The sequence below is a fragment of the Oncorhynchus keta genome, chromosome 9 (assembly GCF_023373465.1).
Source record: "Oncorhynchus keta strain PuntledgeMale-10-30-2019 chromosome 9, Oket_V2, whole genome shotgun sequence".
Lineage (NCBI taxonomy): Eukaryota > Metazoa > Chordata > Actinopteri > Salmoniformes > Salmonidae > Oncorhynchus > Oncorhynchus keta.
Window position 1 is genome coordinate 40,766,271 of NC_068429.1, and position 131,713 is coordinate 40,897,983.

Genomic DNA, 131,713 nt, shown 5'->3' on the forward strand with positions numbered 1-131,713 from the left:
CTACTGCATTTCTATAGGCTACAATTTAAAAACTCTAAAATGCTATTTTGAGAAAAGCAAAAACTATTTGAGTTTCAAAAGTTAAAGCACCTACAATAAAATAAATAAAATAAGGTCAGGGGTTACAAATGTACAAACCAGTGAGAGTTCAAAACAAATCAAACTTTATTTGTCACGAATACAACAGGTGTAGGTAGACCTTACCGTGAAATACTTACTTACAAGCCCTTAACCAACAATGCAGTTCAAAATATTTACAAAATAAAGTAAAGTAAAACATAATTAAAAGTCCCCCCCCAAATAACAATAACAAGGCTATATACAGGGGATTCGGGTAAATAGTCCGGATGGCCATTTGAATAATTGTTCAGCAGTCTTATGGCTTGAGGGAGAAGCTGTTAAGGAGCTTTTGATCCTAGACTTGGTGCTCCGGTCCCACTTGATGTGCGGTAGCAGAGAGAACAGTCTATGACTTGGGTGACTGGAGAATTTTTTGGGCTTTCCTCTGACACTGCCTATTATATATCAATCACGGTCAGCTGTATCACATCCGGCCGTGATTGGAAGTCCCATAGGGCGGCGACCAACTGGCCCAGCGTCGTCCGGGTTTGGCCGGGGTAGGCCATCATTGTAAATAAGAATTTGTTCTTAACTGACTTGCCTAGTTAAATAAAGGTTAAATACAAATAAAATAAATATAGGTCCTGGGTGGCAGGAAGCTTGGCCCCAGTGATGTACTGGGCTGTACGCACTACCCTCTGTATCGCTTTACGGTCAGATGCCGAGCAGTTGCCATGCCAGGCGATGATGCCACCGGTCAGGATGCTCTCGATTGTGTAACTGTATAATTTTTGAGGATCTGGGGACCCATGCATAATCTTTTCAGTCTCCTGAGGGGGGAAATGTGTCGTGCCCTCTTCACGACTGTCTTGATGTGTTTGGACAATGGTAGTTTGTTGGTGATGTGGACACCAAGGAACTTTAAACTCTCGACCTACTCCACTACAGCCGCGTCAATGTTAATGGGGTCCTAGTCCACAATCAGCTCCTTTGTCTTGCTCACATTGAGGGAGAGGTTGTTGTCCTGGCACCACACTGCCAGGTCTCTGACCTCCTCCCTATAGGCTGTCTCATCGTTGTCGATAATGAGGCCTACCACTGTTGTGTAGTCAGCAAACTTAATGATGGCATTGGAGTCGTGGTTGGCCACACAGTCGTGGGTAAACAGGGAGTACAGGAAGGGACTAAGCACGGACCCCTGAGGGGCCCCTGTGTTGAGGATCAGCGTGGCAGACGTGTTATTGCCTACCTTTACCACCTAGGGAATACAGTGGCTTTTTGTTATTTCTTTTTAATTAAATATTGGATTTCAAATAAAAATATATTGCATTTGGGGACAGATTTATAATATTTGTTTTTGTGTATATAACATTTACCAGAGAGAATGAAGAAATTAATGACAAATTCTGTAGTTTTGTTTCATTTGAATTATAACATATTACATCTTTCATTGTACATACATCGGTCTCATTAATGAAATAATAAATGTAGATACTTAACTCGCTCCAAAATAACTTCGAATAACTTTTTTATGAGTCACACTCATAAAAAAATGTATATAATTGTTTCCCCTTCTTTGCCACAGACAAGTTATTGCAATGGTATATTTTGTGCACAATTTTAAAGTGAGTTTATTTTACTTTATTTGATATGAAAAATTTGTGAGGGAGCAACCAAGCTTTCTTTCATTAAGTTTCAGTAATATATGCATTCCAGAAGAATTTCCCTCTAGGAGAGATCTTGTTTTTGGAGTTAAAAGGCTCTCTTACGAATGTATTATTACATTTCTTATCCAGCAGAGGGCAACCTTCTAACATAAATTGTGCATCTATCTTAATTTGTGCATCTATGTTCTCCAAAGCACAGATGAGATTTCATTAATTGAGTAAGTCATGAAGGTATTGCTTTGCGTATAGAATTAAATGATTTTTTTATCTATTGGGAAGTTAGATGTTTGTAAGAACTTTCTATAAGAGAGTATATTTCCTTCTTTATCAAATAAATCAAGCACAAATATAATATTTCTTTCAAACCAGGTTTGGAGCCAGTTATTAGTCTGGAGACAGTTATTAGTCTGGAGCCAGTTGTTTAAGATGGATTTTGTTTTCTTTAATCTCTAAAAGAAATTGAGATGTTGATGGACAATATGTTTTTTTGCCATGTGCACCCCTAAATATTTCACATGATCTTTCACTGGAATATGCTCAACAGATTGGTAATTTGAGTTATGTATGGCAAATAAAAATGTGTGTTCAGTTGTATCAAATGCTTTACAAAAGTTGAGGAATAAAATAATAGCCTCTGAGTCAATTGAATCAGCGTAATCAATCAAGTCTAAAACGAACCCAATGTTACAGCTGATGTGGCGACCTTTCATGAAACCAGTTTGAGTTTCATTAATAAGATGATTTAGGCCCATTGTAAGACTATTGGCATATGCTAAAGTAATCCATTTATAATCTGTATTTAATAATGTAATGGGTCTCCAATGATCTATGAAAAGGGGATCTTTATCAACCTTTGGTATTAAGGAAATAACCCCTTGTTTCATGGTAGTAATCATCTCACCCTTAGCTAGGCATTCTTGGAACATGTTGAATACTGGTCCCTCTAAATGTTTCCAAAAGTGTAAATAACATTCTGCAGAAAGACCATCTGTTTCAGGTGCTTTGCCCTTCTTCATAGATTTAAGCGCATCTCTAATCTCCACTAAAGAAAACTCATCTTCCCATATGGACTTGAACTCATCAGAAATCATTGGAACATGACCATGGACATGTTTTAGAAAACGTTCCCATTCAATCCCATTAAATGTATACAGATTGTCATAGAAAGAATACACAAAGCTAGTGATTCTCATAGGGTCTTTACACAAGATGTCAGTATTTAAGGCAGAAAGAGATTTGGTCTTATAGTTTCTTTTTTCAAGAGCAAAAAAACAGCTTGTGTTTTTCTCACCCTCCTCAACCCATTTTGCTCTAGATTTAATAAAGGCCCCTTTAGCTACATTAATTTACATTTGATCTACTTCTATTCGAGATGTATTCAAATCTGTTTCTTCCTCTGCTGAAATGGGATCCTTTTCTAAAAAGAACATTCAATTTATTCATAAGCTCATCATCTTTCAAACATTTTTGCTCCTATAGTTCCTTACTGCTTGTAATGCCGATAGATCTTACCTTAAATATGAAATATTTCCCATTTACTTCCATGCTTTGGTTCTAAATCATCTGAATTAAACAAGTATATGAGCAAGTTCTTTATGCTCTTGTTAAAGACTGGATCATTTAGGAGTGAATTACTAAGTTTCCGGTATCCTCGAACGCACTGGATTTTTCAGAACATTCTAACTTCAAAAATATCAATTTATGATCAATCGAAGGAGCATGTTTATGACTTACTTCTTGTACATACTGTAAAAGTGGGGTAGAAATGAGAAACAAATCAATTCTGGATCTGACTATCATTGACCTATTACACCAGGTATAATCGTTTAAGTTTCTATTAAATAAACACCCTGGCAGTTATAAGCCATGCATTTGTATACTTGTTTTGCAGCTCAGTAACCTTAACAGCGAGATCCAAAAATAAAGTATTATTTGAGGTGGGAGAATTGTACCCATACACATTGCATATTTAAAAAAAAACATGATCTAGTTTGGAGATCAATATAACTCATCTCCCGTCTCATCTCCCGTCTTTGGACACACAAGACTCTGAAATAAACTTATGAAGCAATATCATATAACCAGCTGAGTGGCTAGACCCGTGACTATAATAAACAGTATTTCCCAATTGTGATTTCCAAAAACGTATTAGGGCACAAGGCAAGACCCAAATGCAGACACAGGAGGCAGATGGTTGAGCTCTGATATTTATTGTACCAGAAGGGGTAGGCAAATGTCAGGTCTGGGACAGGCTAGAGTTCATAAACCAGGTCTGAGTCCAAACAGTACCAGGGGATAGGCTGGCGAGAGGTCAGGACAGGCAGGGGTTTAGTAAACAGGTCCGAGTCCAAACAGTACCAGGGGATAGGCTGGCGAGAGGTCAGGACAGGCAGGGGTTTAGTAAACAGGTCCGAGTCCAAACGGTATAAGGGGATAGGCAGGCTCGAGGTCAGAAAAGGCAGAGTGGTCAGGCAGGCGGATTCGGCATCAGCATCAGGGCAGGCGAGGGTCAAAACCAGGAGGGCTAAAAATAAAAATACTATAAAATAAAAAACAGAAGGGCTAGGAAAAAACAGAGACTGGGAAAAATAGGAGCTAGGAGAAATGCTGGTTGACTTGGCAATACAAGACAAACTGGCACAGAGAGACAGGAAACACAGGGATAAATACACCGGGGACTAATGGGGAAAACAGGAGACACCTGGAGGTGGGTGGAGACAATCACAAAGACAGGTGAAACAGATCAGGGCGTGACAAAACTAGAATCTGAATCGTACAATATTTAGTGCATTGAATTCAAAACATTTCATAACCTGAAAAACATTAAATAAATAATAAATAAATACAGTGTAGTGATATGAATAACCCAAGCCATTATCACATTGATGGCAGCAGTTTATGCGCAGGTTGACTCACAAGCCGCGGTTATTATATATTATCAGTGGCGATTTTAGCATGTAAATCTTGGGGCAAAAAAACATTTTTTTTAGATGCATGCCAGTAAAGCCACTACACAACACAAAAAATACATTCATTGCACTATAACGGTGACAAACGGTGCCCACAAACTGTAAGGGCCTACATAAAGCTGTCCCAACAGCAGTCCCAAAACCTTACCACTGCTATATCAGTGGAGCCTTGTCTGGCAGCGAAATAGTTCATTCAGCCAAATGAGGCCTTTAAAAAACTGCATTTAAAAAAAAAAAACATAGCTGATATGGCTGACTTGCTTAATTAAGGATCCTACCCTTTTTTAAATTTTCGCACAAAATGGCATACCCAAATCTAACTGCCTGTAACTCAGGCCCTGAAGCAAGGATATGCATATTCCTGGTACCATTTGAAAGGAAACACTTTAAGGTTTGTGGAAATGTGAAAGAAATGTAGGATAATATAACACAATAAATCTGGTAAAAGATAATACAAAGGAAAAAAAATATGTTCTTGTGTATTTTTTTTAAACCATAATCTTTGAAAGGTAAGAGAAAGGCCATAATGTATATTCCAGCCCAGGCGCAATTTTGATTTTGGCCACTAGATGGCAGCAGTTTATGTGCAAAGTTTTAGACTGATCTAATGAACCATTGCATTTCTGTTCAAAATGTTGTATATCAAGATTGCCCAAATGACAAAGTTTGATGACAAAATTTGCCCACGTAGGACCGCCACTCCACCTTCCTGTTCAAGTGAGCACAGTACAACATGGTGTGTCCAGAAATGTATTGTATACTCCTGCATAAATGTTGTAATATGCCAGGGAGATTTGTGTACTGTAGCTAAGAAAGTAATACTAAGTTTATGTTGTGTAGTAAGATGTTAGTAGCACATGAGCCTCACCCTAATAATTTTGCCTACTGTTCTGACTTGGTGGTGCACATGTAGCCTATAACCTGTTTTAGAGAAATGTAATCATCGGATATAGTAAGAGATTTCATTGTCTGCTTATGTGCCCCCATTATTTATCCTATGGTTCTGACTTGGTGTACAGGAAGAACACTGTAAGAAGGGCCCATGTTCTGAATTCTATCGCTGTACATTTCAAAAGTGCTGAACAAATATTTATATTGACTACGTCCGTCCTAGCTCGCTCATTAATGTCTTAATCGAAATCACGGATTGCCTCTTGTCCGCTTGTCGTCCCCTTATACCATAGTTTGTACATCTCAATTGTCAGTAGAAACCACGATTGTTTAAGCAAGTCAGTCATATCAGCTATGTTTTTTTAAAGGGCAGTAAATAAGGCTGAATGATCTGTTTTGCTGCCAGACAGATTTATGTAGGCCCTAACAGTTTGTGGGCACCGTTTGTCACCGTTATAGTGTAATTAATGTATTGTTTAGTGTTGTGTAGTGGCTTGCTGGCACACTTTAGTATTTTTTTGCCCCACCAAGATTTACATGCTAAAATCGCCACTGAGGTCAAACCATGTTATAAGTCAAACCATGCAGTATAGGAGACAGTAGTCAAATAGAGAAAGACAGTGACACAGTTTCCTCTTATAGTCAAACCCCGGAGGAAACAGTTCCACCTCTTACAGTCCAACCCTGGAAGACACAGCCGTCTTACATTACTGTCACTTTCACGTACACATTGACCTCGTGATGTAGGCTATCACTAGAAACCAATTTACTATATTTTCAAATTAAATTGTGGACCGATGTTGTCTTGCAAAGATGTACCATTGCTAAATGCATAAACAGTCTGGTACCCTGGCTGAGGCTAACTCCGCTCTTTGAATAACTGTACCTGTGGAGGAGCGAACGTAACCGATCTTCTTGGCGGTGTTCCTGACCACCTCCACGAGAGCCACTATAGCACATATGTCAGAGTCAAGGCCCGCGGGCCACATCCGGCCCGCGAGAAGGTTTTTTACGGCCCCTGGGATGATCTTGATTTATTATTAGAACCGGCCCGCAGACCGCAGCAAGCCGGCAGCCCGCAGATCTTTTACACGCACCAATACTACAGGTGGACACTGAGAACCGGGGGTTTCAAACAAGGTGGGAGTCGGAGTATTTGTTCACGGAGGTAGCTGGAAAACCTGTGTGTCTTCTGTGTGGAGAAAGTGTGGCGGTACTGAAAGAGTATAATCTGAGACGACATTATGAAACGAAACACGCGGACAAAAACAAGAATATGGACATGGAACAAAGGCTACAAAAGGCAGAGGAATTAAAACGAGGCCTCAAATCTCGACAGGCTCTGTTCAAAAAAGCCAAATCACAAGGCCAGGCTGCTGTCAAGGCCAGTTTTATTTTGGCAGAAGAGATCGCTAAATCAGCCCGGCCATTTACGGAGGGGGATTTCATCAAAAACTGCATGATTAAAGTTTGTGACGAAGTTTGCCCAGAAAAAGGCAACTCTTTTTAAATGTGAGTCTGAGCAGAAACACCATTGCCGAGAGAGTAGACCAGTTGTCCATCAATCTAAAAGAGCAGCTTGTGAAAAAGGGAAAAGATTTCATTGCATATTCCTTGGCTGTGGATGAGAGCACCGACATTTCTGACATTGCCCAGTTGTCAATTTTCATCCGCGGAGTGGACTCCAGCCTAAGCGTGACAGAGGAGTTTTTGGCTTTACGTCCTATGCATGGCACAACTACGGGGCATGATTTGTATGAAGAGGTGTCAAGATGTGTAAATGAGATGGAGCTGCCTTGGGAAAAACTCGTGGGTTTGACAACCGACGGAGCACCTGCGATGTGTGGACACAGGAGCGGACTGGTGGCGAAGATACGGGAAAAGATGCAAGAGGAAAACGCGACAGGTGAGCTGACAGCTTATCATTGTATCATACACCAGGAAGCGTTGTGCGGTAAAGCCTTAAAAATGGAGCATGTAATGAGCATCATCACGCGCACAGTTAACTTTATCAGAGCCAAAGGTTTGAATCACCGCCAGTTCAAGGCATTTCTGACGGAGTTAGAAACGGAGCATGGTGATTTGCCTTATCACACAGAGGTGCGATGGCTAAGCCAGGGAAAGGTGCTTCAAAGATGTTTCGAGCTTCGTGAGGAGATTTGTCTGTTCTTGGACAGCAAAGGGAAAGACACAACACAACTCCGAGACGAAATGTTTCTGTGTGAAATGGCTTTTCTGTGTGACATTACGAGTCATCTGAATGCAATGAACTTGCAGCTGCAGGGTCGGGATCGTGTCATCTCTGATATGTACAGTACAGTGAAGGCATTTAAAACCAAACTGACTCTGTGGGAGACGCAGATGCGGAAAGAAAATTTGAGCCACTTTCCCAGCTGCCAGACCATGAAAGAGAAGCTCTCTACCAGTGCGTTCCCGAGCGCACAGTTGGCTGATAAAATAGGTATGCTTGCCGCTGACTTTCGACGCCGATTTGCTGACTTTGAAGCACAAAAAAGCAGGTTGGAACTGCTCGGTAACCCATTTGCTGTTGACGTGGAAAGCTCACCACCAAACCTCCAAATGGAGTTGATTGACCTCCAATGCAATGATGCACTGAGGGCAAAATATGCGGCAGTGGGTGCTGCGGAGTTCGCCCGTTTCCTCCCGACACAATGCCCCAGCTGCGCATCCAGGCTGCTCAAACGTTGTCTATGTTTGGCAGCACATACCTGTGTGAACAACTGTTTTCTTTGATGAACTTGAACAAAACATCACACAGAAGTCGACTTACTGCTGAACACCTCCACTCAATTCTGAGGATTTCCTCAGCTCAGAGCCTTACCCCGAACATTGATGAACTTGTGGAAAAGATGGGACACCACCAAGTATCACCCTCAACCTCAAACAAGTGAACATTACTGTGCAATCACATATTTAGAGTTTTTACTCAGTTCAAGTTTAAAAGTTAAAGTTTAATATTTGTTTTCACTGCATGTTACTTCTCCTTAAACAAAGTGTTGTTTTTGATTAATAGATTTTTGCACTTTATTTTATTGTATTTCAATCCAATTATATTTTTAAAATATTTCAGTTGAGTGGATGATAGAAAATTGCTATTATTGTTTTTTTCTTTGAAGTAAATTTAGCCCACTTTTGCTAAAATAGAAAATATAGGCTACTGATGGTGCCTTGAATACCGGTTTCTTTCATTTAATGTTCATGTTATGGGGATTTTTATATAAAGGAAATTTGTCTTTTGTGTCTGTTGAAAATTAAAGATTACTGACAGAGCCATAAGAAAATATTGCTTTATTTATCTGATCATATTGGAATATATTTGTTAGGTTTTCAGTAGGTTCAATTAGGTTCACTAGACTATATGCGTCATTTAAAATTTTTTCAATGAACATTCGAACAGTCCGGCCCTCGGCTTGTAGCTAAATTTTTTATTTGGCCCTCCGTCCATTTGACTTTGACACCCCTGCACTATAGCCTTGGAGGTGACCTCTCCTCACAACATAACCATACCAGTCTTCATAACAGGTTATAGTGCACAAATAGTTCGGTAATGTTGAGGTGTTTTCACCCTGGACCTGTTGCCTCTGGGATTCATCTTCAGTTGGTTGGTTAAACAAGTGCTTCAATCAAAAGCTTGACTTGGATTTGAGGTTAGAACGGAAACAGGTGCCATACATACTATTGATGAATGATTATTACATTTATACATCTACAGTAGGCGACCGTTTGAAGTTCACTGCACTCTATCCTACACTGTAAACTGATCATCTCTGTATACCCGTCGCAAGACCCACACTTCCCCCTATCTGAGATATCTACTGCAGCCCGCATCCTCCACATACAACACCCGTTCTGCTAGTCACATTCTGTTAAAGGTCCCCAAAGCACACACATCCCTGGGTCGCTTCTCTTTTCAATTCGCTGCAGCTAGCGACTGGAACGAGCTGCAACAAACACTCAAACTGGACAGTTTTATCTCAATCTCTTCATTCAAAGACTCAATCATGGACACTCTTACTGCTTCGTGTGATGTATTGTTGTCTCTACCTTCTTGCCCTTTGTGCTGTTGTCTGTGCCCAATAATGTGTGTACCATGTTGTTGTTATGTTGTGTTGCTACCATGCTGTGTTGTCATGTGTTGCTGCGTTGCTATGTTGTTGTCTTAGGTCTGTCTTTATGTAGTGTTCTCTCTCTTGTAGTGATGTGTGTTTTGTCCTATATTTATATTGTATTTAATTTTTTTCATCCCAGGCCCACGTCCCCGCAGGAGGCCTTTTGCCTTTTCGTAGGCCGTCATTGTAAATAAGAATTTGTTCTTTAACTGACTTGCTTCGTTAAATAAAGATAAAAAATAAAATACAAAATAAAAATAGCGCCGTCTGCTGGCCATGATATGATGTGCATGCACCCAGCTGTTGATCAACTTGATGATGGATGTGCCTTCGAATCCTGAGTAAAATGTCTCGTGACATTCTAACGTCCCCTGGAAACGGAACGGTCTAGCTAGCTAACAAAATGTACGTTACTATTTCTGTTTTAAACTAGCGTTATGCTTTTACATATGCTTTTGAATCCAACATAGGCCTAGCTAGATTATATAAAATAAAGTGTTACCAAGTAACAGTGACAAGCGCACAGGCTTACAAGGTAGGGTCATCAGACGGACAAAGATAACCGTAGCAACAAAGTGAAATTGCTGCAAACCTATGCAACTTGTGAGTTTAGCGTATCATAAATTCATTGGTGATTAACCAAGCAATAATTACTCTCCTCAAATGACAGATTTACCGACAAGAACACTGCAGCACAGATGAGTAATTGTGACTATTTATAACCAACCAAAGACCATGCCAATAGTGTATTGCTGTGTGGAAAGAAGCAACATCATCCTTGCTGATCTTGCACTCAGAGGTGGAAGGTTTCAGGTAGGCTAGTGTGTGTCAGTGTGTGTAAGAGGGAGGGGGATTATTCCTAACACAGCTGTAGATGTATTTCTGGGTTGTAGGAGGCAGCATTGAGTTTTCTGAGACCGCTTCCGTTTGGAGCTCTCTATCGAAGGTCCATACCATTGGATGGGTGAGATAACAATTACCAAACTACATCATTGCAAAATGTAATTCCAAGTGCTGGCCATAATGTGTTTGTTTTAACAATCAGGTTCAGATACCACATCCTGTCAGAGGATGGCGTGTCCTACGTCTGTGTGACAGAGCTCAGCTATGAGTCCAGGAGGGCCCATGAATTCCTTAACCAGGTCAGTTTACATGTACAATCTTTTACTGTAGTGGCTTACATAACGAGTTACATTGGCAGAGTCCACCACAAGACATAGGGTACTGGTACAGTTTGATGGCCAAAGAAATTGTTTCTTTATTTTCTTCAAGTTATACCCTACAGAAGTCACTAAGTTATACAATTCATTCTAAACCATCCTGTGATACCTAAACAGTAACACTTAAGCATGTCAAAACAATTAGATCAAATATGTCTCTTTAAAATAACAAGAGCAGAGCTTATTTCCGTAAATATAGTGTATGCCCTGCTCTTCTTGGTGCTAGCCTCATGTTTTGAACAGAAAGCTCTGAACGTGACCAGCCATGGAAATCAGGTGTAGCTTATGTACCAAGCGACTTCACTTCTTATTGCCTTCCAGATCTGCAGTTTCTTTGCTAACAGCCCCATGATAAAGAAAGCAGCCTTTGCCCAGCCGTATGAATTCAGCTCTGACCTGCATCAGGTGCTTGGACAGCTGATGGTATGTCTTAAAGACACATAGAATTAGTAGAATGAGAATTCCTGATCAGAACAACATGACATACATTCTTATCACATCGTCTCAGTCAGATTTCCTCTTTCTATCTGAAGTGCTCTACGTGCAATATTGGGTGTGCCATAGAAATATATAACGTTATGAAGATCTTCATGGGGTGGGTTTAAGAGCAATGTCTTTTCTACTAATTCTAGTTCTATGTAGAGAGATAAATGACTAACGTTGGGCCAATGGTAGCGCCCCGGTGCAGCAGCAGGAGTTAATGTGTAACTACAGGGAGGGGAGGCGCCCTGTGAAACCTGTGTCTCAACCTACAGCTGCCTGAGACAGACTTTACCTGTCTCGACTTTATTTACTATGCTTGTCGTCAGTCTGGATAAAACGTCTTTGTGAAACCTTTACCCTCTGAAGTGGTTGTGGATGTATATTAATTGTTTTCTCCTATTCTGACATGGTAAGTAGTTTGACTTTTGTCAAGTGGAGGTCGTGAGGCAGTTCTATGCCTTGAGGGCACACTAATGATTTGAACTGTTAGCACTATGGTGGTTAAAGACTCGGGAGACTAGGAACAACAGACTGTGAATACAATTATTTACATGTGACTTGCATCTGTCAGTAAATGTCTGAGTCCAGTGATCTCGTAACATTGCAAGAAGCTTTTGGACTAAACAAATCGGTGACCTAGCTGTGAGGAGGATTTTCTTGTCAGGGGAGTGTCAATAAAGGAATGGTTGAGGCTGAGGGCTAAAGCAACATTCACTTGGCCCTGCTTTCAGATACAGTATGTTCATATGATATGTCCTGGAATGTCATGGAATTGCTTTCTGCCCCATCATGTATTGGCTCCTATATTTTGCACATTTTCTTTAAGTTCATTGATATTGACGAGTCCTCTTAATGTTGCTACTGTTATCATTGCTAAGTCAGATGCAAATTTCCACACTGTGAACAAATGCAGTTTTTCTATTCCCTTCTGTCTATGTGATGATCTGTGGTGAAATTGGTCATGAAAATGGTTCCCCTACAGTAATGATACGCGTCATGTTATTCTGACGACAATGTTTACACAGTATGCCATACCTAATATGTTGATGTTATTCAGAGAGGATTCTCTCCCCTTCCTCCTCCTCTCTGTAGGCTGACTACAGTTCTCAACAGCCAGCCTCCTCTAAGCTGGAATCGGTGCAGGGCCAAGTCAACGAAGTCAAAGTTATACTCAAAGACAACATTAACAAAGTGCTGGAGAGGGGAGAGAGGTTAGATGACTTGGTTGACAAGACACATGACCTACAAGCAACTGTAAGTATTCTAAAAAAAAGACAACTGTTTTTTTCTTCTTTTCTTATCCTGTCAAGGTGATAAGGAAGTGCGGTTCCTGTAGGTTGGAGAATGGCTGTAAACAGCCAAGCTGCATTTGCTTTCCTGTCTCTTCCTTCTTTAGCTTACTTGAAACACAATTATATTCGAGTTAACTTTCCATAATTTCCTCCCATTTTCAGGCAGACTCCTTTCAGAGGACATCCACGCGGGTAGCCCGGAAGTACTGGTGGAAGAACGCCAAGATGATGATCATCATTGGAGTGATAGTTCTGATCATTCTCATCCTCATCATCCTGTTTGCTACAGGTGTCATCCCCAGTTAAATCACTTCACAGACTCCTACAGTACTACAATATCAACACGAGGAAAAGGACGAACCACAATCACCGAGTCATTTTTTACATTTTATTTTAGTCTCCTCCAAGGCGGATTCAAGGTGGATTTGTGCATGGTAACGTGACAAAATATCATTTCACATTACGACTTCTGTAAATAAGCTTCCTGGAATTTGTTTGGTTGTTTTTGGATTATATGGATCTGTTCATTTGATATTTAATAAGATACATTTCATAATGTTTGTTTGTCTATTTTTTTTTTTTAAATACACAATATAAACTCAGCAAACAAAAACGGCCACTCAACTGCGTTTATTTTCAGCAAACTTAACATGTGTAAATATTTGTATGAACATAAGAAGATTCAACAACTGAGACATTAACTGAACAAGTTCCACAGACATGTGACTAACAGAAATGGAATAATGAGTCCCTGAACATAGGGTGGGTCAAAATCAAAAGTAAGAGTCAGTATCTGGTGTGGCCACCAGCTGCATTAAGTACTGCAGTGCATCTCCTCCTCATGGACTGCACCAGATTTGCCCGTTCTTGCTGTGAGATGTTACCTCACACTTCCACCAAGGCACCTGCAAGTTCCCGGACATTTCTGGGGGGAATGGCCCTACGCCTCACACTCCAATACAACAGGTCCCAGAAATGCTCAATGGGATTGAGATCTGGGCTCTTCGCTGGCCATGGCAGAACACTGACATTCCTGTCTTGCAGGAAATTACATACAGAATGAGCAGTATGGCTGTTGGCATTGTCATGCTTGAGGGTCATGTCAGGATGAGCCTGCAGGAAATGTACCACATGAGGGAGGAGGAGGTCTTCCCTGTAACGCACAGCGTTGAGATTGCCTGCAATGACAACAAGCTCAGTCCGATGATGCTGTGACACATCACCCCAGACCATGACGGACCCTCCACCTCCAAATGGATCCCGTTCCAGAGTACAGGCCTCGGTGTAACGCTCATTCCTTCGACGACATTCGCGAATTCGACCATCACCCCTGGTGAGACAAAACCGCAACTCGTCAGTGAAGAGCACTTTTTGCCAGTCCTGTCTGCTCCAGCGACGGTGGGTTTGTGCCCATAGGCGACGTTGTTACCGGTGATATCTGGTGATGACCTGCCTTACACAGGCCTACAAGCCCTCAGTCCAACCTCTCTCAGCCTATTGCGGACAGTCTGAGCACTGATGGAGGGATTGTGCATTCCTGGTGTAACTCGGGCAGTTGCTGTTGCCATCCTGTACCTGTCCCGCAGGTGTGATGTTCGGTTGTACCGATCCTGTGCAGGTGTTGTTACACATGGTCTGCCACTACGAGGACGATCAGCTGTCCGTCCTGTCTCCCTGTAGCACTGTCTTAGGCGTCTCATTGCCTTGGCCACATCTGCAGTCCTCATGCCTCCTTGCAGCATGCCTAAGGCACGTTCACGCAGATGAGCAGGGACCCTGCATCTTTCTTTTAGTGCTTTTCAGAGTCAGTAGAAAGGCCTCTTTAGTGTCCTAAGTTTTCATAACTGTGACCTTAATTACCTACCGTCTGTAAGCTGTTTGTGTCTTAAGGACCGTTCCACATTGTTTATGGTTCATTGAACAAGCATGGGAAACAGTGTTTAAACCCTTTACAATGAATATCTGTCAAGTTGTTTGGATTTTTACAAATTCTAATTTGAAAGACAGGGTCCTGAAAAAAGAGTTTAGAACATTTCTCACCACTAACGTTACAGTTTAGGGGCCTCATCCCACAGTATAAAGGTGTATTGAATTCCTTAAACTGGATATTTTCATATTTGTAAATGGTGGCCACCTCTGGCAGCCATAATAGTTCACTCCATTACCGTGTAGTTACACTCCACTAGCAATGAGTTACAGTCACCGACCAGTTTATTAGGTACATCCATCTAGTAACTGGCCGGACCACTCTTTGCCACCAAAACAGCCTGAATTCTTCAGGAAATTGATTCTACAAGGTGTCAAAAACATTTGTTGCTCAATTGGTATCAAAGGACCTAAAATGTGCCAGAAAAACATTCCTTACACCAGTACATTAATGCCACCAGCCTGTACTGTTGACACCAGGCAGGATGGGTCCATGGACTCATGCTGCTTACACCAAATCCTGACTCTGCCATCAGCATGACATAACAAGAACCAGGAATTGTCGGAGCAGACAATGTTTTTCCACTCAATTGTCCAGCGTCAGTGAACGCGTGGTCATCTGCTGCAATAACCCAGCCGTGACAAGGATCGACAAGTTGTGCGTTCCGAGATTACATTCTGCACAAGATTGTTGTACTGTGACATTATTATGTTTGTGGCCCGCCTGTTCGCTTGCACGATTCTTGCCATTTTCCTTCATCAACGAGCTGTTTTCACCCACAGGAACTCTGCTGACTGGATGTTTTTGGTTTGTCGCTCCACTCTCAGTGAACCCTAGACACTGTCGTGTGTGAAAAGCCCAGGTGGGCAGCCATTTCTCAGATACTGGATCTCGCATACCTGGCACCGATGGTTGTACCACGCTCAAAGTCACTTAGGTCACTCGTTCAATCAAACAGTAGCTGAATGCCTCGATGCCTGTCTGCCCTCTTTATATAGCAAGCTACGGCCACTTATCAATTTTCGGGGTGGTGTACCTAATAAAATTGCTGGTGAGTGTACTGTCCAAGGGTAAAGCATACTGTACCAAAAAAGACTCACATCCCATTGCTGCCATGTCATATTCACAACATATACAATCAGTTAATAAAGAAACTGATTGGGCAGAAAACATTACATTTACATTTAAGTCATTTAGCAGACGCTCTTATCCAGAGCGACTTACAAATTGGTGCATTCACCTTATGACATCCAGTGGAACAGCCACTTTACAATAGTGCATCTAAATCTTTTAAGGGGGGTGAGAAGGATTACTTTATCCTATCCTAGGTATTCCTTAAAGAGGTGGGGTTTCAGGTGTCTCCGGAAGGTGGTGATTGACTCCGCTGTCCTGGCGTCGTGAGGGAGTGTGTTCCACCATTGGGGAGCCAGAGCAGCGAACAGTTTTGACTGGGCTGAGCGGGAACTGTACTTCCTCAGTGGTAGGGAGGCGAGCAGGCCAGAGGTGGATGAACGCAGTGCCCTTGTTTGGGTGTAGGGCCTGATCAGAGCCTGGAGGTACTGAGGTGCCGTTCCCTCACAGCTCCGTAGGCAAGCACCATGGTCTTGTAGCGGATGCGAGCTTCAACTGGAAGCCAGTGGAGAGAGCGGAGGAGCGGGGTGACGTGAGAGAACTTGGGAAGGTTGAACACCAGACGGGCTGCGGCGTTCTGGATGAGTTGTAGGGGTTTAATGGCACAGGCAGGGAGCCCAGCCAACAGCGAGTTGCAGTAATCCAGACGGGAGATGACAAGTGCCTGGATTAGGACCTGCGCCGCTTCCTGTGTGAGGCAGGGTCGTACTCTGCGGATGTTGTAGAGCATGAACCTACAGGAACGGGCCACCGCCTTGATGTTAGTTGAGAACGACAGGGTGTTGTCCAGGATCACGCCAAGGTTCTTAGCGCTCTGGGAGGAGGACACAATGGAGTTGTCAACCGTGATGGCGAGATCATGGAACGGGCAGTCCTTCCCCAGGAGGAAGAGCAGCTCCGTCTTGCCGAGGTTCAGCTTGAGGTGGTGATCCGTCATCCACACTGATATGTCTGCCAGACATGCAGAGATGCGATTCGCCACCTGGTCATCAGAAGGGGGAAAGGAGAAGATTAATTGTGTGTCATCTGCATAGCAATGATAGGAGAGACCATGTGAGGTTATGACAGAGCCAAGTGACTTGGTGTATAGCGAGAATAGGAGAGGGCCTAGAACAGAGCCCTGGGGGACACCAGTGGTGAGAGCGCGTGGTGAGGAGACAGATTCTCGCCACGCCACCTGGTAGGAGCGACCTGTCAGGTAGGACGCAATCCAAGCGTGGGCCGCGCCGGAGATGCCCAACTCGGAGAGGATGGAGAGGAGGATCTGATGGTTCACAGTATCGAAGGCAGCCGATAGGTCTAGAAGGATGAGAGCAGAGGAGAGAGAGTTAGCTTTAGCAGTGCGGAGCGCCTCCGTGATACAGAGAAGAGCAGTCTCAGTTGAATGACTAGTCTTGAAACCTGACTGATTTGGATCAAGAAGGTCATTCTGAGAGAGAGAAAAAAAAAAGACTCACATCCCATTGCTGCCATGTCATATTCACAACATATACAATCAGGAATACCTTATCAACACTGTCAGTTGCTTTGAACAGGACAAAGTCAAACCCCCGAGACCGACCTGTCATGGGGTCAAGCTTCAGGGTGCAGTCTACCACCTCCCCAAACTTGAAGTAATCCTTCAAATCCTTCTTTGTTGTGTCCCAGCTCCAGACCAACACACATTTTCCTGCATTTAAAGACAGTGCAGATACAAACATGTTCAATTCTGAATACCAATTCCCAACACAAGGACTCTGGCTGTGTTCCAATTCCCTTTCTCATCTGCTTTCCTTTCACCCATCAGTGGGAAAGAGGGAAAGGAGTTGAAGCCATTACATTAGAGGGAACACAGCCAGAGTCTTGGATTAGGGTCAATGTTATCATTAGAGATATGATTATGATAATTAACAAGAGCATGCTTGGATAATGCGTACAGCAGCTTTTACAAGATGTAATGGATTTTTTAAATTTGATTTATTAGGATGCTCATTAGCCAACACCAATGGTGACAGTCTTACTATGGTCCGGCATATAACGAAAAATACATTACAAACAACACTTTACAATTGACATACATTTAAAAACATGAACATGTAGTGTGTGTGTGTGTATCTATCAGTTACACATACATGTCAGTACATACACACAAGTAGTTCACATGAGGTAGAGGCATCATTCTTTGGGGTGTTTATTCGTTTTTTTGTAACCAGGTTTGCTGTTCATTTGTGCTACATAAGATGGGAGTTCCATGCACTCATGGCTCTGTATAATACTGTACTTTCCCTTGAATTTGTTCTGGACCAGGGGACTGTGAAAAGACCCCTGGTGGCATGTCTGATGAGGTAAGTGTGTGTGTCAGTGCTGTGAGTAAATTGACTATGCAAACCATTTGGAATTTCCAACACATTGATTCTATTCCCGTTTATTATGTGGTGACGGGTGTAACTAATAGCAATCTACACATACACAACTCTACATCCAACAAGAGCTGATGGACGCGACAGCCACAATAGTTACCCGATCTACCCTAAAGGTGTTTTAGCTAGCTAGGTACTGGCATTTAAAAAAAAAAGTGATTCCTCATAGAAGTTACCCAACGATGCCAGGAAATACCAAAAGTATTCAACAAAATAGCTACTTGTCACTTATTCGACGCTGAGCTAACTATCAATATAGGTAACATCAGTTCGTTTTTTGCTGGCATCAATCAATTTCCCCCACAGTTGGATCTTAGCGGGATTCAAGACCCTCCGACATGTTGGTGTTGCTCAAATAACTAGTTGATCAGCTGCTGTCGACGATGCGTGCTAGCGAGCGTGTTCCTGTTTCGTCTTGTCTGAATTGCGTTCGAATCGGAAATCGTTATGTTTTCCCCCCAGGTTAGTAACATTATCTTGCTAAAGACCAGACACAAAACGAATATTAGGCACCACGGATGAGCAATCCTTCTCGTTTCGCTATTACCGACCGTCCTAATTCATCTAGTATATTTTTCAAGATAACGGCAGTTGACAGCTTGCTTTCTCGCTAGCTACGTAAACATAAATGGCGTCATGTATAAAATGGTGGAAACTAGCTTGAGGGAGGTGCTCATTTTTCTAGACCTCTTGAAACCAAATAGCACAAATGTAGTTATATGCTTTGAATCGCACTGCGGTCACAACAGTTTGGATGACAGGGGAGTTGTCATCCAACTCACAGGTTCCATGCACGGATGTCAAAAACTATGACATCCTAGAAAGAATAAGGCAGTGTTTATTCTCAGTACATAAATGTTGTGTGAATCAAAACATTATTTCACGTGTAATGATTATTGCACCTAGGCTGAACTCGTACCTACAGGCCTAATGTTCAAGTCAATGACTAGAGCAGCAGCTATGGTTTGGTGTTATGAAATGCAGAACAGAATATCAAGTACAAAGTCAAGCACATCTCTTTTGTACCCTCTTTAATAATACCTTTATCCAAAACACTGCAGAAAAATCCAAGTTTAAAACAGAAAAACAGGCTAAGTTAAATCAAGGTAATAAGAACACATTAAATCATGATGAAACATAGACCTACAACCTCAGCACAGTACAAGATGAAGGGAAGTGGGGGGGACAAGAACCCCCAAAAATGTCAACTTCGCTATTTACAAAGTCAGAAGCGCTGCATGTCTTCATCTCAGGAAGAGGATTCTGGTGTTTAAAACATGAGCTGATCTGAGGACACGATAGGATTCATCCCCCAATGCTGCCACAGGGTCATTCTCCAGTCCACCAGCCAGCCCAGTCCGTCTGCAAACAAGGACACAACACAGTAGGTGTTACCAACTCTGGAGCTCTGTAGGGCACAGTGAACCTTGCACGTCCATGTTTCACTGTTTAACTTCTGCTTGTGCCGTCAACTTTAAACTATTAATAGTTTGTTTCTCTCCATTCCGTTTTAAAGATCATATGTAGAACTCGCAGCTTCACCAAGGTTCTGTAGCCTGTTCTGTAACAGCTCACCGGCCAGCAAAAGCTTCAGCTCCAATGAATTGGTGGCTCAATTTCACCATTAAGGAGCACGCCCAAACATGACCATATCTAAACTATAAAAAGGTAAAAACATTTGGAAGTTTCAAGCCAGCTACACAAATGGCTCAAATATTACATTTTGAGTCGTCAGCTTTTTATGGCATCATAAAGCTGGTTTACATATGATCTTTAACACCTAAGTAAAAAAAAAAAAAAAAAAGTTGTTTATCAAGTGAAGTTCGCTAAGGGCTATAAAGAAAAAGCAAGCATTGAGTTTAAGAAAGGGGTTCATTATAGAAACAAACAAAAAGCTGAAGCTCCAGAACTGAAACACAAGACCACTAAAATTAAGACAATGCATAAATACAAGTCGAGGTACATTTGTACTGTTTCATATTAATATCCTGTAAAAAATCAATTTGACAAATCGTTAAAGCAAACACTTAAACTGAAAAAGAGATCAATTTGTCCTTTTTCTTATGTTTCTTTTTGTTTAAAATCGCTGGTTACAGGAAGTGTGAAGAGACCATACCGCAGGACAGCGTTTTCTTGTGCATGCCGTGCTCTCTGCCCGCTATGTGCGACGCCCAGAGATTGTCGTGGTCAGGTGACACACGGCCTGCAATGAAGTCCCCGCTGGCAGGTACAAACAAGGTACAACATCAGAGTTAGGAAAAGAAAAGGAAAACTTAGGATAGGTCCTTACTCTGTACCGTTAGCAGTACTTTACCTGTTAACAATGCTATCAAGTCTCTTTATGTTATTTCCTTATGAACACCTGTTAAAAAGCAAGGGGGGAAAGGACAATCTACAGAAAAACACTTACGTTTTTTCTGGAGAGCTTAATAAAAAAGGCAAACCACTACAGAAGCATTTTTTCCATTAAAGATCTATAGACAAGACGCTTTAGATTTATGTCAGAATAGGGGGGTGCATGGTAATCGAAACCACTTGCTTTCTCTCTTGATAGGTTTTAGAGTAATTGTTTAGTGTCTATTGATCTTTAAGTGTTTTTATTATTTTTTTTTTAGGTCAGGCCTAATGTGAAGGTGAGAGTGTGGTCTTACCAGAGGTCTAAGCAGGTCTTGTTGGATTAGATCAGCTCAGTAAGGCTGGTAGTTGTTCTGGTGGGTTGTGACCTCTCGAGAGGCCTTCCCATAGCTGCTCTGCTGGCCTATGGGGAAGGTCAAGGGTTAGAGGTCAGGAAAATTAAGGGTCACAGGAGAACTTCACAGAAACAAAACAGTTGTAGGAGGAAATCCTATCAAGGTGTTATCAATTGAAGTTCAGTTGACATGAGAGTTTAAGTTCACTTTCCTTTATGGGGTAAATGGCAGCAAGAAATCATAAATAATCAGTAGGATGTAGTATGTTGTGTTTGTGTACCTAATTGTTTTTCTTGGACTTTCAAATGGAATGTTATTGTATCAGTACTGAGATGCAATTATGTGTCAAGATTGGGCAGCAGGTAGCATAGCGGTTCAAGCATTAGGCCATTAGCCAAAAGGTCAATACCATACTACTATGGCTGACCCTGTACATTTCACTGCGCCTATTTGGTGTACATGACAAAACAATTCAAATGTGCTAAAGAGACTCTGTACATTAAGGCGTGCTTTACTCTATATACCCAGGAATGTAACTACAAGTACTCTTAATTGTGTGTGCCATACAAATGTAATCTTATAGAACTGTATATGGGCTCAATGATCATTAATGTTGCAAGTGTTCCCTATAAAATAACAAAGTGCACTGCCTGGATATGGAGGACCCCTCACAAACATGCACCAGAGCAAAGAGACCCAAGGCAGGCAGCATTACAGACATCCGTTTTATTATTTTTTTCCAGAGCTATTGAGTACATACAAGAAGACATTTTTCCACCTGTTGTCTTAGCTATAGGTACAAGAGTTGTTGCTGGGGGCTGAAAGGCACTGCTTGTTTCGATAGTTGCCATCAACAGTGTAGCTTACCATTGTAGTCGTCGTATCCCTGTCCATAACCATAACTATTATAGTTGTAGCCAGAGTAGTCATAGCCTGTGTAGCCATTGTATCCCTGGTTGTATCCGTTGCCGTAGCTACCATAGTTCTGGCTATAGTAGCCATTGTAACCCTGGTTGTAGCTACTCTGACCTGCACAGAGACAATGGAAAGGTTTAGTGTGACAAGTCTGTATTGTAGTTTCAAAGACACTTGTATGTCTTTTACTTTTCAATATACTGCAATGCATGCCCTGTTCGGTCATCAGCATGTTCATTGTTGCATGTGTCAAATGCCACACAAGAAATTCCCTTGTGGAAGAATAAAGTTGATTGAATGTAAACATATTCTTCTGATGTGCATTCTTCAGTGCCATAGGCTAGATGTAGCTGTACATACCTCCTCGTCCCCGGCCCCTGTATCCTCCGCCTCCACCGTAGCCCCCCCTCTCTCCTCTGTGTTGTTGCTGCTGTCTGTACACTTCTTTGGGTTGGGCCACTTTGATTTCACACTGCAAAGAAAACACACCATGAACCAAAACACTTCTGAAAAACAGTGATGACATTTTCTTGAAGTTATTTGTCTACCAACATAATTCTTCAAAATCACTGTCTACACTAAGTTGATTAAATAGCATAGAAAGAATAGCTTTGCCTATCAGCGCAAGCTGGGTAACAGGGTTCACTGTAAACAAGCGGACGCCAGCTACCTTTCCGCCCCCGACTTGGTGGTATCTGCACTCCAACAACTTCTGGACAGGGATCTCCTCACAGTAGGTCACGAAGCAGAAACCGCGCCGCTCATTGGTTTTGGTATCCATGGGAAGCTCGACGCTGTCAATCTGGAAACAACACAAGAGTTTCTCTCAGTTAGCTGCTATGAAGACAGTAATCATAACATTCTGCAAATCTCCCAGTCTTTGTACCATGTGAAAAGGATAGTTCATCATACAATAGCATCAGCTCTAGCTCCATTGCACCAACACTTGGTCAGTGGACATACAACTTCCTAAAAGCATGGGTCTACCATTTATAAAACATGAATATATTGGACAGTACAAGCATTCGCTCACATCTCCAAAAGCTCCAAAGTATTCCCTGATCTCCTCCTCCGGGGTGTCTGGGCTGAGGCCTCCGACAAACACCTTCTTGGGTGGCTCTTTCCCCTTCATGGCTTTGGCCCTCTTTGGGTCGATCAGCTTCCCGTCCAGCTTGTGCTCCTTCAGCTCCAAAACCTGCACACAGGACAAAGTGTCAGTGAAACTGGGTGTGTGTGTGATTGTTCAAGTAAAGTGAGTGGATGCCAACTATGTAAGTCTTCAAACCTATCTAGTTATTTCACATCTGTGCAGATTTAAGAAAACAAGACAAGTAGAGGCATCATGCCCTGTCCTCAGTCTGTTCTAGTGCCTACCCTGTCTACGCTCTCTGCGTCTTTGAAGAGGACAAAGCCAAAGCCCCGGGACCGGCCCGTCATCAGGTCTGTTTTGATGGTGCAGTCTAGAACCTCTCCAAACTTCGACAGGTAATCCATGAGGTCCGTTTTGCTGGTGTCCCAACTGAGCCCACCGATGAACATCTTGCTGTGAATGGAGAATGAAGGAGACTAATACAGGCAACATCAGACAGTCATAACTACATCCTTACTGCTACTGACTGATACTGATATTTCAGACTAAAATGATCTTGAAGTTACCTCCCTAACAAGCTGAGTAACTAACTATGACTCATATTTACATTAGGTCCAGCTTTGATAGCTATCACCTGCAAGCTGATTAGGCCTAAATGATTCGAGCTGTCTAGAACGGTTAACTATAAAAGGCAACAGCTTTGTCACTGTATCCTGAACAGTGAACTTCGTCACACTTCTGATTATAATATAATAATAATAATAATAATATATGCCATTTAGCAGACGCTTTTATCCAAAGCGACTTACAGTCATGTGTGCATACATTTTACGTATGGGTGGTCCCGGGAATCGAACCCACTACCCTGGCGTTACAAGCGCCATGCTCTACCAACTGAACTACAGTAGGACCCATGATTCTAGTCTCGGCGGGCCAATGAGTGTATGCTCAGGACAGGTTTTTATTGTATATGTCAGGATTCTAAGCCAGCAGCAACCTAGTCTATGGGGGGAGTGCGACAATAACCAACAAGACCATTAACACTAACGTTACACCAATGACAATCTGATAATAAAAATCAATGCTTTTCGAAAGTTATAAATATCGCAGTGACAACTTGGGTTAGTCAAGTTAACGTCGTCAGCCAATTTAGCCAGATATGACGCGCTGGTAACATAGTTAACAAGTTAGCTATCACTAATTAGCTAGCTATGCACGATCACAACAGGGACTAACATTAGCTAGCTAGCAAACTTTGGCTTGTTACCACTCCAACCACTAGTCTCCAGCTGGCAAAATAACAGTAACTAGTTACGCTTAAAAGTAAGTTAGCTACTGTAATGTTACTTAACTAACATTAGCTGGTTCGTCGCTTACCCGTCATCCTGCTGGTTTTTGCTTGCGTTTATCTTGGAGCCCTCCGGAAACTCGTCTGTGCTGAAGTCAACTTGGCCTTCGGTTTCCATTTTTGCACTTCAGGCGGTTGTCAGCTGTAAATATAAATTTGTATTTAGGCCTGATTGCTAGCTACTTTTTTGGGACGAATTCAGTCGCGATTGCTATGTAAAATGGCTGACATCTAGGGCGGCCAGGGTGGCGGGGAATGACGCAGATGATGTGGTTTGTTTGTGGGGGCTCATGCCTTGTTCAAATGCTAGTTGGATCTACGAAACTCGGACATTTCCGACTTGTAAATTTCGTCGAACGCGGCACGTGTATAACTACAACAAGTTGGCAAGTCGGAAATAGTTTCCTAGTTCCGACTATTACTTGAACGCGACATCAGTTTGTCATCACTAGTTACCACAGCCGCAAAGTAAAAATTATGCCTAAACCCCGCCTATTTCCACAATGTATCCTCTTAAAACCTTCTTTTAAACATAACCTTAACCACACTGCTAACATTAGGCCTAACCTTAAGTAAAAATGTAAAAAAGCTATTTTTGGTGTTCATACATTTCTACGCTAGAGACAATATTTGACTCTGTGGGTGTGGTAAACTAGTCACTCAAAAAAAAGGAAAGAAAAGCAATTGCAAGTTTCAATTTTGTAAAGTTAGTGTTGGAGAGGTGGGAAATTTATTGTTATTGATCAATAGTGACAATCTGACATTGACAACATAGATGGAAAGCTACTGAGGATGGTATCAGACTCCTATCTGTCATATCTTTAATATGAGAGGAAAGTCTGTCCTCAGGTCGGGAGGGAAGCCAAAGTCATTCTGCTACCCAAGAGTGGTAAAGAGGTACTAACAGCAGAACTATCAGCTTGCTGCCAGCTCTTAGCAAACAGTTGGAAAATATTGTGTTTGAGTTTCAGCATGCTTATGGAGAAGGGCACTCAACACATACAGCACTATTAAGAAAATATTTACTAAATATGACTGATGATTGGTTGAAAGAAATGCATAATAAGAAGATTGTGGGAGCTATACTGTTAGATTTCAGTGCAGCCTTTGATATTATTGACAATTGGTTGAGAAAACGTATGTGTTATGGCTTTTCAACCTCTGCCATATAGTGGATTCAGAACTATCTATCTAAAAGAACCGAGGGGTTTCGTTAATGGAAGCTTCTCTAATGTCAAACATGTAAAGTGGGGTGTACCAGTAGGCCCTCTACTCTTTTCATTTTTACCAATGACATGCCACTGGCATTAAACAAAGCATGTGTGTCCATGTAAGCGGATGATTCAACCATCAGCAACACCAGCTAATGAAGTCACTGAAACCCTTAACCAATAGTTGCAGTCTGTTTTGGAATGGGTGGCCAGTAATAAACTGGTCCTAAACATCTCTAAAACTAAGAGCATTGTATTTGGTACAAATTATTCCCTAAGTTCTAGACCTCAGCTGAATCTGGTAATGAATGGTGTGGCTGTTGAACAAGTTGAGGAGTCTAAATTACTTGGTGTTACCTTCGATTGTAAACAGTCATAGTAAAAACATATAGATTCAATGGTTGTAAATATGTGGAGAGATCTGTCCATAATAAAGAGATGCTCTGCATTTTTGACACCACACCCTACAAATCAAGTCCTGCAGGCTCTAGTTTTATCTGATCTTGATTATTGTCCAGCCATAAGATCAATTGCTGCACAGAAACACCTAGTTAAGCTGCAGCTGGCCCAGAAATGAGCAGCACATCTTGCTCTTCATCTTCATAATCAGAGGACTAACATTAACACTATGCATACCAGTCGTTCTTGTCTAAGACTTGAGGTCGGACTAACTGTGTCACCTCTTGTTTTTATAAGAACCATTCATGTGTTGGAAATGTCAAATTGTTTGCATGGTAGACTTACGCAAAGCACTGACACACACACTCACCCCACTAGACATGCCACCAGTCCGCAGGTCCAGAACAAATTCAAGGAAACCTACAGTATTATACAGAGACATAAGTGCATGGAACTCCCTTCCATCTCATATAGTGCAAGCGAACAGCAAACAACACCTCACAGCACAATGCCTCTCCCCCATGTGATCTTCTTGTTGTGTGTATGTACTGACATGTATGTGTAACTGATAGATGCACACACACACACTACATGTTCATGTTTTTAAATTATGTAAATTGTAAAGTCTTGTTTGTAATGTTTTTTTTTCCGTTATATGTCAGACCTCGGTAAGGCTATCTGTCTCCATTGTCGTTGGCTAATGGGGATACTAATAAATCAAATCACAACCGTTCTCAGTGGGGGAGGCGCTGTGATCTTTGCTACAAGCACTGGTCCTACCTCAGTTTTGAGTTTTGACGTAAAGGACTATGGTTATGATTGGGAATGTTAAAGCTGATCCTAGATCATCATCATTACAAACAACTTCCTGATTTTAATATTTCTTCATTTTACCAAATGCAATTTATTTTAAAATATCAGATTTTGGCCAAATAGAGGTTTTGTGGTAAAATTGTCGGCACAGTAAATGCCCTTTTTTGTTGCGTCAAAACGAAATGCTGCATATGATTTCCATTGTAATCAACATTCAACATACACCAAAGAAACTGAAAAGAAGTTTCAAACATCTCTGCAACAGCCAGACAGATACTGTAATATTTCTCCAGGAGCAGCACCATGGAGGAGCACAGTTGGATATACAGTATATGCACAGCTGGAGATAGCTAAAGCAAGCATTTCTGTCGCCATATAGAGTTTATTTTCAGACCTCACATGCGCTTTGACCTCATACAAGTACCAATAAATACAGTACAGTATGAAGATAGACTAAAACTGTTCATCCAATAGAAATCCCCACTCACACTTGTAGGCGATGTCATGGCGATGTTGGCTTGCTAAACTCATGCGTAGAAACATGACATCGGGTCGAAACGTTCGTCTAGCGCCAAATTGCGCATGTGCAAGCCGTCAACTCAAAGGTACTCCTTCGATATAAAGTAATTTCGTACGAAAATGAAAACGTGTCAGTTTGTCACTTTCACGAGGTTGGAGTAGTAACATGTTCAGCTACTTAAGACATTATCCCGAATCTAGTTTGTGCCTTTAGATTTCTAGAAAAGGAACAACTAAGGACGAATATTTCACTTCTGTTTGGTCTGTTTTACAAGCATTCCCGGAAATCTCGCGATGTTGTACCTATGGGTTTAGAAACTCTGTGGTACCAAAGATGCTGAAGCACTGTTGCTTCACTTTTTGTTATCTCTTCAAGTATTCTGACCTCATAATTAGATACGCCAGAGCAGATAATCTCTTGATATGGTTAATTATGCAATGGTTTACACATTTTGGCTTGGCTGGTTTGGAAAAGAACGCATTCTACAATATGTGGACTGTGGAATACTTGGGATGGGACATTTGATTGCGCATGCCCCATGCCTGTCCCACACCCAAAAATAATCGTAAAATCACCTTTGTGAAAATAGCGGTTTGCCTTCAAAAAAGTATTATTATATATACATAGTCACTTTACCCCTACCCACATGTACCAATTACCTCGACTAACCTGTACCACCGAAAATTGACTCGGTACCCCCGGTGTATAGCATCATCGTTGTAATTTTATAGTGTTACTTTTAAAAAAAAGGACTTTAGTTAATTTAGTAAATATTTTCTTAATACTATTTTATTAAAACTGCATTGTTGTTAAGGTCTTGTAAGTAAAGGTCCTATGTGGATGCGGTGATAGCATTGAAGGGGCAAGAGGCCACAGTGCTCAAGGTGATATGGTGGGGAATACACCACAACCAGTTGCAAATGTTATAAGTCAATCAAGTGATCTGGATACACTTACTGTGAAGGTGGATTTTGTAGACTTTATAGCCACAGTTATTAACTGTACTGCACATGTCTAAGAATGACAAGAAACTGGACATCCTTATATCTGCCGCCGATACGTTTTTGGGCCTCAAATGTCCCGCCCTCACAGGATCCGTCTGAGCCTGTGTTATAGGGACCTGATTAAAATGTTGTGGGAAAAGCAGGCTGATTTAAATTTCTTTATTGATAGCTTGTGTGTGTGTGTATATATATATAAAGTTTTAAAAAGTATATATATACTTTTAAAAACGTTTTTTAACCCTGCATTATTTCCTTTTTGGGATCTTTATTATCCAGCCACACAGTAGGTGGCGGAATGCACATATCATTGTTGCAAAGGCCATTATACCAAAGAAGGTTTGTGATGCTCGTTGTTTGGTCAAACTCAGACAGGGTGGCGTGAGTGGTGAAATAGAATAGTCATTGTCTGTTCTTTTGAGTTTTGATGTTTTTGCCTGACAAAGTGATGTTAGGATATATAAGTTATCCTGTATGAGCTTTTGTGCTGAATATGGCATGTGGCAGCAGTGTGTAGGAGGGAGGTTCCTAGGTGTTAGAAGTGTGCAGAAGAACATGAGACAAAGGAATGTGTAGCATTGGGGAAAGTAGTGGTACAGTATGTGTTAATTGTAGTGGTGCTCATGGGGCTGGGGATCAGAAATGTCAGGTGTGAGAGAGGCAGGTTGAGGATTCCAGGATAGTAGTGTCGAAGTTGTCATATGCTGAGGCAGTGAAGAAAGTAGAGGAAGAAGGGTCAAGGGGGAGTGATCCTGAGAGGAGTGGTGTGAGTAGTAGATCTGTACCAGTACAGAGGGATAGGCCAGCAACTGATACAGTAGAAGTCAGAAGTTTACATAAACCTTAGCCAGTTATATTTAAACTCAGTTTTTCACAATTCCTGATATTTAATCAGAGTAATAATTCCCTGTTTTAGGTCAGTTAGGACTACTGCTTTATTTTAAGAATGTGAAATGTCAGAATAATAGTAGAGAGAATTATTTATTTCAGCTTTTATTTGTTTCATCACATTCCCAGTGGGTCAGAAGTTTACATACACTCAATTAGTATTTGGTAGCATTGCCTTGAAATTGTTTAACTTGGGTCAAACGTTTCAGGTAGCCTTCCACAAGCTTCCCACAACAAGTTGGGTGAATTTTGGCCCATTCCTCCTGACAGAGCTGGTGTAACTGAGTCAGGTTTGTAGGCCTCCTTGCTCGCACATGCTTTTTCAGTTCTGCCCACAAATGTTCTATAGGATTGAGGTCAGGGCTTTGTGATGGCCACTCCAATACCTTGGCTTTGTTGTCCTTAAGCCATAACTTTGGAAGAATGCTTGGGGTCATTGTCCATTTGGAAGACCTATTTGCGACCAAGCTTTAACTTCCTGACTGATGTCTTGAGATGTTGATTCAATATATCCACATAATTTTTCGTCCTCATGATGCCATCTATTTTGTGAAGTGTACCAGTCCCTCCTGCAGCAAAGCACCTCCACAACATGATGCTGCCACCCCCGTGCTTCACGGTTGGGATGGTGTTCTTCAGCTTGCAAGCCACCCCATTTTTCCTCCAAATATAAAGATGGTCATTATGGCCAAACAGTTCTATTTTTGTTTCATCAGACCAGAGGACATTTCTCCAAAAAGCTGGATCTTTGTCCCCAGGTGCAGTTGCAAACCGTAGTCTGTCTTTTTTATGGTGGTTTTGGAAGTGGCTTATTCCTTGCTGAGCAGCCTTTCAGGATATGTCGATATAAGCCTTGTTTTACTGTGGATATAGATACTTTTGTAACTGTTTCCTCCAGCATCTTCTCAAGGTTCTTTGCTGTTGTTCTGGGATTGATTTGTGCTTTCGCACCAAAGTACGTTCATCTCGAGGAGACAGAACACGTCTCCTTCCTGAGCAGTATGACGGCTGCGTGGTCCCATGGTGTTTATACTTGCGTACTATTGTTTGTACAGATGAACGTGGTACCTTCTGGCATTTGTAAATTGCTCCCAACGATGAACCAGACTTGTGGAGGTCTACAATTTATTTTCTGAGGTCTTGGCTGATATCTTTTGATTTTCTCATGATGTCAAGCAAAGAGGCACTGAGTTTGAAGGTAGGCCTTGAAATACATCCATAGGTAAACCTCCAATTGACTCAAATGATGTCAATTAACCTATCAGAAGCTTCTAAAGCCATGACATAATTTTCTGTAATTTTCCAAGCTGTTTAAAGGCACAGTCAACTTAGTGTACGTAAACTCCTGACCCACTGGAATTGTGATATAATGATTTATAAGTTAAATAATCTGTCGATAAACAATTGTTGGAAAAATTACTTGTATCATGCACACAGTAGATGTCCTAACTGACTTGCCAAAACTATAGTTTGTTAACAATATATTTGTGGGGTGGTTGAAAAATTAGTTTTAATGACTCAAACGTAAGTATATATAAACTTCCGACTTCAACTGTAGATGTTTCAGTAAGATTGGATTTTTTTTGCATTTATAGCAATGGTTATCAACTGTACTGCAAGAATGGAATGTAGGTCGCTGAAAATGGAGGTTGTAGTGGCAGCTGCAGAGAGGTATTTGAGTGTGAGAGACTTGTCATCAGAGGAGATACAAGGTGTGTTAAGTGGTGGTGTCCAACCCTTTCAGGTTTTTGGCTTGAGGTAGGAATAAATAGATTTGAATGATGGAGTAGGGTGGTATTTGTGTGTGTGTGTGTGTGTGTGTGTGTGTGTGTGTGTGTGTGTGTGTGTGTGTGTGTGTGTGTGTGTGTGTGTGTGTGTGTGTGTGTGTGTGTGTGTGTGTGTGTGTGTGTGTAGCATATATTATTATTATTATTATTATTAGTAATGTTAGATGGTATGGTATTTGTTCATTTATTTTCAAGCAAAGTATAAGGGAGTTGTACTCCAGTCTAGTAGGTGGCGGTAATGCAACATGTATAGGATGCCAACCGCTGTTTAGCCTCATCAAAGAAGAAGATACCAAAGAAGCAGAACACTTCCTGGGCACGCGGCTATTATTATGCACGCTCCATGTGTTGAGAACCTTCAAATGGGTCTGCTGACGTGACGAGCCTCCACTACCCAACATTAGCTAATTGAAAAGGAACCTAACACGACTTGGAAAGGAATTGGTTGTCCTCTTTCTTAGGTTGGCTACCGTATTTTTCCAACCTGGATAGCTGAGTAGATAGCTAAACTAACAATCGCTATACTTGGTGCATTTAGACAGAAACATGGCTACGGTTTTAATCCCTGCAAACATTACCGCACTTTTGCTGGATATTGAAGGAACCACGACACCAATAACGTTTGTGAAGGTAGGACAACGAGCTGAGTTTAATATATGGCATTTGAGGTGTGTATTGTAGCTCGCAAGTTACATTCTTTGCTAGACCGATTGCTACCAAATGAGCAAAATGACGTTGGAAAATACGTCTTATCCAGACGTTGGAATTTGGTTAATTAGCCACAATTATCCTTGCTAGCTAGGTAGTTCGCTGGTGTAGTGTTAATTTCATCAACAACTACTCATCAACCCATTTTTCTTGACAAACTATTACTAATCACTTTTCATTTTATTTGACAACAAATGTGACGAGACAAATTCCATGTGACAGTAATGGACAATCAATTTGACATCAAGCTCCTTTTCATCTGTTTTGTCTGAATATTTCATGCAATCCTCTCATTGGCAGAATTTTAAAAATTCAGTTACGTGGTCTCCCAAACAGCTCCCAGGTGGTCACTTCAGTTACTCGTCAATCGTTTGAACTGATCTGAAGCCAAGACACTTGACTTGTAACTAAACTCAACTTAGAACCAATGTTTACACTCTCTCGCTCTTACTTTAACGTAGGCTATGTTGCATTCATCTGTGTGGCCGCAGTTGACAAAAGCGAGTTGCGGTTGCTTTTTTCCAATGGGGAAAAATGAATGATATTAGTAGTACAGTAATACTTCTGGCATGTTTGGAAAGCAAAAATTCTCCCATTTTCAAGGAAACCACTGTTATTTAACCCCTTGATGGTTATGATGGGGAGAAAATCAGTTGTAAATTGTGTAACCTGTAGGCTTTATACCCTACATGGTTAATTATGGCTGGCATTGGTTACAATCTGACACAATATCAATGTTGCCAGCTAAGGTATACAAGGGGATAGTAGCCTTGTCCATCTAGGCCTATCTGAATGTGCACATGATGGAGGTTAAGAGGTTGCCTAAATATTCATTATTTAACAGAAAAAAATGCACGGACTATAATGTGACCTAAAAATGTCTGACTAAAACTAGACTAAAATTGTCCAGAGGTTTAGTCGACTGAACTAAAACTAACGAAGGATGAAATTATCAAACGGTGACGTAAGACTAAAAGGTATTTTAAGATTAAATCTCAAATAGCTGCCAAAATGAACACCGTTAGCGTAGCTTGCTTTACATCGATTTGACAGTCAATAAAATAACATCAATGTATACAGCAGCCTCTGGCTAGTGCTCGTAAACCACAGGCAGGATTTGGTATGATTGCAGGCAGTCTGTTTACCTGTCTAGATGTGAAAGCGTGCCATGCGAGTGCACAGTTTAGGAATCGTTCAATTGGATTGGAGGGGTGGGGGTAGCATCCCCAACACTGGGCACGTGCTGCTAAAACGGGTACAGCAACGGGTTTGGTGATATCTCGTAAGCTATTGCTATGGATTGCCCTTCAGACCCAGCTTATTAATAGATCATTAAAGGTGTCTAAATTTGAGCTAAGTACAGTAGAGCACAGATTAATTCCTTACAGTAGAATATAGTACATTATACTGTATTTTACGATAGCTGCTCTACTGTATTGTACTGAACTATACTCAACTGTACTGTGCTCTACTGTACTGTGCACTCCAAACTTGTGAAAGATGGACGTCTATGATTTGGACCGGACCAAAGCTGAACCAATTAGACGTCCAAAAACGCATGTAGACATTGAAATCAAGGACATTGTGGACAAACCAAATTTCTATGTCTTTTCAACATCCATGAACAAGGGGAGTCGAATGGTGCACACTAGGTAATGAATGACAGCTAGCTAGCTATATGCTAATAGTGCTATTTTCTCCTGTAGGACATTTTATTCCCATACATCAAAGATCATCTTGAAGAGCATCTGTCTGCGCATTGGGAAGAAGATGAATGCAAACAAGATGTGCATCTCCTGAAGAAACAGGTAACTGGTTTTCTGAAAACCGTGGACAATGATGAGCAGTCAGCAGTGACTGCACACATCAGACAGAATATGCAACACCCATGCATACATTCTGGGTGAAAACATGTACCTTGTTCTTTGTTGAGCCTGTTAAACAATCATTATGTGGTATGCCTCAGATTAGTACATTAAATGAATCAGCAGTTCAGAATTGGGTGTCTACAGTGGGTTTGGCCCAAATATATAAACTCAGCAAAAAAGAAACGTCCTCACTGAGCACTGCGTTTATTTTCAGCAAACTTAACATGCGCAAATATTTGTATGAACATAAGATTCAACAACTGAAACAAACTGAACAAGTTCCACAGACGTGTGACTAACATAAATATATTAATGTGTCACTGAACAAAAGGGGGTCAAAAGTAACAGTCAGTATCTAGAATGTGGCCACCAGCTGCATTAAGTACTGCAGTGCATCTCTTCCTCATGGACTGCACCAGATTTGCCAGTTCTTTCTGTGAGATGTTACCCATTCTTCCACCAAGGCACCTGCAAGTTCCCGGACATTTCTGGGGGGAATGGCCCAAGCCTTCACCCTCCGATCCAACAGGTCCGAGACGTGCTCAATGAGATTGAGATCTGGTCTCTTCGCTGGTCATGGCAGAACACTAACATTCCTGTCTTGCAGGAAATCACGCACAGAACAAGCAGTATGGCTGGTGGCATTGTCATGCTGGAGGGTCATGTCAGGATGAGCCTGCAGGAAGGGTACCACATGAGGGAAGAGTGTCTTCCCTGTAACGCACAGCATTGAAATTGCCTGCAATGACAACCAGCTCAGTCCGATGATGCTGTGACACACCACCCCAGACCATAGATCTGACTAGATCGGTCATTTGACGGACCAGAACGGGGGGGGTGTTGAGGAACACTGACATAATTCATGGAAAGCGATCTACATCCGAGAAACACTTGACTACAGTAAATTCTGTAACATTGGGTTCTTCAATAAGGGATGCAGCCAGGTGGTCTGTGACTGGAGCTAATGACTTCTCCTCCAATGAGCTTATTGATTTGCAGAATGCAGAACAGTGAGAAGTTCTCATAATAGCGTGGCGGCTACCATATCTAATTTACTGGAATTAACAGTTTTGTCGGCCAAGAGCGGTCTGTCTTCAACGTTGGATAACCCCAAGAGTTGTTGATGGTTAATTCAAACCCTGCTCCCTAATGAACATGACCCTGATTAATCCTTGACCCTGTGCTGACCCTTTCATCATGTTAGGTTGAGGAGGACCTGCGTCTGAACCGAGCATGTGCGCAGCACGCCCTGGACCAGTCTGGGCACACGGACGAGGAGAAAGCCATCGGAGAGGTGGTGGACAACGTGCTGTGGCAGATGGCTTCGGACAGGAAGACCACGGCCCTGAAACAGCTGCAGGGACACATGTGGAGGGTGGCCTACGCTGCTGGGAGAATCAAAGGCGAGTAAGTAGCCAGAAGTTTTCCTTCTATTGCACTGAGGGTACTGTATGAGGGATGAATCCTAAATCGATTTTAGTGAAAATATCCCATAGATATAATTTCGTGGTTAACATAAGACAGAGCTGCAGTTCCTGCCAAATACAGTGCCTTCGGAAAGTATTCAGACCCCTTGACTTTTTCCACATTTTGTAACGTCACAACCTTATTCTAAAATTGATTAAATCGTTTTCCCCCTCATCAATCGACACACAGTACCCCACAATGACAGAGCAAAAACAGGTTTTTAGAAGTTTTTGCTAATTTATCAACAAACAAAATACGGAAATATCACATTTACATTTACTCAGTACTTTGTTGAAGCACCTTTGGCAGCGATTACAGTATGACGCTACAAGCTTGGCACACCTGTATTTGGTGAGTTTCTCTGGGCCACTCTTCAGCAGCAAACTGCTATAATTCTTTAGTGTTTGAGGGGTTCCCTCGACCAACTGCTGTTTTCAGATCTCACCATAGGTTTTGGATGGGATTTACATCTCTTCGCTGGCCACTCCAGAACAGTTCAGCGTTTTTTTTCTTGAATTATTACTTGGTGCTTTTTGATGAACCACAGACTTCAATGGAGACCCAGTTTTGCACACTGTGTTGAACATTAGACTCCAACACCTGATAATCTGCTGATTTCATGATGCATTGTGCACGTTCAAGGCCCCCAGTACCAGAGGCAGCCAAGCAAGAGATTCCCTAAAAACACGCCACTTTGATACAGCTATGACCGGAAGTGACTTACGCAGCAGTTTAACCTGCTATGAAAAGCTTCTTCCGGTTGTCGTTGTATCGAAGTGGTTATGTTTTTAGGGAGTCCCAGCAAGCAACCCCACCGCATTATCAAACCTCTCCCATGTTTGATTGTATGTTATTTTCATTGAACTCTTCCTTAGGTCATCATTGATCTGTATAGCCAAAGATCTCTAATACTGTTTCAATGATCCACAGAACAGTTTCCTAGGATTTGGGCTTGTTTAGTTGGGTTTTTGAGAAGTTCAATTGGGCTTTCTTGTCTCCTTCAGCAGTGGGTTCTTCGTATGTTTACCAATGACCAAAGGAAGCATTCAAAGAAAAGAACACCCTCCCTACAATCAAACATGGGTGAGGTTTGATAATGCTGTGGGGTTGCTTTTCTGCTGAAGAGTGCCAAGTTACCTGTTTTTAGAGGTGCAGCTAGCTCATTGGATTTGTCGGCAGTTATCTTGGCCAAAGGCTGTGCAACTAAGTACTACCTCCGGAGTGTCAATCATTTTGTCCATGCCACTTTTTTATTTTGTATTTTTTTAATTGATTTTTTTACTAACACAAATTGTAATTAGTTTTGCAATGTTGAAATTCCAATAACAAGGTGTGGAGACCCAAAGGTATATTCCTTTTTATATATATATATATATATATATATATATATTTTATTAAAAAAAGAAGACATTGGCAATAATACATCCCTCACCCACCCCACCAAGGCATCATACGAAAAAACAATGGCAATAAGTAATAACCATAATAGTAATGGAGGGGCAATAAGTAATAACCATAATAGTAATGGAGGGGCAATAAGTAATAACCATAATAGTAATGGAGGGGCAATAAGTAATAACCATAATAGTAATGGAGGGGCAATTACAACACTGTTGACATTTTAAGAATGCATTAGAGAATGTTGTTCTCTTTTAGCAGCTCTTACCATATTTGGCCTAGGACAGCATCCCCCAATCTCGGTCCCGGGGACCCGGAGGGGTGCAAGAAACAGGTAACTGCCCCAGTATCCAACACACCGACTCCAATCAGAGGCTAATATGTTGGTAAGTTAAATCGGGTGTGTCGGCGCTAGGGCAAAAGCAAAGATGTACATCCCCCGAGTTCCCAGAACCGGGGGAAGCCAACTTCCAATTCAATCGGATTCAGATTTGTTTGTTTAAAAGTTACGTGCAATGCTTGCAGTAGCCCGAGACTACCGCGCAGAAATATCAGCCCGCAGAGAGAAGCATGAGATTGAACTTCACTCAACTTTCTAGAGCAGTGGTCACCAACCAGTCGATCACAATCGACTGATCTCCAAGACATTCCTAGTCAATCGCCAAACGTTTCTGTGAAAGACCTAACGATAAAGCCTTGTTCCTTTATTAGATTTTTGTGTCTCGGGCTGTTGGCGGTAGGTGCACCGGATTTCAGCTGCCCTGCTTGCTGGGTAGGTGAATGGTTGCAATTTTGAACCATTTCATGTGTCCGAAGGTACAAACTCTGCCTTCCCGGCTGGCCCAGAGAGCAAATCAAGTGCACTATAGGCCTAACGCTGGCCAAACGGATGGCTCAGATTACCATGTCTGCTGTAAGGTAGCAGGCATAAAAGAAAGCTACAGAAAAGTTGCTACTGTGAGATTTCAAAATGTTTAAAACCATGACTAAAGAGAGACTGTCAACAAATAGAGCAAAGAGCTGCTGTTTTTATGAGTGCGTTCATGTTTAAGTTCTTACTCAGCACTGTCAACACTTTGTATTCAACACTTTTATAAGCCATAAATCCCATTTCCATTCAGCACTGCAGCAGGAATGAGTAGGAAAATGTATCTATAGGCTTGTGTTATTAGCGGCTTGGGTCTCTTTTTAATATTGAGGAATATTGTATTCTCTGTTCATAGGAGTAACAACATGAATTTGTGCATGAGGCAGAAATAATGCGGTGCGACTCGAGTTCCACCATCATCTGGAAGACTGTGTCCCTTTTTATGGTAAGGGAGAACGGAGATATGTTGAGGTGAATCCTCAGTCTAATGCTCTCTCCCTCCACTGACTGACCATTAGATACAGGCCCCATCAGCCCAATAGTTTAAAAAAAAAAAAAAAAAAGAAGCAAATTATTTAAATGTGAAGCACAGCTGAGTGAACATACAAGTAATACAACAACCAATCTATTACTGGTGTGATCATATAGCCTAAAAATGACCTGACCAACAATGCATTGGCAGGGCAATTCAAGCAAAGCCAATATGCGGTGATAATGTATTGGGCCTATAGCTTACTATACAAACCTCATTGCCACAGTTCTGTTTTTAATTAGTTAATGTTGCATAGGGTTATGTTTAAAAAATATATATATATATATATATATATATATATATATATATATATATAAAAATGTGAGTGGTAGATCTTGGCTTGTACTTTGACTCAAATGTTGGTGACCACTGTTCTAGAGTTTTCCCTGTTAACACTATATCAATGTTTCCCTTTACTGTGGCAATTGTGATTAAATCAACGCAATATTAGCCACTTTCAATGCAACATACCAAAACAAATTTTGTTAGAGGCAGAACGCATCAGAGTAGGATTCTATTGCATTGACACGCACGACTCCACCCATACTCTAGTGTACACAGACTGGTGCGGCATAAACAATCTGAGCTGCAGTAGGCCTTTATGCAAGTAGAACATATGGATCTGTGCCATTTACTTTGAACTGGACTGTGTTTACAGCATGAGCGGTCATGAGTAGATGAGCTTGTTTTGAGATTTAAAGCGAGAGCTGCATGTAGCCACGTGTGCACATTCAAATCAAATCAAATCATCCAACACACCGACTCCAATCATTCTGTTCAAATCCTTTGCTAGTTAGTGAGTTATTAGCCCAGTTAGATGGTTTGTAGTCTAATGGAGTGATTGCTTCTTACAAGGGCACAAAACGTATACATTTCTAGTGAGTCAGGTAAAGAGATTTTGAAACCGGCTTGAATAAGCTAAGTAGAGGCAGAGGGTAGCATCATTTGTCTGATTCTCTGTTATAATGGTATGGGAATAATGCATTTTATTTTGTAAAGTGTTTTCTTGCATCAAGCACAACATTTTCAGTCACATCCTTGTCTGAAGGACAAGTGGATAAACAGGTTAATGTCAAGCCCTGCATGTTTATTTTCAAGAGTCTCATGGAATGTAGGCCTACATTGAACACCACATATTGGCTGCATGATATAACAGATATTTCCATGTTAAAATGTTATGGGATGCATTTTCTCCATAGTTTTTGATGGTAGGCCTACATTATAATCAAGTAGCCTACATGGACACTGTTAAAACTAACGTAAAGCAGGACAGCCTCAGTGGTCACATGTACAGGGTTGCAGGTGTGATTGCAGGGTGCAGTGAAAATCTAAGCCTCTGAGCTCCAACATTTTATTGTATTTTTTTATTTCACCTTTATTTAACCAGGTAGGCTAGGTAAGAACAAGTTCTCATTTGCAACTGCGACCTGGCCAAGAAAGCAAAACAGTGTGACACAGACAACACGAGTTACACATGGAGTAAATGATAAACAAGCCAATAACACAATAAACAAGTCAATGACACAGTAGAAAAAATAAGTCTGTTGGCCGGGCTTGGAGTAGCCAGGAGGAAGGCATGGCCAGCCGTTGAGAAATGCTTATTGAAATGTTCGATTATCATGGATTTATCAGTGGTGACCGTGTTACCTAGCCTCAGTGCAGTGGGAAGCTGGGAGGTGCTGCTCTTGTTCTCCATGGACTTTAGTGTCCCAAAACCTTTTGGAGTTAGAGCTACAGGATGTGAATTTCTGCTTGAAAAAGCTAGCCTTGGCTTTCCCAACTGACTGCGTGTATTGGTTCCTGACTTCCCTGAACAGTTGCATATCGTGGGGACTATTCAATGCTATTGCAATCCGCCACATGATGTTTTTGTCCTAGTCGAGGGCAGTCAGGTCTGGAGTGAACCACGGGCTATATCTGTTCTTAGTTCTGCATTTTTTTTGAACGGGGCGGAAGGTGAGGAAATTCCTCACCATCACAAACACTTGGTTTAAATTTGGATAGATTCTTGCCAGCCTGTCATTTGAGTAATGGAAATGGTGCAACACTTTTTGATCTGAATGAGCCCATACTTTTGTGTAAAATTGTGTGGATACGCTCTATACTACGTTGCCATATGTCTTTGGTTTATTTTCCAGTTCAACTTATTTTAGAAGAAATGGGAAATGATTTAAGGGATGGACAAGGGTGCCAATATATTTGGCCACAACTGTATCTGTGCACAGATTGAGAGATTTTTTTTTTTTTCCCTGCAGGAATGGAGATCCTATAGGTTGTGTTTAGTCTTATGTAGTGGTATTAATGCTATTTGTTTCTAAACTGCCTGTGAGAGGATCAAGTCCTATTGTACTACTGCATTTCTTCCAAATGTCACCTTCAAACCGTCATTGTCTGGAGTCCTGTTGACTCATCCAGACAGTATTACTAATATATATGTATGTGTGTGTGTGTGAACCAGGCTGTACCAGGATGTGGTTCCATCCATCAGGAGGTGGAGACGGCAGGGCCTGAAGGTCTATATCTACTCATCTGGCAGCGTGGAAGCCCAGAAACTACTGTTTGGATACTCCGTAGAGGGAGATGTCCTAGATGTAAGGAACTCTTCTCTTTTATAAACTTTTTAGAACGCACACTAATCTCTCTGGTTCATTGTAATTAGGGGTGTGAATATTTAAATGCAGATGGGATTGTTAACGTTTAGAAAAAGTAAATCGATAAACAATGGGTGGGGGGGGGTCTCACAATGAAAATCACAGTGCAGTTTCTGTGTTATAGCCTAACTAGACAATAGTCAGGCTATAATGCCAAGTTGTGTAATTTGAAGGAATTTTGTAGTCCTAGTCCTGGAATTTTGTAGTCCTAGTCCCAGTTTACTTCAGATTCTTTATCCTTTCAGCTATTTGATGGCCACTTCGACACCAACATAGGCGCCAAAGTAGAAAGTAAAAGCTATGAGAGAATTGCGGAGAGAATGGGCTGCCTGTCTGAGGAAATCATGTTCCTGACAGATATCACACGGGGTAAGTGTTGTAGCAGGCAAATGAGTTCAACGGTGAATGCTCTTTACATATTGTTTGGGCCAGAGCCTTTCTACCTAGCTGGATCAGCCTCCGAAGCTTTGCCAACCTTAGCTATGACTGAATTCCACAGTGGAATTTCCCACTTGCTTGTCAAGGGGTTTGTCCTAAACTACAACAACCCAGCCTGCATTAGACAAGTACATATGCTGCTTATAGAATATCAAATGGGCATATTTTAACTTGTATTTATTTTCCTGTTTTATGGACACGCATGTTCTCAATAACCTACTGGGTAACATGAAGGAAGATAACTGAAGCCATGTAGCTATCCCTGCTTTAGAGCAGAATAGCACTTGGAAAGTCTGTTCTATCAGCGTTAAATCAGTATAGTGTTAGAGCTATATGCTGTACTGCATCAGAGTGCGAGCCTCCCCCTGAGGTATGGCAACTACCGTACATGTCTCGGATTGCGCGGGACAATCCAGCAGTTTGGCCCTTTGTCCCCCATCCCGCAACTATACTGTTTATGTCCTGCATTTTATCAACAAATTCAAACAAATTTCAATGTATTATTTTACTTTTGTCCCATTTTTCATTCGAACCGGTCTCTTGCAGTTAGGCTTATGGAAAGATGTAGGCCTATATCATTAGGATTTGATTAAGGGGTGTTGAACACTTCTCCAATCGTTGCTGAGATCTGATATTCTGTGCAAGACGAGACACAGGCTAATGTCAACCAATTACATTTCTCAAATCCTTTCGGGCTAAATTCCAGCTGAACTCAGAGGACAGTTAGGCCTAACTACTTACAAAAAGCTGATGAAGAGTAAGTCCATAGCCGTATTAGACTGAAAGATGGGCTATAGGATGATTGTCAAACTTGAGGCTCTCTATGCTCATTAGTTGCTCATTCATCATATTTTCTACTACTTCACTCAATCCCGTTATACATTCCCTAAGACCAACCAGAAATGTTTCCTTGGCCACACACCCAGATTTTCATAAAACCAGCCACATGTGGTGTCTTTTTCTTTTTGTTGGTTTTTTGCATCACCAAAAGAGTAGGCTAGGTGAGCTTCAGTTGGCTCATTCAGTGCAGCGGGAGAAGGGGTGTAGTGCTGCAGGAGCAGTGCCACTTCTTACAGTGGTGCTCATCTAGTAAAGTTGGATCAAAGCTGAATCCATGTCTCGGAAGATCACACGGTTGAATTAGTATTCTATATAACCAAATATAATAGCATAGTATAACGTTACTGTTACTAATTTCTTGAGATTTTAAAATGGTTAACTGAATAGTATATTTATAAAAAATCAAATGCAATCAAAACTCCACAGCGTGCGCCACGAGGCAGAATGGGATTTTGATTGAAGAAAAAAAAAATTAAGGCTATATAGTTTAACACCATCTTTTCGCATTTTCTCATAAAACAGTAATTCAAGAAGATCTAAATTAATGGCATGCAGTTTGGACATTTCACCATAAAATGTGAAGAATTGTCCATATTAGGTAGCCTGACTTGGTGTTTTGAGGGTATTACAAATACTAATTTCATCCTACCCTGAGGGGAAGCGGATGCCATCGCATGGAGAGCCACACGGCTGCCTCAGGCTGGCCCCACAATCACCTTTAATGTTCTACCTTCCTTTGTTGTGTAGGTTGTTAGCTAAGCTTACAACAAAGGGTTAGTGCCTCTTGTTACACCGTCACTGGGACTTGGGTGAGCCTGCTGTCCTGGGATCCTAGTGTGACTCAGTGAGCATGATCGAGAGGAGGATATTTGTGTTCTTGTTCTTCCCTGCAGAGGCCAAGGCAGCGGAGGATGCGGGTGTGAACGTGGCGGTGGTGGTGCGGCCGGGGAACATGGAGCTGACGGAGGAGGAGAGGTCACACTATAACCTCATTACAACTTTCAGCCAACTGGAAGTGACGGGTGGCGTTTAACACTGGAGGGGAGGGGAGAGATGCTGCCGTTCGAATTCTGCCCTTTTCCTCCTCAGTGTGCACTCATTGACTCCCCCCTTGTGGATGGAAAGGTACTGGATAAGTGTACGCATGGGAGGTTTTGCCAAATATATCTAAAACCTTTTTGTTTTTAAATACATGAGGGGGAGTAATGAGTTTACACTTGGGAGAGAATCGGAACACAGCTAAAGAGAGGGAGAACACTTATTCACTAGCCCCGTTCAATCATGTTCCCTAGCCTCTTCCCCTAGCACCTACTGCCCCTTGGATCTTATCAAAGGACTGGAATGGTAAAAGCAAAGTGATTGACGCTCCTTTTTAAGCCTATTGGAGAGCCAGGTGGAGCTATTGCTTTCCCCTATCTGGTCCTTACAGACTGAAGGGGAGTGGGCTATGGTAAGAAGCTACTAACCGAAATTGAACCGGGCCACTCTCATAAGAACTGTTTGTCCAAGGGGAGGGGAATGGGAGGGTCGGCCATTGATCCAAGGATTTTGGGAGTGCACTAAAAGGGGAGCCTGGGTGCCAGTCTGTTTCTGCTCTAGCCAACATGTCGTTGTCTTAGCCAGGTAACAGTGTAGCGTTGTTGAACACAGAAACAGTCGGGTATCTAGGCTACACCCAGGGTACCAAGAGTCGTACCAGTCTGCAGACTGCACATTCTAAGGGACCTCCCAGGGTTTCTTTCACCTTTTTTAAGCATTTTAAATAAAAAACATATTTAAGTTGATCACTTTATTTGTATTTAACTAATGTGGTTCAAAATCTGTGTTTGTTTCCATTGTGAGTCACATTTCGAGTATAGCCCAATCCTGTACAGTACATTAATCAGAATGCAAAGACAGGTTTTATAGTGTAAAATCATTTTAATGTTCTAACAAACAGCAGTATAAAACTGAGATGCATGTGTCGGTTATGCTCGAATGACAGCCAATTGTTGCACTAAATCACAAGCAGTGGGAGAGAACACTGAAAAGGATTCCCGTGACTTGTTTAATGGGAGCAACAGGGATATGGTTCAGAATGGCATCATTGTACCTGGGCGATGACTTAAAGTAATACCGCTGTACTGATCTTCAGAGGCTGAGACTTCCTCACAAACGGTCTGTCTGAATATGGAGGTAGACAGGAAAGCGAGCGAACACAGCAGAAAACCTCATGCCGGTAGAGGAAGTTGGGTATAATCCAAACTGGGAGAGGGTGATTGGACTCCCACATTTTGAGAACTTAGCTACAGTGCTGATTTTGCAGGTTTTCCTACTTACAAAGCATGTAGAGGTCTGTAATTGTTATCATAGGTACATTTCAACTGTGAGAGATGGAATCTAAAACAAAAATCCAGAAAATCACATTGTATGATTTTTAAGTAATTAATTCGCATTTTATTGCGTCTCTCACAGTTGAAGTGTGCCTATGATAAAAATTACAGACCTCTACATGCTTTGTAAGTAGGAAACACTGCCGATTTTGCAGGTTATCAAATACTTGTTCTCCCCACTATACATTCATCTGAAAGCCAGTGAGGCGTGGTGTCACTATTAATCTTGAGACCTGAGTTCTCCAACAACTCACAGCTACATGATAAACATCATGTTCATGTCTTCAATAAAATCGTTTAGCATATTTTAGTGAACACCCCTGCTGATGAGATGACAAAGGTTGCTTATGGAAAGAGTGTTGCTTTTGAAAGATCACCTCGACATACAGTAGTCAAGTCAGACATGCTGTAGTGGTTGACTAACTTTTCAGTAAATGACACCCACTGGAGCCCTTGACCTCCTAAAGACTTCATGTTCATTTGTTAATTCTCCCCCCCCTCCTCCGACACAACCACAGGCAACTTAACTGTTTTGTAGCACTCCAAAGCTATAGCTGGTCCGACTGGTACTCGGACACCTCTGAGAAAGTTGCTGACAGGCTAAGAGGCGGATCGCGGTTGTCGGTGCAGACGATCTCAAAGTGGCAGTGTCTGAACTCGATGGCGAAGGTTGCGAGGAAGCTCAGAAAGAACATGACCAGCGCCCACTGCGCTCGCGCCGCATGCATGTGAAGATGCTGCGCAATCAGGGCAAAGTCTGAACCGGGGGAGTTAAGGATCAAACGAACACTACACAAAACATAAAATGCCTAATTCCTTGCTTCCTTCGAGGTAAACACTGATCGAACTGTTGAATAAGTGAAAGCAAGGTTTCCATCTCACATACCCATAATATTACACTGTTGTAATTCACTTTGTAAAAGCGTCGAGGGTGAGTCCCTGGTGCAAGCCAAAGCCAGAGGAAGGATACAGAAAAGCATGCAGGCGGTAAGGGTCCCAGACAGCACGAAGCGAGGGATGCCTGCCCTCCGACCCTCGTTCCTAAGGTTGACTTTCAGGGTGATGACAGATTGAACCCAGCAGAACAACGTTCCCAGGCCAAACGTCATGTATGTCCCAATGTTGTGGAGCTCCTTGTCATTTGACAACTAGACCAGACACAAAGACATGGCTCTTATCTGTTTCATGTTTACTGTGACCCTACAACCTCTGGCAAACATCTGATTGTCACTGCAAACCAGGTTGAGGTTTTTTGGCTATTTTATCAGTGGTTCCCAAATGTCTTGGGTCTGGGCAGTAGGGGCTAGGAGTTATCAGACTCCTATGAAGTAGGCCAGTGACTTGTCTAGGACAGGGTCAGTGACTCCTACCTGGAAGTTTCCTACCAGTGTCATGCCGAAGCAGGCCAGGGATAGGGCCACCAGACTGCTGATGTTGAGCCAGGGTTTGTGGACCTGGGGCTTCAGCTGCAGATATCTGAGGACACCAATGATGAACCCTGAAAGGAGAAAGCTCATAAGGGATCTATCTCTGGTCTGGTGGTCTCTAACCATTTCATTCCTGGGCCTGGGGACCCACGGGATGTGCAGGCTTTTGTTCCAACTCAATACTAACATCCTCAACAACTGTTTTGTAATGAGCACTACATGGTCTGCCATTGGAACTGACTAAATGCATGCCAAGCAATATCAAATCAAATTGATTTATATAGCCCTTCATACATCAGCTGATATCTCAAAGTGCTGTACAGAAACCCAGCCTAAAACCCCAAACAGCAAGCAATGCCGGTGTAGAAGCAATAGACAGCACTTCCCCATTTTATAATGTGCATCCCCTTGTTTCTATTAGTGTGTCTATCCTGTCATTTGTTTTTGATTCAGTGGTCAATGTTGACTACGTTTCCATGTTCATACAGGGCCAAACAGAAGAACATGCGTCAGTCTTACCTACGAAGGCAGCTAGGTTCATGACCTGGCTAAATACACAGCTGGCCGGGGGAGCATTGCCTGCAAAGCTGAGAGAGAGGGGGAAGATGGAGGGACTGAGAAAGATATAATTGTATTGACAGGAATCACCAAACCGAGGTAAAGATTAGTACTAGTATAGGGTGTGTACTGTACCTTATATATGGAGGGGATTTAGGGCCAGATCGGCTGTGAAAAATGACATGTAAATATTTAGAAACTGGTGCGTGGTCATAATAACTGGAATAACATATTGCTACGTTATAAACAATCCTTACTTGTATTCTGAACTCAGGGGTGTTATCTTCTCATCTTCAACAGCTATGAAATACCTGCAACCAATGAGAACCATTTTTGTTAATGTCACATACACACACAGCTGTAAAGCCAAATGGCGTGTGAGATAGCAAAAACATCGTGTTTTTAAAAATGTGTACTTACACAACCCAGAGTCCAGCAGCTGTGAAAAGAGAGTACATGGCAGGGAGAAATGTCCAGGGACTGCACTTCCTCATGGCGTCTCCTGTATACAAAGACCGTTTCAAACATCTCCACTGTCTGTCAACAGTAAGACAGGAAATTAAGGAGGTAGAACTGTTTTAGGACCAACTGAGGCAAATAGGGTAGAACCTATCCCTGAGTTGTTTGGTGTGTGTTTGAGGGAATTACTGTAACTCAAAATAGAAGCACAGGAATGCTGTTCAGAAGCCACACTTCTGAATAGTGAGACCAAGATAAAGTCAGATATACAAAAGAAAAACACAATGATGCGTTGTTCCCTGAATTGTACAATGTAAAAGACTGCAGTCACCTCTTCCGGAGTAATGTTAGTTAGGTTTCCATTGAGGAGGACTGAACTGCTAGGGCTAGTAGCCTACTCCAATAGCCTGCTAGCTGCTTCAATAATTAGTTCTCGTAAGGCAGTCATACATAATTGCACTTATAATAACCTTGAATTAACTGACATACAGATTGGTGCTAAAAGGTGAATGTTTTTGTCTCGGGCATAGCCTTGAATAAAAACGACGTAGCTAACATGCAACGCTTTCCATTCTATTGCTGGCGTGCTGGGAATTGGAATTTAACACCCTGTCAATATGCTGTTATGTCACGTCTGACATGACGTTTCCACAACAGAGACAACTTCACATGTAGGTGAGTGACAACAGTTCAATTTCCCAGACGAGTGTTTTCTTTTGTGGTTCCCCACAATTTATAAAATGGAGGATACCTTCAGTAACTGGCTTCACCAATCCCAATATGATTAGGGTCTCTGTTTAATCGTCAGCCACAAACATGAAATACCTCGTTGTCAGCCGGCGCCTGTTGGATTTATATGATGTCTTCTCATTTCATATTTGACTGAAACACGCAGTTTTTGTTATCAGTCATAGTCCCCAGTGAGAGAAATTCCGTTGAAAAGACGTATTTTCCAGATGTAGAAATAAGTTTCATTTTTGGTTCTGAAAGAAAGTTGAAAAGAGGTCTGTCTACCGTATATGGATGCACTGACTGTAAGTCGTTGTGGATAAGAGCGTCTGCTGAATGTCCAACATATAAATGTTAAAACAAATACTTACAACGCATGCTGGGTATTATTCCAATGAGCTCCGCACCCAAACAAGTACACATTTGGCCAGACCAGACCAAATCTGAACGAATTATAGGTCTAGGCTAAATTTCACAATTTATAACAGCACGCTACAGTTCGACACAGTTAAGTAGAGTTTAGAGTACGGTAAAGTTTAATTCATTAGAATACAGTACAGTTTAGTAGAGCAGAGTACATTAGTGTAAAATACAGAACATTATACTGTACTATACATTTCTTTATTCTACTGTATGTACTATACTCTACTTTTCATAACTATAATGTACTGTGATGTCCAAATTTATGAAAAACAGATGTCTGTGATTGGACCAAATCTGAATCAATTATAGACGTCTATGTTTGTGCCAAATACAAATCGGTCCGGACCGGATGACTATGGACGTTGAAACCGGACCAAATCTGAACCAAACATAGACATCTATGATTGGTTAAAAAAATGTAAATCAAAATTAGTGGACGTTACAATCAAGGCCAATCTGGACGCCACCAAGACAAAACGTTGGCGTCGGATAAACATGTGCTAGAGAGCACTAAATCCAAAGATAGTGAGATAGAAAGTGCAGTCCCCAACATGCATCAGGTCATAGGTGATCCTCTCTCTGTTATATCAGCCCATTATCTGCTTCAAAATGTCATCCCATCATGTTTTTGCAAAAAGTTAGGCCTCAACCAATTGATGCCTATGTCAACTGGTTATACTCCCAGCAGGCTTTGTGGTGCCAATGGGAAAATATGAGCTGTCAACCAACTGATGCTTATGTAAATACATTGCAGTCAATGGGAAAATAAAACATTAACCAACTGACTCTTCTGTCAATACATTGCATTCAATGAGAAAAGATGAGTGTCACAATGTTGATGCTTATGTCAATACATCACAGTCAATAGGAAAAAATGTCTCTCAACCAATTGATGCTTATGTTAATCACAGGAGGCTGCTGAGGGGTGAATGGCTCATAGCAATGTCCGGAACGAAGCAAATGGAATGGCATCAAACACCTGGAAATCATGTGTTTGACACCATTCCACTGATTCTGCTCCAGCCATTACCACAATCCCGTCCTCCCCAATTAAATTGCCACAAACATCCTGTGATGTCAATACATTTCATTCAATGGGAAAAGATGTGTGTCACAGGATAGACGCTTATGTCAATACATTTAGAGTAGTACTGAGCGATTAGTGCTTTTTGATTTCGGTTTGATTAATTAAAAAAGAAACATTAAATGCATTATGTGGGTTGAATGCTGTAACACAGAATAAAACAATTAATAAAAATCCCATGATGGCAGTGACTGCCCATTACCGCATTGCCATCATTTATTCACATTACTTTACTTTAAAATATTTCAGTTGTTGTGCAAGTCATCATCTCATTTCTATAGACCTGCTGCCTATGCTGTCTGACAAAATCACTATTTTAGTAGTTCTTCAAAGTAAATAATGTATTCTTTTATGACTGCTGAACACCAACTATCAATCACTTCATGTATTTTCAGGTAGAGATGCCTCCCGAAGCAACTGCTCTCTATCCCTCTCGATCGTGCGTCTTCTGTCTCTTCTTTCCCTTTCCGGTGTGCCGCACACAGACCGGCGCCTAATGGATTATGGTCATTATAGTTAATTACCATGTTTTCTGCACTAAACTATGTATAAATTTGGCCTGTAGGAAAATACAACTCCCTACTACATCGCACAGTTCGGACTTGTTCTGATTTATCTCTGGAAAAAACTGAGCTGGTCACAGGGGGAAAAATGAACAACATGGAATTAAAATAATTGAACCGATGTCGGTCAATTAGTTGCTTAAAAACTGAAAAAATAACCTACATTTTGGTTAATCGCTCAGCAATAATTTGCATTCAATGGGAAAATAAGAGTGTCACAAGGTTGACGCTTATCTCAGTACATTTCATTAGATGGGAAAATAAGCATCAACCTTGTGACACTTATCTCAGTACATTGCATTCAATGGGAAAATAAGTGTCACAAGGTTGACGCTTTTCTCAGTACATTTCATTAGATGGGAAAATAAGAGTGTCACAAGGTTGACGCTTATCTCAGTACATTGCATTCAATGGGAAAATAAGAGTGTCACAAGGTTGATGCTTATCTCAGTACATTGCATTCAATGGGAAAATAAGAGTGTCACAAGGTTGATGCTTATCTCAGTACATTGCATTCAATGGGAAAATAAGAGTGTCACAAGGTTGATGCTTATCTCAGTACATTGCATTCAATGGGAAAATAAGCGTCAACCTTGTGACACTTATCTCAGTACATTGCATTCAATGGGAAAATAAGTGTCAAGGTTGATGCTTTTCTCAGTACATTGCATTCAATGGGAAAATAAGAGTGTCACAAGGTTGACGCTTATCTCAGTACATTTCATTAGATGGGAAAATAAGCATCAACCTTGTGACACTTATCTCAGTACATTGCATTCAATGGGAAAATAAGTGTCACAAGGTTGACGCTTTTCTCAGTACATTTCATTAGATGGGAAAATAAGAGTGTCACAAGGTTGACGCTTATCTCAGTACATTGCATTCAATGGGAAAATAAGAGTGTCACAAGGTTGATGCTTATCTCAGTACATTGCATTCAATGGGAAAATAAGAGTGTCACAAGGTTGATGCTTATCTCAGTACATTGCATTCAATGGGAAAATAAGAGTGTCACAAGGTTGATGCTTATCTCAGTACATTGCATTCAATGGGAAAATAAGCGTCAACCTTGTGACACTTATCTCAGTACATTGCATTCAATGGGAAAATAAGTGTCAAGGTTGATGCTTTTCTCAGTACATTGCATTCAATGGGAAAATAAGAGTGTCACAAGGTCGACGCTTATCTCAGTACATTGCATCCTTAGTTCATTCAGTTGTACAAATCTCCAGGTGGTGGGAACGGGCCATCTCCAGATTGTCGGGAATGTTGATTTATGCTGACTGGCCTTGACTTCGTGCTGATAACGCGAGGGCTCAAGAGCTAGAGGGGCCCTCTGTTTGTGAAATGGAACGTTTGGAAAACGCTGACGTCATTTTCAGTTTATAACCTGTGGAAATGTGTGTAAGCATTCAGTACTCTCTTGTAATAAACGCTGTTACTTTTGGCTTTTAAGACTGGTCTCAATCTACTTCATGCATAATTAATGAACTTACAATTCATTAATGAATTAGAAATGAGTGCGAATTGGTTTTGGCAATAAAACATAAAGGAATTTAGAATTCCTCTATCACAGTACATTGCATTCAATGGGAAAAGATGAGCGTCAACCAATTGATGGTTATGTCAATACACACACCCGTACATACACTCGATCCATCTCCTTCTCTTTGCCTCCCTCCATCTCTTTCTCTCTACCTCTTTATCCCCCTCCGCTTCTCTCCCTTCCCCTTCTTACACCCCCTCCACCCTCTCCCCCTTTCTCTCTTTCGCCATCCTCCTCTCTCTTTTATCTCTCTCTTTCTCCCTTCTCTCCCCTACCTCCCTCTCCCCTCCCTTCCTCTCATCTCTCTCCCTCCCCTCTCCCACCTCTGTCTTTTGACTCTCTCCCCTCCCTTCTTTCTCTTCCCCCCTCCCTCCTTCACCCTCTCCCTTTCTCCCCCTACTCCCCCCTCCATTCTCTCTCCTTCTTTCCCATCTTCTCATCTCTCTTTCCCTCTCCCTCCTCTCTCCCACCTCCACAGACAGGATATTTGACACATAAATATGCATCAAGGGTATTCAATGCACAAGTCAATACATTGCATTCCAGTCAAAAAAGTTGGGTGATACAGCTGCAATGGATAAATTGGTGAAAAACTCAGACAGGCAGGCAGACTGACAGAAGACAGGCAGACGCAGGTAGGCAGACAGACAGACAGACGGACAGATCAACCGACCAACAGGCAGACAAAGACAGATAGACAGGCAGACAGTTTTCAGGGATGTAGTATGTTCAACCTAGCTTCCTTTTCCCCTATATTCAACCTCGCTTAGGCATTTATTTAACGCCTGCTACTTTAGTTTACATCAACCCTAGCTTCATATCTACTACTTGCTCAAACCTTGTGCTTTAACCCTAAACTTTTACTTCATCTCTACATTTTGTCTCAACCCGAGCCATAACCCTACCTTCTTGTCCACTAACCCTACACATAACCGGAAAAACAGAAAATAGCTTAATTCATCCTCAACATGGTGCTTTAAACTCTCCCTCAAGTTTCACAAAAACACTGTCTTCTATGTAGCCCGTTCCTGCAGTCAAAGACCAAAAGCACCCTCTTTGGCTTCATGGGTGGAATGTTATTCATATTTTTCATAATGAATAAAGACTGATGAAAATCCAGTGTTTTTATGTTGAACGGTTTTGTTATATTTCAGTCTTCTGTGATGTGCAATATTGGGATGAACACTCATAATTGAATACATTTCAACTCTATATCTAACATGGTACCGTTGTTTTATTTTTTTATGCCCATAACCATGAGTGTGAGATGTATATTTTTGCAAGCCGGACCATGTGAAAGGAACTCTTCAACAGTGAAAACTTTGTTCCCAGGAGAACAAGGCCTTTCTTCCATCGAGGAAAGCATTTCCTACAGCCCTCATACAACTATGACTCACCCGTGGTCTGCAATTGCGCAAGCTAACCATCCTTCCGCACAACCCATTGCGACTTTATAGGGATGCCCTGTGTCGAGGCGCAGCTTACCGTGGCAACAGGAAATAGCTTAATTCATCCTCAACATGGTGCCTTATGTCGTGGAAGGATCAGAATTTGTTGGTAACATTTGTAAGATGTTTAATATTCATCAAATGTGTGTAAGTTACTTCTCATCAGAATGGTATTTTTGTATAATACTGTGGCGAGGTTGCAGTTATCTGTTCTATGTCAAAACTAAGTTGCATGGGCCACAGAGAGGGGAGAGGTCAAAGTGTCATCATGTGTAAACATATTTTTTACTCCCTACCTTTCCCAGTGGGGAAAGGAGGGTTGCAGTGTCTGGAATCATTCTATGCTCCCTCTAATGTTGTTTCTATCTTAACCTATAGCCTCATTCTCCTCTCCGTGAGCTTGTCCAGGAGGTTGTATTTTGAGTTGGTTGTATCTAAATGACAATTTGATATATGCTTGTTGATATGGAGGATTTAGTTCTGGGGTTTGGGAAAGGAGACAAAGCTGAACGATGAATTGTGTCTATGCTGTCTGACTATGTGTGTCTTTGCTATTAAAAGGAACTCAGTTGCATTGTAAGGGGACTCTCAGAGAATTCACTGGGAGACACTGAATTTATCTGAGAGTCACAGGATTGTGATAGAGCTCATATAATTAAAGATGTACTTTTAAAACTAACTCTGACGTGTGTGTGTGGTTTGCTCCCATGATTTGGTAAATAGAGGAAATTTCCACGACACTTAAACTCTCCCTGAAGTTTCACAAAAACACTGTCTTCTATCCTCTGTAGGACAGTCAATTCTTAACGTAAAGACTTGAAGCGGTTTAATCTTTTCAAATTTGACATATTTGTGACTAGGGGACCGTCATGACCTGGCATATGAAATTTGAAGTCAATCAACCCAATAGCATTTTTGACCTCCAATGGACACAATGGTCTTGCAGTTCTAGAAGTTAAGAGCCTTCTTAGAATGAATTCTGAAGAGGATATTGTTCACATTAGTTTAGATTGACTCACAACTCCCACTGAATGCAATGTATTGACATGTCAACCCTGTGACACATCTTTTCCCATTGAATGCAATGTATTGACATGTCAACCCTGTGACACATCTTTTCCAATTGAATGCAATGTATTCAAATAAAATATTATTTATATGTCACATACACATGGTTAGCAGATGTTAATGCGAGGGTAGCGAAATGCTTGTGCTTCTAGTTCCGACAATGCAGTAATAACCAACGAGTAATCTAACCTAACAATTCCTAAACTACTACCTTATACACAAAAGTGTAAAGGGATAAAGAATATGTACATAGAGATATTTGAATGAGTGATGGTACAGAACAGATTAGGCAAGATACAGTAGATGGTATCGAGTACAATATATACATATGAGATGAGTAATGTAGGGTATGTAAACAAAGTGGTATAGTTTAAAGTGGCTAGTGATACATGTATTACATAAAGATGCAGTAGATGATATAGGGTACAGTATATACATATACATATGAGATGAGTAATGTAGGGTATGTAAACATATTAAGTAGCATTGTTTAAAGTGGCTAGTGATATATTTTACATCAATTTCCATCCATTCCCATTATTAAAGTGGTTGGAGTTGAGTCAGTGTGTTGGCAGCAGCCACTCAATGTTAGTGGTGTCCTGGAGGGCAGATAGTTTGCCCCCGGTGATGCGTTGTGCAGACCTCACTACCCTCTGGAGAGCCTTACGGTCGTGGGCGGAGCAGTTGCCGTACCAGGCGGTGATACAGCCCGACAGGATGCTCTCGATTGTGCATCTGTAGAAGTTTGTGTGCTTTTGGTGACAAGCCAAATTTCTTCAGCCTCCTGAGGTTGAAGAGGCGCTGCTGCGCCTTCTTCACGACGCTGTCTGTGTGGGTGGACCAATTCAGTTTGTCCGTGATGTGTACGCCGAGGAACTTAAAACTTACTACCCTCTCCACTACTGTCCCATCGATGTGGATAGGGGGGTGCTCCCTCTGCTGTTTCCTGAAGTCCACAATCATCTCCTTAGTTTTGTTGAGTGTGAGGTTATTTTCCTGACACCACACTCCGAGGGCCCTCACCTCCTCCCTGTAGGCCGTCTCGTCGTTGTTGGTAATCAAGCCTACCACTGTTGTGTCGTCCGCAAACTTGATGATTGACCTGTCAATCCCATGTCACAAGTATTGACCTGTCAACCCCGTGTCACATCTTTTCCATCTTTTCCATGCTCCGTAAGAAAGAGTAATAGCAGTACACCTCTTGTTTTCAGCACGCAAGCTGTACTATCCTACACTAGAGCCTGTGTGACGTGAGAGCAGGCCACTTGGAGCTGCTCTGCTGTGGTGCATCTCCCAAGTATGTGGGTTTTTGCTGTATTCAATTATGCTAATGCATACTATGCTATTATAATGGAATCGTGTTATGTTGGCATGTTGGGCTATAGAGTAAAACCATAATAGATCTTCTGTACTTGAAATGAAAAAGAAAATGCACACAAACGTTCCTCCATCCTCAGAGGACTTCAGGGACATCAGTTGCTTTTCCAGACAATAAACATAAAAACGGGGGAGATTTGCGTTAAAGTTCTCAAAAACCATACACAAAATATATCATTGGACCCAATGTTCTAGGAAGAGGTCATCGTTTCATGAAGTCTGAAGGAAGTAACCAAATGGAAAAAGTGGCGAGCAAGTTTGGTCCAAAAAACACATTTTCATTAGGTCAATTGTGTTAGAGGTTTAATTATGCTTGTATCTAAAGCAAAGTAGATCATTTAAAGATTGGTCTATACATCAGTTAGGCTCTCTATAAGCTTCAATATGAGGTTCTAAACCAGCATGAAAAGGTTTGCCTTGGAGTAAGTTGAGCTCATGGCTATGGGGTAAGTTGAGCCAATTGAAATGTTTTTTTTCCCCAGGCGTAACGCAAGACATTATCACTGGGATATGAGGTAACAACAGGGCTTGGCCTATGTTAAAAGTGTTGTTTTTTAAAGTCCAAAGTCTTCGTTAAGTGTTAAGCCTGTGTTAAAATCTGCTTAAAATGATTCAAAGACAATGGTTTTGAAAAGGTAGTGGTCATATTTCATTCAGTACAGAAGTTTGTAGACGGCTTAATTTATCTTGTCCCGCGGCTCAACTTACCTCATACCCAGGGTAAGTTGTGTCAAGATACCACTTTTTTTGGACAAGCTTTGCGTTGAAAACTAATGTTGAAAATTAATTAAGATTTTTCCAAAGATACACAATATCCATACACCCACTTTTGCCCTCAGAACAGTCTCAATTCGTTAGGGCATGGCCCCTACAAGCTGTCAAAAACGTTCCACAGGGATGCTGGCCCATGTTGACTCCAGTGCTTCCCACACTTGTGTCAAGTTGGCTTGATGTCATTTGGGTGGTGGACCATTTTTGATACACACGGGGAACTGTTGAGTGTGAAAAACCCAGCAGTGTTACAGTTCTTGACACAAACCAGTGCGCCTGGCACCTACCTAAACCCTGTTCAAAGGCACTTACATTTTTCTGAATGGCACACATACATAATCCATGTCTCAAGGGCTTAAAAATACTTATTTCAGCTTCCTCCTCCCCTTCATTTACACTGATTGAGGTGGATTTAACAAGTGACATAGTTTTCACCTGGATACACCTGGCCAGTCTATGTCATGGAAAGAGCAGGTGTTCTTAATGTTTTGTATACTCAGTGTATGTAGCTATCTTTGTTAGAAACAATACTATATTTCCCTTGATGGAGTGATGCTGAATGTCAAAAATGGCTCAACTTACCACACTCTCCCCTATACGATAGTTGATTATTGAAAAAACACTCTCCAACGCCATGGCACAAAGTCAACACACACATGAAGCATCTGTATTAAATCATTTCTCTTAGCTATAATAATGGCACGATGATACACTATAGACATTCAGATACCCACACGTCAGTTTAATCATATGTATCCTCTCAGCCGGATCCAGTCATTTACAAAGGAAACTCCACCACCTGGACGTGTTCACTTATCTGGTCCCCACAAGAATAGTAAACAAGTGGACATTTGAACAACTGGCGATATTTTGTTAGTCCCCACAAGGTCAAATGCTATTTCTCGGGGGTTTAGGGTTAAGTTTAGAATTAGGGTTAGGAGCTAGGTTTAGTTTTAGGGCTAGGTTTTGGGATTAGGGTAAAGTTAGGGGTTTAGGGAACATATGATTTTGAATGGGGCTGAATTGTGTGTCGCCACATGGTTAGTTATACAAGAATGTGTGTGTGTGTATGAGTTTAACCAGGGGTCCTCACAAGAATAGTAAACTAAGAAAAAAATTGACCAACTAGGGACATTTTGCTAGTCCCCATAAGGAAAAAGGCATTTTTAGGGGTTTAGGGTTAAGGTTAGAATTAGGAGTTGGGTTTTCAGGTTAGGGTAAGGGTTAGATTTAGGGTTCAGTTTAGAGTAAGGGGTTAGAGAAAATAGGATTTTGAATGGGAATCAATTGTGTGTCCCCACAAGGTTAGCTAAACACAACTGTATGTGTGTATGTGTGTGTCCAATTAGAACTAAACCAGAAGTATATAGGCTATTGATACACAGACACAGTATAAAACCCACACAAGACAGGTACAGAATACAAACAAATACAGCCATTCCACCACTGGGGGTGGAAAATACAGGCATACAACAGACGAGCTCATCTCTCAACAATAGTATAAAGTACAGTAGAGCAGTAACACAAGTCCTATGGTAATGTTATCACTCCTTACACATGATAATAGAGTGGAATCAATTCATCAAAGGGATAGATCAAAGTTCAGGAACATGCTCTCGTAACCTCACATCTTTTTCTCATGTTCTGTCTTGTATTAAATTCAAATCTGAATCGCTCCCACTACGAAGTACATCATGACCGAGAGACTTCTGTTTAATACCTGAGAGTAGTGGTGTGGTGTTGTGTAAATGTGGAGACTGAACTTTCAGCATAGTGAGTAGATAACGCTGAAATGTTCCTGCGAGCGTTTTTTTATCAACTAATTCGTCGCCATGGAAGCTACAGTACGGCCTTGCTTTGACTGATATATTGAATATCTACCCGCCACTTCTTCCACGGTCTGTTAGATTCTCTGAAAGCATAGACGTGAACTGTGATCATTAAAGACTGAATCAGTCAGAGACCAGTAATACTCATCCACTCAGTCTGACTCCTCAGTCATCTATCTGAGTCCTCAGTCATCTATCTGACCTCCTCAGTCATCTATCTGACCTCCTCAGTCATCTATCTGACCTCCTCAGTCATCTATCTGACCTCCTCAGTCATCTATCTGACCTCCTCAGTCATCTATCTGACCTTCTCAGTCATCTATCTGACCTCCTCAGTCATCTATCTGACCTCATCAGTCATCTATCTGCTTCTCAGTCATCTATCTGACCTCCTCAGTCATCTATCTGACCTCCTCAGTCATCTATCTGACCTCCTCAGTCATCTATCTGACCTCCTCAGTCATCTATCTGACCTCCTCAGTCATCTATCTGCTTCTCAGTCATCTATCTGACCTCCTCAGTCATCTATCTGACCTCCTCAGTCATCTGTCTGACCTCCTCAGTCATCTATCTGACTCCTCAGTCATCTATCTGACCTCCTCAGTCATCTATCTGACCTCCTCACTCATCTATCTGACCTCCTCACTCATCTATCTGACCTCCTCACTCATCTATCTGCTTCTCAGACTTCTCTTTTCTTTATTCCACTTGTCTGTGTCTCGCAGACAAGCTGAACGTGGAGGGAAACAGACAAATTATACATCACAGGCGATACATTCTGATTGATGGTAAGGCAAGGGAATAAAATAAACGTTCCCCGCAACCAGTGGCCCTATTTCACATCGCCTAAGGACATCCCAATGTGATGAAGGATTGAAGGGGGGTGGGGACTTGGTACAGGTGACGTGAGTTTCCACGCTAGAGGGAACACACCAGGGACCTTTCCTCTCTCCCTTACGTCACGTTCTGGTAAACATGTCGAAACATATTAAAGTTAACCCCCATACACCATTACCTCTGCATGTGACATTTTACCGTCCACGTTTCGGTCGGTGACCTTTTTCAAGACACGACAATCAAAACGTTGACAATAAACAGCATGTGTATCCTGAATGCAGGGGTCATCTTTTATAATGCCTCCCCACCAGTCCCCCTGTACTAGAAACCCTTCTCCACATCGTAACGTACTGCAGAGCCTGGCTTGTGGAAGCTCATGCAACAGGTAAGTAACAATGCTAGGATTTGATTTTCTGATTTCAAAAGGTGTCTGGTTGTCTTGGTTTCCAGAATAAACCTTGGATTAACTAACCAGTGAGTCAAAAACGACACCTTTGTGTCAGAACATAATGTACAATTCGGGGATCCAAAAGACCAAAGTACAAAACATGAGTTTCGGAAGGCTATTAAGTCTATGTCTGGTAACAGTAATGTTAATTAATTATCGTCATGTGTTTTGAAGGACTCTGTTGCTGTATATGACAAAACTGAATGAGCACTTTTATCATCTGGTAGGCTGTTTGATTCAGTGATTCTCTGTCTCTGTACAACCCTGTGTGGATGAACCAGTGAGAGCTGGTCAAACCTTTAGCTTTTTGCTACTCTCAGTAAAGGTGGTACATAAAGCCCTGAAATCCTTAGATCAGAGAAAGCCTGCAGGTCCTGATCTTCTGGATCCCTGCTTTTTAAATCTGGCAGCTGATTTCATAGCTGAACCACTTACATATCTGTTCAATCTAACCCTGGTATGTAATGAAATTTCGAAAATCTGGAAATCAGCATTTGTCCTACCACTTTTAAAAGGGGGAGATCCAACTCTTTTAAATAATTATAGGCCAATCTCAAAGCTGTCACCCCTGGTGAAAATACTTGAAACCCTTGTGAGTGAACAGCTAAAATCGTTTTTATTTACTAACTCTATTTTATCAAATGTACCAATCTGGCTTCAGGAAGAAGCATAGCACAATTACAGCAGCCATTAAGGTTTTAAATGATATCACTTAAGCCCTTGACAAAAAACAGCACTGTGTCTCACTTTTTATTGATCTCTCTAAGGCTTTTGGTACAGTTGATCATGCTATACTAAGGCAGAGATTGTCGAGTGTAGGTCTTTCAGAGCATGCAGTTGCATGGCTTGCCAACTATATGTCTGATAGAACTCAGTGCACTCAATTTGATGGGCTTATGTCTGTTAAATTGTCTGTCTTTAATGGTGTGCCCCAAGGCTATGTACTTGATCCTCTCTTATTCACTATTTATATAAATGATTTAGACAAAAATGTCCAAAATGCACAACTTCATTTTTATGCTGATGATACTGTTATTTACTGTTGTGCCTCGTCTCTTACAAAAGCTTTCCAGAACTTGCAAACTGCTTTTTATACTGTTCAACATACCTTGTGTCAATTGAAGCTTATCCTCAATACTGACAAAACTAAACTAATGGTGTTTTCTAAAGCAAGAAATAGACCTCTGAACCTTTCACCTATTACTACCTATCAGGGCAAGGAGATTGAGGTTGTAACCTCATAAATATCTTGGAATTTTAATTGATGACAGCCTCTCTTTTAAATTGCATATTCAACATCTTACAAAAAAGGTATGCTGAAATTGTGATTTTATTTTAGGAATAAGGCCTGTTTTTCTTTTGAAGCCAGGGGGCTAGTATCAGCTACATTCATGCCTTTACTAGACTATGGGGATATTTTATATATGAATGCTTCCGCTCAGTGTTTGATATTAATTGACACCCTTTACCATGGCACTTTGAGATTTATTTTAAACTGCAAAACCCTTACGCACCACTGCACTTTGTATACCAGGGTTGGCTGGCCTTCTCTAGTGACTCGTTGGCTCAGTCACTGGTATACTTTTATTTATAAAGCAATTTTGGGTTTACTACCTTTTTATTTGGGCATTTTTATTGTTCAGAAATGTGGTGGGTACTCTCTTCGTTCGCTGGACTTTATCCTGCTAACTGTTCCAAATGTCCGAACTGAATTTGGTAAAAGGGCTTTTATGTCCGCTGCGCAAACGTCTTGGAACGCCTTACAAAATACTTTTAAACTGGAAGAACTTGTCCCGATGGGTATTTTTAAGTTACTGATGAATGATCTTGAGACGGATTCCCTGACCTGTCAATGTTTTTAATTTGCAGTTTTTAATGTTGTTATACTCTTGTGAACTGTATGGTTTTTACTAGATTACTTGTAGTTTTTCATGTTGTTTGTCTGTAATTTTTGTAATGACTTGGCACTGCCTATCTTGGCCAGGACGCTCTTGAAAATGAGATTTTAAATCTCAATGAGCCCAAAATAAATCAATCAATCAAATGAGAAACCGTAATGCAGTGGCGGTCTAAGAATATATTGACGTCTCACCATGGACTTCTCAACCACGACTTGGTTCAGTGAGAACCACCACTCATCCTTCTTTATCTTGTGTGCTGTTGACCGCTCCGTAGCTCCCATCCCCTGTCCTCAGTTTCCTGGACTGTATTGTTTCCACGGAGGCTTTCTTGCGGTTGCTGGCCAGGCCCATCCAGCACATGAGATCGATAAAACAGGTGGTGGGGTTGAAGCGCAGGCCGAACTCACTGGTAGAGTAGTCAAAGGGGAATGTGTGGTGGAAGTTATGGAAACCCTCACCTAGGAGTATGTGTATAGGGGATAGGTGGGGAGTGGAAGTATAAATGTTATATGCATTATTTTGCATACAGTTCCAGTCATTTCAGTCCATTCATCTGAATCACACGATATCAGACAAGTCAAAGCAGTAATGAAGAGTGACCCTAGATACAGCAACGTTATATAAGACATTGTATAGGAGTTACAACATGTTATAACAGGTCATACATAGCCAGACTCACCGATGGCTCCGAAGGTGACCCAGCGGTTCTCGCGGGGGCTGATGTTCTGGTCGTACGGCCGGTTCCCGTACATGTGGGCGGCGCTGTTCACCAGCCAGGTGACGTTGAGCGAGACCGTGTAACGCAAGATGGATGCCATGAAGTAGGAGTTCCACAGTGTCTCACCCCAAAAGTACCAGGGAACCACAGTGGGAACGAGGAAGCACATGATCAGGACTGAGGTTTTATAATACCTGGGATGAAATAGTAGAAAGGGAGAGGAGGTGAGAGGGAAGAGAGGAGAGGAGGGATGACGAGAGGAGGAGAGTAGAGGGAGGAGAGGAGAAGAGTAGAGAGGGAAGAGTAGAGGACAGTATATCTTAGCTCTTATTCAGAGTAACTTGTGATATCTGTATTGAACTTACAGTAAAACAAGCGCAGAGTTAGGGTGTCGTGTTCTGGTCAATCAAACGGGGCTAGAGCTAGGGCTAAGGGTCCATGTGAAATGGGACAGTGGACCCACCTTCTCTGGAACTGGACCACGGGGTCAGCCAAGAGATCAGTGACGTCCAGCTTTCTTCCCTTCTCGGTGACATCGCGGTGTTTACGCACAAACAGCCAGCCAATGTGAGCGAAGAAAAAGCCTCGCGTTGCATTGTGGGGGTCTGCATCTGTCTCTGAGAACTTGTGATGCACACGGTGGTCTCTTGCCCACTCATAGATATCATTCTGGGGAAGAGAGGAGGAAAACGATGTGTGAAAATGTGCGAAGTGAACATTTTGAATCCTGCATTCAGGCAAGTTTTACATAAAGAGGACATTCCGTTTCTGGTGGACATTCATGATTTATTTGTGGAAGAGAGACATGACATAATCTACAGTTTGCTATTCTAGAAAAGTCTCTTAGTGCACCTGGGTAGTCATGACGACACCACTATTCTTTCTGTCCAGGAGACTTCCCACAGCAGTCATTGTTTCCCTGCTTTAGAAACCAGTGGTGTAATATATTTCAGGTCCTGGGAGGAGACTGAGAGCACAACGGTCAGCCACTTAATTAGATTCATTAAGCTGAAACTCAGATCAAATGGGGTCATGCGTTCCAGAGGGATGAAACTCAGCTCAGGTTTATAGCTGCCAGTTTGTCTGTTGGGTTGTGTTTTGGTCCTTTCCTCAGAGGTAATTCTGACATGACGCAGCAGAGCCTCAGAGAGACTTCGGAAGAAATAGCTTTTGATTTGTACAAGTACAGATATTAAACAACTAATATTTACCTGTTTTAGAAATGTATTTCAAAAACTCCGACGTCATTTATGTGCCTGAAAGGGCAGAAAGACCAGCAATACGATACTACATTGAAGTTGTATATTTATCCCTGTGCTTTATGAAGGTTCTCTAATGAGTGACTCCCACCTGAACTAATTAAAACACATCTTCAGGGGATGTCAACAGTTCGGAGGGAGAGAGAGGGATGGAGGGAGGACATGAACTAACCTGGAAGGCCATGGAGTTGGCGGCTGCGAGGAAGACTCTGAGAGGAAGCTTGGCCCTGTAGGAGCGGTGGCTCCACAGCCGATGGGCCCCTGCTGTCACCCCCAGGGCTGTGACGATGAAACACACGTAGGCTGCAACAACACACCAGAAGAGACGACAGTCAACATAAATACCCTCCTGTTACACACAACAGTTTCATCTTTAAAAAACACATTCCTCTCTTTTATTTGACATTCATCTATCTGGGTTATTCTCAGTGAGATTAAATCTCTTTTGCAAGAGAGACCTGGTCCAGGATAGCAGCAGGTTAGTAACTGTTACAGGTGGATACCAGGCTGAGAGTTTATTCTCATCCAAATCTCCCTGTTTGGCACCCAGTTCACAAAATAAAATGTGCTTTTGAATAATGAGGGCTCATAGACCGGAGGCTGTGCAGCTATAAATAGTGTCCCCCCCTTGTTCAAACGATTAATTACTAGACTAATGAAAAGGGTTCCACTTTGGAGAGCTGTGCTGTCTGACGTCTCTGTGGAATTGATTCCAGGAACAGTGGATCACTGTGATGACTGACTGGGGCATGGTAAACACCCACCCAGAGTGGCACAGACACTGTCCATACAGGGCTGGACACACTGTGACTGGATGTGGTTCAGCTTCAAAGTTTTTCAAGAAAATAAACAAATGACAGATGATGGTTATCCCTCAATTCATATCTTAATAGCTCAAAATGATGTAGCTAATAATTATAACATGGTCATGTGGTAGATGACAACACATGATTTTAAATTATTATTTTTAATTCGTTTCGGTTTTTACCTACCATATATTAATGTTTTAGGTCATCAATACACTTTCTCACTTAACCGTTTAAACAGGTTTAATTTAGAAACCCTTATAAAACACGACGCCTGCTGTTTCTGACATGGTGCGTACTTGACCCCACTACGTTTTGAAGGAACAATCTGTTCAAGATGTTCAATTGTCATCTCAATTATCTCACTGAAAGCTCTCACAGCAAAAAAAAATATGTACTCTAAAATATCTACATATTAGCTTGCGTGAATTAAACGTCTAATAAGACTATACCTTTCCGGTTATGAAATCAGAGGAATTACTGTCTCTAAAATAGTTGGTTACAGAGTAAGAAGACAGGTTACACTGGTCTATAATACTGAAAAAAACACAATGCCTTTTTTTTTTTTAGGTCAAATTAAATTCACAGAAGCAATAAGGAGTAATTCAATTCACAAGCGCAATACTAATCATTATTTATAGTGCTGGCATCTCCTTTGTTTACTTATAAATGTGTTAACATAAATAACATACACTTTGGGATTCGGATAGGCTACATATAACATGCATCTCATCACGTATTCAGTGGCATCTGCTTGCACCGACCGACTGCAATGGTAATTTCCAGAAGTTGCACAAGCACGCTATGAGTGGTAGCCTCCACACGGCAGATAAGACTTACACCAGACCCAGGTAAGGGGCTTCGCTCTGGGGATAACAAGGATGGAATACACCGCCCCGATGTGCAGAAAGGCCATGAGGATAACGTTTTTCCATACGATTCCCAGAGACCGCCACCGGTCAGCCTTCTCATCTCCAGCCCGACACGGAGCTTCCATCGCCATCTCGCTGCAGTCCTCAGGTCCCATTTGCTCCTTGACTCCAGTCTTCCCATCGTGAAGAACAACTGCGTCCGGAACACTCGCCATCTCCACTGCGCAATGTGGGAATATGGTCTACGATCAGTCCGACTAGGCTAAAACGAATTTACCCCAATGGAAAGTATAAAAGTCACAAACTATGTAGCAACAACGCATACATTTCCAGGTAAAAGCTCTCACACTGATTCTCTCTCCTTCCTCTGCTCTGACCTCAATGCCAGTGAGGATGAGGTGCGCTGGCTGAGAGCGTTGAAAGCCCTACTGTGGCGCGCACGGGAGTTGCAGTGGCGCAGCCAATAGCGTGCCGCAGCTGAGGTGGTCCTGATGTCAGAACACTTGGATTCAGGACCAGCTGAGTGCAAGGATGATGATGTAGGAAAATAACTTATCTTGTACAGTTTAGCTTTTTACCGAAAGGTTTTCAAGCAACAGGACTGTCTGTAGAAGAGCATATTATTTGCCACAAGACGATCAAAGTAGGTGTTGTGTGAAAATATTATGTGAGTGAAAGTCCATCTCTTACAGCTCGATACCTTACAGTAGCCTAATGTATCATGATAGAATATTGGAGAGATGAGGAAAAATAGACTGCACATGATTTGTGAAAGCATTTATTATTATTTTTACAAGTTACATAGTTAAATCTAATGTACATACATATTAGGCCTAGTACATATGAGGGAGTGCAGGCAGAGATTGTTATAAAAGCTAATAGTGGCTCTATTTTGTAAATACATAACATTACAAATTCCAGATACTAAAAACTCCAAGGTCAAGGCTGAAGATGGAGCTAGAGACAGTCCAAGGTCAAGGCTGAAGATGGAGCTAGAGACAGTCCAGACACATACGTTTAATTCTCCGTTCCAACACACTCACATTGCATTCAGACACTGCATCCAGTATCAGATTAGTTAAATGTCCAGTACCAACTCATTTGCCAGTATTTGTAAACGGAAAGACAATTAGTCTATTAAAACATGACATCCAACCGGTTTATGACAAACATTAATTAGTAACATCTGAAAGCAACTGATATTAAAACAATGAAGCAGCAGGTTTTAAATAAATACTATTTATTGAAAATATTGCATGTTGTCAATTTAAAAAAAATTCCCATTTGCAACATAAGTGTATTTCTGATCTTACCAGGATGAAGAGACAAATAGACTGTTTAATCAAAAGCCTAAATCATACTGAAGACAAGAACTGAGGGAAAGAAAATGGACGCTGTCGCGTGAAATTCATGGCATGACGGACCATTATAAAAAGCTAGTTCCCTCGTTATTAAACCTGACAATAATACCCAATTAAAACAGTCTGATGATGATCCCTGGCATATTATCTTAGCATGGATTCCTTCTGTATTTTAAAGTACAGTCTCTGGTTAAAAGGGGAGCAACCCCCATTGCACTCTGCTCTGTCTGAAAATCATGATTACACTAAAAATGAACAAGAAAACTAAATATGATCCTCAAAACTGGGTTGTTTGGCTTTTTAACACATTATCCCAGTGACAACGATAAGACTGGCAATATCAATACATCTTGGTCCTAGGTCCCGCATGTGTTTACTATACTGTAGTGATACTGGTGGCATGGCTTGTGTTTGAGTTGTAAAAGAGAAGGGGGAGGGGTCTCGAGTCCGGAATGGGATGAAGAAGTTGATCGGACAGTTATGTCATAAAATCCTCATGATTCTACAGGAAGTGTAATATCTGCACTGGGAGCCACATGGAATTCCCACTGATTAAAACACCTGGCTCCCTACGTCTACTTCCTGGCCTCTTATGACATCTCTGACCAATCCTTCTCCATCTCACCTCAGACTCTGAGGAGTGGGGGTCTCTCCTGCTCAGACCCCCAGTTTGTTGGCTTGGGTCAACACCACCTTGAGTACAGGCATGAAGGCAGACGTCTCACTGAAGTTGCTGCTGCTCACTATGTGTGTGTGGATGTTGAGGCTCTCCACGTAGGATCGAGACTCGATGCACTGCACCATGTTGTGCAGGCCCCCTAGGATGGCTGGGGAGAGCTAGAAGGAAACAGAAACGAGAGAGAGAAAGCGTGAGAAAGAGAAATCGAGAGGTGTGGTATAAGCGCAACATTAACACAGAATTTTTGAATTGTAACAGCGTAGAATTGTTCCAACTCACAGTCTGCTCTCGTAGCTTGTCGTAGAGGGCCACAAGGCGTTTGTTGGCGTCATCCAGCTTCCTCTTGGTTTGCTGTGGGGAGAGAGAAATATGATGAGACACGCATATCAACAGCCATAAGCTGAGGGAGTGTTTGAAGAGGACGTGTGAACAATTTTACACTAATGATATAACTTAAGGAAAAGTAGTTGTACGTGACGAATTATGAACTCCAGAGCTAATCTGACTCGATAGACACGCCGCACTCACAGGATCGGTGGCAGCAGCCAAGCACTTGTGGATGAGGCCCTCAAAGGTGTTTTTCAGGACCAGGTGCTCATCGGGGATGGGCTTCATGGTTATCTTCTCAGCAGGGATGGACTGTAGCGGCTGGAAGGTTAACAGAACCACAGCACATGGGTTTTAGACTAACTCTTAGGAATTGTTGTGGAGCTTTCTAAGTTGCAAATTGTACCACGTTAAGAGCTTTGAGGCCATATTGCACTACCAGTAATGTAATCCACTAGAAATATGTTTCTCATAATTTCAATGAGGAATACACCAAATGTATTTTAGGACTAGACCAGCACCTGTATGGTATCTCCAGTCGGGGCTCCGGGCGCTCCCTCCACACTTCCTCCACGCGTCTTGAGCATACCAGGGTTCATGGGTGGGGGGGCCATCTGCTGCTGCATGCCCTGGTAAGGGGCCTGGTTCTGGGCCTGGCCTGGAGGCATGTAGGGGGGCTGCTGGGGGTCCCCAGCACCGAGGGGAGAAAAGATGGGGGCCATGATGGGGGAAGGAGGCGTGTAGTTCTCTGGAACCTGCAACAGTGGAAAGAGTGTAATGTACACTGAACTCAAATATAAACAACATGTAAAGTTTTGGTCCTGTGTTTCATGAGCTGAAATCAAAAGATAGCAGAAATGTTCCATACGCACAAAACGCTTCTCATATTTTGTGCACATGTTTGTTTACATCCGTGTTCGAGAGGAATTTCTCCTTTGCCAAGATAAGGCAGAGCCCCACCTGTTTGAGCCCCACATTTAATTTTTTTGTGGGTTTGATTACAGGCTGTAATAAAAATATACAGTGGGGCAAAAAAGTATTTAGTCAGCCAACAATTGTGCAAGTTCTCCCACTTAAGATGAGGCCTGTAATTTTCATCCTAGGTACACTTCAACTATAACAGACAAAAATGAGGGGAAAAAAAAATCGAAAAATCACCTTGTAGGATTTTTAATGAATTTATTTGCAAATGATGGTGGAAAATAAGTATTTGGTCACCTAGAAACAAGAAAGATTTCTGGCTTTCACAGACCTGTAACTTCTTCTTTAAGAGGCTCCTCTGTCCTCCACTCGTTACCTGTATTAATGGCACCTGTTTGAACTTGTTATCAGTATAAAAGACACCTGTCCACAACCTCAAACAGTCACACTCCAAACTCCACTATGGCCAAGACCAAAGAGCTGTCAAAGGACACCAGAAACAAAATTGTAGGCATGCACCAGGCTGGGAATACTGAATCTGCAATAGGCAAGCAGCTTGGTTTGAAGAAATCAACTGTGGGAGCAATTATTAGGAAATGGAAGACATACAAGACCACTGATAATCTCCCTCGATCTGGGGCTCCACGTAAGATCTCACCCTGTTGGGTCAAAATGATCACAAGAACGGTGAGCAAAAAACCCAGAACCACACGGGGGGACCTAGTAAATCACCTGCAGAGAGCTGGGACCAAAGTAACAAAGCCTACCATCAGTAACACACTACGCCGCCAGGGACTCAAATCTTGCAGTGCCAGACGTGTCCCCCTGCTTAAGCCAGTACATGTCCAGGCCCGTCTGAAGTTTGCTAGAGAGCATTTGGATGATCCAGAAGAAGATTGGGAGAATGTCATATGGTCAGATGAAACCAAAATATAACTTTTTGGTAAAAACTCAAATCATCGTGTTTGGAGGACAAAGAATGCTGAGTTGCATCCAAAGAACACCATACATACTGTGAAGCATGGGGGTGGAAACATCATGCTTTGGGGCTGTTTTCTGCAAAGGGACCAGGACGACTGATCCGTGTAAAGGAAAGAATGAATGGGGCCATGTATCGTGAGATTTTGAGTGAAAACCTCCTTCCATCAGCAAGGGCATTGAAGATGAAACGTGGCTGGGTCTTTCAGCATGACAATGATCCCAAACACACCACCTGGGCAATGAAGGAGTCGCTTCGTAAGAAGCATTTCAAGGTCCTGGAGTGGCCTTGAAAATCTTTGGAGGGAGTTGAAAGTCCGTGTTGCCCAGCAACAGCCCCAAAACATCACTGCTCTAGAGGAGATCTGCATGGAGGAATGGGCCAAAATACCAGCAACAGTGTGTGAAAACCTTGAAGACTTTTTACCTCTGTCATTGCCAACAAAGGGTATATAACAAAGTATTGAGATAAACTTTTGTTATTGACCAAATACTTATTTTCCACCATAATTTGCAAATAAATTAATTAAAAATCCTACAATTTGATTTCTGGATTTTTTCTCTCTAATTTTGTCTGTCATAGTTGAAGTGTACCTATGATGAAAATGACAGGCCTCATCTTTTTAAGTGGGAGAACTTGCACAATTGGTGGCTGACTAAATAGTTTTATATACAGTGGGGCAAAAAAGTATTTACTTTTTCATGTTATTTTGGCATTAATACGAGTCACATCAGTTCAGACCATGTAAATAAAAATGCATCATTGAATTAATGAAGATGCATACAAACAGTCTCTTTGTTTTCTTCAGTAAGGCAGCTCCAAAATGCAGCCGAGCTAAGTGCTTTCTGCGGTGGTGTGTACTACTCCCTTCACAGAACAGCGCAAACTGGCACTAACCAGAATAGAAAGAGGTGGGAGACCCCAGTGCACAACTGAGCAAGAGGACAAGTACATTAGAGTGTCTAGTTTGAGAAACAGACACCTCACAAGTCCTCAACTGGCAGCTTCATTAAATAGTACCCGCAAAACACCAGTCTCAACGTCAACAGTGAGGAGGCGACTCTGGGATCTTCAGTTTCTTGGCAATTTCTCCCATGGAATAGCCTTAATTTCTTAGAACAAGAATAGACTGACGAGTTTCAGAAGAACGTTCTTTGTTTCTGACCATTTTGAGCCTGTAATCGAACCCACAAATGCTGATGCTCCAGATACTCAAGTCTAGAGAAGGCCAGTTTTATTGCTTCTTTAATCAGAACAGTTGTGCAAATATAATTGCAAAAGGGTTTTCTAATGATCAATTAGCCTTTTAAAATGATAAACTTGGATTAGTTAACACAACGTGCCATTGGAACACTGGATTGATGGTTGCTGATAATGGGCATATGTACGCTTATGTAGATATTCCATTAAAATTATAATAATATACACTGCTCAAAAAAATTAAGGGATCACTTAAACAACACAATGTAACTCCAAGTCAATCACACTTCTGTGAAATCAAACTGTCCACTTAGGAAGCAAAACTGATTGACAATACATTTCACATGCTGTTAGACAACAGGTGGAAATTATAGGCAATTAGCAAGACACCCCCAATAAAGGAGTGGTTCTGCAGGTGGTGACAACAGACCACTTCTCAGTTCCTATGCCACCTGGCTGATGTTTTGGTCACTTTTGAATGCTGGCAGTGCTTTCACTCCAGTGGTAGCATGAGACGGAGTCTACAACCCACACAAGTGGCTCAGGTAGTGCAGCTCATCCAGGATGGATTATCAATGCGAGCTGTGGCAAGAAGGTTTGCTGTGTCTGTCAGCGTAGTGTCCAAAGCATGGCGGCGCTACCAGGGGACAGGCCAGTACATCAGGAGACGTGGAGGAGGCCGTAGGAGGGCAACAACCCAGCACTACCTCTGCCTATGTGCAAGGAGGAGCAGGAGGAGCACTGCCAGAGCCCTGCAAAATGACCTCCAGCAGGCCACAAATGTGCATGTGTCTGTTCAAACGGTCAGAAACAGACTCCATGAGGGTGGTATGAGGGCCCGACGTCCACAGGTGGGGGTTGTGCTTACAGCCCAACACCGTGCAGGACGTTTGGCATTTGTCAGAGAACACCAACATTGGCAAATTCGCCACTGGCGCCCTGTGCTCTTCACAGATGAAAGCAGGTTCACACTGAGCACATGTGACAGGCGTGACAGAGTCTGGAGACGCCGTGGAGAACGTTTTGCTGCCTGCAACATCCTCCAGCATGACCGGTTTGGCGGTGGGTCAGTCATGGTGTGGGGTGGCATTTCTTTGGGGGGTCCGCACAACCCTCCATGTGCTCACCAGAGGTAGCCTGACTGCCATTAGGTACCGAGATGAGATCCTCAGACCCCTTGTGAGACCATATGCTTGTGCGGTTGGCCCTGGGTTCCTCCTAATGCAAGACAATGCTAGACCTCATGTGGCTGGAGTGTGTCAGCAGTTCCTGCAAGAGGAAGGCATTGATGCTATGGACCGCATGTTCCCCAGACCTGAATCCAATTGAGCACATCTGGGACATCATGTCTCGCTCCATCCACCAACGCCACGTTGCACCACAGACTGTCCAGGAGTTGGCGGATGCTTTAGTCCAGGTCTGGGAGGAGATCCCTCAGGAGACCATCCGCCACCTCATCAGGAGCATGCCCAGGCGTTGTAGGGAGGTCATACAGGCACGTGGAGGCCACACACACTACTGAGCCTCCGTTTGACTTGTTTTAAGGACATTACATTAAAGTTGGATCAGCCTGTAGCGTGGTTTTCCTCTTTAATTTTGAGTGTCACTCCAAGTCCAGACCTCCATGGGTTGATAAATTTGAGTGATTTTAGGATGTGTTATTTTAGTGTTCCCTTTATTTTTTTTGAGCAGTGTATACATCAATGATGTTGCTCTTGCTGCGGGCGATTCCCCGATCCACCTCTACGCAGACGACACCATTCTATATACTTCCGGCCAGTCCTTGGACACTGTGCTATCTAACCTCCAAACGAGCTTCAATGCCATACAACACTCCTTCCGTGGCCTCCAACTGCTCTTAAACGCTAGTAAAACCAAATGCATGCTTTTCAACCGTTCGCTGCCTGCACCCGCACGCCTGACCAGCATCACCACCCTGGATGGTTCCGACCTTGAATATGTGGACATCTATAAGTACCTAGGTGTCTGGCTAGACTGTAAACTCTCCTTCCAGACTCATATCAAACATCTCCAATCGAAAATCAAATCAAGAGTCGGTGTATCTCACTGATCATCCCTAAAGCAAACACCTCATTTGGCCGCCTTTCGTTCCAGTTCTCTGCTGCCTGTGACTGGAACGAATTGCAAAAATCGCTGAAGTTGGAGACTTTTATCTCCCTCACCAACTTCAAACATCTGCTATCTGAGCAGCTAACCGATCGCTGCAGCTGTACATAGTCTATCGGTAAATAGCCCACCCAATTGACCGACCTCATCCCCATACTGTTTTTATTTATTTACTTTTCTGCTCTTTTGCACACCAATAGCTCTACCTGTACATGACCATCTGATCATTTATCACTACAGTGTTAATCTGAAAAATTGTAATTATTTGCATGCCTTTTGCACACAATGTATATAGACTCCCCTTTTTTTCTACTGTGTTATTGACTTGTTAATTGTTTACTCCATGTGTAACTCTGTGTTGTCTGTTCACACTGCTATGCTTTATCTTGGCCAGGTCGCAGTTGCAAATGATAACTTGTTCTCAACTAGCCTACCTGGTTAAATAAAGGTGAAATTTTAAAATATATATATTTTTTAAATCAGACATTTCCAGCTACAATAGTAATTTACAACATTAACAATGTCTACACTATTTCTGATCAATTTGATGTTATTTAAATGGACCATTTAAAAAAAAAAAAATCAACAGCTCCTGTGTCCTGGAGACCTATAGAGCAAGGTTCAGTGACCACAGCATGACAATGTATAAGTGTAATTGATTGTGTGATAGGACTCACCTTCTTCTTCTTTGGCACTCTGCTCAGGGTAGGCGGGTCGTTCCAGCCATTCTGTGGGCCTGTTGACAAGCAGAGAGAAACCCATCACACACACACCTGTCTCTTCACTAGTCTGGCTGCCACGGTCCCTGCACTCACACGTGCTACATTGTTAGCTAGCCTTGCTAACGCTAGTTGGGTAAGAAACAACCACAGTTCGACTGGCACCTAGGCTACTCACAGCACAACACTACATATTTCATACTGCATCAGCAAGACAATGAGCAAAGAATGTTTTCTTTTTGTCATTTAGCAGACCATCTTATCCAGAGGTACTTACAGGGGCAATTAGGGCACATCAATATATTTTTCACCTATTCGGCCTGGTGATTCGAACCAGCAAACTTTCGGTTCCTGGCCCAACGCTCTTAACCGCTAGGCGACCTGCCACGGTTGGATAATTTTCTTGCCATTTGAGCAAATTACCAAAAACAGCTCTTTCAGGCTAAATGTATTGGTATTTGAGTGCAGCGTAGCCTGGGCTGACCCCTAAATATAATCACCATGATCCCCCCCCCCCGCCCCTGCCTGTCATTTTCATCAGGATATTGCCTGCCCTAGATAGCCAAGCAAAGCTCCGAATCAGACCAATCTGACTAACTTACCAACCCAATCATTCCCGTTTTACGCTCCTGCCCAGAGCACCACACATCTGGGTCAACCAACTGACACTCATATCCATGTTTACCTTTCTATCAACAGCAACGATGAAGATTATGTCCTTGGTACTTCAGGTCTATGAAAAAGTTGATTATGTGATAGCGCCCGTTAAAAATTTGCTGGTTTAAAAAAAAATTGCTGCAGATTCCTTGATTGAACATTCACCAGAAAACAGAATTGGCAGCGCAACAGAAGCAGCAACGCATCACATTGTTGATCGGGGATATTGGCGAGCGCTTTTGATTAAATTGATTGGTATGATCTGGTCAGGCCGGTCATTTACAGGCAGTAATTGCATAAGGTAGCAGAGCGGTCTTTCAATTCACCTTCCATGAAACAGGTAGTGTCTGGATTATATCCCTCTGTGGACGAAAAAAAAAAAATACACTCTAGAACAGTTCACCGAGCCAACAGAGCTGATGTGAGAGATGCTAATGGAGTTGATAGCTAGGGAACTAATAGCATACTCGTTAGCGAGTGTTACTGTACCTGTAAATGTTTACAACTAATAAAGTCCCATTTCATTTAACAATGCGCTAATGCTAACAACATTAACACCCCTCGCACAATTCGAATGTGACCCTGTTAATAAGGAACTGCCATATTTCAGAGGAGTAACAGTGTCTAAGTTGAGAATTGTTACCTCCGCTTTTTCCCCACCCAGGGAGAGAGAGAGAGGTGCGAGAAAGAGGCATGGAACAGCAGCAGCCGTAGACAAATCTGAAGGCCGCACTGTGCTCACTAAGCAGATAGCTAGCACACACACACACACTCCTGGCTCCGCTATGCCCTTACAGTTGGACACCGTCTAAACAGCTGCTTTCGGTGACTTACTCCATTCAGACCAGTTTAATATCCGCCATTAGCTTCCTATGCGCGTCTCTGACCCTACACTTGACATTCCCTGTCCACATTTGGCCCGGCCATTCAAACAGAACTATGGCTATGTTCCAATACCCACACTAGCATACCACTTTAGAATACAGGTCCGATACACTGCTTCTTTCTGAGGGGTATTGTAATGTGGATCCTTCGAACAGATCCAGTCACACCTGTTCTCCCAGAGGCCCGGATCAGGCTGTGTACCTGAGGATCCGGTTGGTGGGAGTGGCGGTATGTACGAGGCAGGCGAACCCGGTCCCCCGTGTTGGAAAGACGCTCCAGATGACAGCGGAGGAGGAGAGAAAGGAGGAGCGGAGGACACAGGCTGGCCCATGGAAGGAGGTGGGTAGAGGGGTTGTTGGGTGTATTGGGGCATGAAGCCTGGGGCTGGGGCTTGGGGTGAGGAGGAAGAGAAGGAGGGAGGAGGAGGAGCAGAGTACTGGAGAGGTGAATAGATAGCTGGGCCACCAGTGCCATGGTTGTACTGGCTGGCCGGAGGGTAGGCTGGGGGTTCACAGGAAAGAGAACAGCATGCATTAGTCACGTAGTTACGTTAAAGACTAACTGGAACAGTGCTCTCTGGGGTCCTTTAGGAGTAGTAACATGCATTCTAATTCTTAGCAGTTCAGGAAATGTGAAACGGAAGCATTTCCTCTTAATAATTACAATCTGGTAACATTACAGAAAAATGCTTCAACTTTGTTAGAACTTCATTCAAAAGTATGTAGACGTTTATGGATAGACTATCAGGCATGAAAGATTTGTTATTCAGAACAGGACATCATGCAGAGAGCGAGAGAGTTAACAGCCAAACATTCTCATTCTCAATTAGAAAACATGGCCATAGAAGGCTCAAGGCCGAGCTAATTACCAAAGAACTTTCGAAAGAGAGAACACTAGGCAAACATTCTCCCCCAGAAAATGCTTGGTTTAAATTTAGAAAAACGGGGCATCGAAGTCAGACTATCTGTATGTAGAATACCCAAGGCTAGCACCTGTACCTGAATCAGAGGGGTTGGGTTAAATGCGGAAGACACATTTCAGGTGTACAACTGACTAGGTATCCCCCTTTCCCATCTGTATGTGCGAAGCCATCGATTAGCTCTTGATGCTACGCAGTGTATCCTCCAAACCGGTTGGTGGCGGCAGACACACACACACACTTCTAGGTGTTCAGGCTGCCATTTTCCTCCTATACATGAAGAAGAGTACCTATAACCTGGAAGTGGTAGTGATGTTCGAGACACTTACGCTGGTACTGATGTGAGTACATGGGGGGGTATGCAGCAGACGAGGAGGCTGGGGGAGCAGCTGACCCAGAGGGAGGCATCCCATACATGGGGGGTGTCGGCTGAACCTGCAATGATCGACAGGACAGACACAAAAGATGACATCACAGACTCAATGGCTGCCTTCCAAATGGCAGCCTAATCCCTATATATTGCACTATTCTTTAACAGAGCCTTATTCCATGGCCTATAAAGTGCATTATATAAGGAATAAGCTTCCATTTGGGAAGCAGCCAGGATCATAACCACGACGTTCCAGAAATGCTTGCCATTTCCTCATAGAACATGTCATCTCCCCAAGGGGGATGAACTGGCCAATCAGCAGTCTACTAGCATATTGTTTTGTGACCGATATATGCCCACACCTTCCAACACAGAAAAGCTGCATTTTAACATAATTAGTCAGGGGAAAAATATTTCACTCATATTGTAAGTAATATTTCAAAGAAAATCGAGAAACACTGAGCAGTTATATTCAAGACAACTAGATAGATGCACAAAATAGTGTAACACAAGAGCAGTGAGTGAATCAGAAACAAGAGAAACGGGACACGGACCGGAGAAAGAGACATGTTTTAGAGCAGCGCCTCTTAAATCCGGTCCTGGGGACACAAAGGGATGCACTCCATTGTTTTTGCAATATACACCTAATTTAAAAATCATTAAAGCTTGACGATGGGCTGATCATTTGAATTAACTGTGTAGTACTTGGGCAAAAACACAAAGCCCTTTGGGTCTCCAGGACCAGAGTTAAGAAACAACGTTTGGATCAGGTGCTCCACACGGACGTGCATGACAAACCACACATGGATCCAGGGTGGGTTGGGGTATGAACAGGGTGTCATGCATTACTACAGCATCCGCAGTAAGTGACCAGCTGGTGTGGGGACCATGGGAACGGGGTGGAGACTTGTCTTCCAACAGACGGGAGTCATGACGCGTGTTGCAAGGAGCGGCGCAGAAAGCCGTCACGCTGTCTGACGTACGACAACAGGGGTTGGAGCTGTGTGTGTGGGGAAAGGGTCAGGTAGAGAGACAGACTAGGGTCATGCAGTTATTGGGGGGGCGGGGGGTTCAGTGGCCCTGAGGTGAGAGGTCAGGGGGTACATGGCTGTGACCCTGTGCTTGGTATACATGCCAGGTCTACGTCGTACCACAATAGCAAGAGCAGCGCTTGCAACAGAAGAGAGTAGCAACGTATTGACCCATAGTAGAACCACAGCAGGCCCCCCCCCCCCCAAAAAAACAGTAACGAGACCATTGGAAAATCAATTCATTGGTTTAAATCCCAAAGAAAGATCAAAAGCGATAAAATAAAATAAAACTTAGTAACGAGACCATTGGAAAATCAATTCATTGGTTTAAATCCCAAAGAAAGATCAAAAGCGATTAAAAAAAAAGACATAAAAACATTCAGGGAAAAGAGTTAGGAAAGCGAGCCACTGGTACTAACTACAGCATGTAGTGACTTGCAAAGAAAGCAGGGGAAATAGTTCGCAACATCTGTTAGGTAGTGGTCTGTGTGTTTATTTAGCTGCTACAATTAGATTTCAGAGTTAGTCAAGATTGAGGAATATTGAACATAAGCCCAAAAAGCTGAAGCACAGTTGCTGGTGTGGTACACGTGTGTGTGTGTGTGTGTGTGTGTGTGTGTGTGTGGTCACAGCCATCGTCAGGGGTAGTGTGTGTGTGTGTACCTGGGGCTCTGTGGTGGCAGGGCCTAGATGAGGAGGAGGGACACTGGGGAGAGCTGTGGGAGTTTGGTTACTCCAGGAGGTAACTGTAGAGGCAGACCTCACCTGGAGAACACACACATACACACAGTCCGCATGGTACACACACACACACACCAATGAGTAACACACAATGGAGGAGCCCCGACAAAAACAACCCCAGCTCAACACTAGAGGTCGACCGATTAATCGGAATGGCCGATTAATTTTCATAATCGCTAATCTGCATTTTTGGACACCGATTGTGGCCGATTAAAAATAATAATAAAAGGTTTTACCTTTATTTAACTAGGCAAGTCAGTTAAGAACACATTCTTATTTTCAATGACTGCCTAGGAAAGGTGGGTTAACTGCCTTGTTCAGGGGCAGAACGACAGATTTTTACCGTGTCAGCTCAGGGATTCGATCTTGCAACCTTCTGGTTGCACTCCACGAGGAAACTGCGTGGCAGGCTGACCACCTGTTACACGAGTGCAGCAAGGAGCCAAGGTAAGTTGCTAGCTAGCATTAAACTTCTTATTAAAAAAAATAAAAAATCTTAACATAATCACTAGTTAACTACATATGGTTGATGATATTACTAGTTTATCTAGCTTGTCCTGCGTTGCATATAATCGATGCGGTGCCTGTTAATTTATCATTGAATCACAGCCTACTTCGCCAAATGGGTGATTTAACAAGCGCGTTCGCGAAAAAAGCATTGTCGTTGCACCAATGTGTACCAAACTACAAACATCAATGCCTTTCTTTAAAATCAATACAAGTATATATTTTTAAACCTGCATATTTAGTTAATATTGCCTGCTAACATTACTTTCTTATAACTAGGGAAATTGTGTCACTTCTCGAAGAGCGGAAATGGAGGAAAACTCGCCTCCCTGCGGACCTGGCATCCTTTCCCCTCCTCTCTACATTTTCCTCCTCTGTCTCTGCTGCTAAAGCCACTTTCTACCACTCTAAATTCCAAGCATCTGCCTCTAACCCTAGGAAGCTCTTTGCCACCTTCTCCTCCCTCCTGAATCCTCCTCCCCCTCCCCCCCTCCTCCCTCTCTGCAGATGACTTCGTCAACCATTTTGAAAAGAAGGTCGACGACATCCGATCCTCGTTTGCTAAGTCAAACGACACCGCTGGTTCTGCTCACACTGCCCTACCCTGTGCTCTGACCTCTTTCTCCCCTCTCTCTCCAGATGAAATCTCGCGTCTTGTGACGGCCGGCCGCCCGCCCAACAACCTGCCCGCTTGACCCTATCCCCTCCTCTCTTCTCCAGACCATTTCCGGAGACCTTCTCCCTTACCTCACCTCGCTCATCAACTCATCCCTGACCGCTGGCTACGTCCCTTCCGTCTTCAAGAGAGCGAGAGTTGCACCCCTTCTGAAAAAACCTACACTCGATCCCTCCGATGTCAACAACTACAGACCAGTATCCCTTCTTTCTTTTCTCTCCAAAACTCTTGAACGTGCCGTCCTTGGCCAGCTCTACCGCTATCTCTCTCAGAATGACTTTCTTGATCCAAATCAGTCAGGTTTCAAGACTAGTCATTCAACTGAGACTGCTCTTCTCTGCATCACGGAGGCGCTCCGCACTGCTAAAGCTAACTCTCTCTCCTCTGCTCTCATCCTTCTAGACCTATCGGCTGCCTTCGATACTGTGAACCATTAGATCCTCCTCTCCACCCTCTCCGAGTTGGGCATCTCCGTCGCGGCCCACGCTTGGATTGCGTCCTACCTGACAGGTCGCTCCTACCAGGTGGCGTGGCGAGAATCTGTCTCCTCACCACGCGCTCTCACCACTGGTGTCCCCCAGGGCTCTGGGCTCTGTTCACTTGGCTCCATAACCTCATCCTCATTGCTATCGACACACAATTAATCTTCTCCTTTCCCCCTTCTATGACCAGGTGGCGAATCGCATCTCTGCATGTCTGGCAGACATCAGTGTGTGATCACCACCTCAAGCTGAACCTCGGAGCTGCTCTTCCTCCCAGGACTGCCCGTTCCATGATCTCGCCATCAGACTCCATTGTGTCCTCCTCCCAGAGCGCTAAGAACCTTGGCGTGATCCTGGACAACACCCTGTCGTTCTCAACTAACATCAAGGCGGTGGCCCGTTCCTGTAGGTTCATGCTCTACAACATCCGCAGAGTACGACCCTGCCTCACACAGGAAGCGGCGCAGGTCCTAATCCAGGCACTTGTCATCTCCCGTCTGGATTACTGCAACTCGCTGTTGGCTGGGCTCCCTGCCTGTGCCATTAAACCCCTACAACTCATCCAGAACGCCGCAGCTCGTCTGGTGTTCAACCTTCCCAAGTTCTCTCACGTCACCCCGCTCCTCCGCTCTCTCCACTGGCTTCCAGTTGAAGCTCGCATCCGCTACAAGACCATGGTGCTTGCCTACGGAGCTGTGAGGGGAACGGCACCTCAGTACCTCCAGGCTCTGATCAGGCCCTACACCCAAACAAGGGCACTGCGTTCATCCACCTCTGGCCTGCTCGCCTCCCTGCCACTGAGGAAGTACAGTTCCCGCTCAGCCCAGTCAAAACTGTTCGCTGCTCTGGCCTCCCAATGGTGGAACAAACTCCCTCACGACACCAGGACAGCGGAGTCAATCACCACCTTCCGGAGACACCTGAAACCCCACCTCTTTAAGGAATACCTAGGATAGGATAAGTAATCCTTCTCACCCCCCCCCCTAAAAGATTTAGATGCACTATTGTAAAGTGGCTGTTCCACTGGATGTCATAAGGTGAATGCACCAATTTGTAAGTCGCTCTGGATAAGAGGGTCTGCTAAATGACTTAAATGTAAAATGTAAATGTTCTCTTGTGTTCAGTGCAAGCAGTCAGGGTAAATGCAGCAGTTTGGGCCACCTGGCTCGTTGCGAACTGTGTGAAGACTATTTCTTCCTAACAAAGACAGTAATTAATTTGCCAGAACTGTACATAATTATGACATAACACTGAAGGTTGTACAATGTAACAGCCTTAGATAAAATACGGAACGGTTCAGTATTTCACTGAAAGAATAAACGTTTTGTTTTCGAAATTATAGATTCCAGATTTGACCATAACGACCAAAGACTCGTATTTCTGTGTGTTATTATGTTATAATTAAGTCTATGATATGAGATTTGATAGAGCAGTCTGACTGAGCGGTGGTAGGCAGCAGCAGGCTCGTAAGCATTCATTCAAACAGCACTTTCCTGCATTTGCCAGCAGCTCTTCGCTGTGCTTCAAGCATTGAGCGGTTTATGACTTCAAGCCTATCAACTCCCGAGATTAGGTTGGTGTAACCAATGAGAAATGGCTAGCTAGTGAGCGGGGTGCGCGCTAATAGCGTTTCAATCGGTGATGTCCCTCGCTCTGAGACCTTGAAGTAGTTGATCCCCCCGCGGCTTTTGTGGAGCGACGGGTAACGATGCTTCGAGGGTGGCTATTGTCGATGTGTTCCTGGTTCGAGCCCAGGTAGGGGCGAGGAGAGGGACTGAAGCTATAATGTTACACTGGCAATACTAAAGTGCCTATAAGAACATCCAATAGTCAAAGGTTCATGTTAAAAGGAACCACCAGCTTTCATATGTTCTCATGTTCTGAGCACTTTCACTTTCTTCTCCAACACTTTGTTTGTGCATTATTTAAACCAAATTGAACATGTTTCATTATTTGAGGTTAAATTGATTTATGGATTTATTATATTAAGTTAAAATAAGTGTTCATTCAGTATTGTTGTAATTGTGATTATTACAAATAAATACAAATTTGGCCGATTAATCGGTATCAGCTTCTTTTTTTTTGGCCCTTCAATAATCGGTATCGGCGTTAAAATCATAATCGGTCGACCTCTACTCAACACCATCAGAGTCAGCGGCCGTCGGCCACACAACATGTGGGAACAAGACCAAAAGGGCACCCAGACAGCATCAAAATCAAGAGAGGATCATTAACCACTTAGGGGCTAATGAGGAGGCTGTGTGAGTGACTGTCACTTACCGGCTGGTAATACTGTTGCGGTGCGGTGGCAGCGGCAGGCACAGGGGCCGGAGCGGGCTGCTGGGACACCATAGAAGGCTGGGCAGGGGTGAAGAGCTGCCTGGGCTGGGCAGCTGTGGGCTGAGGGGATGGGAGTTGGGCTACTGGGGCTGCAGCAGGAGCCTGTTGACCCAGAGCTCTGCTGAGACGGTCACGCAGCTGCTGCACCGCAACCTGGAGGTGGAAAAAAATACAGCCGAATTAGAAGCAGTAGAATGGACATTACGTTCCAGTTCTGAACGAGTAACCCGAGGCAGATTTTGGGGCAAATGTATCGTGTGTATCATTCACCTGCTCTGTGTTCTGGGGCAGGTATGCGATGGCGTTGGTGAGGCTGCCCTGGGAGGCCAGCAGGCTGGCATACTGACTCATCTTCTCCCCCAGTAGAAGCCCCACAGCAGAGGGATCAGACTCCTGGTTCTGCTCTACCGCCTTGCGGAGCACCACCACCTTCTCCACTAGATCCTGCCGCAATACAAACATTACAGATCCACACACACACAAACCAGACGTACACACTCCACACACACACACACACCCGCGTACCTGCAGAGAGAGAGGGCAGTGTCTGTCCTGTGCTCTGGTCCAGCAGGTCACCAGTTTCTCCACGTTGCCAGCGCAGATGTAACACAGACAAGCCTGAGCCTGCAGCGTGCAGTCCTCCACAGCCTCCAGTCTGCAGCCCAGCAGGTCTAAAGAGACAGCAGCACAGTTGGGTTCAAAATTCACAACTGGTTCACACGGCAGCAAACGCGTCAGAAATGGAAAGAAACTTTGAAAGGGAAGGCCAGTGAGGGAGAGTGTGAAAGGCTAAGAGACCGTAAAAGGCCCCGCGTGGTCAATCCGTCGTCTGCATTGATCACGCAGCATTTACTGTGATACGGCCCCTGCAGAAGTCAGGGCATTCATACTTCTTGCGCGTCGCTGAGGAGAGCAATTGTGAAGGAAGTGAGCTTGTGTTTATACAGGACCTCCCGCCCCCAACCAATCATGTACAGCGCGAAGCTATACGTAGCTCTTCGCATTGTTATAAATGTACAAAATCTGGGAGGCGCACGGCGATGCAGGAGCAAGCATAAATTGGCTTTAAGGGAGAGTGTGTGAAAGAGGGAGAGAGAGAGAGAAAGTGTGTCCGTTCCTACCACACAGAGAGGAGAACTCCTCGGGCTGAGCGTAGGTCATGACTGCAGCCAGAGCTTCCTTCCAGTTCTGCAGCTCACAGGTCTGCAGCATGTCACGCCAGTCCCTCATCACCACCGCACTGATCAGCTGTTAATCCCAAAAAAAATCTAAATCATCAATACCGTAGACCTCCCTCTGATCAGCTGCGAGACCCAATAAAGGCCATAATCAATATTGTTCACGTCCGTCTGCCAGTTCCTCAACCCCACCAATCAGCTGCAGGAGACACTGAAAGTAAATCAGTAGCAGAACAGTAGCAAATACCACGGATCAACTAACTGATCACATGACCATGACACTGACTGACATGGTCACGGTGCTCGTCACCTTGGTGATCTTGCAGTGACCAGTGCTGGGTTACCTTGGTGATCTTGCTGTGAGTCTTGGTGAAGTACTTCCTCTGTGTTTTCTCCAGAAGCTCAGCCCCTCCGGCGATGGCCAGGATGATGCTGTCAGCCATGCGGTTGTCATGGAGACAGAGTTCCACTGCGCCCTGGAAGTCCCCCGTCAGCAGGGCCTGGGTGATCAGGCCATCCACGCCTGACGGGACAAATCAACAACGGTTTGCTCTTTAAAACTTCGACAAAAAACAGCAGCACGCAGTCAACCTAAAAACCTACAAATAAGAGATTCAGATTGATATTAACGGATCGTTACCTTGACTGACGCGGAGTTTAATGCCCTCTGGGACTGGAGCCTCCCCTGGCAGGCTGGCCTCTGCCTCTGCTGGTGGAGCCGCCTCCTGACAGACCAGAGGGGGAGTTGATCAAATGTTATTTGACCGAGAGCAGTACCGTCCCTGGAGTGTCAGTACAATTCCAACTACTGCGTAAATCTGTTGATGTCAACGGGAGATTTCCCCGGAAGCATAACGACGCAAAACAAGTGTTATTCTGTACCGCCATACCATCTACTCAGAGCTTTACATATAACCATAAAACAGCCAAGGGAAACTAAATGAACAGGTGTGAGTCTACCCCAGAGAGAAAGTTGAAGGAAAATAGGGGGGAGGTAAAAGAAATTGGGCGAGTTACTTATAGTTAGAGATGAGACACTATGTGAAAGCAATGTCACAACATAACCGGAGCAATATAATGACATAGCAGCACCAATGTAATATGTTTACAGTTTTAGCGATGAACAACGATAACGACAAAGCAATAATAGTACGATGCGCCACTCTCTCTCTGGGATGGACTGACGGGATGAGAAGAAGGTACCTCCTCCAGAGGAATCTCTTCATTTACTGGCATCTCTTCCTGGGCGATGGGCTCAGCTCCAAGGGCTTCTGTCAGGTCTACTTCTGCTGCCAATGGTTCCAGATGTCCTGTCACTTCCGCTACTGGCTGGAGGTTTGCAGCGGCGATGAGGTCAAATGGATCTTCCGTTTCTGGTTCCGGAGCAGGTGTGAGTTCCACTTCTGCTGCTGGCTGGAGGTTTGCAGAAGCGATGAGGTCAAATGGATCTTCCGTTTCTGGTTCCGGAGCAGGTGTGAGTGCCACTTCTGCTGCTGGCTGGAGGTTTGTAGCAGCGATGAGGTCAAATGGATCTTCCGTTTCTGGTTCCGGAGCAGGTGTGAGTTCCACTTCTGCTGCTGGCTGGAGGTTTGAAGCAGCGATGAGGTCAAATGGATCTTCCGTTTCTGGTTCCGGAGCAGGTGTGAGTTCCACTTCTGCTGCTGGCTGGAGGTTTGTAGCAGCGATGAGGTCAAATGCGTCTTCAGGCGGGAGTCCAGGGTCTGCTAGAGGCTGCAGGGTGGAGACAGGAGGAGCCAGGTCCAGCTGGACTGCCGACTGCAGACTGGACATTGTTGATGTCGGGTCGAAGCCGGGTACAGCCTGTAAGTCCACCTGGTTGAACGCAGAAACAGGCTGTAAGTCGACTTGGTTGAACTGAAATACAGGCTGCAAGGGCACCGGGTCAAATTCTAAGACATGCTGCAAAGCTACCTGGTCAAATTCAGATACAGGCAGTGAGTTCACTTGGTTGAACTCTGTTGGAGGCTGGAGGGTAAAGGGGGCAGTGAGATCAAACATGGGTGCTTGCTGCAGGTCAGCTGGGGGGGCCAGAGCTGGGGGGGCCAGAGTAGGGTCAGACTCTGGCAGGAGAGCAACGGGAGCAAGAAGCTGGGGTTCTGCACTGAGGTCAAGAGTAAGAACAGGCTCCGATTGGAGGACAGGCATAGGATCAGAAGCTGAAAGGTCACAGCTGGGCGGGGGGGCAAGCTCTGGCTGGGGTCCAGGTTCAGGCTGGAGGGCGGGCTCAAGCGGTGGTTCGGGGTTGGGCTCAACAGTAGCAGCCTCAGGCACGGGAGGAAGGACCTCAGGCTCCGTGTTGAGCTGGGGAGCGGGAAAGGGCACTACCTCTGGTTCTGGTCCAGGATCAGCCTCAGGTTCAGGCACAGAGGTGGGGGCAAGAGCAGTGGAGGGCTGCATACATTCATACAGCAGGAGGAGAGGAGAGCCAGATTCACACAGAGTTCAGCAGAGCCATTCAATTGAGAGTTGTAGATAAATTATTAACAGAATCAGTGACATGTTGGAAACCCAACAATATTCATACAACGTCATTGATTGTGTCCATTGAAATATTAGTACCGTTGAGCCCGGGTTAAGCAATGTTACAAAATATCCTTTAATTTTAGCAGTACAATAGCATTAAGAATCAGATGAGAAAATAGCATGCTCTTGCAGATTAACAAAATATATATATATATAAAAAGGTATAATTGAAATATGTGAGGTGAAGTTCTCCAAATCATATTCAATGATGATCTATGGCAAAAGTCAGGAAAGCAATTCAACGATGTTCAGCGCATGAAAAAGAAACGCATCCTTTTCTTACTTCACAGAAACTGTATTGTGAAAACCTAGAGTTAGTGAAGTTGGACACTTTCCCAATGCCCCTACCACTTCCCTGTTTGAGCAATGAGACCAAAGCTAGAGAGTGAATGAGCAGATAATGTTTGCTCTGCATTTACCATCAACTTTACCGCATACTGAACAGTATTCCATGTTGTTCATCGAATTGTCACAACTAAGGAATTATACATGTTTCTTCCACACACACACACAAAGTCCTTACCTCCTCGGGCTGAATAGGTTCTCCCTCTAATGCTGCTGCAATCTGTGAACAAAGGAACAACCCCAGTGGAATTAAAACAGGCTGACAGACCGCATTAGGACCAGACAGACAAAAGACTGACATGGCCTGAGGACATTCAGTGACAGTTCATTTCAAAACCTCACCTTTGCTGCTAGCTCCTCTTTCTTATATCCCAAAAGCTCCAGGTATTTTCCACGAGCATCATTCTCAAAGTTCACCTGAAAACACCATTTCACTTTGGTAGTAAAAGACACGCAATACTGTGAAGTACAGCAACAACAACAAACAAATAAATAAACTTCTGTTTTAACACAAGTCCCCATCCTTACCTTCAGGAAGGACCAGACGGTCTTCTCAAACTCGTTCTGGGCCGAGTCCATCTTCTCCTGGCAGAAGTCAACGAAGCTGCCAGCAGCCAGTGTGGCCTGCAGCTGGGCAGAGCGCTCCAGGAAGGTCGTCTCCGTAATCACCTGACTAATGTGAACCACATGAGCCGTGGGCTGCTGAGGCTGTTGGGGGTTGGGCTTGATGTTCTCCAACGACACCAGCTTGCCACCAAACTGGATTTTTTTTTGGGGGGGGCAGGAAGTGAACTTATTAGCACCATTTCAACATATCGATAGAATGTCTTCAGTGAGAGAGACAGGAACCAGCAGCAAAGAGTTGCCAGGAGGAGAGATGTACAGTGTGTCACTCGAAATCCATGAATACGACTTGACAAAGATAGCAAAGAAATGAAGGTAGTGACTCACAGCGAAGGAGGCCCCCACGGGCCTGCGGATCCACTTGGGGGGCTTTTTGAGGGGGGTGATGGTGGTGGAGGCGGGCGGGGCCTGGGAAAGCTGCAGGGGGGGCAGGGTCTGACCCATCCCAAATGGATCCATATTGCCAAATGACGTGCTGATCTAGAACATAGACATGCCACAGAAAGTCAAATATATTTTCTCTCCTCTTTTTTTAAACAGGTTATGTATTCATTCACATCAAGTGTCTCCAATGTTGGGCTAAAATTGAAGCGAGTTTCCACTCCAAATCTCAGAATTCATTGGAACCGCGTATGTAACCCTAAATGACCAACATGGAGGCCAGTTTCCAACCTCAACAGTGTTCATATGTGAAACTGTTACCCACCGTGTCTGCCTGTGTCTGGCTGAAAGCCTGGCTGCTGCCCCCCATGATGGAGTAGATGCTGATGTGTCCGTCGAAGGCTGCGGCCGACAGCACCGCCGGGTTCCTGGGACACCACTGGATGTCAAAGCACCACTGGGTACTGGTAGGCAGCTCATACAGCACCTGGAGATGAAACAGCAGACAGGAATGCATTTCTGGTTACATGTCTCCGTAATGATAATTATTAGCAGTGTACTGTAGTTTGTAGTTAGGGACCATGCTAAGAATAGCGAGACCACACACACTCACCTCGGCGGTGTTGGGGTTCCAGCAGAGGATTCGGTTGTCTTTCCCGCAGCTCAGTAGCAGCTCAGGGTCCGCCAGGCTCCAGGCAATGGCCAGGACACCCCTGACGAACACACCCCGCAGATTTAATTAGCATAATGTAATCTGATCACATTCAATCTAATGAACACTTGCAATTAGTTCTGACATGTCTTGGGTGTGCCCTTCTTTGTTAACAGTCACACCAGATTAGTGTGTTCTGATCACTCCTTAAATAGCAGTCATCCCCATCTCCCAAAGACCTCTAGTAACCAAGAACAGATTCATACCGCAGCCACATTCCTACGTGGTTTTCTCACAGAGTTCAGCCTCAACGCCTGAACATGATTCCATCCAATACAAAAGTTTGGACCGTGACAGTCAGTGGTTGACATGACTTTCTCCAAGACTGGATACCAGATTCATTTGAAGGCATAATTTACCGTGTGTGGTTCTCCAGGACTTTGAGAGGGGAGGTGGCAAAACGCAGGTCCCAGATCTGGATCACTGGCATCCTGTCATCCTCCGAGGCCAGCACCAGCTGAGTAGCTACCTCGGGGTTCCATTCTAGCCCAGAGCAGTGCATCTGAACACACACATTTAATTATTAATTATTAAACAATATTAATTTACTTATTATATAATGAATGTATGGTTCTCTTTCTGCCCATCTGTCACGTGGTGTTAATACTATGTTTGTACCAAGGGTTGGAATCAGTTCAGGGAACAGAACCAAAAACAATTTGATGATTTAAGGAACAGAACCCGAACCGAAAGTGATCTATACTGTTCCGGAACAGAACCGTTAATTTAAAAGCAACGTTCTGGGCATTTTTTTTTTCAGTTTCACAAAAAAAATCACAACAAAGTGCCTATGCAAAGCCCTCACTCTGCCACTCAAATGTATTCCAGTGCCCACCAGCTGAAAATCTTTACCAGTGTCTGCGCGTGTAGGCCACCTGCCCTCTGAAGCATAAGTTACTGTAGCCTACTGACGACATTGCAAGCGTAATTCAGAAATTAGGGAGAGGTGTTTAATTAGAGAAGAATGGATTTACTTTTTCAACGCTAGTTAAGGATACTACAGTTATCACGTTTCACACGGCATTTATTAACTACAAAAAAGGCAAGGCGTGTCTTTAAATTCCAGTGCTGCTCTGCACACACAAGCTAGTTAACTAACGTTTGCTCTGGTCCAACGTTAAACCAACGCCGAGGTTGAAATATATTCAAAGTTCCTCCATAGAAGCCGCTCCTCCGTAGGTGTAGCTCTGTGGGCCTGATTCAATAAGACTTCAAGGCAAGCTTCCTCCATCCTTTTTCCTCATAATGTATTTTGCATCTCACCCCCTACACGTTGACTGGCAGCACAGTGTGTGTGTGCCTTTCATTATTATTAAACCATGCGTTTATGGCAAAATACAATTTGCTCTTAACGACTTTCCTATAGAGTTTTAAAATGGCTTACAGCAAGCTTCTCTATCCACACTGATTGGTGAAGTCATTTACATTTTGAGGTATATGGAAAAATAAATGTATATATTTCAGAGGTTTAAAAAAAGGAACCATGTAAATCTGAACCAGTTTATCATAACTTTATTTTGCCGGTCGGAAACAGTGGAACGAAACGAGAAAAAAAATAAAACACTTCTGGAAAATAATCTTGGTTCCAACCCCTGGTTTGTACTAATGTCAGAAGCCTCAGACCTATTCGGTTGCCAATCCTGTGTCTGTCCCAAAATAAGTGCCAAGCTTTTAACTGAAGGCGCTAGGAATACTTCCCACCCCCAAAGTTTACAGAAAGCTGCAGGCCAGGGAGAGGACTTTTAAACTGGAGATGAAATTACAGACTGAGCCTTTAACAGCAGACAGACATGCATATAGAGTATCATCTGTTATGGTCACAAACTACAGACTGAGCCTTTAACAGCAGACAGACATGCATATAGAGTATCATCTGTTATGGTCACAAATTACAGACTGAGCCTTTAACAGCAGACAGACATGCATATAGAGTATCATCTGTTATGGTCACAAATTACAGACTGAGCCTTTAACAGCAGACAGACATGCATATAGAGTATCATCTGTCACAAATTACTGAGCCTTTCAGACAGACAAATTATCATCAGACTACAGACTGAGCCTTTAACAGCAGACAGACATGCATATAGAGTATCATCTGTTATGGTCACAAATTACAGACTGAGCCTTTAACAGCACAGACAGACATGCATGCATATAGAGTATCATCTGTTATGGTCAAAAATTACAGACTGAGCCTTTAACAGCAGACAGACATGCATATAGAGTATCATCTGTTATGGTCACAAACTACAGACTGAGCCTTTAACAGCAGACAGACATGCATATAGAGTATCATCTGTTATGGTCACAAATTACAGACTGAGCCTTTAACAAGACAGACAGACACGGACAAACGTGTGTTTCTGGGTACCTTGTTGCTGGGTACAAAGTGGCAGACTGAGCCCTAAACAGCAGACGTGCTTTCCGGTACGTACCCTGTTGCTGTGGTCGCTGACTTTGATGATTAGGTCGTTCTTGCGGAGGTCCCAGATGGAGGCGCGGCCGCTGGGGCTGGCTGAGGCCAGGATGTGTTGGACCTGCCTGTTCCACGCCACACAGCTGATGTCCTCTAGAGGCTGAAATAAACAAAAAGACTGCTCACTCAAATGTTCCTCTACTATCGAATTACCTGGGTGCCGGATCCTCGTAGACAAGATAACATATGAACATTTTTAAGGAAAGCACTCCAAAAAAAAAGGTCAAAAGTGACTACTTATTACAGTTTCCTTAATTAACCACGCAGAGACACGTTCTGGTGCCATTGGGTCTTACCTGAGTTTTAGGGCCTGGTGTCATCGGGGAGCCAAAGTTGTTTAGGTCCCAGATGTAGATCTCTGATTCATTACCTCCTGAAGCCACCAGGTTGTCCTGGGGAAGGGGAGACGGAAGTAATGATTTATCATCACTAGCTAACATGGGGGGGGGACAATGTAAAGTACAGTAACGAACACAACGAGATATACTTGACAGAGTTGTCGGAACAGTCAAAAGGTCAGTAGACCAAAACGTTAGTATTCCAATAAAACAAAAGCAAGACGTTCAAGTGAGTTGAGCAATATGTCAACGTGCATATTATGCACAGAAAAGGATCATGCCAAAGCGGTTAGTGAGAGCATAGTTAGTTAGTTCGGTGTACCTACCTGGAAGGAGTTGACATCAAGGGCTCTAACTGGCCCGCTGTGTTTGTTACTCTGAGCGATGACAACGTCACCGTGTCCAGCAATGATCTTGGCCGGGTCGTAAAGGATGACGTCGCCGTTCTCTCCCCCTGCGATGAGCACTCCAGACGGGAGACCCTGTGCATCCATGCCGTGGGGACCCCACGCCAGCTTGTGGTATCTGATTGAGTGATAAGAGCAGTCTGAGCTTTGACGTATGTTTTCTAAACCAACCCAACAGTTGACTTGCTCTGATGCTTGTTGTACCCTTGTCGGAAGCATTCACCAATCGTTGTTGATTGAATATACATGTTTGTTCCAGTAACCTGAGCTTTAACCACTACAGTTTTCACAACTACTATTCCCTACCCGGGTTTACTATACTACCTGAGATACCTGAAGAAATATAATTTACTAAGAATCCTGTTGAAAGAATGGGGGCTCCCGAGTGTCGCTGAGGTCTAAGGCACTGCATCTTTTGGGGCGGCAGGTAGCCTAGTGGTTAGAGCGTTGGACTAGTAACCGAAAGGTTGCAAGAACGAATCCTCGAGCTGACAAGATTAAAAAATAAATAAAAAATTGAAAATAAGAATTTGTTCTTAACTGACTTGCCTAGTTAAATAAAAGGTCAAATAAAAACCTCAGTGCTAGAGGTGTCACTACAGACCCTGGTTCGATTCCAGGCTGTATCACAATCAGCCGTGATTGGGAGTCCCATGGGGTGGCGCACAATTGGCCCAGCGTAGTCCGGGTTAGGCAGTCATTGTAAATAAGAATTTGTCCTTAACTGACTTGCCTAGTTAAATAAAAAATAAAAAACTGGGTTTGGGTTACAGCTAGTGCTAAGGTTTCACTACCTGTGAGAGGAGGAGTAAGCTCCACGGAGCTTCATGTCCAGAGAAGGCTCGGCCAGGTCCAGCTCAAAGATCTCCAGAGAGGCGGAGGTACTGAAGGAGGCATCCAGCTGCTGGGCTGACGTACCTGGACACAGAGAAAGACGGGTGAGCGGTCAGCAATACCTGACCAGGTAGACGCACTAACAGGACAGCTGTTCAGACAACAAATATTCAACGAGTCAGTTTTCAAGAATATTCAAAAACTTGTGGCTCATGACGAGACTTATGACTCCAACATAGAGAGGGGAATAGCTGCTCCTGCATCTCAACTCTATTAGAAACTTCATCTGGGAAATTGATGCATCACCCCTGTCAGTGCAACATGTACAGTTGGGGGTCTTGAATTATGGGATCCCTTGATGATAAGCAAAAAAGAATCTATAACACAAATACTGAGCTATATTGTATGCAAAGACATTCTGTGAAATTATATTGAATACCAAAACATTGCTCAGAGAAATAGATTGTGTAACAAATAATGGGGGTGATTGGATCCCGTTTTCAATATTCCAGCACCCTCCCCTTACGAGGATAACGACACTGAGCCTTTTTTATAAAATGTTTAATGAGATTGGAGAACACAGTGGGAGGGATCTTAGACCATTCCTCAATACGGAATCTTTCCAGATCTTTGATATCCTTTGTCTGTGCTTATGGACTGGCGTCTTCAATTCAAACCACAGGTTTTCAATCGAGTTTAAGCCTGGAGTCTGAGATGGCCATTGAAAAATGTTGATTTTGTTGTGTGCTTAGGGTATTGTCTTGCTGGAAGATTCACGTGAGGCCAAGTTCCAGCCTTCTGGCAGGGGCACGCAAGGTGTTTGGCTAAAATGTTCTGGTACTTGGTCAAGTTCATGATGCCATTGACCTTAACAGGGGCACCAGGACCAGTGGAAGCAAAATAGCCCATAAGATCCCTCACCATATTTTACAGTTGGGATTAGGTATTTTCTGCATTGCTCTTTCAAAAGTCAAACACCGCTGGTGTGCTTGGCCAAATACCTTTATTTTTTTATGACTATAGCACCGATTTCAATCCAAGTGCCAATGGCGTTGAGCAAACTCCAGGCAGTGCCATGGTCAGATGACATGAAAATAGAGCTCTTTGGCCACGCACACGAACAGCCAGGTTGGCCTTCAAAAGAACGCATATGCAGAAAATACCTACTTCCGGTCGTCAAATATGTCCGAGATTCTCAGTAAAGTGTACAAAACATACCTGCTGCCAGGTACACAGGGTGGTGCTGTGCTGGGCTCCAGCTCTGGATGGCCGTGCGGTTGATCTCTTTGAGCTTCATTCTGATGGTGAGAAAAGCCAAACAAGAACTAATCAAGCTTCTAGCGCACAGAAATAACGGATCACAAATAGATAATGAAATGGTCCTGTCACAATAAAAAAAAAGCAGATGTGTAGGCTAGCGCCTGATTAATCAACGTGAACAAATACAGAATAAGGGGACTGGATATGGTGTATCCGAACTGGGTATAGACTTATATGGCTGTAAATAGGGTAGGTAGGGCAAAGGTGCATTCAAATGAAACAGACATTTTGAATGGATTTCGTGTAGTTACCGTTCCATTTTAACTGAATAGATAGCCAAGTCACACAAAAGGAACTTTCCATTCAAATTAGATGACACAAACAAGTTGTTTGTGCAGCAAAGAGTAACCTCGATTTTTCGCTGGTACGCTAGCTAAAATAAGAAGCCACGCAGCTAATGCTAAAAATGCGTAGGTACATTTCAGTGAGACTATAGTTCTGATAGTAGCACTATATTCGTAAGAAAAGAGAACCGACAGCTGCAAATAAATGGTTTCTGTCCTAACACAATGAACTCAGTAGCTAGCTAACCAGTACAGTTATAGCGCAATCTGTGAGCTAGAAACTAGCAACATGGCTAGAAGAACTAAGGGAAATACTGCCCAACAGGGTCACACATCTAGCTAATCCCAAAAAGCACTTACCTTCTCAGATCTGTTCGCTCTTATAACACATACACACAGTCGATATGCGTCAAAAAAACGTTGATCACTCGTGCAAGTTCCCTTTTCTTATTGTGCAAGACTTAACAAGCCGACAGCTCTCCGCTACAGAATGCACATTCAATGAAATTCCACGTCCGCACTGGTCTTCGGCTCCATCAACGTGGCACAATAATCTCCTCCTTCCCCAGGCACTTCCGGTGAACGTCGGCTTTGAACATTGTGCTGAACGTAGGCCGTATGTACATACATGTACTCAATTCATTGCAACCCTACTGTACATGTCATTTGTAGCGAACACATAGGTTGCATACTTCATTAGGGAGTGCACCCTCTGCCGCAAGTGTCATCATTATAGGATATACATTGACACTTGAAAACCCATTCCATCCTGTTGAATCAGGCAAAATGTCAAACTGCTGAATAAAGTGAGTAAATCCCTCAGTATCATTGTAAGGGAATATTAATTTCCTCTCATTGCACAGTATTGGGCATGCAAGCTTAGGTCCTGACCACAACTTGATGCTACCGTGGTTTAGCTATTCTAGTAAAACAACCAGGTTAATCAATTTCCCTACCAGCATTTCAATAGAGTTTGTGTAACCTTCACCTTCAAATGTCATTCCAGAGTTCTATTTCTAAGACAGGACTACGTGAAATATTACACACATTTCTGAAATTATCATTCAAAGTAACATACTTTGTCAGGTTTTCCCCAAAACATTTATTGGAATTGGACAAGGGATAGTAAATGCTTATATCAGTTTGTGCTGCAATTTCACAAGTGCCACTTTTGTAGCCAATTTCACCATGAAAAACAAGACCTTCCAGGGCACTCTTCTTGCTGAAGCCTGGGGAAAAAACAAACTCATGGTTAGTGTGAATAGGGATGTCCTTTGACAGACATTTTAAAACATGCCTGCATACTAAATAACAATTACAACAATTATAACTGAAACATCGAAGACACTACTCTCATTCAAGTTCAATAATAAAATCTCCCAGGCTTGGAAGACTAGGTCAGATTGGTAGTAATCATTAAAACAGCCTGCAGGCATATCCAGATAAAAAAATCTACCCTATAGGATTACCTGCATCATACTTATGCAATAAGGCACGAGGGGGTGTGGTATATGGCCAATATACCACATGCCTGGACACAGCCCTTAGCTGTGGTATATCCCACGAGGTGCCTTATTGCTATTATAAACGTGTTACCAATGTAATTAGAGCAGTATAAATATTGGTATACCTTCTGATATACCACGGCTGTCAGCCAATACCCACAGGGTGAGTTGTTGCACAGCACTGAAGAAATCAAGAGCCCCTCCACGGTTGCTATGACTTATGCAGGCCTCCATGTTGCATCAGGGAAAAGTACTGAACTGACCTCATGGTCCAAGTCACATCCTTTCCACCACCCACAGTATTCTGTTGGATCAGCAACAAAATATATTATCTTAAAATACAGCACAATCAAAGCTAGTCAAAATAATACCAATTATAGGCCAATGCACGTCCTCATATTAATGTAATAATAATAATCACTTTGGTTCATGATGTGAACAGCAGATACAGATTTGAATCATAGGACAAGGAAATGGTCTGTTGGACTCCCATGAATTCTTCAAGCAATTTCAAATTACTGTTCAGAATTATAGGTTGTTTGACAAGACTAGCCAATTTGATATCTTACCATGTGTCCTGTATCAATTTGTCATCCATCCATCCTGCAACATTGCAACGGAAGACACTAGAAAAGGCAACAAATTGATACATTGTTACAACATTCGAGTCAGGCATAGGTCAGACCACGTGCAGACTAGACTTAAATAATGTTAAGCTAGTTACGAGTCCTCATAGTTGTTTTAAAAAAATGTAATCACAGAGGTTCATGATGTGAACAGCAAATATTTAAAATCATCGGACAAGGAATAAGAATCTCTGATATTGATAGTCAATAGTCAAAACTGGCTAAAGATAACAAGCTACTAACTATCAGCATGTGTTAGCAGTAGCTAGCTATGCTATTGGAGGACTGAAGACAACTTACTGCCAGATCTGCATCAAATACCCAGTCACTGCCAGATCTGCATCAAATACCCAGTCACCATCTCGCCAACAAATGACGAAGTCATTTCTTTATCAAAACATTCAAGATTATTTTTTTTTGCATCGATGTCACACGATTAGCTAGATTTTCGCTGTACTATTAATCAAATGAAATGAACAGACCTCGTGGTGGTAATTTGCGCACGCCTTTTATGTACACCGCAAAGCAATGTGGGAAAAACCAGAGAAAGGCAGGACTTCAGTAAGATGTCTGCTGGCAACTTCTAAAATAAATACACACATCAAATATGGACATCTGTAATAGCTTTACAATTACAAACGTGTTGATGTATAGGAGGTTTAAATCAACATAATTACACTGTTAAAAAAAAAAAAAAAAAAACTGATCTGAAATCAGAAATAGGCATATATCAGAGATCTGACATAATATCCAACAGGCTTATGCATTTGTAAAATATTAATGCAATTTAGTTTACCAATTGAGAAAGAAATTCATACTTAAATGTATAAATTTAATTTGCTTTGTACTTCGCTTACATTACAGTCAACATCTTACATACTCTTTACTGAATATAAATCTGAAAATCTGAAAATAAAAAAAGGACTTTAATTCTGTGTTATAATCATGAGGATAAGGTGAGATAAATAATTATTGACAGAAAGATGTTTACAAGAATGGTGAGGAAAAAAAAGTTAAAAAGAACTTGATTTCACCTAGAAAGTAATACAGGCAATGGTCACGTAACATATACAATCAACCAACCGGAATACAGAGGAGTACTACAGAGCCATTGCACATGGTCTTTGAAACATGGAGGTGCAGATTTACACAGATCAGTTCAATATAGTCTCGAAAAAGACTAAGTTCAGTACAGACTCCCGCAGTAAAAAAAAGCCTGTTATTGCAAACATTTTGAGAAGGTCCATTGTTTTGTTTAGTGTACATTTATTAGTACCAAGTTTCATGGGTTAGGTTAAGTTTCTCCTGAAATATCTAGATTTGTTAAAACTTTTCTGTTCTCCAACAGAGCACAATTTAGCAGTTTAGCTTGATTGCTATTGATGGATTAATTCTGTTAAATGTCTCACTTCGTGAGAAGACAATCTAAAAAAAAATAATTCCCTAACATTCACCATCAGATTGACGTAGTGAGTTTAGCACCATCACGGGGTTCTGGTTGTGCTCCTCTATTGGAAGCCCTTTGAAAATGTCCCACTTTGTGGGATGACACCGGATACAAAGGGTGTATTCAATGAGGTGAGACAAATGTTGCAGATAGACATGTAAAACAGAGCATACAATTCCAATCCTCTACCTAAAATACCGTTGTATCGTTTCCACACGATCCATTTCTATCTGAACGTTCTGTAACATTGCACCCTCCTGAACAGGCCGCAGAGAAATGTTTATTTTCTAGTATGAATAAAGCTATTTGGGATATGTCATTCAAACACACAGACCAATTGTTGATGCTGCTGCACAGCAATTTTGCAACACTTCAGCATCTAGCAAGGTCACCCATGCAATAAACAATGTTTTCCAGTGCATAGGGATGATTACAACTTTGAAAAGCATGTGTGATGGTGTATAACACGGTCTTACTCAATCTCTTATGGAGAAAAACACAACACGCACAAAGGCCCTCTGTCTGGACGAGGGTCATTTGTCAAACGCCTGCTGGGAAATTATTTTCTCTTCCTCTTTTAATCTTTTTTTTTTTTTTACACGCGTGTCTTCAATAACATTGCAGGAAAGAACAATAGACAAAAAACGTAGTAAAAGTCCTTCGATGCCCTGAGCAGAGTGGAGAACGTAAGGCAAAGGTATCCTGGGGGGGAATAAGGCTACAATAACTAATAACAGTATTTGTTTTAAACACACGGTACCAATACACTCAATACATATAGAAAGGGATTGGCTTTGTGAGTAGGGAAATAACGGACCCAAAAGGGTCTTAAAAACATCACTTTCTTTATTCAAAACACTACCCAAATGCTGTTGAACACACACTTGATGGGTGTCATTACAGTGCGACACACAAGAGGCCAAATCATGTGTTGCCTGGTAATCCGTGATGACTTAGTAAAGCACAAAGCTACCAAGGAACAGCTTACTGTAGCATAAAGGCACTCTGCAATGCTAAAATAGTTGCAGTGCTTCGGATATAGTGATACTATGACTAGATTGATTATCCAATCAAACCATCTACCGCTGGTTCTTGACGGTTATCCAACGTGTGTGTGTGTGTGCTGTTCTCCATGTATTTGGAAAGAGGCAAACTGATATTCACAAAGTGGTAAAAAAAAAAAAAAAGGGGCACCAAGCATCCAATATTCATACATCCCTAATAAAGTGGACAACTCATACCCTGACAATGCATTTAGAGTACCATAAGCCATGAGCACTTAAGTAGCGCAAATAACTTGCATTTGATATTGTGAAACCTTACCCTACCTGAATGTGTCAGAAACAGTATACCCCCCCCTCCATACCAAATGACATACTATTTAGTTGTTTAAAAATTAAAAATGGCAAATGGAATCCTAATCTGTGATAAAAGTCAAAGTGGGAATATGTTAGTTGTTCCTAGATACTTTGCAAAGCTCTGAGCACAAGCTGAAACAGAGGTTGAAGAAAATAAATAGTGGGTAACGTGAGCATATCTTGTGGGTTACAGTAATACGCTAGTTACTGAAGAGAGATGGCCGTCATGATTAGAACCCGGGCTACTACCTGTAGAAGGCAGTCAGAATGTGACCCTTCTTTCCTCGTCTGCATCCAGAACCCTCAGAAATGATTAAAACAGAGGGAGAGGGTGAACGAGAGGGACATATGCAAACAGAGCCATAATAAGATGGAGAAAATAAATGTCATTTAAAAAAAAAAAGATTAAAAAAATAACAAAAATCCTATGATCTAAAACACCCCCCCTTCCTTCCCAAAACACAAACAAACATTTGTCTGTTCCCCCTTGCACCTCTTTCTCTGGCGAGTCTCTCCCACAATCCTTATTTTTTCAGGGGGGCTGGGGGCATGGGGACAGCCCCTTCCTTCAGCCAAGGCTATGCAAAGGCTATTCCCACTAACTGTGAAGGAGAAGCACCAGCTCCAGAGAAATGCATGTCCTCCCAACACTAGATCTATGAGGGTGGTTAAACGGTGCGCAGTGCTCAGGACTGTCCATGCCTCCTGGTGCTGGCTGGGTCTAGCTAGCTAACAATTGATGGGACTGTGCACCACTCTCCACCCTATCCAATGCTAGCACTATGGGGATGGGAGAGAAAGCACATGGGCATGGCTAGCAGTAAGTGGAGCAGACAGACAGTCCACTCCTCTCCCAATGCTTTGCCCAGAGGGTGGGCAAGAGAGACGGCGCCCATGGCCGACTCCCCTCATCTCCCAGACCCACTGCTCATCTCTGAGACTGGGCGGCTAGCTAGCCAGCCCGGGAGGCAGAGAAACCAAGGACCACTACCACTCACCAGTCCTAATGTTTAGCTCTCAAGCTGGGGGAGAGAGGAGGCCACTATTCCCTTCTAGTCTCCCAGCACTAGTTTTCACTGGGCTGGGTGAGAGACATACAGACAGCGAACCCATGGACCTGGCCTAGCAGTTGATGGAGGGACAGTCCGTCTTGCCCGCTGAGCTGATGATCCTCATGAGGCAGCGTCCAAACTCCTCCAGGATCATCCTCTCTGCGGTGGCCTGGGGCTGCTGGATCAGCTCTGCCTGCTCAGCCTGCTCCAGCAGACACTCACACGTGGCCTCTGCCACCTCCTTCGTCACAAATGTAAAGGGCATCCTGGTGGAGAGAGGATGAGATCAGCCACTGTCCTACCTACAAGATACACAGCATAGAGGGGGGAGTACAAAGCAGCATAGGCTGAAGAGGTGAGGGGGTTGAGGCTACAGAGAATCCATCTGGAGAGGATGGGTGGAGGAGAGGGGGTGAGAAGTAGGGTTGCAAAGCTAACAGTAATTTACCTAAAGTTATCAGAATAGTCAGTCATTTGGGAAAGAGAAAACCTATAGCAAACTTTTGGTAATTTATACAGGAATATTATTTTCACACACACACACACACAGTACCAGTCAAAAGTTTGGACACGCCTTCTCCTTTCATGGGTTTTTCTTTATTTTTATGACTTTATACATTGTAGAATAATAGTGAAGGCATCAAAACGATGAAATAACACATGGAATCATGTAGTGGGGCGGCAGGGTAGCCTAGTGGTTAGAGCGTTGGACTAGTAACCGGAAGGTTGCAAGTTCAAACCCCCGAGCTGACACGGTACAAATCTGTCGTTCTGCCCCTGAACAGGCAGTTAACCCGCTGTTCCTAGGCCGTCATTGAAAATAAGAATTTGTTCTTAACTGACTTGCCTGGTTAAATAAAGGTTAAATAAATTATTTTTTTAAAAGTGACCACAAATGTGTTAAACATTTCAAAATATATTTTACATTTGAGATTCTTCCAAGTAGCCACCCTTCGCCTTGATGACACCGTTGCACACTTTTGGCATTCTCTCAACCAGCTTCACCTGGAATGCATTTACAACAGTCTTGAAGGAGTTCCCACATATGCTGAGCACTTGCAGGCTGCTTTTCCTTCACTCTGTGGTCCAAATCCTTCCAAACAATCTCAATTGGGTTGAGGTTGGGTGATTGTGGAGGCCAGGTCATCTGATGCAGCACTCCATCACTCTCCTTCTTGGTCAAATAGCCCTTACATAGCCTAGAGGTGTGTTTTAGGTAATTGTCCTGTTGAAAAACAAATTATAGTCCCACTAAGCACAACCAGATGGGATGGCATATCGCTGAACGCTGTGGTAGCCATGTTGGTTAAGTGTGCCTTGAATTCTAAATAAATCACAGACCGTGTCACCAGCAAAGCACCCCCACACCTCCTCCTCCATGCTTCACGGTGGGAACCACACATGCAGAGATGGTTGGAAGCAAACATTTCAAATTTGGACTCATCAGACCAGAGGATAGATTTCCACCGGTCTAATGTCCATTGCTCATGTTTCTTGGCCCAAGCAAGTCTCTTGTTATTATTGGTGTCCTTTAGTAGTGATTTCTTTGCAGCAATTCGACCATGAAGGCCAATTCACGCAGTCATCTCTGAACAGTTGATGTTGAGATGTGTCTGTTACTTGAACTCTGTGAAGCATTTATTTGGACTGCAATGTCTGATGCTGATCTCTTTAATGAACTTATAATATAATAAATAATCAGCAGAGGTAACTCTGTGTCTTTCTTTCCTGTGGCGGTCCTCATGAGAGCCAGTTTCATCATAGCACTTGATGGTTTTTGCGACTGCGCTTGAAGAAGCGTTCAAAGTTCTTGACATTTTCCGGATTGACTGACCTTCATGTCTTAAAGCAATGATGGACTGTTGTTTCTCTTTGCTTATTTGAGCTGTTCTTGCCATAATATGGACTTGGTCTTTTACCAAATAGGGCTATCTTCTGTATACCACCCCTACCTTGTCACAACACAACTGACTGGCTCAAATCCATTAAGGAGCAAATAAATTCCACAAATTAACAATACACACCTGTTAAATGAAATGCATTCCAGGTGACTAACACATTAAGCTGGTTGAAAGAATGCCAATAGTGTGCAAAGCGGTCATCAAGGCAAAGGGTGGCTACTTTGAAGAATCTCAAATATATTTTGATTTGTTTACCACTTTTTTGGTTACTAAATGATTCCATGTGTTATTTCATAGTTTTGATGTCTTCACTATTATTATACAATGTCGAAAATAGTAAAAATAAAGAAAAAAAAACATGGAATGAGTATGTGTCCAAAGTTCTAACTGGATCTGTACGTAATTATCTTATTTCATATATTTTACATTTGATAAAACTACACATAGGGCCAGAGACTATTACAGACTATGATAGTCTGGAGTAGGAAAAAGGGCCACTAGATGTTTTTCGATAGATTACATAAAAACCTTGAAAGGAGACAAAAATCTGGTATTTTACTGGTAAACTTAGAAATTTTCCAGTAAAATACCCTTCCTTTGCAACCCAAGTGAGAAGCGAGAGGGTGAATCTCAAAAGGTGATGCTGGAGAGTGAGTCTTTACCTCCCCCCTCCGCTGGTGATGGCCGGGGTGGTCCTTGTGAACAGGTCCGAGATCTGCGACGACAGCTTGGTCTTGGCTGCCGTCTGCTGTTGAACTCTCACCTCAGCTGCGTCGGCCAGGTGCATCAGAGTCTTCCTCTCAGGGCTCTCCTCAAAGTTCTTACAGCCAACACACTTACAGGTAGACGAGCACATGATCTTGGCCTGGCAGAGAGAGAAGAAGAACCAGCAAGGCTGAGTCTCAATGAGGTCAACCAGGGCTGGGGACGATGAGCTGAATTAGGTGTGTTACGGCTTGGTTTTACTGCTTGGCTGGAACAAAAGCCATGCGCCCACACCGACCACTTAAGGACAAGTAAGGTCTTCACTCGGGCTGTTATAGTGACCGTGTTATCGCCAGTCACAAGTCGTGACCACAGTTAAATTCCATGTGACCGTTGAGTCACGATAACCAGGCTTCTCCAAGGCGCACTTGATGCCGCTGATGGTCATTAGTAGCCTACCAAACTTGCTAAAGGCCAGTCGCTAATGGTCTGGTACTCAGCACTCCATTATCCAGGCTGTATAATATCCGGCCGTGATTAGGAGTCCCATAGGGCGGCGCACAATTGGCCCAGCGCTGTCCAGGTTTGGCTGGGGTAGGATGTCATTGTAAATAAGAATTTGTTTTTAACTGACTTGCCTAGTTCAATAAATATTTTTTTTTTTAAATCGAATCACTCTGACATCAATGCAAATGCCATCGAATATCAAACCAAACACTTCGTGAGAGCCCTGGCATTCAGAGTTTGAGCGGAATAGGATCACCTGCTGCGCAGGACCTGTGAAACAGGGTTGGAGAGCCCATAGCCTAGTGAAACGTGATCTTATAAGCAGCCATTGCGCAATCGTGTGCGAAAACAGAGTTTTGACTGGCCACTACTTAAAAGAGGATCCCAGCTTTCTCATGCTGCTATTTTTATTGCTCAACTCTTAAAATTAAGCACATAAATCCACTTTACAACCACCTGGTATATTAAAAACGTAACCTCCATTTGCAGGCTACGGATTATGTTTTTTTTGTGGGTAATTCTAAATAAATAAAAAAAATAAGAATAGATTCAATTAAGAATAGTCTGATGGTGTGAATATTATCAAGTGCCTGTCAAATTGTGAATGAGAGACTGATGAAGTGTGTGCAGCTTGCGCAGAAACAGAGCAGAGCGAATGCCTTTCATGCAACCCCCCCCCCAAAAAAAAAAAAATAACATTACAAATGTTTAAAATGTATATGTTCTAAAGGTCAGCATCGGTGACTTGAAGGCTATGCGTGAAAGCCTGGAGATGCTAAGTACTTTTACGTTAATTAACGGTCAATTACTGTGAGACCGGCAGTTATTTGCATGACAGTTAAAGGCTGACAAAATGTCATGACCACCACAGTCCTAGTCTTCACATCGTTTCCTATCTTTTATCTACAGTGATATCAAAAGATTGGACAAGTGAAAGTAAGATAGAATAGAACAGTATAGAATACAACTTTAACGTCCACCCGTAGAAGAACAGGTGCTGGTAAGAGAGAGAGAGAGAGAGAGAGATGGAGGCCCACCTCGTAACACTCGCAGTAGTTCTTCAGACATCCCGAGCGTTTACAGTTGCAGCCTTTGCTGTGTCTGCGGTCCGACTCGCCCTCTTTACCTTTACCGATCTTCGGCTTGAATGCCTCCGGGTTACGGTCCAGACACGCCTGGGGGAAATAACACACCCCTCTTAAAACAACTCTTTACACAAGTAGTCAGATACAACTAAATAGTTACTTTTACCACAATACCAAATGATAACACGAATCAAGGAGTACATTAGCCACGCAAAGCTTTTCTCCACACAAAAACCAAGACAGACAAGCTGACAGAGTTGAGTCAAATCTGATTAGTCTTGTGGTGGCGGACAGTTCCTCACCTTGATGGCTTTAGCTCGCTCGGTCTCGTGTTCCAGGTTGTTGAAGCAGTTGGTACAGTTACAGCTCTGACAGAACTCCCCGTTGGCAAAGCAGTCACAGTACCTGCAGAGAGAGCAAGACCACATTGAGGTTATGCCCATCTCCATGACGTCTACACTCTAAATAAAGGATTTTTTTTTTTTAAATTTAAAAGCGGGAATTCTGTTACACATGAACAGTTGAGTGGGTAGGAGCTCCCTGTAAGTTATAGCACATACAGTTTGAGACACTGAGACTTGTTGCAGTTGCAGGGCTTCCGTGGTCTGGAGGCAGCGTCTGAAGTTGATAAGCTGTGGGAGGAAGGAATACGCGTACGATTAGTCAGCGCATTCGGTTTATTAACAACAATGTCATAAAAATCTGTCGATGTGCCTTTGAGCAAGGCACTTAAGCCCAATTTGCTCCAGGGACGCCGTACTACTGCAGCTGACCCTGTAAAACAACATTTCACTGCACCTATCCAGCATATGTGACAACAAAACATGAAATAGTGAGCTCCACAAGTATTGGGACAGTGACAAATGTGTTGTTGTTTTGCCTCTGTACTCCAGCACTTCGGATTTAAAATGATACAATGACTAAATTCTAAGTAAGAATATAATATGTTTCTAAACACTTCTACATGAATGTGGATGCTACCATGATTACAGATAATCCTGAATAATAAAGAGTGAAAAAGTTACACACAGATATCATATACCCCCCACCCTAAAACAATACTCCCGTTATTGTAATTGGTGAGAGGTTAGCATGTCTTGGGGGTATGATCATCATTATTCACGATTCATTCAGGATTATCTGCAATCATGGTAGCATCCACATTCATGTAGAAGTGTTTAGAAACATTATACTCTTATTTCCAATAAAAGTGACTCCAAAATGGCACAATACATTATTTACCATTCATTTCTATTGGGCAAAAAAATAATAATCTGGAACATAACCAAAATAAACAGCAAATGCACCCAACAAATTTGGGTGCTGTGCTCACCCATTGAGAGGCAGTCTGGCCTGAGTCTGGATGCCTGTAGGGGTGGGGAACCCAGAGCTGCTGGCCAAAGTCACATACGCAGACTGTTGGAGCTGAAAGGGAGAGAGAGAGAGAGACGTAAGAACACAGGAGGGGACACATACACACGCGTTTAAAATGCCTCCAACACACAACCCAGCCCTATACCTGCGTGACATAATGTGCGGGCAGCACAGTATAGCCCATGTTCCCAGAACCAGGCGCCAGCATGGTGCCCGGGGGTAGGTTGGTGAGGTTGGGCTGGATTTGGGGCAGCGGCGTGGCGGGCATGATCAACCTCTGCTGGGTCTGAGTTGTCAGCACCTGGCCCGACGACGTCAGGGGCTTGGGCACCACCTGAGAGAGGGGAAGAGGAATGAAGGTTAGTTGGGGCGGCAGGGTAGCCTAGTTGTTAGAGCATTGGACTAGTAACCGAAAGGTTGCAAGTTCAAATCCTTGAGCGGACAAGGTAAAAATCTGTCGTTTTGGCGGACATTGAGAATAAGAAATTGTTCTTAACTGACTTGCCTAGTTAAATAAAGGTTAAATAAAATAGTTAAAATTACACTACATTAATTGAGAGTGCATGTCTGTAGCTGTTGTGGCCGAGTGAATCAATAAGGGAACAATTCCATCTGTAAGTAATGTGTGTGTGTTTCACCTGCTTCATGGTCTGTGCTGGGATGATGGGGACAGACATCCTGACTTGGGCTGTGTTGACCACCATAGGCTTGGCTGTGGAAGGAAGAGAAGTCATATGAAATACCAGCTCTATTATGGCTCTGTTTGGACCTAAAAAAAGACTACCCCTGCCAGTCTCTATGGATAATCAATCAATTGTAATTTTACATCAACAGATGTCTGTTGATGTCTGTCTCCTACCGGTCATGGATGAGTTGGTGCAGTGGCTGCCGGCCTGTCCCGTGCTGCTGCCCGTGGTGGCAGTGACCAGCCTGACGTAGTGGAAGCGGCTGCCGGGCACCTGGATCTGCTGCACGTTGGACGAGGTGGACAGGGGGAAGATGGTCTTAAACTGGGGGCCGCCCACCGTCACAGTCTGCACCGGCTTCATGGGCTGTGAGTAGAGGGGGGGGAGGGGATTGGTCAGGGTCAGCAGTAGCATGCAAGATTCAAATTATCAAGGGCTTGGTGATTAACTTGGTGGCCTTGTGGTTAGAGTATTTATTTATTTTTATTTCACCTTTAATTAACCAGGTAGGCCAGTTGAGAACAAGTTCTCATTTACAACTGCGACCTGGCCAAGATAAAGCAAAGCAGTGTGACAAAAAAACAACACAAGAGTTACCACATAGGATAAACAAAAAGTACAGTCAATAACACAATAGAAGAACCTATATACAGTGTGTGCAAACGGAGTAAGGAGGTAAGGCGATAAATAGGCCGTAGTACCGAGTATCCGCCGTGAGATTGGAAGGTTAGGAGTACGACCCCCGGACTGAGTCATACCAAAGTTAAGATAGGAAGCAATGCGTCTCCGCTTGGTACTCAGCATTAAGAAGATGGCCCTGCGATAGATTAGTGTCCTGTCCAGGGGGAGTAATGGACAGGACACTAGGCTCATGCTCCTATGAGCAGTTCCGGAAGGCTACTTGTTGGTGATTAGTTGGCTAGTTGAATCAGGTGATCCAGTGCTTGAATAGAACAAAAAAAAATGTGCAGTCCTGAGGCTGGGGTCCCAGAGGGCCAGATAAACTGTTAGAGAGGTTAGTTTTACCTATGCAGTAGAATGGCTGGAGACTACCTTGGCTGGAGAGGTGGCTGTAGACTGTTGTACTAGTATCTGCTGTCCCAGGTGGGCCATGTTGAGCGGCAGAGACACTGACTTCTGAGGGGAGTTGGGTACCTGGGAGGCCACCGACACCATCGTCAACTGTTACACAAAAAGAAAAGAGTATAGGTTTAGTCATGAAATCCAAACGGAAAATGGGGAAAACTGCAATGGGTCTCTCTCTCCCTCGCTCAAAGTGGGGTCAGAGGGATTGACTGGCAGCGTGTCTGACTTTGCTAGGTGACTTGAGGGGGGAGATGGCAATCTTGCTGTTGGAGCTGAGGGTCTCAGAGAGAGTGATGGTCCGCGGGGGGGTCACTGGGCTGCTCGTGGACAGGACTCGACCTGGGAAGTGGGGTCAGGGGAGGGTACAGAATCACAATGATGAGGTCAGAACCAGGGATCAAGGTCTACATAGTTTTCTATGGCTCAAAGCGGCTATGACACAGTTATAACTCAGGCTGTACGTTCAATGATTACACGGCTTATCCCTGAGCGTGTGGCACATTACAAACCAAGCATTCATTCTATGAAGGGGTTAATACAACAAACACGTGACGGTGATTACCTGTAATGACATTGGATACTGATGTCTGGGCGGTCAGACCTTTGTTGTTGACAGCTTTAGTGATGATGAACTTGATTGGTCCAGCTGACGACACCTGCGTTTTCTTTGCAATCTGTTGGCAAATACATTCATTGACCTTCACTGTACGAACTACAGCAAAGAGACCTACACACGAAGCTGGCCAAATCACCAGCAAACCTTCAAAAAGTTAACCCGTGGCTAAATTCATCTCCTCACTACAAAATGTGTACACAGCTGAGCACAGACAAACAAGTCAACAAACAAGTAAACAGGTCAACAAACAAGTAAACAAATCAGGCCTCGGGCCTCTCGTGTGATGCAGCGGTCTAAGGCACTGCATCGTAATCTGTGTCACCACAGACCCTGGTTCGATCCCAGGCTGTGTTGCAGCCAGCCGCGACCCGGGAGACGGCGCCCAATTGGCCCAACGTCGTCCGGGTTAGGGGAGGGTTTGGCCGGCCGGGTTGTCCTTGTTCCATCGCGCTCTAGTAACTCCTGTGGCGGGCCTGGAGCAGTGCACGCTTGCCAGGTGTACGGTGTTTCCTCCGACACATTGGTGCGGCTGGCTTCCGGGATAAGAAAGCGTTGTGTCAAGAAGCAGAGCGGCTTGGCAGGGTCGTGTTTCGGAGGACGCACGGCTCTCAACCATCACCTCTCCCGAGTCCGTACAGGAGTTGCTGCGATGGAACAAGACTAACTATCAATTGGATATCACGAAATTGGGGAGAAAAATTTAATAAATTTACAAAAATGATCAGGTCTCACCTGAACAGTCTTCAGCTGCTGGGCCTGCAGGGTGGACATCTGACTGGCCGAGCTGACCGCCTGCCCCACCATGACCGGCTTCAGGTCTGTCCTCCCCCCTATCGTCAGCACCTTGAAATGCTGCGGGTTGGCCTTGGCCTCCCCCTGCCCTGAGCCAGGCTTGGAGCCCGTGTGGGGCAGCTGCAGCACAATAGACTGGCCTGACTTGCCTATGGCCGTCACCATGAACTTCTGGCCCCCTGGAGTGATAGTGGTGGTGCCTGGGGACCTGGTGGTGTCTGCTCCCGGGGATGAGGCCACCTTATTGAGGATGATCTGGTGGTTGGCTGAGAGCTTCTGTAAGCCCCCCGAGGTGAGACTGACCCCACCCAGGCTGGTAGTGGTTTTGGGGGTGGCGGATGTGAGGGTGGAGGTTGTGGCAGGTCGGAGTGTAAGGGGGGAGGATGAAGCTATGGATGGGGTGAGGAGGAGCTGAGTGGCAGAGGTGGTGCTACAGAGGGTGGAGTCTGTGGTGATGGAGGTGGTCAGGGCCTGAGTCCGCTGGGTCGGAGGAGCATCCGAACACAGGCTAACGATCTCTTGGACGGCGAGAACATCTGTTTCCATGGGGATTGGTGCATCGTCGCTGGGCTGTGATTGGCCAGACGCCGCAGGGAACTCGGTGGGTGGGTCGTCATCCATGACGATGGCCTCGGTGTCCATTATCTCGTCAGGGAGGAGGATGTTCAGCTCTGGCGACACCACGTCCATGTCTCCAGGTTTACACTCAGCTCAAAACAGTCGCTGCAGGAGACAAAACGGGGAACATTAGAATGTCAGTCCAATAAGAATGTCAGTCCAAATAATTTATTAGAAGCATCAAACACCTTTTCTGGTACTTTCCTTTCGTATCAAGGAAAGTACCAGTACACAAATAAACGACAGAAATAGCTGCAGCAACTTTTGGGATAGAGTCAAAACATGCAGTTCCAAACAGAGGTTTTTAGATCCTGCTTGGTGCCAATAAGCAATTTTTAGACAACCAAGAGCAATTGCAAAAGTATTTTATATCTGGAAAAAAAAGTTAAATAAAGTGAGATGCCTAAAACTGAATGACCTTTTTCCAATTCCTGCATATGAACATGTGTTGATGTTTGCATATAACGGTGTGGATGTTGTGCACACACACACTACTGCAATGACACGAGAAGGTGCAAACCCATCACTATTGATTTGAAGGATGTCATTGTTATATACAGCCCAAAACATCTACCGGTAGTGTGTGACATCAGTAAATATATTAAGATGCATAGATCTGCTATCAATAACGCAAGAATCAAGAGCAAATCCACAAAATAGTTTCAAAGACAGCGAGGAATTTCATAAGAAATTAAAAAGTTGGTACACACATAGGCAATGGAACATCGAGTAACTGACGTTACAGAAATATAAAATCATAAAGTATCTATTTAAATAGCATTAGAAATGTTGGCTAGCTAAGTTAAATGCGGTAGAGTAGCCAGCCACCGAGAACAATAACACACTTTTGTTCTTTATGTAACGACATTATGACCCGAACTATTTGATTGCAATACTACATTAAACGCTTACTTTGCAACAAAGCCCACCTGATTTCTAACGGTATAAATTAGAATTTAGCTCGCTAGCTAACTAACATGTCATCGATTGTGTGGCTAGCTAACGTAGCTAGCTTGGTTAGGCCGCTTCGGACATCCAGGAGAATAACAATCTTTGTCCTACCTCCGCCGTACTCCAAATAAGACAGATGGTACACTATACAAGTCGATAAACTATGGGGTATCGATGTTCCATCTTCTCAATGTTCTATAAGATATATGGTTGGGGGCTGATTCTTGTTTTCTCAACTAAGCAGCCTGTCAAAATCATCCATTGGTGACAGGAGCAGCACTATGAAAACGACCAGCGAGCTAGCTACGTTTCTATTTTCAGGCCGGGGTTGGATTTCGAAAGATCCGCCATTTTCACCTCGTCATCAGTTAACTAAAGAGACGAGAGGAAGATATAGCAATAGAGATAAACGCCCATGCCATGGATCTTGTTTACCAATGAAGTAATGGTGGTACCGTTTGCAATTGATCCTAACCGGGTAGTGCAACACAGTAATATTAAAAGAGTACTCCGGGTTGTCACCATAACGTTACAAACCATGTGATCTTGTAAATATTTACATGGTACTCTGTGTAGAACTACAGTGAACAACGACACGAATGATTACATTTACATTTAAGTCATTTAGCAGACGCTCTTATCCAGAGCGACTTACAAATTGGTGCATTCACCTGAATGATACATCTACATTATTGTCCATTGGTAATCAACTGTGGTGAACTGTTATTTTGTGCTTTGGGGAAGAAAAACAATTTTAATGTAAAATAATCCAATGTCATTAGAACAACCTTTTTTACAGTCATTTGTCACAGAACACCCCAGAAACCTTGATATATAAAAAGGGGAATATGACCTTCCTTGGGGGGAAAAAAGCAACCAAGCCCGAGGCCAGCATCAGACCATTTGACAGTCGAAGCCCCAGCTGCTTTCAAGCCATTTCCCCAAGCAGAGAGTAGACAGACCAGGAGGGTATTTTTCCAGCTAGCCAAAATTGAATAGACAGGATAACTGCAATGGCAAGCCCCCCTGCAAGCTAAGCCCTAATGGCAAACTGGGCAAGCGAAATCATAAAATTACTCTCCATTTGTCAGGGTGCTGGAAGCAAGCTGCATTTGTAATGCATTTGATGTCATTAAATATGAAATCACACAAAGTTACAGTCTGAATAATCAATGTCATTCTCAAACATCAGCAAATGCAGCCATGTAACGTTGATAATAGTCACCTTTATTTGAATGAATGGTAAATAAATGTGCCTATGCATGTTTTCTAACTTCCTGTCGCGTCTACAACAGCAGTTCTATACTAAGTTAGCTAGTTAGAATAAGGTATCTTCCTATGCAGCTAGCTAGCTGTCTGCTAACTGGCCAAATGGACATAATCAGCTGTTAGCAAGCAAGCCTGGCCATCAGCTAACTCATTAGCATGTTGGCTAACATTATTTTGCCCCTTACACACAGCGAATAGATTCTTACGTGGCTTGTTTTCCCCCTGGGTGCAACACTTTTGGTGACACGAAACGTGTTAACGCACACACTCCTTCGCCGTTCCAAACAGGCGGAGCAACATCTCGGTAAAATCCACAGAAACGTAGACGATTGTTCAAAATACCGCGCGTAGCACCATTTCACCCCTACCATCCCATAATAATGTCACGTCCTTGACAACCACACCGCGCGTCATCGATAGCGCTACAACAAAGGAGTGCGTTCGTAAATTGTCCATTGGTAATCAACTGTGGTGAACTGTTATTTTGTGCTTTGGGGAAGAAAAACAATTTTAATGTAAAATAATCCAATGTCATTAGAACAACCTTTTTTACAGTCATTTGTCACAGAACAACACCCCAGAAACCTTGATATATAAAAAGGGATGGCAATCGCCATCACGGTTGACAACTCCATTGTGTCCTCCTCCCAGAGCGCTAAGAACCTTGGCGTGATCCTGGACAACACCCTGTCGTTCTCAACTAACATCAAGGCGGTGGCCCGTTCCTGTAGGTTCATGCACTACAACATCCGCAGAGTACGACCCTGCCTCACACAGGAAGCGGCGCAGGTCCTAATCCAGGCACTTGTCATCTCCCGTCTGGATTACTGCAACTCGCTGTTGGCTGGGCTCCCTGCCTGTGCCATTAAACCCCTACAACTCATCCAGAACGCCGCAGCCCGTCTGGTGTTCAACCTTTCCAAGTTCTCTCACGTCACCCCGCTCCTCCGCTCTCTCCACTGGCTTCCAGTTGAAGCTCGCATCTGCTACAAGACCATGGTGCTTGCCTACGGAGCTGTGAGGGGAACGGCACCTCAGTACCTCCAGGCTCTGATCAGGCCCTACACCCAAACAAGGGCACTGCGTTCATCCACCTCTGGCCTGCTCGCCTCCCTACCACTGAGGAAGTACAGTTCCCGCTCAGCCCAGTCAAAACTGATCGCTGCTCTGGCTCCCCAATGGTGGAACACACTCCCTCACGACGCCAGGACAGCGGAGTCAATCACCACCTTCCGGAGACACCTGAAACCCCACCTCTTTAAGGAATACCTAGGATAGGATAAAGTAATCCTTCTCACCCCCCTTAAAAGATTTAGATGCACTATTGTAAAGTGGCTGTTCCACTGGATGTCATAAGGTGAATGCACCAATTTGTAAGTCGCTCTGGATAAGAGCGTCTGCTAAATGACTTAAATGTAATGTAAATGTAATGTAAATGTAAATTAACTCTGGCTATCTACTCCTATTCCTGAGCACGCTTCTCAGAGTGTGCCAGAGCGCAGAGTAATTTATGAATTTACGAATGCGCAATACCCGTTGAATATGACGGGTTTCAGTAAAATTAGACAAAAAACGTAATTCACAGTCACCAATGTTATAGTGTATGTTCATAAATTCAATGTGGCGATCTACTCTGATTTCAGACAACTCTCGTCTGAGTGTGCCAGAGCGCAGAATAACATGCCTTTATGAACGCTTAACACCAGTTGAATATAGCCGGTGTCGGTAAACGTCCGCAAAAAATGCAAATTGTTGCCAGCAGCACAGTTACGTCACCAGCGCTCTGGATAACATCAAAACAGCCTAACCAGCTCTGCTAGGGCTGGTAAGAAGTAGCTAGCAAGCTAGCCAAATTTGGACAGTTAGCTTGGGTGCTGGGATCACTCAGATCAACCCTACTCCTCTGCCAGAGAGTCCAGTGTGCGAAATGCTCTGAATTTAGGAATGTACAATCTTGGCAATGCTCTGAATTTATGAATGCCCAGACTGCACTCTGAGCGCACTCTGTCACTCTAAAGTGAATTTACGAACACACCCTCAGCAAGACTGCAAAGTGCACAAAAATAAAATATTTTAGAATATAAAGGAACAATTACGTATTTGGTCACATTTTTCCGCTGATGTGACAACATGTAAATAGAGTAGTCTTAATGTAATCATTCAATCTCAAACACTGAATTCACTATACCCCCATATTTGACACTGCGGCTCTGGGACCTCTCTTCCCTGTTAGTCCTCCAGGCTCTTTGTACCACACTGCTCCTGACAGAGATAGAGAGATGGGCCCAGGGCCGGCCTACTCATAAGGCAGGTTTAGGCAGCCGCCTGTGGTCAGCATATTGACGAGGATGGATTTTCTGAGCTAAGTTGACCAAAACGCACATCCAACAACACATAAAACCTTACAATTCTGCACCGAACCAATGAGAATTTCTTTCAACCAGTGGCATATGGGCTTTTTAGGTGAGCGCTGATGACGTCCTGTGACATCATCAGGTTTCAAAGATGTTTCTAGAGACAATATCTCTCTCATCATCACTCAATACCTAGGTTTACCTCCACTGTGTTCACATCCTACCATACCTTTGTCTGTACATTATACCTTGAAGCTAGTTTTTCACCCCCAGAAACCTCCTTTTACTCTCTGTTCCTGATGTTCTAAACGACCAATTCTCATAGCTTTTAGCCGTACCCTTATCCTACTCCTCCTCTGTTCCTCTGGTGATATAGAGGTGAATCCAGGCCCTGCAGTGCCTAGCTCCACTCCTATTCCCAAGGCGCTCTCTTTTGATGACTTCTGTGACCGTAATAGCCTTGGTTTCATGCATGTTAACATTAGAAGCCTCCTCCCTATGCTTGTTTTATTCACTGTTTTAGCACACTCTGCCAACCCGGATGTTCTAGCTGTGACTGAATCCTGGCTTAGGAAGACAACCAAACTACAACATTTTCAGACAAGATAGAACTGCCAAAGGGGGTGGTGTTGCAATCTACTGCAGAGATAGCCTGCAGAGTTCTGTCCTACTATCCAGGTCTGTACCCAAACAATTTGAACTTCTACTTTTAAAAATCCACCTCCCTAAAAACAAGTATCTCACTGTTGCCACCTGCTATAGACCACCCTCTGCCCCCAGCTGTGCTCTGGACACCATAATACCACAAATATTGGCCTATATATTTTGCAAACCTGACCAAATTGGTTACGTTATCTGCATAACTATAATATTTTTTAAATTATCATAAGGCATATTCCATCTATTATTGAAAGAGTCGTGGCAATGTCAGACCAATCATATTAAAACCAATGGAGCCTGTTGGTGGAAATATTGGAAACTGTGTAGCCTATGGTTAAAACAGCAATAGTTAGGCATTATTATTTAGACTTTTTCCAGCTTTATGTCAAGTTTGGTGCACTCATTATGAAGGCATTTTACGTGTAACGGGATTCTTCCGTCGAAGGAGAGGCGGACCAATACGCAGCGTTGTTGAAGTTCATGTTTTTTAATAAGGAAAACTATACATGAACAAACTACAAAACAATAAATGTGAAAACCCGAAACCAGTCCCGTGTGGTACAAACACAGACCCAGGAGACAATCACCCACAAAACCCAACACCAAACAGGCTACCTAAATATGGTTCCCAATCAGAGACAATGACTAACACCTGCCTCTGATTGAGAACCATATCAGGCCAAACACAGAAAGAGACAAACTAGACACACAACATAGAATGCCCACTCAGATCACACCCTGATCAAACAAAAAATAGAAACATACAAAGCAAACTATGGTCAGGGTGTGACATTACGTTGGACCAAATGCATTCCTATGGAATTTCATATACATACAGTGCCTTTGGAAATTATTCAGAAACCTTGACTTTTTCCACATTTTGTTAAATTACAGCCTTATTCTAAAATGGATTAAATAAAACATTTTCCTCAGCAATCTACACACAATACCCTAGGAAAAATAGTCTTTTAAAAACATTTTTGCAAATGTCTAAAAAATAAAAACAGAATAACCTTATTTACATAAGAATTCAGACCCTTTCGAGCTCAGGTGCATCCTGTTTCCATTGATCACCCTTAAGATGTTTCCACCTGTGGTAAATTCAATTGATTGGACATGATTTGGAAAGGCACACACCTGTCTATATGATCCCATAGTTGACAGTGCGTGTCAGAGCAAAAACCAATCCATGAGGTCGAAGGAATTGTCCGTAGAGCTCCGAGACAGGATTGTGTCGAGGCACAGATCTGCGGAAGGGTACCCAAACATTTCTGCAGCATTGAAGGTCCCCAAGAACACAGTGGCCTCCACCAGTCTTAAATGGAAGAAGTTTGGAACCACCAAGACTCCATGACCCCAATGCTCACTCTGATAGAGCTATAGAGTTCCTATTTGGAGATGGGAGAACCTTCCAGAAGGACAACCATCTCTTCAGCACTCCACCAATCAGGCCTTTAAGGTAGAGTGGCCAGACAGAATCCACTCCTCAGTGAAAGGCACATTCCAGCCTGCTTGGAGTTTGCCAAAAGGCACCTAAAGACTCTCAGACCATGAGAAACAATATATTCTGGGCTGATGAAACAAAGATTGAACTCTTTGGCCTGAATGCCAAGTGTCACGTCTGGAGGAAACCTGGCACCATCCCTACGGTGACGCGTGGTGGCAGCATCATGCTGTCGGGATTTTTTTCAGCAGCATGGACTGGGAGACTAGTCAGGATCGAGGCAAAGATGAGCGGAGCAAAGTACTAAGAGATCCTTGATGAAAACCTGCTCCAGAGACCTGGACAACGACCATAAGCACACAGCCACGCTATGCAGGAGTGGCTTCGGGACATGTCTCTGAATGTCCTTGTGTGGCCCAGTCAGAGGCCGGACTTGTGGGGTGGCCAGTCCTCTTCTGGCTGTGCCGGGTGGAGATTATAACAGAACATGGCCAAGATGTTCAAATGTTCATAAATGACCAGCATGGTCGAATAATAACAAGGCAGAACAGTTGAAACTGGAGCAGCAGCACAGTCAGGTGGACTGGGGACAGCAAGGAGTCATCATGTCAGGTAGTCCTGGGGCACAGTCCTAGGGCTCAGGTCCTCCGAGAGAGAGAAAAAGAGAGAGAATTAGAGAGAGCATATGTGGGGTGGCCCGTCCTCTTCTGGCTGTGCCGGGTGGAGATTATAACATAACATGGCCAAGATGTTCAAATGTTCATAAATGACCAGCATGGTCGAAAAATAGTAAGGCAGAACAGTTGAAACTGGAGCAGCAGCATGGCCAGGTGGACTGGGGACAAAAAGGAGTCGTCATGTCAGGTAGTCCTGGGGCATGGTCCTAGGGCTCAGGTCCTCCGAGAGAGAGAAAGAAAGAAGGAGAGAATTAGAGAAAGCACACTTAGATTCACACAGGACACCGAATAGGACAGGAGAAGTACTCCAGATATAACAAACTGACCCTAGCCCCCTGACACAAACTACTGCAGGATACATACTGGAGGCTGAGACAAGAGGGGACAGGAGACACTGTGGACCCATCCGAGGACCCCGGACAGGGCCAAACAGGAAGGATATAACCCCACCCACTTTGCCAAAGCACAGCCCCCACACCACTACTGTGAAAGTTACACACTCAACATAATTTACAAACAAAGCATTTGTGTTTAGTGAGTTCGCCAGATCAGAGGCAGTAGAGAAGATCAGGGATGTTCTTGGACCAAAATGTTTTGTGTGTGTGTACAGATACCCCAAAAACGAATACATTACATTGTTACAGGTGTCAAGCTTTATGGGCATGTGGCAGCAGTGTGTAGGAGGGAGGTTCTTTGGTGTGAGAAGTGTGCAGAAGAATATAACACAAAGGAATGTGTAGTATTGGGGAAAGAAGTGGTATGTGTTAATTGTAGGGGTACCATGGGGCTGGGGATCACAAATGTCTGGTGCGAGAAAGACAGGTTCAGGTTTCCAGGGATATTTCAAATCAAAGTTTATTTGTCACGGGCGCCGAATACCACAGGTTACAGTGAAATAGTTACTTACAGGCTCTAACCAATGGTGCAGAAGAAAAAAAAGGTATGTGTGTGTGTAGGTAAGTAAAGAAATAAAACAACAGTAAAAAGACATTAGCAAGGCTATATACAGACACCTTTTAGTCAGGCTTATTGAGGTAGTATGTACATGTAGGTATTGTTAAAGTGACTATGCATATATGATGAACAGAGAGTAGCAGAAGTGTAAAAAGAGGGGTTGGAGGGGGGGGGACACAATGCAGATAGCCCGGTGAGGCAATGTGCGAGAGCACTGGTTGGTCGGCCCATTTGAGGTAGTATGTATAGTTAAAGTGACAATGCATATAAGATCAACAGAGAGTAGCAGCAGCGTAAGAGTAAAAGAGGGGTTGGGGGGTGGCACACAATGCAAATAGTCCGGGTAACCATTTGGTTACCTGTTCAGGAGTCTTATGGCTTGGGGGTAAAAACTGTTGAGAAGCCTTTTTGTCCTAGACTTGGCCCTCCGGGTACCGCTTGCCATGCGGTAGTAGAGAGAACAGCCTATGACTGGGGTGACTGGGGTCTTTGAAATTTTTAGGGCCTTCCTCTGACACCTCCCGGTGTAGAGGTCCTGAATGGCAGGCAGCTTTGTCCCAGTGATGTACTGGGCCTTACACACTACACTCTGAAGTACCTTGCGGTCGGAGGCCGAGCAATTGCCGTACCAGGAAGTGATGCAACCGGTCAGGATGCTCTCGATGTTGCAGCTGTAGAACCTTTTGAGGATCTCAGGACCCATGCCAAATCTTTTTAGTTTCCTGAGGGGGAATAGGCTTTGTCATGCCCTCTTCAAGACTGTCTTGGTGTGTTTGGACCACTCTAGTTTGTTGTTGATGTGGACACCAAAGAATTTGAAGCTCTCAACCTGCTCCACTACAGCCCGTCAATGAGAATGGGGACGTGCTTGGTGCTCCTTTTCATCCACAATCATCTCTTTAGTCTTGGTTACGTTGAGGGATAGGTTGTTGTTCTGGCACCACCCGGCCAGGTCTCTGACCTCCTCCCTATAGGCTGTCTCGTTGTTGTCGGTGATCAGGCCTACCACTGTTGTGTCGTCTGCAAACTTAATGATGGTGTTGGAGTCGTGCCTGGCCATGCAGTTGTGGGTGAACAGGGAATACAGGAGGGGACTGAGCACGCACCCCTGGGGAGCTCCAGTGTTGAGGATCAGTGTGGCAGATGTGTTGCTACCTACCCTCACCACCTGGGGGTGACCTGTCAGGAAGTCCAGGATCCAATTGCAGAGGGAGGTGTTTAGTCCCAGGATCCTTAGCTTGGTGATGAGCTTTGAGGGTACTATGGTGTTGAACGCTGAGCTGTAGTCAATGAACAGCATTCTCACATAGGTGTTCCTTTTGTCCAGGTGGGAAAGGGCCGTGTGGAGTGCAATAGAGATTGCATCATCTGTGGATCTGTTTGAGCGGTATGCAAATTGGAGTGGGTCTAGGGTTTCTGGGATAATGGTGTTGATGTGAGCCATTACCAGCCTTTCAAAGCACTTCATGGCTACGGACGTGAGTGCTATGGGTCTGTAGTTATTTAGGCAGGTTGCCTTTGTGTTCTTGGGCACAGGGACCATGGTGGTCTGCTTGAAGCATGTTGGTATTACAGACTCAATCAGGGACATGTTGAAAATGTCAGTGAAGACACCTGCCAGTTGGTCAGCACATGCCCGAAGTTTATTCTTCCGAATAAACTCTTAAAGACCTAGTAATATTTTACATCAATAGCAGTCAACATTAATGGTCACCTTAATTCAGTCTCATCTGAAAGTTGTAAATTCTTGGTTATCTGCATGAACCCTGGCTAACAATTTGAATCAGCAATACAAAATTGGATTTAATAATTTATTCACCAAATACCTAACTAATCACACAAAATTACACATACACATAATTAAATCATAACTTGATTACAAATTACGTCATAAAGGAAAATGTCCCTAGTGGGCGGAACAGATATGACAGCTTGTTACACAAAAGAAAAGGGGCTGGGTTTGAGTGAAAGAGCGGGAAGACTGAGGAACAAAGGTGAAGCTGTGCTATCGTAAATACAGAACCTGATGCATTCTAAATTACCGCCCATTTGGAAAAGGAAAATGCAATAAATATTTACTCTGAGCTGCACTTCGGTAGGTTGGTGGTAGATGGAAGGCCGTGTTGCCAAACCGAGTCCTTTGAAGAATATCTCTGGTTGTCAATTGGATACATTGTAGTAACGTCGTTGGGTAATAGACGGGATACTCACTCGGTTCCTTCCTAACCCTCATTGCATCTGCTGTTGCTAACTCAACGGCTAGGAGGTATCACTTCTGTAGTGATTAAGAGTTCAACGTTCATACCATTCGCAACCAAAGCTCACGCCGATGTTGGCTTCGTTCTGTAGTTATTATTTGAACCATTCTGACATAGGACCGTTGTCCTCACATCCTCGGAACAGGAAGTTATATTGTCGTCAAGGGCTTATATAGGAAGGGAGAGGAGGGCGTGTTTGAAAAGTTTTATAGCCCATGTCCCTTCACAGGGCTGGCCACTGATTGAGCAGCCCTATCTTATGAAAATCCAAATCTCTCATTTTAGAAGCTAAATTCACATTTCATCCATTCACAAATAATTTCATATTCAAACATTTAAATTGAACAACAATTCCATGTGATGTGTAGACTTTCCACTGTAGAGTTTATGTCATCTTATCATTGATGAGACTGTCTCAGATGACAACCGAACTGACATCATATTCGTTAAGTACCACCGCATATGTTCAATTGGTCGCATTACCAGAATATAGTTAATTTCCCCCCGACCTTCTGATGTTCCCCGAATCTCTATGTTAACCAAGGGTTTTGCAAATGTAACCTCAGTAGGGTAGAGAGAGGAAAATGGGGGGAAGAGGTATTTATGACTGTCATAAACCTACCCCCCAGGCCAACGTCATGACACCGGTGTAGTATGATTCAATCTTAGCCCTGTATTGACGCTTTGCCTGTTTGATGGTTCGTCGCAGGGCAAAGCGGGATTTCTTGTAAGCTTCCGGGTTAGAGTCCCGCACCTTGAAAGCGGCAGCTCTACCCTTTAGCTCAGTACGAATGTTGCCTGTAATCCATGGTTTCTGGTTGGGGTATGTACGTACAGTCACTGTGGGGACGACGTCCTCAATGCACTTATTGATAAAGCCAGTGACTGATGTGGTGTATTCCTCAATGTCATCGGAAGAATCCCGAAACATGTTCCAGTCTGTGATAGCAAAGCAGTCCTGTAGTTTAGCATCTGCTTCAGCTGACCATTTTTTTTATTGACCGAGTCATTGGTGCTTCCTGCTTTAATTTGTGCTTGTAAGCAAGAATCAGGAGGATAGAGTTGTGGTCGGATTTACCAAATGGAGGGCGAGGGAGAGCTTTGTACGCATCTCTATGTGTGGAGTACAGGTGATCTAGATTTTTTTCCCCTCTGGTTGCACATTTAACATGTTGATAGAGATTTGGTAGAACTGATTTAAATTTCCCTGCATTAAAGTCTCCGGCCACTAGGAGCCTCTGGGTGAGTGGTTTCCTGTTTGCTTATTTCCTTATACAGCTGACTGAGTGCGATATTAGTGCCAGCATCTGTCTGTGGTGGTAAATAAACAGCCACAAAAAGTATAGCTGAGAACTCTCTAGGCAAGTAGTGTGGCCTGCAGTTTATCACAATATACTCTACTTCAGGCGAGAGTAGTGCAGAAGTCGTATGCTGAGTCAGGGAAGAAAGTAGAAGAAGATGGGTCAAGGTGGAGGGATCCTGAGAGGAGTGGTATGAGTGGTAGATATGTACCAGTACAGAGGGATAGGCCAACAAGTTAGATTGAATTTTTAGCATATATAGCAATGGTTATCAACTGTCCTGTAGGGATGGAAAGTAAGTCAAAGAAAAATTGAAGTTGTGGTGGCAGCTGCAGAGAAATATTTGAGTGAACGAGACTTGACGTCAGAAAAGTTACAGGGTGTGTTGAGTGGTGGTGTCCTGTCCTTTCAGGCTGTTGGCCTGAGGTAGGACTAAATAGATTTAAATAGTGGAGTTGGGTGGTGGGTTTTTAATGAGTTTAGGGTTAGATGGTAAGGTATTTGTTGATTTTTTTTGTTTTATATACAGTACCAGTCAAAAGTTTGGACACACCTACTCATTCCAGGGTTTTTCTTTATTTTTACAATTTTCTACATTGTAGAATAATAGTGAAGGCATCAAAACGATGAAATAACACATATGGAATCATGTAGTGACCACAAATGTGTTAAACATTTCAAAATATATTTTCTATTTGAGATTCTTCAAAGTAGCTACCCTTTGCCTTGATGACAGATGAGTCACCTGGAATGTATTTCAATTAACAGGTGTGCCTTGTTAAACGTTCATTTGTGGAATTTCTTTCCTTCTTAATGTGTTTGAGCCAATCAGTTGTGTGACAAAGTAGGGGTGGTATACAGAAGATAGCCCTATTTGGTAAAAGACCAAGTCCATATTATGGCAAGAACAGCTCAAATAAGCAAAGACAGTTCATCGTTACTTTAAGACATGAAGGTCTGTCAATTCGGAACATTTCAAGAACATCTCTTCAAGTGCAGTCGCAAAAACCATCAAGTGCTATGATGAAACTGTCTCCTATAAGGACCGCCACAGGAAAGGAAGACCCAGAGTTACCTCCAATGCAGAGGATAAATTCATTAGAGTTAACTGCACCTCAGATTGCAGTCCAAATAAATGCTTCACAGAGTTCAAGTAACAGACACATCTCAACATCAACTGTTCAGAGGAGACTGCGTGAATCAGGCCTTCATGGTCGAATTGCTGCAAAGAAATCACTACTAAAGGACACCAATAATAACAAGAGACTTGCTTGGGCTAAGAAACACGAGCAATGGACATTAGACCGGTGGAAATCTGTGCTCTGGTCTGATGAGTCCAAATTTGAGATGTTTGCTTCCAACCACCGTGTCTTTGTGATACGCAGAGTAGGTGAACGGATGATCTCTGCATGTGTGGTTCCCACCGTGAAGCATGGAGGAGGTGGTGTGAGGATGTGGGGGTGCTTTGCTGTTGACACTGTCAGTGATTTATTTAGAATTCAAGGCACACTTAACCAGCATGGATACCACAGTATTCTGCAGCGTTACGCCATCCCATTTCGTTTGCGCTTAGTGGGACTATCATTTATTTTTCAATAGGACAATGACCCAAAACACACCTCCAGGCTGTGTAAGGGCAATTTGACCAAGAAGGAGAGTGATGGAGTGCTGCATCAGATGACCTGGCCTCCACAATCACCCAACCTCAACCCAATTGAGATGGTTTGGGATGAGTTGGACCACAGAGTGAAGGAAAAGCAGTCAACAAGCAGAATATATGGGAACTCCTTCAAAACTGTTGGAAAAGTATTCCTCATGAAGCTGCTTGAGAGAATGCCAAGAGTGTGCAAAGCTGTAATCAAGGCAAAGGGTGGCTACTTTGAAGAATCTCAAAAATAAAATATATTTTGATTTGTTTAACACTTATTTGGTTACTACATGATTCCATATGTGTTATTTCATAGTTTTGATGTCTTCACTATTATTCTACAATGTAGAATATAATAAAAAATAAAGAAAAATCCTTGAATGAATAGGTGTGTCCAGACTTTTGACTGGTACTATATATATATATATATATATATATATACAGTACCAATATATATATATATATATATATATTTTTTTTTTTCAAACACAGTATAAGGGAGTTGTACTCCAGTCTAGTAGATGGCGGTAATGCAACATTTTTTGGATACCAACCGCTGTTTAACCTCATCGAAGAAGAAGATTTTTTTTCTTCTCATGTCTGCCATTTCAAGGGGCTTAATTGGTATGGGAAACATTTGTTACCATCGCCAAAGCAAGTGAAGTAGATAATATGCAAAAGTTGAATAAACAATAAAAATTAACAGTAAACATTACACTCACAGAAGTTCCCAAAGAATAAAGACATTAAAAATGTCAAATTATGTGTTGTATGGTTAAAGTGCAAAAGGGAAAATAAATAAGCATAAATATGGGTTGTATTTACAATGGTGTTTGTTCTTCACTGGATGCCCATTTCTTGTGGCAACAGGTCACAAATATTGCTGCTGTGATGGCACACAGTTTCACCCAGTAGATATGGGAGTTTACCAAAATCGGGGTTGTTTTCAAATTTTTTGTGGATCTGTGTAATCTGAGGGAAATATGTGTCTCTGATATGGTCGGTCATACATTTGGCAGGTTTGGAAGTGCAGCTCAGTTTCCACCTCATTCTGTGGGCAGTGTGCACATAGCCTGTCTTCTCTTGAGAGCCAGGTTTGCCTATCTCAATAGCAAGGCTATGGTCACTGAGACTGTACATAGTCAAAGCTTTCCTTCATTTTGGGTCAGTCACAGTGGTCAGTTATTTTGCCACTATGTACTCTCTGTTTAGAAAAATAGCCTTCTAGTTTGCTCTGTTTTTTGTTCATTCTTTCCAATGTGTCAATTATCTTTTTGTTTTCTCATGATTTGGTTGGGTCTAATTGTGTTGTGTCACCATAGGTTGGCACACAATTGGCCCAGTGTCGGGGTTTGGCCGGGGTAGGCCATCTTTGTAAATACGAATTTGTTCTTAACTGACTTGCCTATTTAAATAAAGGTTAAATAAAATAAACGTTTTAAAATGTAGTTGTTCAGATAGCTTGTATGGGCTACATCTATCTAAAGGTGTTGTGTCAAGGTTGACCAATATATTTTTGAATCACACCTGTTAACATGTCTTCCATTTCAGCAACCGTGGTGGTAAGAGGAGAAATGCTGCCATCTGGCCAAAGTAAAATATTAAAATGGATGTAATTTATAACTTCAATGTATGTAGCCTAGACCATTAAATGCTGTGTGTAGCAGTGCAATGTCAAAGCTTTCACCATATGCTTCCATTCCACCGTACAGATCTGCGAACATTGAAGGGTTAGGGCCAGCGAAGGGGTAGAGATAAAATTGGAACAAATATCAATATTAAGAATATTTAATTTAATTTTGGCTCCACTTCGGATCTGTTGGAATTGGTGCTGATGCTAACTAATATCCACGAAGAACAATTTATTGATGGTATGTTATTAAACTCGACTGATCATACAATATCATTTTCATTTAGGTTAATCCAGGTCCAGTATATACGTGCATTTGGTCTCACTACCATAATATCAAAAATATTTATTTGGAAAACAGGCGTGAAAAATTATCTAAAGCTAGTAATAATAATAATATATGCCATTTAGCAGACGCTTTTATCCAAAGCGACTTACAGTCATGTGTGCATACATTCTACGTATGGGAGGCCCTGGGAATTATTATTATTATATATATTATTATTATTATTATAGCTAGTAGAACTTTTGTTAGAATTGTAACTGTTCCATACAGATAAAACAAAGTATCATATTATCAGTAAAGTCTAAAAAGCAAACTAATACCAGATTAGAAACCAAAACGAGAGCTCTACGGGTCGGTTGCCAGTCTTGAAGGACCTTCCTGCCGGTAAAGTGGACATACACTCTTGTCAGCTGAGAATTCTCCTTGTTGACACTTCGTCGGAGAAATGGCGGCCGGAGTGAGACAGGAGCTTGCACAGCTTATGAATTCAAGCGGATCCCACAAAGATCTCGCTGGAAAGTATGTATTGAGCAAAAAAAATTGAAAATATATGTGAATGGAGATATACATTACTTTCAACCCGAGTGTCACGTTTAGAGTGAATTATAAAGCGTCAATGAGCAGGCCGCCGATGCTATGCTAGTTCTCAAATTAGCATAAACTGTAGCTACCGGTACAGCTATACCCAAAGATGGTGGATAAATTAAGATGTCCCACTCAGGCCGTTTACCATTTAAAAAAAATTGTAAGTTCCGGTCTGTTTAACTGTGGTTCTTCCATAGGCACCAATGCATTGGCAGCTGGGTCTGGTCTGTAGCTGACTATGCTATATGTACAAGAAACAACGAGGGGTTGGGATGTCTCGCTTTCTCTTCCGTCTCTGTTGTATACCTTTTACCGGTTTGTAGCTAGCGAGACAGTATCGGTGGTTAAAAGTCTTGCCAAAGGTCTTGTTCTCAACAGTGTGCACTGCTAGTCGATCAGCGAGCTTACAGACAGTAAATAAACTTCAGCTAGCTAGCCTTTAATAATAATTGATTACATTTCTATATAGCGCTTTTCATAACAATCTCAAATCGCTAGAAAAACATAAAATACACAAGTAATAGGTTATCATGAGTAGTCTAGCTAAGGAACAGTATAGTTAGGTCCACCAATAGATTCCAAATCTTTGAGAGCATGCATCCTCCAAAGATGGAGAGGGACAGTTCATGGCTTGACCAGAGGAAGGTGGTCAGGGAGATGGGTGATAAAGAGTCTGGTGAGGATCATGTAGAGGGCTACTCTGGGAACCAGCCTGAGTCATGTAGCTACTGGATCTCCTTCATAATGTACATATGGCACCCACTTGGGGTGATGCCTCAGAGGCCCTTGGCAGCTCTGGGCACCAGAAATCTCACCACAAACAATTCAGAGCACTAGCCAGTCATCCTCATTTACAAGCCCTCAGCCTCAGTATGGCATTCCTTTACTGCACCTCCCATTCCTTTCAATCTTCAGGTGAGTCTTTTCTTTATGTTTTCAAAAGATCAGGAACCAGCAGCCAGGTTAAACTTAAAAAGCTGGTACAGTGTCCAGATGCATCATTCGAACAAAAACAATTAGCCAGCCAGCTAAGTAGCCAGGCCAAGAAGAGTTAGCCCAACTGCAGATTTGTGTGTCAAAACCACCATGAATACGCAATAAAACTCCATGTTATCAAAAACATAACAGGTGATTTTAAAATAACACGCAATTAAAAACACTTAAACTTGATTCAATATAAACTTGATTAAACATCTATATATTCACAGGAGCTCTCTGCTTAGGCTGCTACTGGGGCGCCATGGCGAGTACAGACAATCATGTAACAATAGTTAACCCACTTAACTGTATTTTGCTTGTTATCTCAATGTGTGTATTGTTTCTTATTTGGTGATTATAGGCTTGCTATTCCATTTCTGTTTTGTCATTTCTGGAAGTGCATTTGTGAAAATAATGTTCAATTCTCAAGTCATGCATATCATTTATAACTTAAGATCGCTATATAATCCAACCCTTTTATCGATTGTAGATATCGACAGATTCTGGAGAAGGCCATCCAATTCACAGATGCAGAACAATTGGAATCATTAAAAGCATTCGTCGAAGCAAGTGAGTATCCTGCACAAAGTGAAGGATAGAATACATCCTGCTGCACGCCGTTGTTACATACATTCCCCCTTTTCTTTTGTACAATCATAGCTCATAAATCACATGACGGTATACCCTTTCTAACTGTAATGCTCTCCTGCCCTGCAGTGGTCAATGAGAACGTCAGCTTAGTGATCTCTAGACAGCTGCTGACAGACTTCTGCACAAACATCCCCAGTCTTCCTGACAGCACAGCCAAGGCAGTCTACCACTTCACACTAGAGAAGATACAGCCCAGGGTCATCTCTTTTGAAGAACAGGTGAGTACTGTAATACTTTACTCATTGGGCCTGTGTTTCTGCTGGTTTTCTCTTTTGTCTGGCACTTGATTGCTCACAGAGTGCACAGTGCACACACCTGGTGTCCCAGATCTAGGCTAGACACAGGTTGGAAAGAAATAATACAAATGTCTACCCTATGTCTAAATCCCATGTCTACCCCCAGGTGGCCTCCATCAGACAGCACTTAGCCACCATCTATGAGAAGGAGGAGGACTGGAGAAACGCTGCTCAGGTTCTAGTGGGCATTCCTCTGGAAACAGGACAGAAGTAAGTCACTTTAGTCCAGTGTTTCCAGATATATTGCTGGGGGACCCCGCCAGGAGTGTTCAATTTGGTTCTAGCTCAGCACTAACACGTATGATTCACGTAACCAACCTTCTTGCCCTCTTGTCCAGGCAGTACAACGTAGACTATAAGTTGGACACGTACCTGAAGATCGCCCGTCTGTACCTGGAGGATGACGACCCTGTCCAGGCCGAGGCCTACATCAACAGGGCCTCTCTGCTCCAGAACGAGTCCACCAACGAACAGCTACAGGTCCACTACAAAGTGTGCTACGCCAGAGTGCTGGACTACAGGAGGAAGTTTATCGAGGCGGCTCAGCGGTACAACGAGCTCTCCTACAAGTCCATCGTCCACGAGACCGAGCGTCTGGAGGCCCTGAAGCACGCTCTCCACTGCACCATCCTGGCATCAGCGGGTACCTGCCACTGTTTTTGCACGGTTTGGTGTGTTGTCAGTCGCAGCGTCATAAGACGGCGTGCCGTTAAAGCAGTTCTGACTGTGCCATTGCTACGTCGTTGTTTTTGTTTTTTGGGACTCCGGATTTTGCCTTGGCCTTTTATTGGGGGCGGCAAGTAGTAACTTGTTACCTCTCTCTCTCTCTCTCTCTCTCCTCTCTCTCTCTCTCCTCTCTCTCCAGGCCAGCAGCGCTCCCGTATGTTAGCCACCCTGTTTAAAGACGAGCGCTGTCAGCAGCTGGCGGCCTACGGCATCCTAGAGAAGATGTACCTGGACCGGATCATCAGGGGGAGCCAGCTGCAGGAGTTTGCAGCTATGCTCATGCCCCACCAGAAGGCCACCATGGCAGACGGTCAGTCTCTGCCTCACCCTCTCTCTTAAGTTATTCTACCGATTTGTGTAATGAGAAAATATGCTCAGCTGCATGACTGTGGGTTTCTGTTTGTAGGCTCCAGCATATTGGACAGAGCTGTTATTGAACACAACCTGCTGTCTGCTAGCAAACTTTACAACAACATCACGTTTGAAGAGCTAGGAGCGCTTTTGGAGATCCCTCCCGCTAAGGTAAGATGAATTTCAACATACGCGATCCCAACAGGTGTAAGTGTTGCTTTTAGGTGGGTGGGGGGGATAGGTATAGGGTTTTTGTAATGTGTTACTATATTTGTAAATGGTGGAAATCAGGCCCATTTTTAAACTATTCTTTATTATGTGATCAAGGATGACAGTTTGTGTAGGAATCTTATTCCTCAAGCCATTTAGTATCTGATGGAAAACAATTACTTTTCAGTGAAAGAAATGGGAATGTGATTTATGATTAAAGTAGCGTTTTGAGGGCATAACCAGAACCTTTCAGTATGACAGGTTGAAGTGGGGGGAAAATAACCCCAATTATTTTCTGGATTTTCTTCAAAACACCCTACCACAGACATACAGTTTTTATCCCAAACTATAAATGCAATAATATTTTGAGGTATTGTAATATGAACGTTGAAGTGTCAGTTTTAAAAGAAGCAGCATTACGTAGAAGGCTTGCATTTTGAATATATATGTTGTTGTGCAGGACGATTGTCCCGATGGTGAGGTCCCTGGTTACAGATGCAATCTGGTAGGGAACATAATCACTACTTTACTAATGAATGAGGTGTGAAACCCAAAATACAGAACTAAAATTAATTGAAATAAAAGCCTTGTTTGGCTCTGTCTCTCTCTGTCTCTCTCTGTCTCTCTCTCTCGTCTTTCTTTCTTTCTTTCTTGTCTTTCTCAAAATGTCTCGCTTGAAGACGTGAAAGAATCAGAACTGAATGTGCACTCCCCTCATGATACCGGTGGTCTCTGTTTATTCATCTCTGTTTTTGTGAACGTAAAAGCTGTTTTTGTCATTCTAAAGACTCGTATTGTGTCGTATTTTGCCAGGTAGGCTTCTTCAGGTAGTGGAATTGGGGACGCAGTACTCATAGCCGTGTGAAAATGTAGTCTTGATTAAGGATCAAGTTGATTTAGGGCCACATAAGACATCTGTCATGTATTGTCTCTGTGGTAAGTAGTAAACGAAGGTTATTAAAGAATGAAAAGAAAGATGTTGTACTGTACAAATAAATGACCTATGTTGGAATGACAGGAAAGCAGCGGAGATGGTTTGTTTAGGTTTTAATGATCCAGGCATTAGAAAGGTCTGAGCTTGCCTGAACTAAGTATTTATATTCTATCTACATGGAACAGTGCAATCTGAGTTCCCCTCTCTGTTGTATATTTGGGTTCTTGTTGTTACCCAGTCGTCCATTACAGGCATATCTTATATCCCACAGTATGTGTTGCTACAACTGTTTCTGTCCCCATTCTCCCCCTTTTCAACTGCTGAATTGAAAGGATTGTAGAGTTGTGTGAACTACTCATTGGTTTATGTGTAAATGGACTAGGCTACCACATTCAGAAAAGGAGTAAATCTGTGATATATATATGTGTATGTATGTATGTATGTATGTATGTATGTATGTATGTATGTATGTATGTATGTATGTATGTATGTATGTATGTATGTATGTATGTATGTATGTATGTATGTATGTATGTATGTATGTATGTGTGTGTGTATCATTGAAAGAACATGAACTGCATGTCTTGCTACAGTGTAGATATTAAATAGAACAGTGGGATGGAGTTAGTGAATTATAACGGGAGTGAGACGCTACACTACATTTCTCCATTGGGCTGGGTGAGACCAAAATACATTGTAATTTGTAGGTAATGCATACCATTAGTTATGAGCACAGACTAACACCACTTCATACTCCTATTGGCCTGGAATGAATTTGATCATCTTTCACTGGCCCAGTCCAAAAACAACCCCTACCCCCTAGCCACTTGGCTAGCAGTCCACCAAGGCTAGAGGCAAGGGGCTAGGGTGTGTTTCTGGCCCGGGGCCTTTGTATTAACTCGTTGTTGCCGTGTTCCTGTGCAGTAGTGTAGTGTGAGTGTACATGGAGATGCCAGTGAGCTGTCCCTCTCTGTCCCTGTCCCCCAGGCTGAGAAGATCGCCTCCCAGATGATCACTGAGGGACGCATGAACGGCTTCATCGACCAGATCGATGGAATCGTCCACTTTGAGAGTGAGTAGTTAGCTGTGCCCAGACTCCTCTATTGAAAGTCTCCGGCTATGCCCGATGCCCAGTCGGCTCTAGGAGGATGAGATGCCTCCCTCTCTAGGTTAGGACCTGGTTCCCGTGGCTCCTATCTGGAGCGACTATAATCCTAGGCTTGCTTTTTTGGAAGGACTTCGTCTTTTTCAGTGTCCGATTTTTTTTTTTTTTTTTCTTTCTCAGCACTATTCCTTTTTTACATAAGATACTTAACTCTCTCTCGCTCTTTCCCTCCCCCTCTCTTGCTCGGTCTTTCAGCACGGGAGCCCCTGCCCACCTGGGACAAGCAGATCCAGTCTCTGTGTTTCCAGGTGAACAACCTGCTGGAGAAGATCACTGCGGCTGCTCCTGAGTGGACAGCCCAGGCCATAGAGGCTCAGATGACCCAGTAGACTGACTGACACCCCCTGGCATGGAACACATCACCCACACCGGGGCACCCCATCTCCCTATTCCCTATGGAGGGTGCCATTTTGGACAAAGCCCCCAATTGTTTCCCCTAGAGGTTTTGGCTGGGTGGCTGGGCAAAGGTATGCAAGATCGTACATCGCCGTACTCTACTGTGGACTGCAAACTCCAAATTGTTCAGTTGAAGCCAGATCCAGATGTTTTTTTTTGGCATGGGCTGATAGAGCTTCGCCGAGTGTCCCGTCTCTCTCTCTCTCTCTCTCTCCCTGGAGACAAGTTCCAATCTGGTGGTTCTCCAGCATGTTTCTCTACTGTTTATTATGCTTGGAGGTTACCATTCATCTTTCTAGGACTAATTAATGGATGCTTGAATCCATTGGCTCATCAAGTTACCAGTTGTTGCCATCTCGTGTATACTTTGATTCAGACACTGGTGTCCCACAGTGAAGGTGTTTGTTATTCAGGTTGAAATGTGAAAGACACACGGGCAATTCCTACTGACACTCTTTATTTGTTGCTGTGTGCTCTTGTGCAAGGATCTTGTTACATTCTGTTTGGAGACATTTTGTTAGCCCTGGGTGCAACATCAACAAAGAGATTAATAAAAGTTTAAAGAAATGTTTGTGTTAAAAAAAATATATATATATATATTCTGCATAATCTGCTCTTTTTCATCACAATTTGTGTTCCAGCTATGTTTTATCCGGTTGAGGTTGCAAATTCCGACTTCTTCAGCAAGGTCCACATTTGACACTTAGTGTCTTCCCCCTGGTTTCTCTGAAAGAGAACGTTTGAATCACAATTTACTTAAACCCCGTCAGTAAGAACGACATTGTGCCAGTTTGATTAGACTACAGCGTGATACAGAAATTCAAATAGTTTATGGATGATAAATTGCAGTAGTAATTAATAACAATGCTTTACATAACCAGATTTAGCCATGCATTTTCTATACACAGTCCCCCTATAATCCAGATCCAAATAGCCTGTTTCACTGTATAACAACTCATTGGTGTAAGTGACTCCATTGGATCCACACACAGCTCTGTCCAATATGCTGGAACCTATAAGGGACAGCCAGGCAGCTGGTAGTTGTAGCACATGATGAGAAGTTGCATGTTGTCACTCACAGCTCTGTCCAATATGCTGGAACCTACAAGGGACAGCCAGGCAGCTGGTAGTTGTAGCACATGATGAGAAGTTGCATGTTGTCACTCACAGCTCTGTCCAATATGCTGGAACCTACAAGGGACAGCCAGGCAGCTGGTAGTTGTAGCACATGATGAGAAGTTGCATGTTGTGAGTCTTTCCTCCCAGAGTTTTAATTTGTTTAAATTGGCCGATATGTTTAGTTGCATAAGAAAAAGTAGTTGATTCAACTCTTCGTATCAAAATTTCTAGAATTGGATACATTACCCCCCCACCCCCCACCCCCCTCTGCACATCTGATGGACAAAACATTGACGTTGATAAAGTGACACATTTACAATACATACAAACATTTACATTTCAATGGTAAAGAGGTATGCTTACTTGAGAGGCAGGATGAGATGAGAAGAAGGAGAAAAGTAGGTTTTACCAGGCATATTGACAACTGCAGTCGTCGGCTATGGTAAATAATTCTCCTGGTAATGGTGAGTATTTCTCCTGGTAATGGTGAGTGATTATCCTGGTAATGGTGAGTGATTCTCCTGGTAATGGTGAGTATTTCTCCTGGTAATGGTGAGTGATTCTCCTGGTAATGGTGAGTGATTCTCTTGGTAATAAATGTCTATATACTCTTTATCAGTGTTTGGGAAACCAGTGCATCAATGACCTGACCTCATGTCTGGCCAATGTCTCCCTTCTGCTCTATTGACAGTGACACACACAATCTCAAACAGTATCACCACAGATATCCAAGCGGTTGTGTATTTATCAGGTATCATAAATGAGCATATCACACACAAAAGAGGGGAACACTTCCTGTATGTCAGGGCGCCGTTTGACAATTACATGATTAATCTACCTGTCATAATCTCCAATGGACTTGTGGTTTGTCACTGCCTTTATCTCTATTGCAAAACATGGGCAACTCGTAGGTCTGTAGGTCTAAAGTTTAATGACCAGGTTAACCAATACATGTGTACAGTGCTTCACCCTGAGGTGTGTCTGAGAAATTATTAACTGACTTGAGTTATATCGCTGCTCAGATGATCTTTTACTTGTTTTGTGTACAA

At 43.1% G+C, this 131,713-nt stretch overlaps 8 protein-coding genes and 1 long non-coding RNA gene across 55 annotated transcripts; 4 read left to right on the plus strand and 5 right to left on the minus strand.

Moving 5' to 3' along the window:
• The first annotated feature begins 9,986 nt into the window (after positions 1 to 9,986).
• si:ch73-234b20.5 (uncharacterized protein LOC449923 homolog) lies at positions 9,987 to 13,272 on the plus strand. Of its 4 annotated transcripts, none has more exons than XM_035776589.2 (7): positions 9,987 to 10,122; positions 10,388 to 10,530; positions 10,611 to 10,681; positions 10,763 to 10,859; positions 11,259 to 11,360; positions 12,513 to 12,674; positions 12,875 to 13,272. In XM_035776589.2, the coding sequence occupies exons 2-7, from the start codon at positions 10,453 to 10,455 to the stop codon at positions 13,016 to 13,018; spliced, it is 654 nt and encodes a 217-aa protein (XP_035632482.1). In that variant the 5' UTR covers positions 9,987 to 10,122; positions 10,388 to 10,452; the 3' UTR covers positions 13,019 to 13,272. The 4 variants fall into 4 exon arrangements, with proteins under 4 accessions (XP_035632482.1, XP_052381825.1, XP_035632483.1 ...); XM_035776590.2 differs by having other exon boundaries at positions 10,052 to 10,252; XM_052525865.1 differs by lacking the exon at positions 11,259 to 11,360 and having other exon boundaries at positions 10,051 to 10,252.
• Positions 13,273 to 19,183: 5,911 nt separating this feature from the next.
• Positions 19,184 to 24,503, minus strand: LOC118387831 (heterogeneous nuclear ribonucleoprotein D-like). 2 transcript variants are annotated; one of them, XR_004826457.1, is made up of 9 exons: positions 24,242 to 24,503; positions 23,149 to 23,317; positions 22,808 to 22,969; positions 22,445 to 22,576; positions 22,135 to 22,246; positions 21,727 to 21,888; positions 20,821 to 20,927; positions 20,286 to 20,389; positions 19,184 to 19,531 (listed from the first exon to the last, which is right to left on the minus strand). XR_004826457.1 is itself a non-coding variant. In XM_035776593.1 (8 exons), exons 1-7 carry the CDS (start codon positions 24,328 to 24,330, stop codon positions 20,857 to 20,859), a joined length of 897 nt encoding a protein of 298 aa, XP_035632486.1. In that variant the 5' UTR covers positions 24,331 to 24,502; the 3' UTR covers positions 19,184 to 19,531; positions 20,821 to 20,856. The 2 variants fall into 2 exon arrangements, 1 of the variants encoding a protein (XP_035632486.1); XM_035776593.1 differs by lacking the exon at positions 20,286 to 20,389 and having other exon boundaries at positions 24,242 to 24,502.
• Positions 24,504 to 31,145: 6,642 nt separating this feature from the next.
• Positions 31,146 to 43,385, plus strand: LOC118387834 (enolase-phosphatase E1). Its single transcript, XM_035776594.1, has 6 exons — positions 31,146 to 31,461; positions 33,246 to 33,347; positions 34,612 to 34,814; positions 40,131 to 40,263; positions 40,569 to 40,692; positions 42,495 to 43,385. The coding sequence occupies exons 1-6, from the start codon at positions 31,378 to 31,380 to the stop codon at positions 42,632 to 42,634; spliced, it is 786 nt and encodes a 261-aa protein (XP_035632487.1). The 5' UTR covers positions 31,146 to 31,377; the 3' UTR covers positions 42,635 to 43,385.
• Positions 43,386 to 43,484: 99 nt separating this feature from the next.
• LOC118387835 (transmembrane protein 150C-like) lies at positions 43,485 to 47,594 on the minus strand. Of its 7 annotated transcripts, XM_035776597.2 has the most exons (9): positions 47,518 to 47,594; positions 47,243 to 47,400; positions 46,379 to 46,460; positions 46,216 to 46,269; positions 46,094 to 46,126; positions 45,920 to 45,987; positions 45,344 to 45,471; positions 44,944 to 45,121; positions 43,487 to 44,730 (listed from the first exon to the last, which is right to left on the minus strand). In XM_035776597.2, the coding sequence occupies exons 3-9, from the start codon at positions 46,450 to 46,452 to the stop codon at positions 44,522 to 44,524; spliced, it is 744 nt and encodes a 247-aa protein (XP_035632490.1). In that variant the 5' UTR covers positions 46,453 to 46,460; positions 47,243 to 47,400; positions 47,518 to 47,594; the 3' UTR covers positions 43,487 to 44,521. The 7 variants fall into 7 exon arrangements, with proteins under 7 accessions (XP_035632494.1, XP_035632492.1, XP_035632491.1 ...); XM_035776601.2 differs by lacking the exon at positions 47,518 to 47,594 and having other exon boundaries at positions 43,485 to 44,730; positions 46,379 to 46,457; positions 47,243 to 47,416; XM_035776599.2 differs by lacking the exon at positions 47,518 to 47,594 and having other exon boundaries at positions 43,485 to 44,730; positions 46,379 to 46,495; positions 47,243 to 47,416.
• A 119-nt stretch (positions 47,595 to 47,713) lies between these two features.
• LOC127931856 (uncharacterized) lies at positions 47,714 to 50,671 on the plus strand. The gene is made up of 2 exons (XR_008143329.1): positions 47,714 to 50,018; positions 50,337 to 50,671. It is a non-coding gene; the product is annotated as an uncharacterized LOC127931856 (long non-coding RNA).
• A 5,395-nt stretch (positions 50,672 to 56,066) lies between these two features.
• On the minus strand, positions 56,067 to 64,498 carry LOC118387839 (stearoyl-CoA desaturase 5-like). 27 transcript variants are annotated; one of them, XM_052525880.1, is made up of 8 exons: positions 64,065 to 64,498; positions 62,591 to 62,721; positions 61,623 to 61,828; positions 61,121 to 61,353; positions 57,894 to 60,899; positions 57,769 to 57,789; positions 57,645 to 57,728; positions 56,067 to 57,604 (listed from the first exon to the last, which is right to left on the minus strand). In XM_052525880.1, the coding sequence occupies exons 1-5, from the start codon at positions 64,309 to 64,311 to the stop codon at positions 60,676 to 60,678; spliced, it is 1,041 nt and encodes a 346-aa protein (XP_052381840.1). In that variant the 5' UTR covers positions 64,312 to 64,498; the 3' UTR covers positions 56,067 to 57,604; positions 57,645 to 57,728; positions 57,769 to 57,789; positions 57,894 to 60,675. The 27 variants fall into 27 exon arrangements, with proteins under 27 accessions (XP_052381840.1, XP_052381852.1, XP_052381858.1 ...); XM_052525892.1 differs by lacking the exon at positions 57,769 to 57,789 and having other exon boundaries at positions 56,067 to 57,562; positions 57,645 to 57,686; XM_052525898.1 differs by lacking the exon at positions 57,769 to 57,789 and having other exon boundaries at positions 56,067 to 57,541; positions 57,645 to 57,707.
• A 360-nt stretch (positions 64,499 to 64,858) lies between these two features.
• sec31a (SEC31 homolog A, COPII coat complex component) lies at positions 64,859 to 93,033 on the minus strand. 8 transcript variants are annotated; one of them, XM_052525867.1, is made up of 30 exons: positions 92,824 to 93,033; positions 92,078 to 92,157; positions 90,820 to 90,943; positions 89,945 to 90,143; positions 89,577 to 89,672; positions 89,240 to 89,380; positions 87,161 to 87,303; positions 86,703 to 86,802; positions 86,415 to 86,576; positions 86,036 to 86,188; positions 85,613 to 85,843; positions 85,427 to 85,501; positions 85,263 to 85,304; positions 84,128 to 84,607; positions 83,399 to 84,028; positions 82,836 to 82,920; positions 82,540 to 82,718; positions 82,139 to 82,265; positions 81,543 to 81,688; positions 81,288 to 81,461; positions 80,958 to 81,170; positions 76,935 to 77,036; positions 75,200 to 75,305; positions 74,153 to 74,452; positions 73,393 to 73,428; positions 72,368 to 72,426; positions 66,985 to 67,218; positions 66,665 to 66,784; positions 66,416 to 66,487; positions 64,859 to 66,294 (listed from the first exon to the last, which is right to left on the minus strand). In XM_052525867.1, exons 2-30 carry the CDS (start codon positions 92,154 to 92,156, stop codon positions 66,115 to 66,117), a joined length of 4,788 nt encoding a protein of 1,595 aa, XP_052381827.1. In that variant the 5' UTR covers position 92,157; positions 92,824 to 93,033; the 3' UTR covers positions 64,859 to 66,114. The 8 variants fall into 8 exon arrangements, with proteins under 8 accessions (XP_052381827.1, XP_052381826.1, XP_052381829.1 ...); XM_052525866.1 differs by having other exon boundaries at positions 72,368 to 72,427; positions 73,388 to 73,428; XM_052525869.1 differs by lacking the exon at positions 76,935 to 77,036 and having other exon boundaries at positions 72,368 to 72,427; positions 73,388 to 73,428.
• A 4,821-nt stretch (positions 93,034 to 97,854) lies between these two features.
• Positions 97,855 to 110,412, minus strand: LOC118387840 (protein lin-54 homolog). Of its 2 annotated transcripts, none has more exons than XM_052525900.1 (14): positions 110,248 to 110,412; positions 107,144 to 107,926; positions 106,358 to 106,469; positions 106,022 to 106,134; positions 105,763 to 105,891; positions 104,883 to 105,075; positions 104,662 to 104,735; positions 104,169 to 104,357; positions 103,983 to 104,074; positions 103,210 to 103,281; positions 102,952 to 103,054; positions 102,602 to 102,739; positions 101,015 to 101,217; positions 97,855 to 98,717 (listed from the first exon to the last, which is right to left on the minus strand). In XM_052525900.1, exons 2-14 carry the CDS (start codon positions 107,891 to 107,893, stop codon positions 98,522 to 98,524), a joined length of 2,364 nt encoding a protein of 787 aa, XP_052381860.1. In that variant the 5' UTR covers positions 107,894 to 107,926; positions 110,248 to 110,412; the 3' UTR covers positions 97,855 to 98,521. The 2 variants fall into 2 exon arrangements, with proteins under 2 accessions (XP_052381860.1, XP_035632510.1); XM_035776617.1 differs by lacking the exon at positions 110,248 to 110,412 and adding an exon at positions 108,884 to 109,243.
• A 12,647-nt stretch (positions 110,413 to 123,059) lies between these two features.
• cops4 (COP9 constitutive photomorphogenic homolog subunit 4 (Arabidopsis)) lies at positions 123,060 to 130,112 on the plus strand. 3 transcript variants are annotated; one of them, XM_035776620.2, is made up of 10 exons: positions 123,060 to 123,208; positions 125,307 to 125,386; positions 125,534 to 125,685; positions 125,870 to 125,973; positions 126,102 to 126,406; positions 126,629 to 126,799; positions 126,896 to 127,011; positions 127,511 to 127,555; positions 128,972 to 129,056; positions 129,345 to 130,112. In XM_035776620.2, coding segments are annotated over exons 2-10 (1,113 nt in total). In that variant the 5' UTR covers positions 123,060 to 123,208; positions 125,307 to 125,385; the 3' UTR covers positions 129,479 to 130,112. The 3 variants fall into 3 exon arrangements, with proteins under 3 accessions (XP_035632513.1, XP_035632512.2, XP_035632511.2); XM_035776618.2 differs by lacking the exon at positions 123,060 to 123,208 and adding an exon at positions 123,601 to 123,772; XM_035776619.2 differs by lacking the exons at positions 123,060 to 123,208; positions 127,511 to 127,555 and adding an exon at positions 123,600 to 123,772.
• Positions 130,113 to 131,713: the final 1,601 nt, after the last annotated feature.

Coding starts and splice junctions, on each gene's coding strand:
- cops4 (XM_035776618.2), top strand. CDS start 123,699: ATGGCGGCCGGAGTGAGACAGGAGCTTGCACAGCTTATGAATTCAAGC. Junction 125,974..126,101: donor CCTCTGGAAACAGGACAGAA/GTAAGTCACTTT, acceptor CCTCTTGTCCAG/GCAGTACAACGTAGACTATA. Junction 126,407..126,628: donor CACCATCCTGGCATCAGCGG/GTACCTGCCACT, acceptor CTCTCTCTCCAG/GCCAGCAGCGCTCCCGTATG.
- si:ch73-234b20.5 (XM_035776589.2), top strand. CDS start 10,453: ATGCCAATAGTGTATTGCTGTGTGGAAAGAAGCAACATCATCCTTGCT. Junction 10,531..10,610: donor TCAGAGGTGGAAGGTTTCAG/GTAGGCTAGTGT, acceptor TCTGGGTTGTAG/GAGGCAGCATTGAGTTTTCT. Junction 12,675..12,874: donor CACATGACCTACAAGCAACT/GTAAGTATTCTA, acceptor TCCCATTTTCAG/GCAGACTCCTTTCAGAGGAC.
- LOC118387831 (XM_035776593.1), bottom strand. CDS start 24,330: ATGGAAACCGAAGGCCAAGTTGACTTCAGCACAGACGAGTTTCCGGAG. Junction 22,247..22,444: donor ACCAAGTCGGGGGCGGAAAG/GTAGCTGGCGTC, acceptor TTTTCTTTGCAG/TGTGAAATCAAAGTGGCCCA. Junction 21,889..22,134: donor CAGGGGCCGGGGACGAGGAG/GTATGTACAGCT, acceptor GTCTCTGTGCAG/GTCAGAGTAGCTACAACCAG.
- LOC118387840 (XM_052525900.1), bottom strand. CDS start 107,893: ATGGACGTGGTGTCGCCAGAGCTGAACATCCTCCTCCCTGACGAGATA. Junction 104,075..104,168: donor CCGCACATTATGTCACGCAG/GTATAGGGCTGG, acceptor TCTCCCTTTCAG/CTCCAACAGTCTGCGTATGT. Junction 101,218..102,601: donor ACTACTGCGAGTGTTACGAG/GTGGGCCTCCAT, acceptor TCTCTCTGCCAG/GCCAAGATCATGTGCTCGTC.
- LOC118387834 (XM_035776594.1), top strand. CDS start 31,378: ATGGCTACGGTTTTAATCCCTGCAAACATTACCGCACTTTTGCTGGAT. Junction 33,348..34,611: donor TGCATCTCCTGAAGAAACAG/GTAACTGGTTTT, acceptor TCATCATGTTAG/GTTGAGGAGGACCTGCGTCT. Junction 34,815..40,130: donor GCTGGGAGAATCAAAGGCGA/GTAAGTAGCCAG, acceptor TGTGTGAACCAG/GCTGTACCAGGATGTGGTTC.
- LOC118387839 (XM_052525892.1), bottom strand. CDS start 64,311: ATGGCGAGTGTTCCGGACGCAGTTGTTCTTCACGATGGGAAGACTGGA. Junction 61,829..62,590: donor CCAACTCCATGGCCTTCCAG/GTTAGTTCATGT, acceptor TCTCTTCCCCAG/AATGATATCTATGAGTGGGC. Junction 61,354..61,622: donor GTGGTCCAGTTCCAGAGAAG/GTGGGTCCACTG, acceptor ATTTCATCCCAG/GTATTATAAAACCTCAGTCC.
- sec31a (XM_052525866.1), bottom strand. CDS start 92,156: ATGAAGCTCAAAGAGATCAACCGCACGGCCATCCAGAGCTGGAGCCCA. Junction 86,577..86,702: donor GGAACCCCAACACCGCCGAG/GTGAGTGTGTGT, acceptor TTTCATCTCCAG/GTGCTGTATGAGCTGCCTAC. Junction 73,429..74,152: donor CCCACCAACCGGATCCTCAG/GTACACAGCCTG, acceptor TTTCGTCCACAG/AGGGATATAATCCAGACACT.
- LOC118387835 (XM_035776601.2), bottom strand. CDS start 46,452: ATGAGGAAGTGCAGTCCCTGGACATTTCTCCCTGCCATGTACTCTCTT. Junction 46,270..46,378: donor GCTGCTGGACTCTGGGTTGT/GTAAGTACACAT, acceptor CATTGGTTGCAG/GTATTTCATAGCTGTTGAAG. Junction 45,122..45,343: donor CACTGGTAGGAAACTTCCAG/GTAGGAGTCACT, acceptor TGTCTGGTCTAG/TTGTCAAATGACAAGGAGCT.